This window comes from Strongylocentrotus purpuratus, unplaced genomic scaffold (genome assembly GCF_000002235.5).
Source record: "Strongylocentrotus purpuratus isolate Spur 01 unplaced genomic scaffold, Spur_5.0 spur5_scaffold_13, whole genome shotgun sequence".
NCBI lineage: Eukaryota > Metazoa > Echinodermata > Echinoidea > Camarodonta > Strongylocentrotidae > Strongylocentrotus > Strongylocentrotus purpuratus.
In genome coordinates this window covers 17,617,539-17,750,306 of record NW_022145598.1, presented here as the reverse complement: position 1 = coordinate 17,750,306, position 132,768 = coordinate 17,617,539, and the positions used below count along the sequence as shown (strand labels likewise).

The 132,768-nt window shown below is 37.5% G+C and overlaps 6 protein-coding genes and 2 non-coding genes across 9 annotated transcripts; 4 read left to right on the top strand and 4 right to left on the bottom strand.

Annotated features, from left to right (window-relative positions):
* Positions 1–28,099: 28,099 nt before the first annotated feature.
* LOC100891872 lies at positions 28,100–32,159 on the top strand. The gene is made up of 3 exons (XM_030983580.1): positions 28,100–28,842; positions 30,026–31,611; positions 31,665–32,159. The coding sequence occupies exons 1-3, from the start codon at positions 28,251–28,253 to the stop codon at positions 32,157–32,159; spliced, it is 2,673 nt and encodes an 890-aa protein (XP_030839440.1). The 5' UTR covers positions 28,100–28,250.
* Positions 32,160–36,151: 3,992 nt separating this feature from the next.
* On the top strand, positions 36,152–47,314 carry LOC578562 (tyrosine-protein kinase STK). Its single transcript, XM_030983579.1, has 9 exons — positions 36,152–36,313; positions 37,007–37,104; positions 37,859–38,011; positions 38,719–38,871; positions 42,278–42,426; positions 42,961–43,074; positions 43,621–43,774; positions 44,433–44,564; positions 47,121–47,314. The coding sequence occupies exons 1-9, from the start codon at positions 36,264–36,266 to the stop codon at positions 47,312–47,314; spliced, it is 1,197 nt and encodes a 398-aa protein (XP_030839439.1). The 5' UTR covers positions 36,152–36,263.
* Positions 47,315–54,127: 6,813 nt separating this feature from the next.
* LOC756415 (transmembrane protein 234) lies at positions 54,128–57,488 on the bottom strand. Its single transcript, XM_030983061.1, has 5 exons — positions 57,395–57,488; positions 56,567–56,746; positions 55,831–55,897; positions 55,410–55,502; positions 54,128–54,494 (listed from the first exon to the last, which is right to left on the bottom strand). The coding sequence occupies exons 2-5, from the start codon at positions 56,744–56,746 to the stop codon at positions 54,430–54,432; spliced, it is 405 nt and encodes a 134-aa protein (XP_030838921.1). The 5' UTR covers positions 57,395–57,488; the 3' UTR covers positions 54,128–54,429.
* Positions 57,489–60,951: 3,463 nt separating this feature from the next.
* Positions 60,952–77,051, top strand: LOC576757 (ADP-ribosylation factor GTPase-activating protein 1). 2 transcript variants are annotated; one of them, XM_030983060.1, is made up of 12 exons: positions 60,952–61,116; positions 62,721–62,830; positions 63,338–63,509; positions 63,921–64,189; positions 65,262–65,330; positions 66,443–66,539; positions 67,557–67,613; positions 68,647–68,679; positions 69,481–69,597; positions 70,248–70,393; positions 75,190–75,372; positions 76,709–77,051. In XM_030983060.1, the coding sequence occupies exons 1-12, from the start codon at positions 61,057–61,059 to the stop codon at positions 76,935–76,937; spliced, it is 1,542 nt and encodes a 513-aa protein (XP_030838920.1). In that variant the 5' UTR covers positions 60,952–61,056; the 3' UTR covers positions 76,938–77,051. The 2 variants fall into 2 exon arrangements, with proteins under 2 accessions (XP_030838920.1, XP_030838919.1); XM_030983059.1 differs by having other exon boundaries at positions 75,130–75,372.
* A 5,000-nt stretch (positions 77,052–82,051) lies between these two features.
* LOC576958 lies at positions 82,052–88,337 on the bottom strand. The gene is made up of 3 exons (XM_011679829.2): positions 87,705–88,337; positions 84,111–84,179; positions 82,052–83,495 (listed from the first exon to the last, which is right to left on the bottom strand). Exons 1-3 carry the CDS (start codon positions 87,790–87,792, stop codon positions 83,017–83,019), a joined length of 636 nt encoding a protein of 211 aa, XP_011678131.2. The 5' UTR covers positions 87,793–88,337; the 3' UTR covers positions 82,052–83,016.
* Positions 88,338–93,961: 5,624 nt separating this feature from the next.
* Positions 93,962–103,345, bottom strand: LOC100888726. The gene is made up of 3 exons (XM_003729468.3): positions 103,010–103,345; positions 96,701–96,876; positions 93,962–94,732 (listed from the first exon to the last, which is right to left on the bottom strand). Exons 2-3 carry the CDS (start codon positions 96,807–96,809, stop codon positions 94,125–94,127), a joined length of 717 nt encoding a protein of 238 aa, XP_003729516.2. The 5' UTR covers positions 96,810–96,876; positions 103,010–103,345; the 3' UTR covers positions 93,962–94,124.
* A 1,815-nt stretch (positions 103,346–105,160) lies between these two features.
* Positions 105,161–105,242, bottom strand: TRNAS-GCU. Its single transcript has one exon. It is a non-coding gene; the product is annotated as a tRNA-Ser (tRNA).
* Positions 105,243–108,281: 3,039 nt separating this feature from the next.
* TRNAK-UUU lies at positions 108,282–108,354 on the top strand. Its single transcript has one exon. It is a non-coding gene; the product is annotated as a tRNA-Lys (tRNA).
* The last annotated feature ends 24,414 nt before the right edge of the window (positions 108,355–132,768 follow it).

Sequence of the window (132,768 nt, the reverse complement as noted above, 5' to 3'; positions counted from 1 at the left end):
CTGTGTTTTATATCTGTAGCGACAAATGTTACAGTGCATTCATTTATAATTCACTGGTATACATATTGTGTTTTTAATCCAAAATGGCCGCTTTAGAAGTCATTGAGAGTTCGAGGATTTGGTATTACGCCATGTCCTCAGAACTGGTTTTAACTCGATTTATTATATAACGATGTTTATTCATTAGTATTTTGATCACATGACCAATTAACATAGATGTACGCGTATTTATTCATAAGTATTTAGATCACGTGCCTTATTAACATACATGTGCGCTTGTTTTGAACCAATCGCGATGTAGTTGATTGGCGCTCTTCTGATTTTCCTGTGCGGGAATCAGTGAGCTGTTTTAATATTGGTATACACACATGCTGTTATTGTGTTGATATTTGTACCTAGAAAATTGTATCCAACGAGGATTGAACTGCTACGTCCCCGGACCATTCCCGGTGGACGTGCTCACCTATTTACATTTTGTACGTTTTGCAAGATATATTTTGACTCTCTCGATGTTCAGCATTGACGACACTTTAATTCACCAGCAGTGAGAATAGAACATTTAATATGATCTAAAGCTTTTCTCACCTGCATTATTGTTTGACAACCTTTTATCATCGACTTCATATGATATATATTGTCTTGACATTTTGATTCTTCGACCTGCATCGCAAGTGATCTATTGACCTCGACTGCATCATTATTGTATTCGATTGACTGTCTCATCATCATCATCGACATCATCGCCTTCACCAGCGTTGTCTTCATCATCGCTGTCTTCATCATCGTTGTCTTCATCATCGTTGTCTTCATCATCGTTGTCTTCATCATCATCTGCACCATCATTGTCTTCATCACCGTAGACGTAGTCATCGTCTTCATGCATCATCGTTATCGTTCATCTAGCGTCGATCATCGTCTGCATTTTCTACGCGATCGACAACCAGCTCATCGACCACCGTTTTCGACTAGCTAGTTTCTACATCTATCTAGAACTTGAAGAAGATCTACTCTGAATTCAACTCCAATGACTCACGTAACGTTAATTATATTGTGATTGATGCTTTGCATTGTTTATCATTGTGATGCCTTATTTTGACTGACTGAGTGCCTGTTGTTGAGTGCGTACGCTTACTAACACATATTTTACATGTTTATAATTGCACTAGTTCTAGGCCTGTACCTGGTCTACTGATCTAGATCTGCTATAGTCTAGATCCACCGATATATTGTTGTATTCTCGTATTGTGTATCCCGTACACATACACAAGTAGAGATTTGTTTAGTGGTTTCTTGAACCACAATATTTCGTGCCTATGTAAGTAAATCTAAACGCTGTCTAGCTTAGATTTGAGTAGTATTTTCTTGACTATTAATTATTCATGCAGTGTGAATGATATTTAACTGACTTGTTTTAGTACTGTCTTAAGTTGTACTGAACAGGACTCCTGATATTTCGAGACTTGTATTAAGCGGTAATCATTAATACCATAGTGCCTAAGTTGAGTCTCCTTTACATTAATGTGCTGTTGGAAGTTATCTATGTTTGATTATTAATAGTAACTACCAAGGGCCTAGTGATAGTTTAATTGTCTGTCACTGTTGAGATAGACAGAAGAGGTTTCTGATAATTCTGTAATCATTGTATCTTATGTGAAATTATAGAATATAGAACCAGTTTTTAACCATAATCAATTTGTCTGGATGTGATCATTTATTAAGTGTTTTATTGTCTGGAGGGATACTGCTTTTTAGTAGTTTAATTAAAAAAGGAATTATGTGGGATTACTAGTTAACACGCAACATAGTCCATACCCCATGTAGTTTTCCAAATATCTCTATAAGCATAGTACATGTGTTCAATACACTCTCAGTAAGTACAACTTATACATGCGTATTCCATAGTGGGCGGTAACCCATGGTTTTCATTTGAATCTCCTTTATGAATGTCTGTCAGTGAATAATTATACATGTACATGTACATGTAGCAGTTAGTATAAAACATGTTCCAAAAACAGGGATACCATTTATAGAGAGAATAATGCTCAGTGAATCATAATTTTATGCCTTATGAAAGTCGTTTATTTACTTTAGGTGATATAGTTTTATATCATTTCATTTTTGTAGTTGAGAATTCAGGTTGCAACCGTTCATTGTTTCTAAATTTTATAGATTTTTGTTTCCTCTCTACTTTTAACCAAATTATATTTCATTCTAACAGTCCAAATCAACAGTAAAATCAAAATTTACAGAGAAGGTTATACTGAGGTTCAGTTTGTTGCAGTGTTTAACATGGCTTATATTGAGATTTAACCCGTCGCTGGGGTTAGCAGAGTTCTGGCCAGTTACAGGTATTTCGTGATAGATAGGTTCAATGAAACTAGTATGATGTTGTTATAAACACCCTTATGTGCCATTTCAAATCCTCTTGTATTTTAGGAATAGTAGTTCCAAAGGGAAGAGACCTTTGATCTTTGACCTTTGTTCTATGTACCTACATGTACTGTATATATTAAATCTTTGCTACTATTTGTCTATTTTCATTGATTTCTAAGTACCTAGAGCTTTCTATAAAGATCTTTGTACAGTGCGTTTTATTTTATGTGGAATATTAGACATCAATGGTGCATTTTTTGATAATCAACGATGGTGTAGATATACCTATGCACATACATTGTATTACACGGTACTCACATTGCAAGTACATCTGCTAGATATGTTTGACATAGAAGTCGAGTGATGTCACAATGATTAGGTTTGACCTTGTGATGTCACAATGATTAGTAGATTCGACTTTGTGATGTCATTGAGAGTCTTTGAATATAACTCAACCTGATTTAAAGCATTGTGACACAGTTCGGTTGTGAGATTCTGTTTAAAAATTTTATTTTATTTTAGATTTTCTACTATATGTATTTTTTAAATTCCATCTTTATTTTGTTTCTGTTCTAAATTTCATGTTTTCCAATAATTCTATAAATTATTTGCTTCATCTATTTCATGGATATTCAAGAAATCAGACTTTTAGATAGTTCTTACATGTAAGGTGAAAAGGTGTTTTCAATGCAGGTGAATTTCATATGGAATGTGCTGTTCTCTTAGTAATTTTTTTAACCAAAAACATGTATCCAAGTGTATGTACTAATTAATAGTGATACGTGAGGTTTTAGTCATCTTTTAGCCAGACATATGTAATGTAAATAAAACACACTTTATAAAATATCACTGATTACAATTGAATATTATCTAATCATATTTGTGTAAATAAAACCAATAGCTATGGAGAGTAACAATAATTAAAAATAATCAGGATCTTTTTCTTCAATATTTGCTTCCAAGTGATTTTATATAGATTACATAACTTATAAACATACTTTGAACGGGGCAATTGTTTCTTAGCAAAATAATACGGTTCTTTTGTATTTATCTAGCCTAATCAATTCAATGTGTACCAAAAAATATTGTAAAAACACTTACTGATGTGTAGGAATGATGTTGTAGACATCGTGTACCGTTAGGCCTTGTTTCAAAGTCCTCTATCCCTCTTGAAAAAGTTTCTCTTGCCAAATTGTGAGATGTAAAATATAGGATAACAGGTTGTATACTACATTTATGTGAGTGACAAGTTGTATGCTGAAACCCACAGGCCTGAATTCACAAAGGAAGGTTTGTGACAAACCAGATTTTCGTACGTCATATGACGCGTTTTGAGGCGTTTTTACAAACCTGGTTTGTAAAAAACAAAAGGAGGTTTGACGAAACAAAAGGAGGTTTGTCGACAAACCTCCTTTGTGAATTCGGACCATAGTGGCAGTGTAACTTCTTTTTTTCGGGTGGGGGGGGGGGGGGGGGGCACAGAAACCTGTGTCCCGCACCAGCCCCCCAAAATGTGCCCTTCTTTTCAAACTTTTGAACCTGAAGGTATCTCAGAAAATATAACCTTTTTGTATGTGTGTGCATGTTGGTCAGAAGATTTCTGAATTGCCCCCCCCCCCATTTTTATAATACAAGAAACGCTTAATATGAAATGATAAATCTAGGCATTTAAAAAATAAAAGAACGTTAATGTAATACATGACTCTTCAAATTCCATTTTAGAATAAATTACTTTTTTTGTTTGGTATCAGGTACGAGATGAAGAATGATAATGATTCACATTCTACAATGATGCTTGTAAATAAATGAAACTGTACTTCAGATATTTTTATGTATGTATAAAACTTAAGATAATATGAGCTTGGCAGTTGTTGAGGGAAAGAAATGATGGTTTATTTTTTAGAATGCAGAGAGAATAGATGTATAATCCAGAAACATGATTATGACATTATCTAAAGTAATATTTCTTGTAGATCAATCATGTTTGTAATCTTGTTAATCCTTTTCCTGCTGAATTCTCCCATTCCCATAAGCTTCTCATGGACTATCAGGCTTCGGTAATTAATGGGTTAATTCAATCTTTCAGGTCATACAGTGTCACAGAATTCAAGACTGTGTAGAACTTTAGGCATATTAGTTATATTATTTAAGGGTTTGTTTAAGGCGTGTTCAAGAGAAAAAATAGAGTCGGCAAACGACATCAATACCCAAGATGATTAAAACAATATTTCCAGTACTTTTCAAAAGTCCATTTTCCAGTACTTTTAAGAAAGCATGTTACGATTTCTCCAGACATATCAAAATTTTATTCAAAAGTAAGTTCAAGAAAGCCTATGTTTGACACACTCTCTTAAATTTTTTAATTTTTTTGCTGTAGTTACAATAATGGTTCATCAAGGCTTACCCTAAATATTTTTCTCCAGTCCGTTTCATATTGCATTGGAATGCTGCACAGTGTGATGCGACCGTGTACATGTACATGTAGATGGATTTACGAGTGTAAAGAAACAAACACATGTATATAATACAAAGAACAGGAAAAACACTGTATGGGACTATCTAACTCACTGTAGCTAGACTGTGTATGTTATTAAAACATGTAATTACATATATATATATATATATATATATATATGGATAAAATGCCTTTCACAGAAAGAATCAATATCTTCATTCCATTGTAGATGTAGCCAGAAGCTTTTTAACGAAACACTGTATAAATATTACCCAGTACGTTATCCTCATACTGTTACTAGTAGATATTTGTAAACTATATTCTATCACTATTTTACAAGTACTTTTATATGGAATTCTTTTCAGTATGTAATGCTTTGTACTATAATTGAAACAGAAACATTTTGTTTCCCTCTGCAATAAAAACTAAAAACAGATACCAGTGTTTAAAGTTTATTTTGTTCAGCTCTTGTTACATATTCTAAAAGTTTGGGTCATGATGGAAATATAAGTGCCCAATCACTCAGTGAGGGACGTTCCTTTTCCGCATGTTTTCAGCTAAGTTTTGTCATGGTTGTCCTTTCTTTGCTGTTATTCTTGGAACTTGAAAGGTTTCTGGAATCGTATGTATGATTTTTTCTTCTTCTCTCCTCTTCCTCCTGGACCCAACTTCAAAGATGTTCAAAGACAACCATTTACTAGACATATTGTTACACTTTTGTCATCTCTTTCTATCATGTTAGCTGGTCAATTTCCCAGTCTCTCTCCCATCCCCTTCTCTTTCTCTTTCTCTGTCTCTGTCTCTGCCTTTCTCTCTCTTTCCTTACTTATTCTATACTAATAATCTAATTAAAAAGGAATTCACTTGGGCTTTACTGAACGTAACTTGTCGGTATGCACTGCACAATGAAGAGTGAATTTTGTTTTCTTCATATATCCTTGCCCCAATTTTTACAACAAACACACAAATTCTCATTTACATATTTTACATCCAATATCAAAATGATTTTTGTATACAGCATTCAAATACAGTGAAAAAGTGAATATGGGACTACACAAACATGTAGCTTGAAAGTTTTGTCCTAACTTTTAGCTCATTCTTATCGTATCTTTATTTAAATATGAAGGTATTTTAAGAGTAATACTTTTCAAATGGCAACTTCTTTTGTGATAGCCTCCCACACTGACATAAAATAATGAGAAAGCTCAGAACATATCTTTTTTTTAACCCTTCCCAGAACTCTACTTATAGCTACTTGCGCCCTCTATATACCAAACACCTCCTAAGCGGTACCCGTTGATCCCCCTGATCCCTTTTTCTTATGTTAATTGAGAGCTGATTTGATGAGACAATCATCTGCCAGGGACCCCCGAAGGAATTAGGTCTAATCCCCTGGCCAAACTAGTGCAGATAGGCTTTAAGAAGACATACCTGTTCAACCAGGCGTGGATCCAGGATTTCTTAGGGGGGGGGGGGGGTGCGCCCAAATTTGAAATTATGCGAGCCAAATATTGGAACGTAATGGTGACCAGCAGTGACGTAATGCGGGGGGGGGGGTGGTGCAGGGAGGGGCGAGTTTTCCCCTCCCTCCTCCGCGAACGCTGAAGCTTTGACGTTTCATTAAATTATTAAAGAAAGAAGACGATTCGTTGTACCGTTCTCGAAAATAATCCTCGTCTGAATTTAGTTCCCCCCCCCTCCCGCGCGAAGCGTGGAAGCTTTTAAGTTTCATTAAAGCGTCGAGGAAGAAGACGATTCGTTGTACTATTCTTGAAAATGATTCTCGTCTGAATTTAGTTCCTCCCCCCCCCCCCTCCCGCGCGACGCGCGGTAGCTTTTAAGTTTCATTAAATCATTAGAGAAAGAAGGCGATTCGTTGTACAGTTCTCGACTTTTAATCCTTGCCTGAATTCAGTCCCTCCCCCTCCCCTCTCTTACGTGAAGCGCGGAGGCTTCGACGTTTCATGAAATTATTAGAGAAAGAAGACGATCCGCTGTACCGTTCTCGACTCTTTATCCTTTTCTGAAATCAGCTCCCCCCCCCCCCCCCTCCCCCTTCCCTTTCCTGCGCGGAGCGTTGAAGCTTTGACGTTTTATTAAATCATTAGAGAAAGAAGACGATGCGTTGTTCCGTTCTCTACTCTTAATCCTTGTCTGAATTTCAAACATATTCTTTGTCTGCTCCTTTTTCTTCCTAAGTCCTCTTCTTTTCTTTCCTCTCTTTTTTTTTGGGGGGGGGGGCGGTGATTTGGGCGCACCGCCCCCACCGCCCTCTAGCTACGCGCCTGCGGTCAGATAAACACATTTTGATACCTTGTCCGACCCCGGAAGCTCAGGGGTTTAAAGCAATAAATTACGGTCAGATAAGCATTCAGGGGCCCGCCTTAGGGCTCCTGTTGGGGTCGAGGCGGTGGAGCCCCCGAAAGCTCAGGGGTTTTAGGCGTATAATGAAGGTCAGATGAGCATTTTTTTTGTATACCTTATTATTTTGTGACACTGGCAGGACACCACAAAATCAGAGATTTAAGGCATTAAATTACCGTAAGATAAGCATTCAGGGGCCCGCCTTAGGGGCCTAGGTGGAATCCATGGGGCAGAGCCCCGGAAGCTTAGGGGTTTTAAGCATTTAATCACGGTTTTAGGCATTTATTCATTTAATCACATTTTGTTGACACTGGCAGTTAACTATTCTTTCTTTCTGGCTCTCTTTCTTTTTTTTCTTTTTTTCTCTTTAATATATTTTTTTTTAAGTGGTGGGGGGGGGGGGGGGGGGGGAGCTCGAGAGAGCTCGAGGCTTCCGATCCCTGCCGTTCATCAGGCCCTGACATGTAAGAATCTCAAGAACCATATTTCTTGCCTGGCTGTAAATTCAGGAATTTGTTATTTTCCATCAAACGCATAAAAAAGTATAATTTTACTCAAAGTGAGGAAAAAATCTCGGAAATTATGTCATTTCAGCATTATTTGTAATCCACCCTATCTCCTTCTTCCCCCCCTCTTCTTACTTTCCCTTTCTCTCCTCTTTCCCTTTCCCTTTCCCTTCTTTTCCTTTCTTCTCTTTTTTTTCGCGGGGGGGGGGGGGGGGGGCAAGGCCCGTTCGGCCGCCCTTGATCCCCGCCTGTGTTCAACCTATTCTCTCTCCATCTTTCATGTCAGTGTTGTGATGATGAACATTAATGAGTTTGTTACTATTGGGGCAGCTACCAAAGACAGGTCTGCTAAATAAACGAAGTATAAGCAAAATTGTTAACATTTATAGAAGCATATATTGGGTCTTAAACTTCTCTGACCGACAAAATAAATGGAACATGAGTGCTATAAAAGAAGCCACCATCACAATTAAATATTATTATTATTAGATCTATTTGTATTATATTATTATTATTATTATCAGTCATACAGACCCATAGAAGCGAGAGTGAAGAGTAGGTAATAGACGGCATATCCACTTTGATTGATCAAGAAAGCCAACAGATACTGGGTGAGAAAAAGAAAAAAAATACAAAAACAACCAAATTAAAAACAAAGACAAAAAATAACAACAAAAAAGTCTATATTATCTGTCTTGGATTAACCCCTGCGTACACCCTGGTATATAGCTACCAGGCCGTGGCTCGGTAGGGGTTAGACCAATCAGGGGAGCGGATTAAGATTTCTCCCAATTTTCTCCGGAGGGAGAGAAAGGGAATTTCCCCATTCGCTCACACGTTACGAAGATACTTAAGTGGTTAGGCTGGCAGCCTCATGTAAACATGACGTAGGGTGAAAACTTCCATTTCTACGCACGTACTCGGTGGGGAGAGTGATGAGTTTCACCCTCTTGCCTTGACTCTTCACGGATGAAGTTGGAAGAATTTGTTGTTCGCACCAAAATCATCAATTAGAAGGATTTCAAGACCATAGAGAGGGTGCAGAAGAGAGCTACCAACATGATTTATGACATCCACAACCGTCCTTACATAGAGAGACTTCGGGCGCTTAACCTTCCCTCCCTCGAATATCGCAGACGGCGAGGCGACATGATTCAGGTTTTCAAAATCATCCATGGACTTGAACGCATCCCAGTTGATACCTTCTTTGAACACTCGACTAGCAACACAAGAGGCCACAGTCTAAAGATAGTAAAACAAAGATGCTCAACGAAGATTAGGCAAGATGCATTCAGCCAACGTCTCATCAATGACTGGAACACACTTCCTGAAGAGGTAGTCACTGCTACCACGGTGAATGCCTTTAAAGCCAGACTGGATCGAGTATGGAAGGACAAGCGTTTCTGCTCCCCATATGAGTAGAATACCGACGCAGAACTGAGCCAGACAAACTTAACAAGAAGACACCCAACTACGAGAAGGAAGAAAATGAAATTGAACTGGAAGCCCGACTGCTGAGAACACAGCTGACAGCATTCTTCCAGAATCTCGGGTAGGCCTAAAGGTAAAGGTAAAGAGAATTTGGGATTAATTGTGAGGCTAGTTTTCCGTGCAGAAAAAGGTAAGAACTCTTTGCATTTTTTTGTTTGAGCTGATTTTTTGCTCTTTTTGCCTTTTTTGCCTTTTTGCCTTTTTTGTTCAGATTTCTTCTTATTTGTTGAATATACTGGTAGTGGACCGATTGTGTATGTGTATGATTGTTCGTGTCTCTATAGTAGGTCTAGTCACGTGTTGGCCCAACCATCGCTTGACAATGACTATGACAATGACAATGATTTTTTTAAATTTCTTAACGTACGGCCCCTTCTTTCGTCTACGACTGATTAATTGTCAACAAAACGGAGTTAAGTCTTTTGTTAATTCCGTTTGTTAGCCAGTGAAAACAAATTCGTTTAATAAAATTATGCCATGGAAATGCAAGCACTAGGCTAGACAGAAATAACCGTCTGATATGGGTCATTTCTTTAATAAAACTGACATTTGTTGACATTCCCCATATAATCGGAGGTCTAGTGAAGCCAGACTAGTCTCAGTGGAACAACCGACAAGTAGAGACTGAAGCTTTTGGTCTAGCACTAGGCTAGACCGAAAGCTTCAGTCTCAGATATCGACGGTTGTTCCGCTGAGATTGCATCTGGCTCCTCTGACCGCCTCTATACATGTTAACAAATGTCAGTTTTATTAAAGAAATGAACCATATTTCTGTCTAGCACTAGGCCTACTTTAAACGAACAGAACTTTGTCGTTCCTAGCTCATTTTTCCTGACTGAGGTGTCATATGAAAGAGCAGAAACACAACTTTCTAGAAATGTGATTTTCTCTTTGAAATTCAGATACCGTACGCTAAATGACTTTTTGGTTTCCTCTCTTCAAATTCATTTTAACCACTCGTGCGTTAAAAGAGGAGGATCTAAGCCTTACAAATATGTGTCAGTTATCAATTATAATTGTGATTAAGTGTGATTAATTCTCGGTTTCGTTTTTTCTGGGACGCACTGTATATTTGATACACTGCATTCCTACCCCCCCCCCCCCCCACCCCCCACCCCCGTCCTCCCCTATCCATCCATTGTCCAGTTCCTCTCAGTCTTAACCTCGGATGGCTGAAAAGCTACCCCCAGCGTCAAGGCAGCCGCAGAGAACACCCATAAAATAATGACTCCTCGGTTTACAAGCTTGAGTCTCCTCCTTGTAGAAAGTCACGTAGCACTTCTGTTGTCCATTGTGAAATGAGCTCTCTAGTGACATCTACGTCATCTTCTGATTCATTGGTCATCGTGTTCGATGATGCTGCAACTGATAAATAAAAGGAGAAAAGCAATCAAATTTAAGTTTGTGACCACAAGAATAATATTATTGTAACAAAAGAATCCTTATCACTTCTTTAACCCTAATAAGGCCGGGGGGGGGGGGGGGCCATTATCCCCTCCACAATTTTTCTGATTGCTCGGGAACGCATATGGATGGCGCCCCGCCGCTCGCTGCGCAACTTTTAAAATAATTTTTTTGAAAATCGGACCTACGGTTACAAGGTCACGTGACCTTTTGTCTTTGCATGTCAGCCTGAAAATCGCTCATTTTCGTGATTTGTGTACAAAACGTATGGCAAAGTCATTTTTCCTAAAAGAAGATCAAACATGGGTTATTGGGTCTTGTTTAAAGTTTAGGTGGTTGTTTTGGGAGTCAAAATAGTTGAATTGTAGTAAAAGATGAAATAAAACAACAAAAACAATGAAATACATAGGGGGTCTAAGTTAAAAAAACAATGAAATACATAAGAAATTATCAAAACAAGGGATAACATAAGAAATAAGCTGGCTCTTCGAAATTTTTGTTGTATTATTATTCAGAATGGTCTAATGAATATATCTAGTGAAAAAGAATGCTTAAATATGAATAATATATGATTTATGGGTAAAAATGTGATTTTCATGACTTTATTTGCATAAATTACCATAAATATGCAAATGAGTGAATTTTTCAAAAAATTGAAATTATCATATTATTCTTTACACTTCACTTGACATGTGTGCAAATTTTCGCAGCGATCGGCCGCTTTGCGGCCGAGATCTTAAGGGGGGGCCATAATGGCCCCCCCCCCCGGCCCTACTAAACTTCAAATAGCCCGGCCCTATTAGGGTTAACACAAGTTCATGTAGGTCTAGACCCATGTAGATGCTCAAGTTGAGGTCATCGATATCAGACTATTATATCCAGATCCAGATCGACAAATCTATCATTTTCATGGCCTCTTTTTTACTTTTTTTACATTTAGGGCCTAGACTAATTCATTTGCCATCACCACAGCGTAAATATTCATAATTGAATGACACACGCCCTTAATAACTAAAACAACAACAAAAAACCATCACTACTAACTGTCGTGTCGGCCATTCTAGTAGATCCTAGACCTATTCCAATATCAATTATGTATAGTTTATAGGATCTAGACCTATTCATATTTCCTGAGACATAAGTCTCATTTTACTGTAAATTTGGTTAACTTCTAGGCTACCTAAAACACAAGGCAATCAGTCTACTTCAAATGCACACACATTTAAACATACGGGACTAGATCTAGGCCTACATTTACTAAAGTTGGACCCCGGCCCACTCTCATTACGTCGTATTATCAGCTTTATTCGTCATAAAAATGAATAAACACAAACTTTGGTTTCTTACCGTACAAATGATACTGGAGTGAAAGAAAATCACTGCAGAATAGCGGATTATGTACAAGATTAAGATGTTGCTTTGATAAGAATCCCGTTGTTTGCAAGGGGTCTATTCGCTATTCATAAGGACCGCTATTCATAAGGTCCACTATTCATAAGGACCGTTATTCATAACGTGTAAATTCCGGTACTTCCTGGTCCGCTATTCATAATGGCAAAAGAGGGTCGCTATTCATAAAGAAATAAGGTTCGTTAATCATAAGGACCGCTATTCATAACGTGAGATGAGGGTCGCTATTCATAATTCATATTAAGGGTCATTAATCATAAGGACCGCTATTCATAATATGAAATCAGGGTCGCTATTCATAATACGACGAGAGGGTCGCTATTCATAATACGAAATAAGGTTCATTACTTATAAGGGTCGCTATTCATAACACGGGAAGAGGGTCGCTATTCATAATACGAAATGAGGGTCGCTATCGTCTATCTTTCTCTATATTGTGATGAAACGCCAAAAATTCCGCGCTTCGCGCGAAGGGAGAAAACTTCATTTACACGAGTCGAGAACGATACAACGAATTGTCTTCTTTCTCTAATAATTTAATGAAACGTCAAAATTTCTGCGCTTCGCGCGGAGGGGAAAGTTCATTCAGACAAGCATTAAGAGTCGAGCAATTCAACGAATCGTCGACTTTCTCTAATAATTTAATGAAACGCCAAAACTTACGCGGGAGGGGGAGAAACTGAATTCAGACAAAGATTAACAGTAGAGAACGGTTCAGCAAATCGTCTTCTTTTCATAATAATTTAATGAAACGTCAGAGCTTTCACGCTTCGCGCGGCAGGGGGGGGGGGGGGCGGGGACTTCATTTAGACAAGGATTAACAGTCGAGAAAGGTACAATAAATCGTCTTCTTTTCCTAATAATTTAGAGGCCTATCACCCACACCCCCTAATGAGCGCTCTTTAAGTGATTCGCTTGCTCACTACCGCCCTCCCTAAAATAAGATCCTAGCTCCGCGCCTGCATTAAAATATATTAGCTATCATGCTGACTAAGTTGACGAAATAATTCGTATATTTATGTCGTCGAGGAAAATGACCATTTGCGCATATGCTAGTACTATAGATAGTCCATAGGAAAAACAATTTAGCCTTCGGCCCCGGGTTTATAGGGTTAAATTTGTAGATATATTACACATGTAATTTTGTCGGTAATTGGTCGCTAGTTTTGTCGGTAATCGTTGGCCTCTACACCCCCCCCCCCCCCACTGAAAAAGGTCTAGCGACGCCCCTGGGGGCAGGGTGGTGGGGCAAGATTTCCCACGAGCGGGACAAATGACGATAGGATTATGTGTGTTTTCCTTCTTGTTTTCACCGCTGTAAATATATTAGCTAGATTATGGGGATGTCTATAATTATCAAAGCTAAAAAGTAAAATATTTTTAAAAATACACAATACAGGGGATGCAACCGTTCGCATAATGTCTTACGGTAAAACAAAATCGTATCTGATTCTGAATATCCAACTTCCTTACTTATATAGAAAATATGTCGTGCGACATTGTATATTTACGAAAAGCTTAAATATGGTATATAACTTAAGTCCCTACAACTCCCTCTATGTCGCTTTTTTTCTTTGCTGAGGATAAGATACATGATAGATCAACCCCTTGAAGGCAACACTGATACAACCCCACCGCCCCCCACCCTTAAACAGACACAGGCCACGCCATCTCTGAACAACTTGGACGAGAATTGTCGCTAATATGTACATGTACCCAAGGGAATACTGCCGGGAGGGTGGGCCGAATGGCGCAGCGTGGTCGGGCTGAATTGGATTGGGGGGGGGGGGGGGGGGGGGCTGGTGACCGGAATGATGGGACACGTTCATTATTTAGGCACGCCTTTCTTTCTTCAGAAATGTGAGTTTTCAATAAATATTTTCTTCAAATGTTTGGGACCATGTGGCCTACCCCCCCCCCCCCACCCCGGCCTACGCTGTAGCCATTGGGTGTCCTCTATCCAGTATGTCGCTTTCTTATTAACATTTAGTTTATTGCTTATGTCATTTTGACTTTTTCGGTATTATGAATAGCGACCCTCTCGTCACATTATAAATAGCGACCCTGTTCTCCTATTATGAATAGCGACCCTCATTTCCTATAATGTATAGCGACCCTCTTTCTCCTATTATGAATAGCGACCCTCATTTCGTATTATGAATAGCGACCCTCTTCTACTATTATGAATAGCGACCCCCACTCCTATTATGAATAGCAGCCCTCTTCTCCTATTATGAATAGCGACCCCCACTCCTATTATGAATAGCAACCCTCTTCTCCTATTATGAATAGCGACCCTCATGTCGTATTATGAATAGCGACCCTCTTCTTATATTATGAATAGCGACCCCCTACTCCTATTATGAATAGCGACCCTCTTCTACTATTATGAATAGCGACCCTCATTTCCTATTATGAATAGCGACCCTCTTCTCCTATTATGAATAGCGATCCTCTTCTCTTATTATGAATAGCGACCCTCTTCTCCTATTATGAATAGCGACCCTCATTTCATATAATGAATAGCGACCCTCATTTCGTATTATGAATAGCGACCCTCATTTTGTATTATGAATAGCAACCCTCTACTCTTTTATGAATAGCGACCCTCTTCTCCTATTATGAATAGCGACCCTCATTTCTTATTATGAATAGCGACCCTCATTTCTTATTATGAATAGCGACCAGGCGCGGATCCAGGGGGGGGGCCGAGCGGGCCTTGGCCCCCCCCCCCCCCCAGCAAAAAAAAAAAAAAAAAAAAAAAGAGAGAAGAAAGGAAAAGAAGGGAAAGGGAAAGAAAGAAGAGGACGAAAAAAAAGAAAAGGGGGAAGAAGGAGATCGGGGGGCCGAAAGGGCCTTGCCTCCCAGGCTGTTGACCCCCCCCCCCCCCCCCCCAATCAAAAAAATAAGAGAGAAGGAAGGAAAGGGAAAGAAATGACATAATTTCCGAGATTTTTCCTCACTTTTTAGTAAATACGTTTGTATGTGTTTGTTGGAGAATGACAAATTACTAAATTTACAGCCAGGCAAGAAATATGATTCTTGAGATTCCTACATGTCAGGCCCGAGGTGGGGCGGGGATCGGGAGCCTCGAGCTCCCTACCTCCCCCCCCCCAACTTTTTTGAATAAGTATATTAAAGAAAAATAAATAGAATGAGAGCAAGAAAGAAACAATAGTTAACTGCCAGTGTTAAAAAATAATGAGGCATCTAAATATGCACATCTGACCGTGATTAAATGCCTAAAACCCCTAAGCTCCCAGGGGCTCTGCCCCTGGATTCCACCTAGGACCCTACGGCGGGCCCTTAGATGCTCATCTGACGGTAATTTAATGCCTAAAACCCCTGATTTTTGGGGGCTCCGCCCCCTGGGACCCACGCCAAATAGTGACCTGCCAGTGTCATAAAATAATAAGGTATAACAAAAAATGCCCATCTGACCTAACACGGGCCCCTGAATGCTTATCTGACCGCAATTTATTGCCTTAAACCCCTGAGCTTGCGGGGTCGGACAAGGGATCAAAATGTGTTATCTGACCGCAGGCGCGTAGCCAGAGGGGGGGGGGGGGGGGGGGGAGGCGGTCCCCCCAAATCGGAAGAGGCATGGAAGAAAAAGGAGCAGACAAAGAACACCTTTGAAAAAAGGATTAAGAGTATAGAGAACGGTACAACGCATCGTCTTCTTTCTCTAATAATTTAATGAAACGTCAAAACTTCGCTCAAGAGGGGAGGGGGGGGGGGGGCTGAATTCAGACAAGGATTAGGAATCGAGAACGGTACAGCGAATCGTCTTCTTTCTCTCATAATCTTGTGAAACGTCAAAGCTTCCGCGCGAAGCGTGGGAGTGGGGAACCTGAATTCAGACGAGGATTCAGAGGCGAGACGGTAATACGAATCTTAAAGGTAAAGACCAGTAATGGTCATGCGATTGCATTGTGAAAGAAACGTTGTGGAATCGATCAGAAAAGGTTGATCATCTAGCATCTAGCATCTGCAAGGTTCTGGAATCATCAAAATGATAAGAAATTTGGCCCATTCTTCGTAAAGTTACAAGCACTATACACAGAAAGATGTATATGGGACTACCCTATCTCTCTCACCAGACCATGAGAGAGATAAATTTACCAAATATATGAATTAGTAGGCAGTTTCCCGGCAAATTTGTTATCATCATGTATTAGTCAAAACATATTCTTTCACATGATTGGTAATGAGAGCTTCCATTTCATTTTTTGAAATTGGGGCGTTGCCAATACTGGTCTTTACCTTTAAATGATTTAATGAAACGTAAAAGCTTCCGCGCTTCGCGCGGGATGGAGGGAAAACTAAATTCCGACGAGGATTATTTTCGAGAACGGTACAACGAATCGCCTTCTTTCTCTAATGATTTCATGAAAATTAAAAACTTCCGCGCTTCGCGCCCCGCGGCAGGGGGGGAACCTGAATTCAGACGAGGATTAAGAGTCGAGAACTGTACAGCCAATCGTCTTTTTTCTCTTATAACATTTTGAAACGTAAAAGCTTCCGCGCTTAGCGCGGGAGGGGGAGGCTGAATTCAGACGAGGATTAAGAGTCGAGAACTGTATAGCCAATCGTCTTCTTTCTCTCATAATCTTATGAAACTTAAAAGCTTCTGCGCTTCGCGCGGGAAAGGGATGGGACCTGAATTCGGACGAGGATTAAGAGTCGAGAACTGTACAATGAATCGTCTTATTTCGAATGATTTAATGAAACGTAAAAGCCTCCGCGCTTCGCGTGGGAGGGGGGGGGGGACTGAATTCAGACGAGGATTAAGAGTCGAGAACGGTACAACGAATCGTCTTCTTTCTCTAATGATTTAATGAAACGTAAAAGCTTCCGCGCTTCGAGCGAGAGGGGGGGGGTGGGGAACCTGAATTCAGACGAGGATTCAGAGGCGAGAACGGTAATACGAATCTTTAATGATTTAATGTTACCTTCCGCGCTTCGCGCGGGATGTAGGGGAAACTAAATTCCGACGAGGATTATTTTCGAGAACGGTATAACGAATCGTCTTCTTTCTCTAATGATTTAATGAATCGTAAAAGCGTCCACGCTTCACGCGGAAGGGGGAAAATTGATTTTAGACGAGGATTAGTGTCGAAAACGGTACAACGCATCGTCTTCTTTCTCTAATGATTAAAGGAAACTTAAAAAGCTTCCGCGCGAAGCGCGGGAGGGGGGAACCTGAATTCAGACGAGGATTAAGAGTCGAGAACTCTCCAAAGAATCGTAATAATTTAATAAATCGTAAAATTTTTCGCGCTTTGCGCGGGAGGGGAAAAACTTAATTCAGACGAGAATTATTTTTGAGAACGGTACAACGAATCGTCTTCTTTCTCTAATAATTAATGAAACGTCAAAACTTCCGCGTTCGCGGAGGAGGAAGGGGAAAACTCGCCCCTCCCTGCACCGACCCCCCCCCCCCGCATTACGTCACTGTTGGTCACCATTACGTACTAATATTTGGCTCGCATAATTTCAAATTTGGGCCCCCCCCCCTAAGAAATCCTGGATCCGCGCCTGATAGCGACCCTCATTTTGTATTATGAATAGCAACCCTCTACTCCTATTATTAATAGCGACCCTCTTCTCCTATTATGAATAGCGACCCCTACTCCTATTATGAATAGCGACCCTCATTTTCCATTATGAATAGCGACCCTCATTTCGTATTATGAATAGCGACCCCTACTCCTATTATGAATAGCGACCCTCATGTCGTATTATGAATAACGACCCTCATTTCCTATTATGAATAGCGACCCTCTTCTATTATGAATAGCGACCCTCATGTCCTATTATGAATAGCGACCCTCTTCTCCTATTATAAATAGCAACCCTCTTCTCTTATTATGAATAGCGACCCTCACGTCGTATTATGAATAGCGACCCCCTCTCCTCTTATGAATAGCGACCCCCTACTCCTATTATGAATAGCGACCCTCTTCTCCTATTATGAATAGCGACCCTCTTCTCCTATTATGAACAGCGACCCTCTTCCCCTATTATGAATAGCGACCCTCTTCTCCTATTATGAATAGCGACCCTCATGTCGTATTAGAATAGCGACCCTCTTCTCCTATTATGAATAGCAACCCTCTTCTCCTATTATGAATAGCGACCCTCATGTCGTATTATGAATAGCGACCCTCTTCTCCTATTATGAATAGCGACCCTTTTCATTGATTATGAATAATGACCCTTATGAATAATGACCCTAAGGCTTATGAATAGCGACCCTCATTTTCCATTATGAATAGCGACCCTCATTTTGTATTATGAATAGCGACCCTCATTTCGTATTATGAATAGCGACCCTCTTTCTGTGTTATGAATACCGACCCTTTTGTAATATTATGAATAGGGACCCTTATGAATAGCGACCCTCATGTCGTATTATGAATAGCGACCCTCTTCTCCTATTATGAATACCGACCCTCTTCTTTGATTATGAATAGCGGTCCTTCTGAATAATGACCCTTATGAATAATGACCCTTTTTTCCAATTATGAAAAGCGGACCTTATGAATAGCGGTCCTTATGAATAGTGGACCTTATGAATAGCTGACCTTATGAATAGCGGTCCTTATGAATAGCGACATTGACCCGTTTGCAACGGGACGCGCATATTTTTTTTACACAACTGTTAAGCCATTTTTTCGCGTAAAAATTCCAAGAAGTGCTCTGGTGAAAGAGTCTAAGTCGTCAGCGCACTATTATGTGCAAGCACGTACACTAGGGAAGGGAAGATGATAGAAAGAAAGGGGGGAACAATTAGGATAGTGGACAGGATATGGAGAATGAAAAACAATGAAATACATAAGGAAAGAGAAGAGGATAAGTCAAAGGAAGAACATAGAAATACATAATTGAAGAGCTAAGAGGATCATAGATTTAGACTAAGGAAAAACAGGGAAATACATACAGAAGGAGAAAGGGAATCTATCAGAATTAAAACAAAGAAACAGATGACGAAGGAGAAAATGATAGATTGAAAGAGAAATAAAGAAATACATTACAAAAAGAGAAGAAGTTAGAATAAAGGAGAACAAAAGAAATACATAACGAAGGAGAACAGGGTATAGGGGGGGGGGGGGCCCAGGTCGAAATTCCATTAGGATCCGATCATATTGGACCATCAGAAACCATTAGAGCTATTGGTGTCTAATGGTTTCAATAGGGAAAGTGAAATGATGGACCCACAGACACGTTTAGAAAATATCTATTGGACCAACACAAACCCACAGAAAAAATGCTGATGGACCAACAGAAAGCTTCTATTCTATTGGACCAGCATCCACCCATGTCTTCGATGGGTTTCTGTTGGTCCATTAGATATTTGCTATGGGTTCCTGTTGGTCCACTAGAGATCTTTCTATGGGTTTCTAATGGTCCCATATTCTGAATTCCCTATTGAAACCAATAGTCCAATGGCTTCTATTGGTGAATCAATAATGATCAATCAAAATCGATTTTAGCAACTGTCCACCAAAAAAAAAGGATATTCTAATCTCAATTGCATTAACTCCATCACATAGATCACTTGAAGTGAGTTTAAGAATATCCTTTATTTTAACAGAATGCTTGTACTATTCTATATAATAAACATACATGAATTGTTTCTTGGTTAGTATTTTATAGTAATCATTATAATCAATATATCTATTGCTAAAACGTGAATGAAATTGTAACATGATTAAACAAATAATCTATTGGTCATTAGTTGCCAAAAGAAAATAAAAATCACAAAATTGATGTACATTGTCATAAGTTGCTTAACAAATTATGATAAATTTAATTTTCTGTAAACACGTATAAAGTAATCATGAATATGCGTGAGATAGATTTAGCTGTTGGTTTTCTATTGGTTTCTATTGGACCTATTGGTTTCTATTGGTCCTATTGGTCCTATCTATGGGTCTTATTGGTTTAAATTGGTCCTATTGGTTTCTATTGGTCCTATTGGTCCTATTGGTCCTATCGGTTCTATTGGTTTCTATTGGTCTTATTGGTTTATATTGGTCCTATTGGTTTCTATTGGTCATATTGGTTCTATTGGTTTCTATTGGTCCTATTGGTTTCTATTGGTCATATTGGTTTCTATTTCTATTGGTTTCTATTGGTTTCTGATGGTTTGAATGGTCTCTATTGGATTCAATTCTATGGGTCCAACAGAAACCAATAGACTCCAACAGAAACCATTAGAGACCAATATAGTTTTTCCAATGGTCTCTATTGGTCTCTATAGGATTTTCGACCTGGGGGGGGGTAGATTGAAAAACAAAGAAATATATAACGAAGGAGAACAAGGATAGCTTGAAGGAAAAAAAGAAATACATGACAAAAGAGAAGAGGATAGACTGAAGGAGAACACAGAAATACATAATGAAAGAGAAGAGAGGATAGATTAAACCCGAAACAAATAACGAGTATGTACGCATTTACAGCTCCAGCAATCCAACAAAACTGCCAAGGGTAATGCTAGACTTTCTCTAGTCGTTTGCACAGTATATTTGACTGAAGTGGCTAAACAGTAGTGTAAAAAAAAATTCGCCAACGGGACAGCTGATCACGCACGGCGAAGGTAAAAATGTACTAGAATTATGTCCCGGCATGCTTTGCGATGAAACAACCGTGAAGGCACGTACGTATACAATATGACGGCCCACAGAGCGAGCGGTCGATCAATGCGAATACGTAATCACTCTCACGTGCCTACTGGAAGCCCGACTGCAGCTGAGAAATAACACAGCATTGATCTTCCATACAGAATCTCGGGTAAAGGTAAAGCTAAAGGTAAAGAGAATTTGGGATTAATTGTGAGGCTAGTTTTCCGTGCACACAAAACCAGTGCGATTATCTTCATCACCATGAAGCGGCACTTAACTGGAAGAAGAAGAAGAAGAAGAAGAAGAAAGGTAAGAACCCTTTGCATTTTTTTGTTTGAGCTGATTTTTTGCTCTTTTTTGCCTTTTTTGCCTTTTTTGTTCAGATTTAGTGGACTGATTGAGTATGTGTATGATTGTTCGTGTCTCTATAGTAGGTCTAGTCGCGTGTTGGCCCAACCATCGCCTGACAATGACTATGACAATGACAATGATTCTTTTTATTTCTTTAATTAACGTAGATCTACATGATCTACGGCCCCTTCTTTTGTCTAGACTAGACCGAAAGCTTCAGTCTCTATAGTATTAGTATAGACTATACCGTCGGTTGTTCCACTGAGACTACGTCTGGCTCCACCTCCGGTTATAGAGTACGGAAGCTGTGACGTCATAAAAATCTATTTTTAGAATTTCTCAATTTTTTCTTCATTTTCCGAAAGAACATCAAAAATAATGTCCAAATGTCAAAAACCAATTGAATATGTTAAATATTGGCTGAGATATGACCATCTGAATAAAGATACTCCCTGTTACGATATACGATATCCGATATATCCGGTATCCGTCGTAGTTCAATAAACATGGTCACCATCATCACAAACCTGACTGCCGACTCGTCTATTATCATGAGTATCTACCAAATCTAAGACCCTCGAACTCATCATGGTGGCAGCTGCTGGGATCTTCGAAATCAAGTTTGATTTTTGAAGACACAATTGATCCAGTTCACGACAGTTGGGAAGTATAATTAGCAAAATTATCGTCGATTAGCGATTTGTCACGTCGCACGTTTTCGTATGCATAGTACGTGCATCGTACATACCGCACAGTGTACCGAGACACTGATGCTACTGCATAATCCCGATGAACTCGTACGTGAATGGTGATGTGTGTATGAGCATATAAAGGTTCATAAAGCCTGCTCAGAATAGCCTAATCAAGTTATAACTGTGCTCAATCACTGACACAGGGGTCTGCATAATAACTAAACTAGTAAAGTTTAAATCTAAAATTAAACTAAATCAGAGGTGTGAACATTAAACCTGTTTTCAGATAATATTAACAATAATATCTGGTGTGTGAGGAATTGTCACTGTCGGACATATTGAGTGAGAGTGATCAACATTTTCATTGCATGAGACACCTAATGACATTCACACAGGTGTGAGAGCGTACACAGGTTTACGTGTACGAACCTTATCAACACCAGCCGGTTAGGACCTGTTCACACTAAGATAAACAACACAAAGATTTACACTCATTCATATAATCTGTCGTAACCAATACGCACACGTGACATATACAATGAGTACTAAGTATCCAGAGATGAACTGGGAGGTACCAGACCTACCCGAAGAGTTCAAGCTATTTAAGCAGAGAATGGAGCTTGTGTTGGCAGATCAAGAAATAACTGAAAACAAAAAAAAGGCTATAAAAATCAAAATCGCTGTAGGCAACGAAGGTTTGCGCAGAATCAATGCGTCTGGGCTATCGGAGGCCGACCAAGAAAAACCACAAGAGCTGTGGAAATTATTTGAGAAACAAATAAAGGTAAACATTAACTTTCGGGTCCATCGTCTCGAGCTGATGCGATATCGGCAGAGACAAGATGAGAGCATTGACGCATTCGTTACTCGATGTAGAGACAAAGCCAACACATGCGATTTTGAGGAATCCGAGCTTGCCGAGCGGATAATGGAGGTAGTCATCACCTCAACACCAAGTCTAGAATTCCAGAAATTCCTATTGGACCAGCCTAAAGGATATCAAATCGATGCAATTCTAGTAGAGGGCCGAAAATACGAGGCAGTTGCGGCGAGCAGAAAATGCCTAGAAACGCTTGAGCCGGCTAAAGAAAGCATAGATTCATTCAAGCGGAACCAGGGACGAAAGACGTGTGGAAACTGTGGACGTATCCACAAACCTCGTCAGTGCCCTGCGTACCACGATGTGTGTCGTGCCTGTGACACAAAGGGCCATTGGGCCAAGTTCTGTAGAAAGGCTAAGAACGATCGAAGTCGAAAACCAGATCGTAGATCAGATGACCATAAATCTGATGACCGTCAACCGAAACACGGTAACCAATCACGATCAAAATCAAAGGGTCGAAAGTATAAACCGATAAGTGAAATGGACACTGAACATGATACTAGCACAGATCATGAACATCAACAATCAGCAGGTCCATCAAACTTCGAACATTTTGACACCATACACACGATCGGAACACACACAGTGATCAACTCAAAGGGTACAGTAGCTTTTGCAAACATTGACATCATATGCCCACAGAAATCAGATCAGCATTACCTATATCTGAAGATAGACTCTGGGGCAAGCGCTAATACTATCACAGTACGCACAGCCAAACAAATATATGGTGACAAGTGGAGGCAAGTAGTGAAACGTACACCAGTAAAGCTAGTAGCATATGGCGAAATATCAATACCATGCGTTGGTACACTAGACATAAAGTGTAGATACAAGAGTCCAGAATGGTATACACATACATTCTACGTAGCAGACGTGAATGGACCAGCTATCTTAGGGTTGTTAGGTTGCACAGATCTCGGGATTATCACAATCCACACAATGCACAAGGACACACCTACACATACACCTATCACAAGTGTTAGTGACCTCAAACAAACATACCCAGATCAGTTTGATGCCATAGGAAGCTTTAGCGGGAAAGCAATGCTGCATCTGAAAGATGATGCAGAGCCAACCATAGATGCACCTAGAAAGTGCAGTGTCCATCTGAAGGACAAGATCAAAGCCGAACTAGATAACATGGAGAAGCAAGGAGTCATCAGAAAGATAGAAAACCACACAGATTGGTGTAGCTCGATGACCACCGTTGTGAAGAAAGATGGATCCATACGGATATGTCTTGACCCCAGAAGGTTGAACGATGCCTTGAAAAGGTGTCCACACAAAATTCCAACCTTGGAAGAAATCCAACCAATCTTCGCAGGAGCTCAATTCTTCTCCAAGCTAGACGCAAAGGCTGGATACTGGTCAGTACACCTAGCAGAGGAATGCCAAGACCTGACCACCTTCAGAACACCATTTGGAAGATATTGTTTCCAAAGATTACCCTTCGGCTTATGCACAAGCCAAGACATCTTCCAGCAACACATGGATAGGATCGTCCAGAATGTGCCTGGCTGCGTATGTATCGCAGACGACATTGCCATTGTCGGGAAAACAGAGGAGGAACTACGACGGATACCGGATATATCGGATATCGTATATCGTAACACTCCCCATAGCCATAGGACTCAGGAGCTCAGTGTTATTAGACCGAAAGCTTCAGTCTCTCTAATCGTCGGTTGTTCCACTGAGACTACGTCTGGCTCCACTAGACCTCCGATTATGACAACAAATGTCAGTTTTATTAAAGAAATGACCCAAATCAGATGGTTATTGCTGTCTAAGTGTTATATGCTCTGGCTCCTAATGGTTAGGAGCCAGAGCATATAACACTGAGTTCCCATAGGACATATATTCATTCGGATGGTCATAACTCTGCCAATATTTAACATATTCAATTGGTTTTCCACATTTGGAAATTATTTTTGGTCTTCTTTCGGAATATGAAGAAAAAATTGAGAAATTCTAAAAATAGATTTTTGATGACGTCACACTTCACCAATCTATAGAGACTGAACGATCGCCTATGCCAGCCTATGTTGAAGATATCACGGCTAGATTTTAGCCACTAGGCCCCTCCCACAAACATGAACAAACTTGCCACGGCCGTATTGTTATGCCCCCAAAATCCCCCAAAATGTCATTTTAACTCGTCCATATCCAATTTTAAATTAGGCCTAGGCTATAATACATCGGTTCCACTTACTAACTTGATTGAAATAATCCGTTTAATGGTCCCTTTTAAGGAAATTATGGGTCAAAATCCACATCCATGTTGAAAATCTTGCAAGCCGTGATGGCCTGTAAAATCATCCCCCCTGATATTACAAAAAAAAAGAGAAAAAAAGGAAGAAGAAGAAGAAGAAAAAATGTGATTGTTTCAATTTCAGCATAATGCATGAGAAATTAGTTATTTTTTTATGTATGTATAACTGTATAGCCTACACGTATACAGTATGTCACCATCATTAAGAGTAGTTGCACGACGTGCGCGAACAAGCACTTCATAAACTTCAGAATAATTTTGCGTTATTTTGCAAGGTATTGTAGCCCAGACGTAAAGTGCGCCAGCGCGCGAGCGCTTAAAAAGTGCAATCATGTACAGTAGATGCCCGGCTCCCACTAAGTGTTTTTTAGGGAACGCGTATGCTCGTTCCCTCCCTTTAAAAGCACCCCCCCCCCCTACCCTATCTCAGGACTGCCAACATTTCTGAATCCCCCTTTCGCCGGCTTTTCGCTGGCTTTTCCTGCCTTGGAGACCCCCCCCCCAAAAAAAAAAAATTAAAAAATCTGGAACACTGCTAAATGTACCACACCCCTCCCCCCCAATTTCAGGTGAGCTCTAGTCGATCGAGGGGTCTGGGGGCCAATGCTTTTACTTTTCGAAATAATCCTGAATGAGCTTTCAAAGCTAGCAGGAATTTCAGGAATTTGATCACGGGATTTGATCAATTTTTCTATGATATTCAAGATATTTTATAACCTCCTTTTTACATTTCTCAGGAGTCCAAAGAGAGAGAGGAAACCCCCCCCCCCTTTTTAAAGAAATTAAGAGTCGAGAATGGTACAACGAATCGTCTTCTGTCTCTAATGATTTAATGAAACGTAAAAGTTTCTGCGCTTTGCGCAGGAGGGGGGAAGGGAAAAACTAAATTCAAATGAGGATTAAAAGTCGAGAACGGTACAACAAATCGTCTTCTTTCTCTAATGATTTAATGAAACGTAAAAGTTTCCGCGCTTCGCGGAGGAGGGGGGAAGGGAAAAAACTAAATTCAGATGAGGATTAAAAGTCGAGAACGGTACAACGAATCGTCTTCTTTCTCTAATAGTGTTTGTTGTTTGTTCGTTTGTGTGTGTGTGTTGTTCGCTTGTATGTGTGGGTGTGTTGTGTGTTGTGCGTGCGCGATCTAAGGCTGTGCACAACAGTGTAATGAGGTACCCGAGTACACTCCCATGCTTACAAGCGAATACTCGAGTATTCGGACACCTTGTTTTTTTAAAAAAAAATTAAATTTTTTTTTGAATTTTTTTGAATTTTTTGATTTTTTTTGGATTTTTTTTGGATTTTTTTTTTTTTTTTTGCCACCACCATACATACCACTGGAGCAGTATCCCAGTTCTGTCGCCGAAAACGCATGCAATTTTACTTTGAGTTGCAGTTGAAGGCGCCGATTTAATAATAATAATAACAGTGAACAATGCTGTTTTAAAAACCAAAGATGGCAGAATAATCCATTTTCCTCCAAGTCCAAGCAGAAATCCAGACATTTGGTCCCAGTTTCTGAGTAGTGAGTTTGACAGTGCTTGAGTTGGGAAACATTTTTACCGACGGCACCATGCCAGCAGCCGCCGCTCACCCAGGCACGGGTAAGCGTCGGCCTGGACATTTAAATTTTTTTTTTTTTTTTTTTTTTTTTTTTTTGCGGCCGAATATTTGGGTACGAGAAATCGTACCCGAGTAGTTGTCAACCGTGCGGGTACTCGAGCATTCGACTACCCTTCACAGCCTTAGCGCGATCGCGCGCACTTGCGTAAATTAGTGTGGGCATGTGCTCGTGCTAGTATGTGATGGCTATCGCCGATCATCCCCCCCACTCCTCGGTACGGATTTACGCCCCTGGTTTCAACTACCGTCTATTTGGGAATAATTTTGACAAACTGGCAATTTTTATCCCTCTTATTTCTTCAACCCTGTGTATTTTGTTCACTGTGCTGCACTATGCCCATTGATGTGTTGTGCACAGCATCCAGCTTCCAGTACAGTTTCTGTTTTCGTTGATGGCTAACTAAAGTACATAATCAGGTGGGCTGTATAACGTACAGACCACCTTATAATTTCGTTAGAATTGCCTTTATTATTTATTTATTTATTAAATATTTTTCTTATTTCTAACCACTTTTTTGTTAGCAAGATAACTTGAAAATGGCTCGATCAAATGCCTTGAAATTTGGCACACATATGTATAGGTATATGTACAAAGCACAATAACGTTTTCAACATTGACCTTCACTGATTACGTCATCTAGGCGCCATTTTGTAAAAAACAACTCATGATCATATCTTCATAACCAAAAGCTATTTCTCATTCATATTTATCATGATCGAGGTCAATATCCGTCCGGTCAATTTCAGGTCAAATAACGCGCACGTGCGCGTACGTCCGCGCGTCAATGCGCGCGCAAAATGTTAAAATGCTCAAAATCGTCTCAAAATCATTTTCCATACGTTTTAGGCCATTCTAAGCATTTTATAAAAAATCGCTCACGCACGCATGCGCGCGCGTCAAACTATTACACAACATAGAATCGCCATTTTTTTTCTTTCATAATATTGCACATATTTTTACAATTAAATTGATACCATGTTTATCTCTTTATGACTATTAATAACGGAATGATCACCTGTTTAACATAAATTTCCGTGCGCGCGAGCTCTTGTAATACATATCCAGAGCTGCCAACTAGTACGGATTTTCCGTAATTGGTACGGAAATCAACGGCAATTACGGAAGCACGGAAACCCCTTCAAAAATTACGGATTCCCCGATTTCTGGACATGCCTATGTATTAACACATGCATTATGCATATGCGAGTGTTTTAGCGGTAATGATCGCGATACTTCCCGGGCCTCGGCCCGGTGGTTAACTTTTGAGCGCACGGAAATATCATCCGCGCCTCAGCCACGACCACTGCACACACATGTAGCTACCATCGAAAGATATGTACACCGCCCTGCCTATATGGGCTGCGTGTGCTAGCTTTCAGCATGCAATATATATCGGGGAGACGGCAAACTCGTCCCAAGTCCATTTAGCCACCTTGCAAACCAACCCGTACGGTACCATGTCCATGTGTAGTTTATAGCAGGTCTACAATTTTTTTCCCCTTAGTGATGGGTTCTCATTGTTATGATAATAAAAGTACGACTCGACTAATGATGAAGATGATGATGATGATGATGATGATGATAATTGTCATAAGGAAAATGAATGTACTTCCTTGATTAAACTTGAATTTATATTCAACAATTATTGTCATTGTGTTTTATTTCACATTATTTGTTGGATCATGTTTATTCATTTCATTTTATTCATATACCCCTTTTCATTGTTGATAACAAAATATGATACACGAATAAATTTTGAATGAGCTGACACACAAAGTTTTGACCGATACGAAAGCGCATGCATGGTGGATGTGCTGAAACAAGTGGCACGATATTTATCTGGGCGAAATATGCATTGGCCGAGTGTTACACTACCGCATGTGCAGCAGGTCGGCCGTGGTCGCGTCAAACTTCGAGTAACCGACGGAGAAAAATGACTTCAACTTCATCGAAGAAGCGTTCTAAAAAACTGCAAACCTTCTCAGGTGATTACACCAAGAAATGGTCATGCATTGTTCCGTCGAAAAGGAATACAAACAGTGCCTGTTGTACACATTGCTCATCCGATTTTGGAATTGGTCATGGCGGTTCGAACGATATCCAGGTACATCTGAAGTCGGTGAAGCACCGGACTGCAGCGGCGGAGGCAAGTTCCAATTCCCGCAGTCATGACATCGCCCAGTTTTTCGTCGCAAAGGACAATTCTGTCACGAACGCCGAAGTGAAGTTTACTCAATTTTTGATAGAGCACAACATCGCGTTTTCAGCAGCAGACCACCTTTCACAACTTGTCAAAAATGCCTTCCCTGACAGTAAAATTGCAAGTAAATACGCGTGCCGTCGCTCCAAGGCTACAGCAATCGCAAGAACTTTGGGACAGGAAACAAAAGGTAAATAAATATTGAAAATTGCATTTTAGATTTAAAGGGAATCTACTGTCGTGGGAAAAGTGACAAAAGTTATTGTGAGCTTCCAGATTAATATCATGGCATGCTATTTAGGAAGAATATTATAATAAAAAGGCCCACTGTCAATGATTGCTCTTAAATTGTTCTCATACATGTACATGTAGTCGTAATAATAATATGACAATAAACAGCTGAAATGTGCGGGCCGCACAGTTGAATGTAGTCCCATACATGCATTTCTGTGTGCAGTGCATGTGACTCTCATCATAATTGAGTTAATTTCTTATTATTTTGGTCATTCCAAAACCTTATAGCATACAACAATTCTTAGTTGAAGTGTAATCAACCTTTCCCAATCACTCAGAGAGTTTCTTCCACAATTAAATTTCACGACCACGACAGTAATTTCCCTTTAAATTGAACATGTGAAGTACATAATGGGAATGAAAGCCAGGGCTCTGTCTCAAAAAGAAATGACAATTATTAACCTAAAAAAATTATTGTGTGTAGATTAGTTGTAGTCTGTAGAATTTGAAGTTAGATTAAAAGTAAAGACACTATGATTATCACAATTGTTGTGTTATTGTTAAATAAATGCTCAGGTCAGAATAACATAATTTTATATTGCTTGCTTACTTAATGGTTGTGTGTATCCCTTCTCGCCATGCCCATTGTAAGCATTTAATAAAAAATTATAAGAAATAAAATTCAAATTTACACAACAATGTCCCCTTTGACTTTTTTTGGTGCAGTCAATTATCAAGATTTAGATCATGTCGCTACAGTACAGGTGTTGATATATGTACTATGTTTGCCAATTGTGCCGATAGGCTTTAACTGTGCACAATATTCCCCCCCCCCCCCACTAAACGCAAGTGGTATGCATCTGTTCTCAATGGGAAATGCACATGTATATTAAATTTAAAAAAAAAAATTTGTTCTGTCATAAAAACCAATGATCAATATAATTAAGTTTTTACCTGTTAATTCCTCACTTCTGTAAGGGAGACCTTGCCCTGTGCATGTTGAACACGTTATAATGCTTAGTAAAAACAGATATCTAATGCATGAACTAGGGAATGTGAATATGCTTATCCACATTTATCAACAAATTTTATCTGACCTGATCGTCATAATGTACATGTTTTCCCTTTTTACATTGCAGGGGACATCATCCGCAAGATACGTGAGAAGCCCTTCTCAATTTCGACAGATGGGAGCTCCGATAGGGGGGCAGATGAGCAACTCTACCCCATACTTGTAAGATACTTCGATGATGATGCACAACATGTTGTGACCGTTCTCTTAGAAATAGCGACAACAAAGGGGAGTTCCACAGGGAAAAATATCTTCCAACTTCTTGATCAAGCACTCACAGAGAACAAAATTCCATGGAAAAATGTTACATGTTTTTCTGCTGACAACGCGGCTGTAATGATGGGAGTGCACAACGGGGTTGCTGCTTTTGTGAGAGAGAAGAATCCTGAAGTGTATGTTAATGGCTGCGTATGTCATTTGCTTCACCTAGCAGCTGAGAAAGGGGCCCAGCAACTTCCATCAAGTCCAGTTGATCTCCTGATACCAATCTTCTACTACCTAGAGAAATCTAGCAAGAGGCACAAGGCATTCCGTGAAGTGCAGTCATGCTGTGATGTCAAGCAACATGCAATTCTTAAGCATGTGTGTACCAGGTGGTTGTCCTTGGAGCAGGCCTTGAACAGACTTATTGAACAATGGGTTCCTCTGGTTGAGTTCTTCCGGAGTGAATCTGAAACTTCATCATCTTCTGCGCAAAAGAAGAAGAGTGTCCAGTCGAAGACTACAGCTAAAAAGGTTCAACCACAACCCCAACCCCAGAAAAAGAACACTGGAAATGCCAAAGTTTCTGTGACCAGTTCTAAGCCTGTGTCTGGAAAGGCAAGCACAAGTTCTGAATCATCATCTGGAACAAAGAGAAAGATTGAAGACTCACATCAGAATAGAGGGAAACAGCTAAAACCTTCTAGTAGCCATCAAGTCCATCAACCATCCCAGAAGAAGAGCTCTGGCTATATAATTCCCCATATTGCCAAAACTTCAAGCTCAAAGCCTGCATTGGGAAAATCAAGCACAACTCCTGCATCTGTGTCAAAGGCATCAACGAGTAAAAGTTCCCCTGTGGTCACAAAAACTTTGTCTTCTCATGGTACAGCTCCAAGTACATCTGCATTTCCCTCTACTTCTTCTATTGGGAAGAAAGCCAGTGATGTGACCAAAAAAGACCTCCCCAAAGGAACCAAAGTTGGATCAGGAAAGGTGAAAATGCCACCCCCAAGATCAAGTTGGGCTCCATCATCACAGAAGACAGGTCAGGTGTTTGCAGGCACAGAGCATGCTGTGAGCAAGACCTCCCAAGAAGTCCCAGCAACGTCTAAGGCAGCTGCTATCTATGACAAACTGACAAATGATGAGAATAAACTATATTGCTTATTTCTCCAGCACAACATTCCTTTGTTCACTGTACTGAATTTAGAGCTCCAAGAAGAATCACCCAAGATTCATGTTCTACTTGATAGACTTCAGGCCTTTCTTCAAAATGTTTTGACAAGATTTGTTAAGCCTAAAGTGCTGATGGCATCGTCTCAAGAGTGTGACTACAAAACAAATGACAATCAGCGTGAAGACAACGACTTGGTGATTGGTTCTAAAGTGAGAGAGTTGCTTCAAAGCGGAAACTTCAGTGATGGCCAGAAGAGGAAGTTCTTCTCATCCGTGAGTACTATATATCAGTCTGCAACTATGTTCGGAGCAAATTTCCGTTGAAGGATCCACTTCTCATGCATGCTAGAGTGGCCAATCTTGAAAGGCGACAGGAAACGCCCTTTGTGTCAGTGGAGTATTTTGTTCGGAGATTCCACTTCATGGAAGATGATATTGACACACTTGAACTGGAATATGCCTCCTACCAGAGTGATCCTTCCGTGGACAAGATTGATGCTTCAAAAGCAGACTTGGCATGGGTGGCAGTATCTCAGCTCAAAGATCCCACCAGTGGGCAGTTTCGCTATGCTCATCTAGTGCAAGTCATGATGCTGATTCTTTCGATATCACACAGTAATGCTTCAGATGAGAGGCTGTTCAGCTTGGTGAGGAAGAACAAGACCGAGTTTAGGGCCAGTTTGAGTACTGCAACATTGAGTGATGTTCTCACTCAGAAGGCAACATGCCAGTCCAAAGGACAAAACTGTCATGACATGAAATTCAGCGATCAACTGCTAACCAAATGTAAGGGAGCTGCAATGGCTTTCTGCAAACAGTGATAAACTATTATAACCAAATGTAAGGGAGCTGCAATGTGTTTCTGCAAACAAGCAAGCTACAGTGTGACTGGACATTTATGATTTGCACATATTATTACATGCAATTCAGTGATAAACTCTTAACCAAATGTAAGGGAGCTGCAATGTGTTTCTGCAAACAGTGAGAAAGCAAGCAAGCAAGCTACAGTGTGACTGGACATTTATGATTTGCACATATTATGACATGCAATTCAGTGATAAACTCTTAACCAAATGTAAGGGAGCTGCATTGTGTTTCTGCAAACAGTGAGAAAGCAAGCAAGCAAGCATACAGTGTACGTGACTGGACAGTTATGTTACTTAGGTAAGAGTTGTTCCATTATGTTTGTAGAGCCTCTATGTTAATTGTAAAAACCTGAAGTGAATATACACACGTAAGTGAAACAGGGTAATGATACATCAATCCTCTAATAACCATTGTTTTTTTTATAGCACTTAAAATGATGTTATAAACAGAATGCTCTTGTTTTTACTTCAAGTCCTGTCATTCAGAGTGATGCTATTACCATGGTACTAGTAGTTTGTGTTGTGGTGTTGTGTGCAGCTCTACAATGTACGTGCAAATGCAGTCTTCTTGATGTTGAAAGCGCCGCGCTTGAAATTACTGATTTCCATCCAAAATTACTGATTTTTAGCTTTCAGATTACTGATTTTGGTTTCAGAGGTTGGCAGCTCTGCATATCATAAATGGGCAAAAAGATGCCTATACAAAATCCATTGTAGCTCTTTAGGATGCAAGGTGACCCCAATTTTTGTCTTCTTATTGTGATAGAATATGAATTGGAGATATGATTTCAAGTCTCATTTGACCCTTACTTTTCTCATGACGTCATCATAATGGCCTCCGAACTCATAATTTCAATTTGCATATTATGATGTCAGCATATTTTTCAAAAATTGATTGCATCTCTGTAAATATTGATCGATTTTCTTCCAAATTTCGATATGTTCTAGCTGAGACAATTCATTACAAATGTAGTTTACAACATTTTTCATTTTTGACAAAGGAATCATGGCGTATTTTTGCGATTAAAGGAGGCATGTCAATTTTTCACTTTTTGCGTGTATTCTCTATGGGACATGACTTTTTCTCAAAACTGGATTCTACATTCCCGTCTTTCGCGAGCAATATCTCCGTCGTTTTAGCTTCGTTTACGCTGAACTTTGAGTATGATGTAGCTGAGACAATTAGCTATCTCAAATGTGCCCTTCATTTTGTCTAAAATTTTAGTTGGACCAGCCCACCTATACTTGTTCTAAACAAGTATTACAAATCTAGTTTATTTTTCTTATTTTGAACCACTTTTTTGTTAGCAAGATAACTTGACAATGGCTCAATCAAATAATTTGAAATTTAGCACACATATGTATAGGCATTTGAACAAAGCAAGGTAAGGTTTTTAACCTTGACCTTGACTGATGACGTCATCTAGGCGCCATTTTGTGAAATTTTCTGAAAATAAACTCTTGATCATATCTTCATAACCAAAGGTTATTTCTCATTCATATTTATCATGATCAAGGTCAATATCAGTCCGGTCAATTTCAGGTCAAAAAATGCGCGCGTGCGCGTACGTCCGCGCGTCAGTGCGCGCGCAAAAATTTTATATGCTCAAAATCGTCTCAAAATCATTTTGGATACGTTTCAGGTCATTTTAAGCATTTTATAAAAAATCGCGCGTACGAGCATGCGCGCGCGTTTTCGCGCGTAACACCATTACAAAACATAGAATCGCCATTTTTTTTTCTTTCATGATATTTCTCATATTTTTTCGAGGATTTTGATACCATGTTTATCTCTTTATGACCATTAATAACAAGATGAGCGTCAATTCAAGATAAATGTCCGTGCGTGCGAGCTCTTTTATTACATAGTATATATGGGCAAAAGCATGCCTATACAAAATCCATTATAGCTCTTTGGAATGAACTGTGACCTTCAATTTGTTTTCATATTTAGATAAAGTATGAGTCAGAGATATATGATTCCATGTCTCATTTTGCCATTAAGTGTATCATGACATCATCATAATGGCCTTGGAACTCAAAATACGAATTTGCATATTATGACGTCAGCATATTTATGTAAAATTAATTGTATCTCTGTATATATTGATCGATTTTCTTCAAAATTTTGATATGTTGTAGCTAAGATAATTCTCTACAAGTTCAATAGTAATCATTTTTCATTTTGATGACGTCATCAGAGTAAAAATTTCGATTAAAGGCCTCATGTCAGAAATTTCACAATTTGCGTGTTATGACTATAGAAGGTGAATTTCGTTCACGTAATGAATCTACATGATATTGTTTATGAATTTTTAAGTAGTTTGTCGCTTATTTTTGCTCTATTTTGTTTTAAATTTTAGTTGACCAGCCCACCTATACTTGTTCCAAACAAGTATTATATGTCTAGTTATTACTGTTTTCGTTTATTCATAACTCAAGTTCATATTATCGTTCTATTCTAGATAACCATGGACAAGACTGTCACCCATGATGGTAAGAAAGCAAAACATATATTCAACATTTTAAATTGAAAATATGTTAAGACTACATTGCATGAATATGTAGGAAAATCTACTATAGCTGAGTAATGAACAAAGAAAATTCTGTCCAAAGAATTAGGTTGGTTAAAGGTAATACAAAGTTTTGGGAAATTTGAAAATTGGCTGGATAGTAAGCAAATAACTACCGTTGGTGAAGGTGATGGGACAAACTATCACTTCCGAGGCGATTTGGATGTAGCTACATGTATCTTTCCGAAGCGAAGCTGAGGAAAGATAACGTATACATTCTGATCGACGAGGAAGTGATAGTTTGCCATCGCCTGAAACCAAAAGGTGATTATTTGCTTTATATTCCACATCTAAAAACAATATAACTACAACAAGAAAAGGACGTGTATGCATCTACATGAAAGACACCAGGCCCAAATTCACACCAAAAAGGTTAAAAGTTTAACCCAACCCCTTGAGGGTACAGTGCGCGCATGTGTTTGCTTTAATTGCGCTCATTGGTAATGCGCGCTTAATTACGCCTATTTTAGTGCGCTTTTGGATAATCTTCAGTGAAAGTGCATTGCCCTTTGTAGATAGTACCTTTATCTTCAGTAAAAGTGCGTTGCCCTTTGTAGATAGTAGTACTATCTACAAAGCGCAACGAACTTTTTGCTTCTCCCATCAATGATGGGCGAACTATCTTTGATCACGTGATTTACTTATGACCAATCGTAGAGCAAGATTCTTAGTATGTGGAATATAATGATTCTTAACAATTTTGATATATTTGGATGCTCCTGGGGATGTATTATAAGCATTAAAAAAAATAGCCCCCGCAAGAACACACTTCTGCATTAAAAATTTACCAGTGCTCCCGGTAAATTTGATGAATTTCAAATAGCGCTCACGGCCATACAATTGTAGCTGCAACCATAAAAATCTCAGAATATGTAGTTGTGATATATAATTTCCAAAATGGGAATATAGCCAATCGGTTGATTTTAGTCAAAAACAATTGCTTCAGGGCCTAATTAATATCTTGACCTTGAGAGGGAGCTATACAACATAAAGAGTTTATTATTTATAATTTCATAACTTTAGACTCAATTTCAACCGCGACAACGATCACTGAATATTGTAAGACCGCATATGCTTCTAATATGTTCATTTGAACTAAATTCATGACCCCATACCAAAACTTTGTATTACCTTTAAACTGTTCTTGGTATTTTTTACTGGTATGTTGCTCTTCAGAGCACTGCAAAAAATTTTTTTTTGTTTTTTTGTTGCCTGTATCTCTTGCAAATGAAGTTCCATTGAAATGTTAATGACATGAGAGATACTTTATTTATTGACCATTGAGATTTAGGCCATAAGTATAACAATCTCATAACCTACATTGTAAATGGAAATGGGTGGGGGTCATTTACTAAACTTTGAGAAAGTTGAGTTTTTGTTTGTCTTACTCTGGTTGCGAAATATTGACATATACATATATGTATTTTGTATATACATGCCTGTTCCAATAAAAACCTGTTTTCTTCTTTTATTCTAAATTCAAGGGATGGCAAATGAGGAAGAAGAGGCCAGTTCCATATTACTTCCAGCGGAAAGGTACATAAGTTGATAGTATAATAACTTGAAAATGCATCAAATGATGAAGGAGTTTTGCACTTAGACTCGACAGATTTTGAGAAACATAAAGTATTTGCATTATAAATCAACTCATTTGCTGGTTTGACACTTTGAAACAAATGTTACCAGGCACCCCCCCCCCCCCCCCCCCCCCCCCCCTCCCTCAGTACTTACCAGTAAAGAATGAAAATCTGAACTGAAGTATTAAATAATAATAATAATAATAAATTAATAAACAAAATAAAAATAAGAAAAATAAAAACACTAACATCTATGAATTGGAAACATATTGAAAATTCCCAATTTTTCCACACAAACTTTCAAACGTAGTAGTATTCCATTTGCATCAACATGCCTTCAGACTTCTGGTATAAAAGGCAAATACAGGTGTATATACTTTATGCATCTGTGGTTCACATAGACCAGTATACTACAACATGTCAGGTAGAAATATAAAGACATTTATTTTCATGAATCCACTTTGCCAAAGAACATAGATTTGATGAAGTACTGTCAACCTCGCACAAGTCAACCTTGTATATATGTCAAATAACTGCCTAAGCATTATAGAATAATTTCATACCATCAAAATTCAATGAAGGATCGTCTTATCAAATTTTTCCCTCTACGTAATTAGTGAACAAGAATTAAATTGTTTTTGTTTCTTTTCAGTTGGGATTTTGGAATGTGTTCCAGGCAGGATGCCGAGAAGAAGTTGATGGCCATTGGTATAAATAAAGGCCAATTCATTGTAAGGGATAAAGACCCTGGTAAGAAAACAAAAATCAATCATCAATAGTTAAGTCATTAAGTGCTTGATATAAAAATTGGTTTTAATTCAAAAAAAAAGAGAAAAAGAAGTAAAAACAGATTGTTGGAAGAATTAAGTTTTGCATGGTGTAAACCTGAAAACTTTAAACTATAATTCAGATTGGTGAAGATTTTTGAAAAACCAATCAAAAATAAATAAAAACCAATTTAAAAAAAATTGTAACTCAAATTTGAAAGACTGACATACATGAAAATGTATGTCACAGTCTAAAGTTCAATGAGCATCCCTCCCACTTGCTTATCATTGGATATTTTGTAAATTTCATTGTCATGGTTTTTAATGAAGAACAACATATTTTTGAGGGTGTATTTAAGAGGGGGTGTGTAAAAATTTGTGTAAAATAGTAAATGTACATGTATATTTAGGGCAGGGTGCATGCGTAATCCAATATTCAGAAAATTCCGACATTTATTAAATTTTTGGTGGTAAAGAATAAAATGGAGAGTTGGGCGAAAATTGCACAGAGTTTCCAGTTTATACGTGATCGGTGGCAAATATAAAATCACCCATTTATTTCCTAAATGGACCATTTGAAGAATTGTTTAAATTAAGTACATACATCAGTATGTTAATAATATGCTAGCTGAAAATCTTTGTGGTATCTGAACTTTAGTCTTCAGGCTTTTGCCAAGTTTTTGTCTGTTTCTATTATGAATAAAATAAGAAATAAATTGAAACACTGATTGTTTCAGGTACCTTCGAGCTGTCTGTGAGAGATAACGACCCTCAGAAGGGAGATCATGTCAAGCATTACAAAATACATCAGCAGGGCAGAGGTAATGGCTTCTTCATCTTTCAAGGAAGTGTCTTCCCAACGGTCTCAGAGCTGGTTCGTCACTACCAGAGTAAGTAAAGCAAGGTCCTTATACTATGGTCTACCCATTCCCTACAGGAACCGGGTGATCCCTGTATTAAAACCTATGGGAAGGAGAGAATGCAGTAGCTATAGAGTTAACTCTCTCCAGTTGATGTCCCTGTGCTATTGTACATGTAGATGTATTGATCAATATGTACCAGTAGTTTCACCTTTATAGGCTTTGAGGTTTTTTGAAAATTTCCAGAAAAAACTACTATTTGCAAGCAATTGAAGGGTTATCCTGTAGTGAATTAGAAATGGGGTAATTCACTCGAAGCTTCAAAAACACTACACAGGTTAATGCTACATAATAATAATAATAATATAATACTCAGTTTTTATATAGCGCTTATTAGAATCACTAAGCGCTTCCAAACTTGGAGATTATTACATGTACCATTGAACTGGTGAAGTTGATGATCTGTTTGGATGGGGTTGATTGGGGGTGTAATGACTTATTGGAAAGTCTGGACCAGCCTGCATAGTTAATTATTATTAGTCCAGTCAGAGAAATTTTACCTTTTGTGAAAGACTCTATGCACATGTACAGTACTTCGGGCTCATGGATTTTGGGGCATAAAACGTTTGTGAATTCTTCATTACTAGCAGAATTTGTGAAAGGTTGAAAATGTCTGGTTTACTGTTCCTTTAATTTTCTCTTTGCTCTCTCTTTTCATTTCTCTTGTTGTCTCTCAGGTAACATCGGCCTATGCTGCATCTTGACCGAAGCTTGTCCGAAGGAGAACCCTAACACCATCGGTCTCGGTAAGGACAAATGGGAGATCCCTCGTGAGTCTCTCAGGTTGACCAAACAAATCGGAAAAGGACACTGTGCTGAGGTCTGGAAAGGTAGGTGTTTCATTTTTAATTTGTTACAATTATGCCTCAGTACGAAGTACATGTAGCTGGAGGCATTATGTTTTCGGGTTGTCCATCCGTCCGTACATACGTAGGTATGTCCCGTTCTCGTGATCGCGTTATCTCAAAAACTATTCGATGGATTCCTGCCAAACCTAAGTCATGTATGTATCTTGCAGAGCCAATGAATTGATTAGATTTTGGGGTCACAAGGTCAAAGGTCACAATGCTCATTATGTATGCAAAAATAGCTGGTGATGGCGTTATCCCAAGAACCGATCAGTGGATTCCTGCCAAACTTAGGCCATGTATGTATCTTGCAGAGCCAATGAATTGATTAGATTTTGGGGTCACGAGGTCAAAGGTCAAAGGGCTCATTATGTATGCATAAATAGCTGGTAATCACATCATTAGAACCGATGGACAGATTGCCATCAAACGCAGGACATGTATGTATCTTGCTGAACCAATGAACTGATTAGATGTTAGGGTCATGAGGTCAAGATAAAAGGGTCATACATGTTTATAAAAAATAGCTTGTAATCATGATATTCTGAAAACCTGTTAATGGATTACAATTAAACCTGAATTTGAAAAATTGCTTCTATTTTGGTTTGTGAAATCGCTCTATGGCGTAGGTATCATTTTTGACTACATACTTAAGTATGTAATTTGGTTATTAAAGATATATTCCTGCAACAATTGGTAATAGCTTATTGCTATAACCCAGGTCTAAAATCCTTGAAAAGTTGGTCCACATACGGACCATGAGTTTCTTTAAAAAGCACAACATCCTCTCTGATACTCAATATGGCTTCCGAGAAAAGAGTAGCACTACCCATGCAATACTTTCTTTAGTTCAAACAGTTGCCAAAGCTATCGATCAGTCTTCTAATACGGTTGGTTTGTTCATAGATTTATTATTATTATTATTAATAATGCAGATTTCCGGGCACAAACAAATAATCTTTTTCTGAATAATAACATTTTGAAAATTAAAGACTTGTATATTTTTCAGCTTGGACAGTTAATGTACAAGCTCAACACTAAACAATTACCTTTGCCTTTTAATGATATGTTCGTAAGAAATGATTCGATTCATAGTTACCTCACTCGCCAGGCGAGCTCTTTTCATCTACCAATAAATAAAATATCTTTTGCACAAAAGACATTTGTTTTTACAGGTCCAAAACTGTGGAATTCTCTTTCAAATGATATTATAAAGTGTAAATTGATTCAAATTTTCAAAAGGAAACTTAAAAGCTTTCTTCTGAATAGTTACTAGGCTATTGCATTCCCCAATCAAATACAATTTGTAGTGTGACTTTATGCAACTTTGATTGTTTCTTTTTATAAACATGTATGTATTTATCAATGTTTTGCGTTTAAAAGTGATTTTTGTATTACTGAATTGTTGTTGTTGTTTTTTCTCATAAAAATAATAATTCATAATATTTACTTTTACAGGGGGGCTTACATTCTCCTTCCCTTTCAATTTCATGTTAATTTTGTTAATGTATAGTATTGTGCAAATTGATCTATACCGGTAGATATATAAAAATTGATTCCTGCAACAATTGGTTATAATAATAATGATAATAATAATAGTGGCTACTTGTATAGCGCACAGGTCCGCCTTTCGGTGCTCATGGTGCTTAGAGAAAAATACATGTAACAAACATAAGAAAGAAAAAACAACAAACAAATTTTGAAATTCTCCTAGACATAGTCAATTAGAATATTGCAATAATTCAAGGAAAAAAACAAATAAGTTTTCAGTTGTGATTTGAATGTTTCTGTTGACGACAGTTGACAGATTTGTAAAGGGAGTTCATTCCAGAGTTTTGGACCCATGACTGAGAAAGCCAGATCGCCCATGTTTCTTTTGAAGAAAGTTGACGTATTTGTAGAGGGAGATCATTCCAGAGTTTTGGACCCATGACTGAGAAAGCCAGATCGCAATAGCCTGTCTGATGACGACAGTTGACGTATTTGTAGAGGGAGATCATTCCAGAGTTTTGGACCCATGACTGAGAAAGCCAGATCGCAATAGCCTGTCTGATGACGACAGTTGACGTATTTGTAGAGGGAGATCATTCCAGAGTTTTGGACCCATGACTGAGAAAGCCAGATCGCCCATGTTTCTTTTGAAGAGAGTTGACGTATTTGTAGAGGGAGATCATTCCAGAGTTTTGGACCCATTAGTGAGAAAGCCAGATCGCAATAGCGTGTCTGATGACGACAGTTGACGTATTTGTAGAGGGAGATCATTCCAGAGTTTTGGACCCATGAGCGAGAAAGCCAGATCGCAATAGCGTGTCTGATGACGAGCGAAGATGTGTGGGATTGTATTTGGAAACAGAGTTACTCAGGTAGGTAGGGGAAATAAGAGAGTAAACTGAATGATGTACTTGTAACAGAATTTTAAATATAATCCTATTATCAACTGGCAACCAATAGAGAGAACACAGAATTGGTGAATTTTGAAGTCGTTGAAGTTTTTTTACATCATTTTTGGAAGATTACAGAACAGCAAATTTGCAAAATCTAAACAAGAAGCAATTAAACCATGAATCAAGATCTCAGCCGCAGGTTCAGATAAACACTTTCTTATTGCGTAATTCATACCTTACACTCTGTTGAACATGTGTATGACTACAAAGGACATTTCCTGAACAAATATTACACCCAAATTAAGAGCTGTTTTTGATGGAGTGATACAAGTGCTACCAATATGGAGATGACACAATTGATAGTCAACCTTTCGTAACATGTGCTTTGAACCTAATAATAACAACTCAGATTTATCATCATTCAGCTTAAGGCCATTAGATATTAACCAGGATTTTAGTTCTTCTAGACATGTTTCAAGTTTTGAAACAGCTGATGACAGTGAAGACATTGTAGGTTTAAAAGAAAGATAGATTTGGATGTCATCTGTGTATTAATCAATGGTGGCTAATACAATGTTTGTGAAATATCTTGCTGATTGGTTGCATATAAAGAGAAAAGAGCAGTGGTCCTCCTACCAAACCCTGGGGTACACCATACTTCATAGTAGTTTTACCAGAGGTAGAATTACCAATTTTAACACACTGAGATCGTTCAGAGAGATATCATATGATACGATATATCAAGTCAGGATAGAGTAATCTACTGTATCGAAAGCTGAGCTCATATCTAGCTTAGGTACTGTATGTATTTTGGTTGTTAAGCATTTATTCCTGCTACATTTGGTTTCCTAAACATTTGCTCCAGTGACAGTTGTTCCCAGATTTTTTAATCTTCATCACTGCATCATATATTTATAACCCTAACCTTAGTCCATTAACTATCGTCATCCTGTTACCAACTGTTTGGGCCGTTTGGCCCTTTTTTTCCCTCTCTTGCAACTTAGGAGTATATGGTAACACACCTGTCGCTGTCAAGACTCTGAAGGTAGGGTCCAATATGTCACAAGCAGACTTCCTGGCTGAGGCCAACGTCATGAAGAAAGTCAGACATCATAAAGGCATTTTACAGATCTTTGCAGTGTGCTCAGACAGCGTAAGTGATTTCCAAAAGACATTTGAGACAATCCATTAAAAAATTATTACTACTTTACATAACCATACGGCTCTCATAGATTACCATAATTACCCCCCTTATAGAAGGTTGCCACCCACTTCCAAAATTACCACCTCCTCTCCAAGAGAATTACCCCCCCCCCCCTGTATTATTTCCTATCCCAGATGACCACACTCCTCTTCCTTTTGGACAATAATCCATCAGAGATGATTATAGGCATTTCTTGTAGTCCTTCTGTATTAGCACCACTCCCAGTTCTTTCACTCCTTTCTCTTCCAACAATTTCTGCAGACTGTCCACCCAAACTATCCCCCTTCTCCCCCTACTCCTTCTTCCCACAATTTTCCCTGTCAAAGCAAGATTCTCTAGGCCTTCTTTACATGTAATGTGACCCATAAACTTCAACTGCCTTATCACATCTCGCATATCATTTTCCTTTGCACTTCAGCTCGTCTAGAAATTATTCATTACTAATTTGTCGTAATGTGTACTATTGCATTTTGCTTGCAGGAGAACAGGATCTACATTGTGACCAAGTTGATGTCAAATGGAAACTTACAAGCCTATCTCAAGAGGGGCAAAGGCAAGGTTACCAAGCTGACAACACTCATTGATATGGGTGCACATGTGAGTTACAAGAATCTATAGCAGATCTTCTTAAAGACATACTGTCAACAGTTCCCAAATGAATTGTATCTCAAGTTAATTCACAATACCCTGTACCACTAACTTCTAATGACACTAGCGCAATTCAATGACCTACCAGAAAGCTACTGGAGCTGGTGTCTTTTCTTAACAAATTAGGAAATGGTTATCTCGTTAAAATCTGTACAGTGCCATTAAATTTACAAATAAATGCTCCAAATACAACATTTTGTATTCAGACAGTCCATAATATTAATTTATGAACCTTAATATGAATTTCAAAAAGAAAGCAATTTCTTAGGCTGAAAACATTACGGTATACACCATATAAAGGCTGAAGGATGGGTAAGTAAGTGATAATAAAAAGCATTTAAATTCATAATTGAAAATTGTTTAATTAGAATTGATATAAATGGCCTAAAACCTGTCGTAAAAGTTTCTATACCTTTGCCAATTAAAGAACCTGAAACTTGTAACTATTTAGTTGGTGTAGAAAGATATTACTCTCTTGTCTTTCCTCATTCATAGATTGCAAGCGGTATGGACTATCTAGGATCGAAGAACGTTGTTCATCGTGACCTGACTGCAAAAAATGTGTTGGTGGGTGAGGGTAACGTGGTCAAGATCGCTGACTTTGGTCTGGCACGGCTGATGAAAAAAGATGTATACGTCGGGAAGAAAGGTAAGTAACAAGGGATTATAATAACATCTGAAACCCTAAATAAATAGTTATGTTCTCCTTATTTCATATACATAACACAGAACAGCTCATGGAAAGGTTGGGTCTGGAAGAAACTGGTGGAAGTGGGATAAAGAAGTGGATTGAGATGGATGGATGGGGCATGTGTTGAGAAGGGAAGATGATGAACCCGTGAAAAAGTGTAGGATCTGGAAGTTGATGGCATAAGAGGGAAAGGAAGACTGAAGAGAGTGTCATAGTGCGAAACTCAGTAACCCCTTGTATTGTATTAAAGAGGGAAAATACTGATGATGACAGAGAGTTTTCATCTTCAGACACATCATAAGTAGGTGGTCTTATTGTACTTTTTACTGATGTACCAGTTTCCATATGAAATACTTCTTAAGGGAAACATACCACTACTATAATAGTGGGTTCTTGTGTAGTGCTCATGTCTGTCAGACTTGATTCTCCTGGAGCACATGGCCTGTATAGGCTAGTGGTCTTTTCTGTACAGCTACATGTAAAGCAGTTTTTACTTTACATACAAGAGGTATAGCGCACCTCTTGGAAGAATTATACAACGATTAAAACCAGACACAGACGATCTACAATATGTGTTAAAAATGTCATCTTTATTGTCCCACTAATTTCTTCCTAGGTGCCAAGTTACCAATCAGGTGGACTGCTCCGGAGGCTGCCCTTTACGGAAGCTTCACCATCAAATCAGACGTCTGGTCGTTTGGAATCCTTTTGACAGAGATGGTCACCTATGGTGGTTACCCATATGATAGTGAGTCATCACATAGGTTATTATTAACCGTATCAGACATCTGAGCAGGGCAATTTTTTAATGTTTTTGCCCTCAAGGTTTAATGGATAAGCCAACAAAAGTACAGGCGGAAAAATATTATTCACCGCTCAGAAGTCAATGGGATTGTGTGTGTAATTTGCCAGTCAATAATATTATACAGTAAACCAATGAACAAATATTATTGCCCAATCTGAAAAGTCAATGGGATTTTGTGTGTAATTTGCCGGTCAATAATATTATACAGTAAACTAATGAACAAATATTATTGCCCGATTTGAAAAGTCAATGGCAAAATGCATGTTAAACTAGTGGGCAATAATGTAAAGCCTTTGTAAATTTCATCGCGCATCTACTACGCGTATGCCCAGGTCGAAATTCCATTAGGATCCGATCCTATTGGACCATCAGAAACCATCAGAGCTATTGGTGTCTAATGGTTTCAATAGGGAAAGTGAAATGATGGACCCACAGAAACCATTAGAAAATATCTATTGGACCAACACAAAACATTAGAAAATATCTCTTGGACCAACACAAACCCACAGAAAGAAATGCTGATGGACCAACAGAAAGCTTCTATTGGACCAGCATCCACCCATGTCTTTTATGGGTTTCTGTTGGTCCATTAGATATTTTCTTCTATGATGGGTTTCTGTTGGTCCATTAGATATTTTCTATGGGTCCCTGTTGGTCCACTAGAGATCTTTCTATGGGTTTCTAATGGTCCCATATTCTGAATTCCCTGTTGAAACCAATAATCCAATGGCTTCTATTGGTAAATCAATAATGATAAATCAAAACCGACTTTAGCAACTGTCCACCAAAAAAAGTATATTCTAATCTCAATTGCATTAACATCATCACATAGATCATTTGAAGTGAGTTTAAAAATATCTTTTATTTTAAATGAAGGCTTGTACTATTTTATATAATAAACATACATGAATTGTTTGTTGGTTAGTAATCATTATAATCAATATATCTATTGCTAAAACGTGAATGAAATTGTAACTTGATTAAACATATAGATCTAGATCTAATCGATTGGTCATTAGTTGCCAAAAGAAACTAAAAATCACAAAATTGATGTACATTGTCATAAGTTGCTTAACAAATTATGATAAATGTAATTTTCTTTGAACACGTATAAAGTAATCATGAATATGCATGAATAGATTTAGCTGTTGGTTACTATTGGTTTCTATTTGTCCCATTGGGTTCTATTGGTCTCATTGGTTTCCTATTGGTCCTATCGGTCCTATTGATCCTATTGGTCCTATTGGTCCTATTGGTCCTATCGGTTCTATCGGTTTCTATTGGTCTTATTGGTTTCTATTGGTTTCTATTGGTCCTATTGGTTTCTATTTCTATTGGTTTCTATGGGTGCTATTGGTTTCTTTTGGTTTCTGATGGTTTGAAGGGTCTCTATTGGATTCAATTCTATGGGTCCAACAGAAACCAATAGACTCCAACAGAAACCATTAGAGACCAATAGAATTTTTCTAATGGTCTCTATTGGTCTCTATGGGATTTTCGACCTGGGTGAGAACCTGCGCACTTTGCCACACTCTAGTGTGACGTAATAATTACACCCAAGGCACACTGTTTGCAGTGTATCTACAATTTTGTCATGCACAGCTGGATGTACAGCGCTGGTTTGACAATGTTTTTGCAACTTTTTATGCTAGGAAACACTGTGCAGTGTAGCTAGGCTACTGTAGTTTACAGAATTTAAGAGTATAAGATACTGAAATTTTCTTGTTTGCTCTAGATGTCTGATGTGGTTACTTATAGTAATATTGACTGCCTAATTCAGGGCAATACGACTTGTCATATATCGCCCTCACCTTCGGTTCAGGCAATATATCGTATTGCCCTGAAGGCAGTCAATATTACTTGTGATAGAAGTGATATTTTGTCAAATCAAAATTTTCTTGCTTAAGACACTTTCATGATTTTTCCAGCGTCATCCAGTAATTATAGTAATATTGACTGCCTAATTCAGGGCAATACGACTTGTCATATATCGCCCTCACCTTCGGTTCAGGCAATATATCGTATTGCCCTGAAGGCAGTCAATATTACTTGTGATAGAAGTGATATTTTGTCAAATCAAAATTTTCTTGCTTAAGACACTTTCATGATTTTTCCAGCGTCATCCAGATTTATGAAAATTTCATGCTGCAAATCAATGTATCACAACAGGAAATTTCAGCGGCAAAAATCGCTGTCGTTAATAATTTGCAAAAGTTAACGTTTTGCAGTAGTGTCATTTTACAAATGGAGATAATATTGACTTTGAGATGATAATAATGATGATGATAATGTTACTGAAAGCTATACTTATCACCTCATTCAATTAATCAACATATTCATGCTGTATTAAACACTTACAAGCAGCAAAACTGAAGACTTCTATGTAGAGAGCTATGCAAAAAGTTATACCCTATACTGACAGAAACAGTACAAAGCATGTGAATATCAGAGAAGTCTAGAGCATATATTTGATTACTTGTTGATTTTTTTCTGTTGCAGAAATGATATCTCCGGAGCCGGTAAAGACAAATGTAGCTAACGGATATCGTATGCCTAAGATGGATCACTGTCCGGACTCTCTCTATGAGATCATGTTGAAATGCTGGCACAAAGATCCCCAGCAGAGGCCCACCTTCAAGTGCCTTCACGACTACTTCGTCTCGACCAAACCCAACTACAAGGAGGCCGATTAGCTGGCAGAGATTGTCTCGTGAATTAATGGACAGTGTCTTGAAAGATTGTCTCTTGAATGGACAGTGTCTTGAAAATTGTCTCTTGAATGGACAGTGTCGTGAAAGATTTCTGTTGGAGAAAATGCTCCAACAGTTTGTCTCTTAATTTGACAATCTGTGGAAAGAATCATGAATACACGTACAGTTTCACTTTCTGGATGACTTCCAGAATGTGTAGGAAACCTGACCCTCTGTGATGTACCTGTAGTCCCTTTTCCTTTGAATCAACATCCTGTTAACTGAAAGACAACATTCCTTCTTAATTAATGGATAATGTTTCCAAAGAGTGTCTTTTAAACGGACATTGTCTCCTAAGGATCAAGACCTCAATCTTGACATGATCCTATTGTCTCTCATATCCATTCTAAAAGATAAACTGGTTTGGAGAGAAAGACGTCTTAACTGCTAATAGCTGATGTAAGAAGGGGCGCTTAATGTTACAGTAAAATGATTGTAGTCTCTCTCTGACAAGACTGAGATTGATATGCTACAAATAGACCAATATGCCAAGAGATAAGAAATGAAGTTCATCTCACTTATATCCTTGTGAAAACACAAGAACCAGTTGTGCCATACAGCTATAGAAAAGTCTAATCAATCGCAAATTATAACAAATTCATATCTCTGTAGTGCAGATTATGATTGGTATCAAGTTATGTTCAATTTGAATCAATCACAACGATTTAAAACACAAGAACCGGTCGTGCCATACAGCTATAGAAAAGTCTAAGCAATCTATGTTTGGCAATAGGTCAAGGGTGCTAGTTAAGGTACGAGTTATTGATGTATTCCATCTATAGATTATGCAAGCATTGAGATATTTAACTTGCTTCCCTGTGGTAGTGTTTCCAATCATTGCTAAGTTATGTTCAATGATTGAATCCAATTCATATGTATAAGGCTTTACAGTAACCCATCCTTCTTATCAAGGGTTCAGTGACACAAAGACATAACTCAATATTTTGCCAAAATTAGTATTTGAATTCAAAATGTTCAGAAAAATGTGGGCTTTCCAAGAAACACAAAGACTTAACTCCACTCAACGCCCCATTGAAGTCAATGGCTAGTGAAACATAGAGGCTGTTCACACCGCAATGAGATAACGCGGTCTATCGTAGCACCCCCTTTTTTCTAGCGCGCGCTAGACCGCGCTCTCTCTCGTGGACCACCCCCAAGAGGTGCTCCTGTGGCATGCCGTTTTGGCTCGCCGTGGCTCGCTGTTGGGCGGACCGAAACGACGTTGTACCTTCCACATCGCAGAGATAGCGCGGTCTAGCGCGCGCTATCTCTGCCGGTGTGAACAGCCTCATAGACTTAACTCCTTACGGCCCAAGTGCTCAGTGACACATAAGCCACTTTTTCTTAAAATGGCCAAAATGGAGTTACACCTTTCTGTCACTGACCCCTGGTTATCATGTATGTAGTAACATTGAAAACTTGTCATCAGTCGGTCACCTGTATGTGTGAGCCATTAGAGTTTTTAAACGTCTGTTTGGAGCCAAAAGGGTATTAACTGTTTTTAAAATCAAATGAGTTAGCGTCCTTCTTGCTCCTAATAGACAACATGTAATCAACGGTACTCCTTTTATACTTGGTTTGATGGAAGAAAGTTATTTTTATACTCGTCTGATTTGAATAATTTCATAACCGATGAATTATATACATTCCCTCTCTTTGTTTCCTCTTTTCAGATAGTACTATAGTTTTAAGACGTGAAACAGTCACTGTATTATGGTACTTTTTAAACACAATCATGTGAGTAATTTTTTAGGACTTTGTGGTGAACATTTCAAGGGATCTGTACAGGTAGCTACATGCTTTTTAAGTGTAGCTTATTTTGAATATCAGGCATATATTTGGTAATTGATGAAAAGTAAAAACGAATATGTTTGCGATGAAATGTTCATGTTGAAAATATCTACAGCTCTTTCATGTCTTTTGGATGAGAGAAAACGAATCACAGAATTTACCTCGATTTTCAATCACTTTTGGTACATTTGCATTTACTTGTGTGGATGTTATAGAGTTGCCTGTAATATGTGTTGCTAGGTTGGGCAGATCTCTGACAAGGTTATTAGGATGTGGAGGTAGTTCTGTAAAAACAAACAAAAGAGATTGGGTCTACTTGCTCCTCTTGTGTGCTTCGAGTTTGATCTGTCACTTGTTTAAAGCCTCGTTCATACATGATATTTTAAACTGTGTAAAAAAAATTTAAAGGGCTGCAGCGACGTAAAATGACATGAGAACAGTGCCTTTTATATTTCTGTATTTCATACCACACAGATATATTACTATGCTTGGGAGTTTTTGCCTGCAGGTAATTTTTCAGCGTCACTTTCCCTCTCATTTTCATGTCAAATGTTTTATCTTGCTACTGCTTTTTACTTTTGAGATGGTTTGTCCTATCATGTATGAACGAGGTGCTTTGACATTTTCAAGTCTAGGCAGTGCTTAAACTTTATTATTAGCTGAGTTTAATGTGAGGAAGGAACAATTAGAGTCAATTTTCTTTTGATTAAAAGTTAGATTACGAGCAGGAACAAATGATTATAGGAATACATTTATTTTGTATATTTTTGTATTATATCAGGTAGAAATTTTGACTCAGATTTTCATGCATGTCTATTTGTTTGACTTCATTTATTTAAGCTTCCTGTGTTTGTTATCTCCATATTAAAGCATAGTACATGTGTTCAATACACTCTCAGTAAGTACAACTTATACATGCGTATTCCATAGTGGGCGGTAACCCATGGTTTTCATTTGAATCTCCTTTATGAATGTCTGTCGGTGAATAATTATACATGTACATGTAGCAGTTAGTATAAAACATGTTCCAAAAACAGGGATACCATTCTAGAGAATAATGCTCTATAAACCATATTTTTATGCCTTATGAAGTGGTTTATTTACTTTAGGTGATATAGTTTTATATCATTTCATTTTTGTAGTTGAGAATTCAGGTTGCAACCATTCATTGTTTCTAAATTTTATAGATTTTTGTTTCCTCTCTACTTTTAACCAAATTATATCTCATTCTAACAGTCCAAATCAACAGTAAAATCAAAATTTACAGAGAAGGTTATACTGAGGTTCAGTTTGTTGCAGTGTTTAACATGGCTTATATTGAGATTTAACCCGTCGCTGGGGTTAGCAGAGTTCTGGCCAGTTACAGGTATTTCTTGATAGATAGGTTCAATGAAACTAGTATGATGTTGTTATAAACACCCTTATGTGCCATTTCAAATCCTCTTGTATTTTAGGAATAGTAGTTCCAAAGGGAAGAGACCTTTGATCTTTGACCTTCGTTCTATGTACCTACATGTACTGTATATATTAAATCTTTGCTTCTATTTGTCTATTTTCATTGATTTCTAAGTACTTAGAGCTTTCTATAAAGATCTTTGTACAGTGCGTTTTATTTTATGTGGAATATTAGACATCAATGGTGCATTTTTTGATAATCAACGATGGTGTAGATATACCTATGCACATACATTTTATTACACGGTACTCACATTGCAAGTACATCTGCTAGATATGTTTGACATAGAAGTCGAGTGATGTCACAATGATTAGATTTGACCTTGTGATGTCACAATGATTAGATTTGACCTTGTGATGTCACAATGATTAGTAGATTTGACCTTGTGATGTCATTGAGAGTCTTTGAATATAACTCAACCTGATTTAAAACATTGTGACACAGTTCGGTTGTGAAATTCTGTTTAACATTTTTATTTTATTTTAGATTTTCTACTATATATATTTTTTAAATTCCATCTTTATTTTCTTTCTGTTCTAAATTTCATGTTTTCCAATAATTCTATAAATTATTTGCTTCATCTATTTCATGGATATTCAAGAAATCAGACTTTTAGATAGTTGTTACATGTAAGGTGAAAAGGTGTTTTCAATGCAGGTGAATTTCATATGGAATGTGCTGTTCTCTTAGTAATTTTTTTAACCAAAAACATGTATCCAAGTGTATGTACTAATTAATAGTGATACGTGAGGTTTTAGTCATCTTTTAGCCAGACATACGTAATGTAAATATAACACACTTCATAAAATATCACTGATTACAATTGAATATTATCTAATCATATTTGTGTAAATAAAACCAATAGCTATGGAGAGTAACAATAATTAACTATAATCAGGATTTTTTCTTCAAAATTTGCTTCCATGTGATTTTTAAAACATTACATAACTTATAAACATACTTTGAACAGGGCAATTGTTTGTTAGCAAAATAATACGGTTCTTTTGTATTTATCTACCGGTAGCCTAATCAATTCAATGTGTACCAGAAAATATTGTACAAACACTTACTGATGTGTAGGAATGATGTTGTAGACATCGTGTCAGTGTACAGTTAGGCCTTGTTCCAAAATCCTCTATCCCTCTTGAAAAAGTTTCTCTTGCCAAATTGTGAGATGTAAAATATAGGATAGCAGGTTGTATACTACATGTATGTGAATGACAAGTTGTATGCTGAAACCCAGAGTGGCAGTGTAACTTCCTTTTGTTTTCAGGGGGGGAGGGGGGGGGGGGGGGACAAATCTCCTGTGTCCCTGCACCAGCCCCTAAATGTGCCCTTCTTTTCAAACTTTTGAACCTTTCTGTATGTGTGTGCATGTTGGTCAGAAGATTTTCTGAATCCCCCCCCCCCCCATTTTCATAATAAAGTAACCCTCAAGGCTAAATATGAAATGGTAAACAAGGCATTTAAAAAAAATGAAACAGAAAGCCATCAAATTGCAGTATAAATAAAGCTTAAAACATACCGTTACCTCACATATTTAATACTTTACCATTTTTATATCGTATTGTGTGACATACCAGGTCAATTTCCAATATTCACAAAATAGAACTTTTTGTCTTTTGTCTCTAGCAGCAATTAGAAGCAAGGACATACATGTGTACATGTACCAATTATAATTTGTCGGAAATTAGACCAAAACATTGTTTTTTCCATTTTAGAATAAAAATCTTTTTTTGGGGTATCAGGTACGAGATGAAGAGTATAAATGATTCACATTCTACATTGATGCTTGTAAATAAATGAAAATGTACTTCAGATATTTTTATGTATGTATAAAACTTAAAATAATATGAGCTTGGCAGTTGTTGAGGGAAAGAAATGATGGTTTATTTTTTAGAATGCAGAGAGAATAGATGTATAATCCAGAAACATGATTATGACATTATCTAAACTAATATTTCATGTATGTTGATCAATCATGTTTGTTATCTTGTTAATCCTTTTCCTGCTGAATTCTCTTGTTCCCATAAGCTTTCCATGGACTATCCGGCTCCGGTAATTAATGGGTTAATTCAATCTGTCACATCATACAGTGTCACAGAATTCAAGACTGTGTAGAACTTTAGGCATATTAGTTATATCATTTGGTGGGTTTGTTTAAGGTGTGTTCAAGAGAAAAAATAGAGTCAGCAAACGACATCGATACCCAAGATGATTAAAACAATATCTCTAGTACTTTTCAAAAGTCTGTTCCAATTTGTCCAGTACTTAACAAAAGTCTAGTAGGATTTTTCCAGTACTTTTCAAAAGTCTGTTCCAATTTTTTCCAGTACTTTTCAAAAGTCTGGTACGATTTCTCCAGAAATTCCGTTCAAATGTGAGTTCAAGAAAGCCTATGTTTGACACACTCTCTTAAATTTTTTAATTTTTTTGCTGTATATAGTTACAATAATGGTTCATCAAGGCTTAAACATTTTCTCCAGTCCGTTTCACATTGCATTGGAATGCTGCACAGTGTGATGCGACCATGTACATGTACGTGTAGATGGATTTACGTGTGTAAAGAAACAAACACATGTATATAATACAAAGAACAGGAAAAACACTGTATGGGACTATCTAACTCATTGTAACTAGACTGTGTATGTTATTAAATCATGTAATTACATATATATATATATATATGGATAAAATGCCTTTCACAGAAAGAATCAATATCTTCATTCCATTGTAGATGTAGCCAGAAGCTTTTTAACGAAACACTGTATAAATATTACCCAGTACATTATCCTCATACTGTCACTAGTAGATATTTGTAAACTATATTCTATCACTATTTTACAAGTACTTTTATATGGAATTCTTTTCAATATGTAATGCTTTGTACTATAATTGAAACAGAAACATTTTGTTTCCCTCTGCATTAAAAACTAAAAACAGATACCAGTGTTTAAAGTTTATTTTGTTCAGCTCCTGTTACATATTCTAAAAGTTTGGGTCATGATGGAAATATAAGTGCCCAATCACTCAGTGAGGGACGTTCCTTTTCCGCATGTTTTCAGCTAAGTTTTGTCATGGTTGTCCTTTCTTTGCTGTTATTCTTGGAACTTGAAAGGTTTCTGGAATCGTATGTATGATTTTTTTTTCTTCTCTCCTCTTCCTCCTGGACCCAACTTCAAAGATGTTCAAAGACAACCATTTACTAGACATATGTTAAACTTTTGTCATCTCTTTCTATCATTTTAGCTGGTCAATTTCCCCAGTCTCTCTCCCATCCCCTTCTCTTTCTCTTTCTCTGTCTCTCTCTCTCTTTCCTTACTTATTCTATACTAATAATCTCTCACCGAGAGGTGTTGATTCAGACCAAAAGTTCAACTGTTTTTAAAACTATCGCATGTACGCCCTGAGATAAGAGTAACCTGACCCTGGACATGGCATGATTAATTTTCATACTGAATTGAGACACAACAGATACAATGAAAGCCAGAAAAATGAGACTTAAGAACTTTCTTCAGATTCCATATTTTATTCTTTATTATCTGACGAATTACTTAATCAGCGTAAAAGAAAGAACAGTACATGTCCCCCCTATAATATGAAGAAGCAAAACGGATCAACTCCGTAAAAGGGCTGACTAGGACCAAGCCTATTGCGAGGCCTTCATTGCAGGCAGGGAGAGCTTGCTGGGAATTGAACCCACAACCTTCACATCTCCAGTCACACCACGTGACTACGATACCACCAACAGCATCCAAATTTTTGACTTTTAAACAGCATGTACTGTCTGGATCTGGATCATCAGAATATCTCAGGTCTTATCCATTAAGCAGAGTGTCACTCCAGCTATCACCAGACCCATTCCAATGTACGTTTCTGTAGCAGAAAAAAATAAAAATAAAATACAGGTGATGGTGAAGGTTTGAATCATCTCAGAAATTCAGGATAATTGACAGACTTTAAGAAAATGATGTACATACCTTGAGGCAGGCGCGTACACAGGATTTTTTCAAGGGTGGGGGGGGGGGGGTTTAACATTTTTAAATCAGGCTGAAAATTTCGCATCGACTCAGCCAGCCGCTGAATAAGCGGGGAGGGGGGGGGGGGGGGGGGCGGGGGTAAGAGGACACTTTTTTTTTGGGGGGGGGGGGTCTCGAAATTTGACATTTTGCTTCATTGGGGGGGGGGTAAGGTCACCTTTTTTAGGTCAGCCAAGTGAATTTTTTATAATTTTATTTTTTATTATTAAACAAAAAAACAAAAAAACAAAAAAAAAATCCCAAAGGGGGTATTTTTTTTTTTTAGGGGGGTTTATACACATTAAAATACCAAAGGGGGGGGGGGGTTTAACCCCCCAAACAACCCCCCTGCGTACGCGCCTGCCTTGAGGTTTTGGAATCATCTAATTAAAAAGAAATTCACTTAGTCTTAGTCCTGGATTTAGCTCATGCTGCAATGATAATTATAAACCTTTAGGTCAGTCAGGAACCCCATGCCTTTTAAAAGCCGATCGCCTGTCCGATTACAGTATCAAGATATTTATGATTGGAAATCAAAATTTCATATTTTGTTTTCCTAAACAGATTTTATAACACTACAGCCTATTAGGGAAATTAAGTATGGTAAAACCAGTCACTCAAAGACTTTTACTCTTATGAGGCGCTTCATGATCATTTTGAAGCGTAATTTTTTTAGGGCTTCAATATTACACCATATCAGAGACACTGATAACGTGTAGGACAATGCCTCTCATATTTAACATTGTTAAACGATGCCTTTAAGAAGACTTACCTGTTCCACCTATTCTCTCCCCTAACATCTTGCCAGTCAGTGTTGTGATGATGAACGTCAGTGAGTTTGTTACAGGGGCTACCAAAGATAGGTCTGCAAAATATAAGAAATAATAAGCAAAAGTTCTAACATATAGTCTTCGTTTCATTTATTTCCATTTCCAACAAAATAAGATAAAGTACATGGGATTGCATTGTACATAGTAAAACAATGAGACTTAACAATACATATGTAATTGTTCCACAGTGTACAACAGGCATATAAAACAGGTTGGTCATGGAGGGGACTGCTGAAAAGCGGAGCTTTTAGATTGCAGCCCCCTATTCTCTTAAAATTCTCTGACCAGCAAATTAAATGGGACATGTGCACTATAGAAGACACCATCACAATTATATTATTATTATTATCGTTATATACATACCTGCTGAAGCGAGAGTGAGGTAATAGACAACAGATCCACTTTGATTGATCAGAAAAGCCAACAGATACTGGATGAGAAAAAAAGAACAAAGACAAAAACAACAAAATTAAAAACAAAGACAAAAATAAAAAATAAAATTTTGATATGAATTCTTAACTCCAGTCTTGGAACCAACACAGCAAACCATATATACTGTTAGCATGAATTAGGGGCTGGTCAGTTCTCAACAAAATGATTACTCTAACGATAAATTGTTCCCAAAATGGAAATTACATTGGAAAATGTTGTCATAGGTCAGACCTGGATTATTTATGGAAAAAGATGTCCCTCAACAACTTTGTAGTCTTGGTAGGATCTCTGTGTGAGTGATTTTTTGTGGACAAGCCTTAAAAAATATCTTGTGAGAAAACAATTGTATTAATTCCTTCAATATATGATGTCAGCAGCAGAAGGGTTGAGGGATAATGTTAGATTGATAGAACTAAAAATGTTATCATTGTGAAAATCAGAGAGGTCTCACCACTAGCTTTCATTGTTTTGGTAATATCAGAACATTTACGATTGATCATTATTGGTAAAAACCTTTGACTACCACTACTAGTACCGGGACTTTCTATCACCATTTGCGTTTGCGTTAAGGCAATTAAAGTAGATCAATGCATATGGTTTATTGTCATCATTATTGGTATTATTAGGTCTGAGTTGTCTGACCATGCCTACACTATACTTTTCTTACCTTCCAATTCAAGAAAAGATGCTTCATTTCGAAGAAGAACTGAGTGACAGCATTCTTCTGTTTCACAGACTCGATGCCTGCGCCCTCTCTCTTCAAGAATGGGTTAGTTCCTCCCCAGAGTATAGCAACAAGAACGAGCCAGAGAGCTCCGAGATATCCTTCATCAGAATCGGTCTCCATCTGAAAAGATGAAGAATGAAATGACAGAGTCTGAGTGACAGAGACCCGTTCACAATATAGGTTCTAGTAGCCTATCACAGTTTCATAATTTGCTTAGTTGGATCCCGATCTACTGTTAATGAATAATGTTAGGTACAGACAGTAATCAAGAATGCAAGCCTTCTGTATGAGCCGGTCTAGGTGTTGTCTGTTGTCTCATGTTATTACACAACCTCCTCCCTCCACAAATAGCAGTACCGTATACCATGGAAGAATCCTGGATCTTGTAAAGTAAAGACTAAAGTAAGTAAGTAAATTACTAATAGGTAACAATTTTGCCTCCTGACCTACAAATCAAACAAGCTTCATCCACTCTATTATTACTGAACGTTACTTGCGGAGTTGGGAGTTTACTCAAACATACTCTACTATCACAGGATCAGGACTTATCTGGCCGAACAACGGCAAACCGTTAAACTCGGCCCGTCCCGTCCCCGCGCTCCCCGCATGCCGCATCCGTACCGGTTCACGAATTTCAGGCTCAGCGTAGAGTGGACACTGCACTGGGAATGTTACATGCCATGCTTACTAATACAACATTGATTGATTTTAGTTTAGAACCTAAAATGAATATAAAAATAATGGCGAAACAGATTCTTTATACCTTACCTTGCTAGCATGTATCTTAGAACTGATCAAAAGAACATCCAAATGAACTTTTCTTACTGCACTGGTACTGGGACTGGGAGTGTCACTGTACGTAGCAGACTCTTTTGTGTTTCCTGAAAGTATGGTGGCGCTTAGTTGCAAGCTGTAAAAGTTTGTTTCCCCTTTTTCCTCTTTTTTTTCGGGGGAAGGGGGGGGGGGGTGGGCTTGTTAATTTATTACACATCAATGCAAAATTTTCATATTCATATGATTAAAACTATATTCTTTAACGCTAACTATTTTATCCCAAATTAAATTGATTCCTAGAGTTATCCCGATTTGTGTTTTTCTTTTAATTTCACGAGGAATTAGAGGGGTTATTTACAGTCAGACCACTCCAGCAAAGCATAGAGAGTCAATGCTAATGCGTATTGACCTTTAGCACTGCATGCTTGCTGTAAGACAGGTATTATTATACCCATACACAAATATACACACCACACAAAATCGCATAGACTGTACACAATTATGTCGATGCAGCTGTAAGCAAAGTTTGACACTAACTTACAATTTGAATTTTTAAATTATTCTTTTTAACATCAGTAAGTTAAAAAAAATGTATTTTACTGCTATTTAGTTGTCATCAATTGTCACTAAAGTACCGATTTGGAGTGAAATTAGTTGAGTTTTGTACAGTGGTGTTTGAAAAGTTGAGAATCAAAAGCACAGCTTTTACTACACAGCCAGGATAGTGATGCTCAATAATAATTTGCGATATGATGTATTACTTATGATGAGGTAGGCCTACTTTCACATTTGGATTTGCTATCAACCACTCATCCAGGCGCGTACGCAGGGGGTGGTTCTAGGGTTAAACCCCCCCCCCCCCCCCCTCGAGTTTTTTTTATGTGTATGTTTTTTGTATGTTATTTTGGAAAACCCTCCCCTTTTGATTTTTTTTTTTTTTTTTTTTTTAATAAGAAGAAAAAAAAAAAAAAATTGCCAATGGGTGACCTTAAAAAGGTGACCTTACCCCCCCCCCCCCCAACTGGACAAAATGTCGAATTTTCAAATTTCGAGACCAAAAAAAAAAAAAGTGTCCTCTTACCCCCCATCCCCCCACCCCCCACCCCCCCCCCCCCCCCGCTTATTCAGCGGCTGGCTGAGTCGTTGCGAAATTTTGGGCCCGATTTGAAAACCCTCCCCTTGAAAAAATCCTGCGTACGCCACTGCACTCATCAAATTTATGATGACTACCGAATTGTATGCATTGCTACGGAATGACATAAAAGGTCAAGTTTTGGTCAGTCCGTAAGAAAGCTATGTTCTATGAATTTGATAAATGGTTGATATACGTAACTTAACTGTTGTGAAAATACATTATCATTATGTATGTTATATAATTAATTTGTATATTTTTCAGTAAGATGTTTATATCATTCTTTTCAAAATTGAAATTTCTTTGAAAATGTCAACAAAATTGGTAACGCTAAGATTTTGACTAATTACTGCAGTAACCGACCGATTCCTTATATGGGATATGGGTGATTTCTTCGCTGGAGTAATTCAAGAATAAGACGATTTAATTTATATTTGTATTTTAATATTAGGTCTTCATTAGGACTTACGATTTATTGATCAAGCGTCATGATTAAAGAAAGGAACGTTTTTTTCCTGTCATCATTATTACAGTCATTGTGACTCAAATATAGGCCTAATTGTTATAATTACCCTTGTCATTACCACGTCGTCACCACTATTACCATATTAATAACAATAATACTAAAATGATAATAATAATAATATTAATAATAATAAAAATAATAATAATGAATTACAATTATAATAACAATGATAATAATAATGCTAAGATTTAACAAGAAGAAAAAGAAAAAGAAGAGGAAGAAAAAGAAGAAGAAGATCGAAGAAGAAGAAGAAGAAGAAGAAGAAGAAGAAGAAAGGAAGACCGCGTGCTGTACATGTACTTCTTCTAATCTTCTCATCTAAAGAAAATTGTCTTCTCTGCTCCTCTTTTACCAATCTTATCCATTCTCCACTCGATCTCCCTTTAATTAAGCCCATGTTAGAAACAATTATCTTAAAAAGGAATATAACACTGATTTAGCTAGATTCAGAGAAATCACATTATGGATCGAGGCCTATTTCTGTTTGGTTGTTTGTCAATGGATTCTTTCCTTGCGATACCTTTCCGTCTCTCTCTCTCTAACTTAATTTCTCTCTTTCCCTCTCTCTCTCTCTCTCTCTCTCTCTCTCTCTCTCTAGCTCTCTCTCTCTCTCTCTCTCTTTCCTTATCTCTATCTTTCTCTATCTCTTCTGAGTCTTTTATACGGCAATGCTTTCTAAACGGTTAAGGGGCTATGGGGGTGTTTCACAAAGATCCTAAGTCAAACTCAACTCTAACTAGGACTTAAAAATTATGGAGAGCAGTTTGTAGCCTTAAAATAAAATATATTCAAAAGCAAAAAATCAAGTATAATTATAAACTTTTCATAAATTCCACATCAAGAACATGAAATCTCCTTGAAAATAAAAAATATAAATAATTTGAATCAACATTTTATGCCTTTTAAAATAACTTTTACAAAATATTTTTCAAAGATGCTAATGGCTCTCCATAATTTTTAAGCCCATCTTAGAGATAAGTTCAACTTAGGATCTTTGTGAAACACCCCCCAGGTGTTGAAAAAAGCGTAAGGGCAGGGCCCGTACGTAGCCAGAGTTTGATGTTTGTTTGTTGTTGTTGTTTTTTTTTTTTTTTTTTTGGGGGGGGGGGGGGCACATAGGCCTGCATGTAATTGATCGACGTCCTGGGGAGGGAGTTCAACCGATCTTGGAAAATTTGTTTGGGGGCCACGTGCCCCCCCCCCCCCTGGTGCCCGCCCGCCCCCTCCCCCTGTGGCTACGTGCCTATTGATTGTATATAACTTGATAAAAAATAAAATGAAGAAAATAAAACGCTGCATAAAACCATCAATAAAAACTGTCAAATTTTAAAGAAAAGGAATAATCTGAAAAGTTTAAATCCATCAAAACTGGTTCTAAGATGTACTTATTCTAAGTATTCTTTGTTCTTCATTTTTAAATAATCAAAGGTTATCTCTTGATTTATGCATGTATTTATCATTGTTTTGCGTTTGAAAATGACTTTTGTATTACTGAATCATATATTGTCATTGTTGTGTTTTTTGTCCTGATAAAATAATAATTCACTGATACAGTGATAGGCCGATACAGGCGGGCTATATAGCTACACCCGGCACCTACAAGGCTCTGTTTATTAGTCGGCCCTCCTTCCCTTTCAATTTCATGTTGTTTTTTTTTTTTACATATATTGTAATGTACAATCATATGTATATTTATATGTGAATTTGAAAAAAATGAACCATCATTGTAAATATGAAAAATTGAAAGAGGAAAACTAAGTGAATTTAATTGATTTGTTATTCTAAATAAGCATTGTACTAAGACTATAAATACAGCAGAATAAAGACTGATAACAATTCTTTACAGTGTTCAGCAGTAGTTGAAGCGAAATTATCTCCACACAAACGTGCATATGTCTTTTTCATTCATCCACGTATACCGTATACGCCGGTTGTGTTGACAGATTATCACGAAAATAAAATCAAGTTGATAATAATTAATCGTTCACAAGGTTAAATATGGCGAGCCCTCGGACACGGAGAGTTCTAAAAGACTTACGCCTGAAAAATGGAAATAATGTGAGTATTTGTAGATCTTTAACAAACTTCATAGTTTTGTATGAAATGGCGACGCGATCGCGAAGATGTGAGTGAAAACTGAAACTGTCAGTGTCAGTGCAGTGTTGTTGCATGCAAGAACAGTGAGCTGAGCTGAGTGATCAGTGAGTGAATGAGCACTGCACTTTTTTTTTCTGTCAACTTTTTGCAGCTGTCAGTAACAATGAAATTAACCAAACAATGACGCATTTATTCTTTGTTTCTCAAAATTTACTGCTTGGCCTTGATCGTGGTTTTGAAACCACTCTTTCATTCGTCTGCATGCTTACATTTATCTGTACAAAACTAAAGGATATGGGTGGAAAAAGAATAATATCAATAAGTGTGACATGATCGCGATGGAGCCATAGAGCGCTGCTCTCGGCTCAGACTGTGTCTCTGCGAGCTGCGGAGCAATAGGTGGTTTCCTTCCTATTTCACTCATCTAATGTACAATCTTATCTTTAACTACTGCCCAACTGTTTGCCCTGTCTTTGTGCATTGATTTTTAATTTTTTTTTTTTTTTTTTTTTTTGGGGGGGGGGGGGGGGGGGTCATTTTCCTCTTGCCTTGGCTTGGCCTTGCCCCTTGGAGCCAAGTGTGTGACTTTAACAAAAAAAATTATTGTCAATTGTCATGATGATAAACTTTACTCTTTATCATCAAGCTAGTTCTTTGCCTACATCATGTGTTGCGATTCTTCTCCTTGTCTTGTTCTTCCTTTTCTTCTTCTTTATCCCTTCTTCTTTTTCTTCTCTTCCTCCTCTGTTCTCCTTCTTCTCAACATACTCAGTTCTCCTTCTTATTGCTTCTTTTCTTCCTCCCTTCTTCTGAATCTGAATTCTTATTCTCCTTTGTCTTTTCCTTCTCCTTCTCACGTTTCCTTATCTTATGGCTTCTTTTTCTTCTTTCTTATTCTTTATTATTCTTCTTCATAGTCTTCTCCTCCATCTTCTTTGTCTTCTGTCTTTTTCATGTAGACCTTTATTCTTCCTCTCTTTCTTCATCCTCTTTCTTCATCCTCCTTTACATGTAGCTCTAGCTCTCAGCTCTCCTTCCCCTCATAATTTTCACCTTGCCCTTATGTTGTTTTGTTTTTCCCTTCTTCTTTTTCTGCTACTTCTTCATTTCGTTTAAGTGATTAAAGACCTCTCTTTCCTCTTCTTAGGTTTTAAGTAAAACTGTATGATTTGATTTGACTACATGTTTAAAAAAAAAAAAACTTTAAAAGACTGACATTACCTACTACTGTATTACGGGAAAATACCAATTAATATTTTGGGATGTTTGCCATTTTTATTTTGAGCATTGCATCTTTAGTTCCTAGTTGTAAATGACAGGTCTTTAAATTTTAAAAGTGCCCTTGACTAGAGTCTGCTTAATATGGGTACACTGTATAATTGTACAAAAAGGAATTTTTACCCTCATGCTCATATTATACATGTACATGTAGATCTGATCATCTGTCATATAGCTTACTTAAGTTCTCTATATATCATTTTAGTGATTTTGCTAGCAGAATATTATCATTTATTTGCAATGCGGTAACTATAAAACATGAAGTTTCTCTTTATCTTTCATCACAGAGCTGTTATGAATGTGGAACACACAACCCTCAGTGGGCTAGTGTTAGCTATGGAGTATGGATCTGTTTAGAATGCTCTGGTAAACACAGAGGTCTTGGAGTTCATCTCAGGTAAACCAACCCTTCCAATGCAGTTTGAACTTTGAACCTCCAAAATATTTATCTTGTATATTTTTTGGACAAAGATAATCCTGTTTTGGCTTCTCAAATTCATTCTGTGTTCTATCATGATTTTTTTTTTAATGCACATATAGAAAAGAACAAGGGTACTTTCATTAAAAAAATGAATCAAATTGTAATTTTATATTACATTTATAAACTTGGTGGCATTGCAAGGATTAATGATATGCATAAAATAACCCTACATCTACAATCTAGAAATTTGTAACCAACAAAGGTAATACAATGATTGTAAAAAAGAAATGAATCATGAGCTGCAAAGGGGTGTAAAGTTATACTAAAAAGGATGACTAGTGTTGAGTCCAGGGTTTAGGAAAGAATTAGTTTAGTGTAGGGGTTTGGCTGAGGAGCAATATTTGTCAGAACACATATCATACAACCCACTTTGTAAAGAGCAAAATATTACCATAATTTTTGTTTTGTTGATGTTTTCTTTAGTTTTGTTCGGTCAATCACGATGGACAAATGGAAGGACAGCGAGCTTGAGAAGATGAAGGCCGGAGGTAACAATACAGCCAGAGAGTTCATCAAAGGTCAACCAGACTATGATCCTAACTGGTCATTTCAAGAGAAGTTCAACAGTAAAGCTGCAGCACTCTTCAGAGATAAGGTAAATTCTTTATTTCTGTGTTTAGATTTATTTAAATTCATCATGTGGTTTCATCATATTGCTAGACAAGAACCGGGGGGGGGGGGGGGGGGGGGGGGGGGGGTGCTTCACAAAGATCCTAAGTTGAACTTATCTCTAAGTTGGACATAACAATTATGGAAAGCTGTTTAAGTTATTTTAAAAGGCATAAAATGTTGAATCAAATCATTCATATTTTCTATATATTATCAAAGAGATTTGAATCATGTTCTTGATGTTGAATTTATGAAAAGTCTAAAATACTTAAGATTTTTGCTTTTGAATATATTTTATTTCAAGGCTACAAATGGCTCTCCATAATTTTAAAGTCCAACTTTGACTTTGGATCTTTGTGAAACACCCCCCTGATATTTATTTATTTCATTCCTGTAGGTTCTGACAGAGGCGAATGGCGAGACATGGTCGATCGAGACATCTAAAGCGCGCAATCACATTCCATACACTGCTAAGAAGATGAACCTCAGCGCAGCATCATCTAGTTCTATACATCACTCCAACAGTTCACCCAGCTTTGGAGGAGGAAGAGGGGGAGGAGGGGGAGGAGGAGGAGGAGGAGGGTTGTATAACTCTGGAGGTGCTGCGCAGCCAGGTGGTGGAGGTCACGGATCTGATGATTGGGAAATGCAGTATGGAATGTCAAAGTAAGATATCGTGTTTTATCTTTTTTTATCTTTTAATTTTTTGTTTATAATAATAATAAAAGCAGTGCTTATAGAGCGCTTACCACCGAAGTCTCTAAGCGCTATAACTAAGGAAATATAATGATAAACAATTATATATTGAACAAGACAGAAAGGTAAATGCAAATAAACCTGCAAATTACAATACATATGAAATGTACATCAATGTGAACAGAGTAAGTTAATCATCAAAAGCAATTTTGAATAAATGTTCAACATGGTTTCGTATCCTTCATGTAATTTACATTACATCAGGATATTTAGAGGTGTCAAAGTCTAGTGGATAGGTCGCTGGACTGTGGATCACATGGTCTGAGGTTTTAGTTCCGAAGGATTGATACATATGCAATATAAACGTAGCTATTATTATTATTATCATTATGATTTTGATGTTATTTGATTCAATATGTCTCATATCATGGACATTGCCAAAACCTGAAACCATCTCTTCAAAGATGTGGGACTTCATTATGATAACATTGTTAATAAATTTTTGTGTGGTTCCATTTATTTCTGAAAAAGTTATTAATGCAAAATAAGAAAATTGTGTGCTGGTAATTTTTATCTTCACCATTGGTCTGCTAGTGTGATTTTAGGCCCATATTATGAAAATTGTATTGGTTTATTCTCTTTTCGGTTTAATCGTTAACTGTCAGGTTTTGGACAACAGTCACACAGAAATCAAGATCACTGAGTTGTTGTATAACCAGGGGGTGTTTCAGAAAGACTGAGAATGACTTTAAGTTGGACTTAACTATGGCAGGCCGTTCATGCCACTGTTTGCTCTCACTATTTACTGGCATTGGTCTCTCAATCATGGTCACAAATCTACAGAATTTACATTTTTTGATAATTCATTAATGAAGGAAAAAGTATTATCTAAAGACATAATTGAGAGACCAATGGTGAGAGCAACTAGTGGCATGAATGGCCTGCCATAGTTAAGTCCAACTTAAAGTCGACCTTATTCTTTGTGAAACACCCCCCATACTTACATGCTTATATTATCCATTTCTCTTACCATCTCTTACAGATCAGAGATAACTAAAAATAAAGAAGATTACTTTGACAGAAAGAAGGCTGAGAATGCAAACCGTCCAGAGTAAGTACTCATAATCACTGATTTCATTATACTGGGCACTCTCTATGCAATGAGCACGATTACCACAACGTTTCATTTAAAGGCCGTCTGTACTAGTTTGGCTAGGAGGGATTGGACCACCCAAGGTGGTCACTGACAGGTGGCTATCTCATCAACTCAGCTCTCAATTAACATAAGAAAAAGAGGATCATGGGGGACTAATGGTCACCAATTAGGCATTGTTTTCTATATAGAGGGAGCAAGTAGCTACAAGTAGTACAGTGGGGCTTTAATATAGCATGGGAATTCTCCAGGTCCCAAATGTTTCAACATGCAATCCTACGGTCGAGCAACCCTTTACTTCCCTTTTGATACGTTAGTCAATGTAAAGAGCAAAATGTATTATTTTAGGTAGGATTTAGGTCCACAAGGTAATACGATTAATAGTTTAAATAAATCCATGCATATAGTTAGCAACTTTGTGTTATTATTTCTTAAGTATTGCCCATGAACTGTTTTTCATTTTCTATTATTTTTGAATATATTGCACCAAACTAATACAGGAATAGATTTATTATAAAAAAAAATTAAAAAAAAAACAAACCCAAATCACTTTTTCTGTGCACGTAACATCATACATGGGCATTCAATGTTCACTGGCGATTTCATCTTTAAATTTAAAGCATGCTAGGAAACTAAGCATTTTAATCAAGCTACACACAGATAGTCAGACTCTATGGGTGGTATTTTTGAAAGCAGACTAACTTTAGTCCATGGATTAATCCACTGACTAAGTATGGAATGCCAAGTGTCCATATGAACATGTTTTTGAATGATTTAATCTGTCACTAAATGTAATAACATTTGATTAACAACAATATAACTATGATATAATTATGTTTTCATGGTTATTTAGGGACATATCAAATTATTCAAAAATATATTCATATGGACACTTGGCATTCCATACTTAGTCGGTGGATTAAGCCATGGACTAAAGTTTGTCTGCTTTCGAGAATACCACCCTATAAGATTAGGTATGCATTGGATGGTGGGCAATGGCATAAAATCTCAGTTGATGTCAAGCTCAATATATTCAATGGGTCAATGCTGTTCTTCTTTGTTCCTTACAGTAATTTACCTCCCAGCCAGGGGGGTAAATACACAGGATTTGGAAACACACCGATGCCAACAGAAAACCAGTCTGATGCTATGGCATCGTTATCATCGGTAAGTTTGATTCAAGTTAGAATATTGCTTCTTTGATACCGTAATTAATGGTGTATAAACCGCCTTCGTGTATTAATTTTTATTTTTTTATTTTTTTTGCCGACTCTGTCGGCATCAAGCCAGATCCGTGTTAAATAACCCACGCGGGAAGGCCTTTCATTTAACTGCGAGGTGCAGCTGAATGTGTTAGATCATTAATGTAAATTAAAAAAACAGTAGAGGACCTAGGATAGAACCTTGTGGTACGCTGTGTAATAGAAGAAAAATTGGAGGAATTATTATTATAAACTACATATTGAGATCTATCAGAAAGATTACTTTCAAACCAAGATGACAGACAAATTTGAGTGTTCTAGTTTCCCAGTGGTGAGTCAACACACCGATTACTGAGCTGGGAGACATTGCCAGGCATAGCGCCAGGCGGAGGGGCATACATCAAAACTTTACAAAAATTAAAAAAATAAAAATTGTGTACCGTGTATAAGACACACCCCAACTTTGAATATTTTCCGGCGGCAAAAAAGTGCGGTTTATACATCGTTAATTACGGTAGATTAAATTCTGAGTTTGGTTAAAGGGATTGGGTAACTTTGTCTCAGGTTCTGAAACAAAATCCTGGCTTAAGCTCATGCAGCAAATTTGTCACTGATATTTGTCTGTTGTCATTGAAAAAAGGCTTTGTGAAACACCCCCCTGGTAAAGGAGGTTAGGAAGGCTTCTGTCCTCCTCACCCCCACCCCCACCCCTCAAAAAAAATTTGCCCCAGAAAGGGAGAGAAAAAGAAAAAAAGAAGGAAAAGAAAGAAGAAATAAAGAGACAAAATGGTAAGGAAAAGACCCCCCCCCCCCTATTGCCACCTTGTCTCCAATGGAAGCTATGGTTTCAATATAGTATACCATTAAGTCATTATTTTGGAAGGCCTATTTTACCTTTGCAATATCAATGATGTGCTTTAAGTTTATTCACTGATCTTTTTAAAGTTTTTTTTGTTTTTGTTTTGTTTTGTATTTTTTGCAGGGCTGGGCTTCATTTACAGTGGGTGCATCCAAGTTTTTATCAGCAACAAAAGAAGGAGTGAGTATTTAAACAAAATACAGTCAAACCTCTATATTAAGGTCACCCAAGGGAAACAGAAATAGTGGCCACTATAGACAGGTCACCTTGTAGACAGATGACCTTGTAGACAGGTGATACAATACATACTTCTTTCTTGAGGGAGACAAAATGCATGGCCTTTATAGACAGGTGGCTGCTATAGAGAAGTGGCCACTAAGACAGGTTTTGACTGTATTTGAATTAAAATCTATAAGCCACTTACATGAATGCACAAAATCTACTACAGTCAAAACCGGTCTATAACAACCGCCTGAGGTAAACACAAAAAGTGGTCTCAGTCTCTGTAGGCAGGTGGTCTTTGTAGATAGGTTCCTTTAGTTCATGTTTCAATGAAAAAACGTTTTCAAGTGAAACAAAAAAATGTGGTCCTTGTAGACAGGTGGTCACTAAAGCAGGTTTGACTGTATTTTGCAACATTTCTACAATAAAGGAAACTCCCCTGTTAAATTGTGCCATATGAAGTATCTCTTCATATCTTCTAAGCTGTTACAAAACGAAATATGTAATTACTGTGTTTTCAACTCTAGAGAAAATGTGATCCTTCTGTGCTTTTGTTGTATTTGATAGCAGTGTTCTGATTAGACTTATAATTATTAATTATAAAGAAACTACCATGGGTGTCCATCCGTAACTGATACCTATTCATCAGGGGGGGATGATCTATTCATTCATCCCCCCCTGATGAATAGGTATTACGTAAGTATCGACACCCATGGAAACTACTACAGTAATTGTTAGGCAGGTGTTCCAAATTCATAGGAAACAAAATGTTGTTCTATCTCATATTTCTGTAGCAGATTAAAACTATTAGTATCTTGCTACTTACCAACATATAATAAAGGAATATAATGATTTTTTGTGTGTGTGTGTGCTTACAAGATACAGAATGATTCTCTCTACGAAATGTTAAATTCAAGAGCAATTTTATTTTTTATTTTTTCTTCTTTAATTTTTGTTATATTTATCTATTTATTTAATTTCTATTTAACAGGCTGTCAAAATTGGCTCGGCAGCATCGCAAAAAGTGAGTGTTAATTGATGTTGCTAACATGATCCCTCAATCCCAATGGTACATAAAAAATATGAAAAGATGGTTTATTACCATGCTGCAACTCTGTTGTCCTGCTGTTACTGTATAGCTAGCTACACAAAGTTTGCACATACATTACATGTACAGTTTACTACATACATGTAATGTATACAACATAGGAGCCAGAACAATATAACACTGAGTTCCTATAGGAAATCTATTTATTCAGATGGTAATATCTCAGCCAATACTTCACAAATTCAATTGGTTTTCGACATTTGGACATTATTTTTGATGCTCTTTCGGAAAATGAAGAAAAAATTGAGAAATTCCAAAAGTAGATTTTTATGATGTCACAGCTTCGGTACTCTATACAGGTAGGTACAGTAGTCAAAATTCATTTGTAAGTTGAAAGACCATGTAGGAAGTGGAAAATGAAGTAGGTGAATTATATATCAACGAAAAGCTTATAAGCTATAGATTACGATAAGATCAATTATCAGAATCAATTTAGTGTCTTGTCAGAGGAGTAACAACTCTCTGAAAACTTGAAACCTAAAGCTTTGAAAGTCGGAAGTTGCCATCATGATGACATCTTATATGGAGTACGCATATTCACAATTACTTTGCATTCATTAAGTGAGGCCTATCTCCTCAGCTATCGTCGTCACCATCATCGTCACGATGCTTCTCAAGAGGGTTGTATTTGAGCACCACTGTCACACGTTCAATTCTGCGCAATATCCTTTTGTGTGAATTATTTTTCAATGCATTTCTTTGTGATTGCCTCTTCAGACTCAGGAGTATGCTGCAAAGATGAATGAGAATATGATCAAACCTACCAAAGAGAAGGTGAATGAAGGAACGTTATTCACTGATATATCAACAGGAACTAAGAGTCTCGCATCAAAGGTAACAAATACGAACACTTATTCAAAATTTGACTTGATATCAACCCCTTTTAGGGTGTGAGGAGCAATTCTCAACCAAGAACGTGGGGACTGAATAATTTGTTTGAACTAAGAATTACTGGTCATTTTTAACCCAAACTGGAAAGGTCATTTTGAAGTGTACCTCCATGGAATACATTTTTCCCAGTTTGACAATGAACAAGTAAAGATAGAAAGGACAGGAGGAGGAGGAGGAGGAGGGGGAGGGGGAGGGGGAGGGGGAGGGGGAGGGGGAGGAGGAGGGGAGGGGGAGGGGGAGGGGAGAGAGAGAGAGAGAGAGAGAGAGAGAGGGGGGGGGGGGAGAGAGGGGGAGGAGGAGGAGGGGGGGGGGGCAAGAGGAGGAGGAGGAGAAGAAGAGGAGAGGTCAGATAGAAAGAGAGGGCGATGTCAAAGGAGGAGGAGGAGAGGAGAGGAGGGGAGAGATAGAAAGGACAGGAGAGGAGAGGAGAGAGCTAGAAAAGATGGGAGGGGGAGGGGCAGGAGGAGGAGGAGGAGGAGGAGGAAGAGGAAGAGAAGGAGGAGGAGAAGAAGAGGAGAGGAGAGATAGAGAGAGAGGGAGGGATGTTAAAGAAAAGCTAACAATAATTAATCTGTTGATGTTTTTCTTGCTAGGTTGCTGTTAATACACAGAAAGGCTGGACTGATTTTACCAAGATGTTCAGTGATAATCCAGGTCTTGAAGATGACATGAATAAACCTTCAACAGGCACGCCTTTGATGGGAGACCCAGTAGCAAAGGCACAGAGAGAAAAACTCAGGTATGAACACTGCATTAATTATATGCATCTAATAGTGCAAATGCCAAAGACAGATATGAACACTGCAATATGTACATTGTACTATTTGCAAATCACAAGTGTGAGCACTGCTATATGTGCATAGCTCAAATGCCAAGGACAGATATGAACACTGCTATACATGTAAGTGCATAGATCACATGCAGATGACAAATACGAACACAGTTGGTGAGGCATTTATCAAATGCAAAAGACAAATATGAACACTGCAATATGTATATTGTACAGTGCAAATTGACAAATAAACACTGCTCTTTTATGCATTACATGAATGCAAATAACAAGCATGAACACTGCTGTGTATGCATCGAGTACAAATGGAAATGACAAAATGAACACTGCAATGTGTGCATAGTAGGAATACAATTGTTAATATAAACACTGGTATGTATATATATATATATATATTTATATACATACAAATGCCAAAGACAAATATAAACACTGCAGTATGTGCATTGTACAAAGGAACATTGATATGTGAGCACTGCATTTAATGTACATCATACCAATGGAAATAATATCACATACATTGCAGTACACATCCTATATTGGCAAATGTAAACATTGCAATACACAACATATTGCATCATGAGATATATGTAAATGGTAAAAAACATATGTATGGCATAGATATCAAGCGAAAGGTAAACTAAACCATTCCATGAAGGGAAGATTCTAACCGCACTGCTCATACCCATGCTTGATTCATGCCCTCATCGTTGTCTGCTGCCCTCAAGCTAGCCTTGCAGGGCAGTCACATACCCTTATCTGTCATTGTGCGTAACAGTGTCTGCACTGTGAGACTAGGCTAACAGCATACTACATGTGCATAGGCTATGTATTTTAGCTGCTCCGGACACAGCGGTCCACACTATATGGGCTCCAAGATTCTTTCATTAATACAGTCAAACCTGCTTTAGTGACCACCTGTCTACAAAGGCCACATTTGTTATTTCCCTTGAAAATGGTTTCTTATTGAATCATGTACTAAAGGAACCTGTCTACAAAGACCACCTGTCTGCAAAGGCCACTTTTTGTGTTTCCCTTGGGCGGTCGCTAAAGACAGGTTTGACTGTACTAGCTAGCTGGCTAAACCTGCGCATGCGCACTTGGTAACCGTTGGGGTTAGTGATAGGGTTATAATAATCATGCAAACCCACCTATCATCAACCGGTAAGGACAGCGTAATACAACGTTGAAGTTGTGGGTTTAAATCTCAGTATTCATTCAGTTATATTTTTTTTACCTTTATAAATAGTGATGCAAAGCAATAAATAATCACAGTCTAATTGTCTGTGAGCTAGGCACAGCTACATGTAGCTAGACTCTTCACGAGCCGTAAAAATCGTGACCTTTACTGTGAATTCACTAAAAACTCTGGAATAACTTACCATTTGAAGTCAGAAAATCACCATCTGTGAATATCTTTAAATAAAAATTGAAAGCACATCTTTTCAGTACCGGTAAACTGTAAATCTAAGTATATCAGGAGCTCTTGTAGCGCAGTAGAATATATACTTAACGTTGGATAGTTTCTGCGCTCTTATAAATGTATTATTATTATTATTATTAATAATGAACACATCTTGGAGCCCATATAGTGTCGACCTGTGCATTGTCATTGTCAGAGCAGCTGACGTCATGTAATTATTCTGTTCCGTCCTTCCATCCATCTATAGACTACAATCTTCAGTATCCATTTCAATGCATACGAATTGTAGACCATCAAATACATATACATGCTTGCATGCTTTCATGATTGTGTTCATCATTTTGTAACATTAATAGCAATTTCATATATATTCATACTGCATGGATTGGTATTACTGACATCATATGTAGAAGTGATTTGTATGTATGTTGCATGGTGCATGTAGGTGGCCTATTAACTTAGTACATTATATACATGTTCTTATATTAGTGATATTATATAAACCAAGGCCTAAATTCACAAAGGAGGTGTAGGTTCAACCAACTTCTAAACAATGGTTAAAACTCAATTTGGACTTAATTACACTGAAATGAAAAGTAACTTTAGTATTGCATCCTTTAATAAAAAAGAATAACTAAAAAATAAGCATACATCAGCATATAAACATAAGTTTATTATTGGCGATTGGACATGAGTAGTTTTGATTACATGCATGTACATACTACGCTTATGGAGGTTAATCTATGGATTAAGATATGAAACCTGCTTTGTGAATTCAGGCCTAAATGTTTGACCTTTATAAATTATAATGCATGAGGACAGCTTTCGTATAATTACATGTATGTATTGTTACTGGTATTCAAGTCTTCCGGTACTCTGTTTTTACAAATATCACCAAAGTTTGAAGAATTGTCTTTTTTCATTTAATTGATTTTTAAAATACCGCGATGAAAGATTTAAAAATATTTTTTAATGAATTTTGGTCATCTTAACCAAAAAGATAATGTAGGCCATTGTAGGGTAAATTCTAAATTCTTAATGTACATGTAGATGGGATACGGTACATGTTATTTGTCATGTACATTTTTTTGTAGATCTTTGAGATTATTTTGTGAACTCACATATATGTATAATGCTTTGACAACATTTGCTCTTATTTCATGAAAGATGTACATATTGGGTTATACCGGTGGGCTAGGTTTAGGCTTAAAGCTAGGGTTACATGTATAGGTTGGTATAGGACTGTTTGCAATGTTTGAGTTACACATGTGACTTTGATGATATTAGTAATTGATCGTAGAGCAATTGTTGTAGCATACATGTGACGTGCAATAAGCCATTTTCGTAATGTTGGCCTTTGTGAAATGCCTTGATACAAATTATTTCATTCAACTGCTAGGAATAATAGTACCTCCATAGGCAGAATACGAATTGCAAACATTGGTTATTGCTAGGTAGGACAAACATTATGGCTTGCCCTACCTTACGTAATGTACGGTTTGCAATTTGCATTCTGACTTCTAGTATATACAATTAACCATGACAGCTGAATGGAATCATTTGTATTGAGGCACTTCACAAAGCCGTATGTATTCAATTTGGTTATAGAGTGGTGAAATGTGACGTCATAACAAATCTATATTTGGAATTTCTCGATTTTTTTCTTCATTTTCCAGAAGAGCATCAAAAATAATGTCCAAATGTTGAAAACCAATTGAATAGGTTTAGTATTGGCTGAGATATGACCATCTGAATAAATAAATGTCTTATTGGAACTCAGTGTCATATTGCTCTGGTTCATCATAACATTACGAGCCAGAGCAACATAACACTGAGTTCTATTTATTCAGATGGTCATATCTCAGCCAATACTTAACATATTCAATTGGCTTTCGACATTTGGACATTATTTTTGATGCTCTTTTGAAAAATGAAGACAAAATTGAGAAATTCCTAATATAGATTTTTGATGACGTCACAACTTCGGTTCTCTATATATTACAAAGATGGCCAATTGTTTATTCATGTAGATTGTAGTAGTAGTAGTAGATTGTAGTGTGTACTTTCACTGCCTACATTTAGATGCTTAATGTGTTTACCCTCGTGCTTTCGTTTATTCCCTCTTTATATATCCCACCTCTCCACCTCACCTCTCTACCTCTCACTCATCTATTAATGGTCGCTAAACTCATGGACGGGGTACCTAATACATTCATTTACTCAAAACATAACACATACATGTGGCCCTTGTCTCTGCCTCCGGTCAAAAAATTCTTATCTTCCGCATATCATATATCATATCAAATATATTCAAATGTAAATCACTTATAACTGCATAACAAATGTTTACTTACTTACACTGTTTATCCCTATTCATTTACTCAAAAAATAACACATCCGTCAAAAATATTCTTATTTTCTGCATATCATATACCTTTATCATACAACATATATTCAAATGTAAATCACTTATAACTACATAACAAATGTTTACTTACTTATATCCCTATCCTTCTCCTACAAACTGTTATTGTCAAATAATTTATTATCCCTACCCCACAAATCCACAACAAACCATGACAATGTCGTGACCGCACATCATTTGCTGTACTTATTATACAAAACATGCAATTTTACACATGTACATGTATTTGTTGTACTGTGGTTGAATAACCACATATTTTTATACCCTGCCTATTTCATGCTACATGTGAATTAAACATGTACATTAATTCCCCAAACTGATCTTTACATCCAACATAATGATGCTCAACCGCTTCTTACAACATTTCTGCAAAAATGTGTTTCATAATCCTCAAAAAATTGTTTTTCCGTTCATAATACATATGATCATTGCCAATGAAAATTAATGTATACAAATTAAATTTCCACTGTACATCCATGCACACTTCAAATATTAAAAAACAACAACGTTATATCGTTTATATCATTCTTACTGACAAACTATTCACTCATAATAATTGCTGAAAACTAACAAAATTTTGAAAATGATATTAAACATTGCTTGGGCTATTTTTGTGATGTGTTTTGCTATTTTGATGCAATTCGGAAATTGCCTATTTTGGCATTTGGGAATTTTGGGGAATTTTCTTCTGTATTGCTCTTATTATTATCTGAAAAAAATCACAAATACTTTGAGGAATATTGCCACAAAATGGAAATCATCATACCAACAAATTATTGCATCTGGAAAATTTGGGAAAACAAAACTGGGATTGGGCTCTGGAATTGGGAACATTAGAAACATGGACCCCAATAAGAGTGACACGCCTTTACTTCACGATATCCCGACCCCTCCCAGGACCCCTGAGGGTGACGGTGATGACTGGGGGTGGGGCGTGGATGATGGCTGGAGGGATCGCAAGGTGGAGGAGGAGGCGGAGAGGGAGCTAGAGGCGACGGCGGACGACGGATGGGGGTCATGGGGTAACGAGGGGACCGGAGGAGGAGGAGGAGGTGGAACTCTTATTGACTTTGGAGATGAGTAAGTTTGAATTTAATCTATCGGGTTAGGGTTTCTCAACAGGGGAGTGTTTCACAAAGACTAAGATCGACTTTAAGTTGGACTTAACTATGGCATCTGTTTGCTCTCACCATTTACTGGCATTGGGTCTCTCAAGGGATGTACAAATTGTGGTCACAAATCTACAGTATTTACCTTTTTTGAAAAAATATTATCTAAAGTCAAGATCATAATTGAGAGACTAATTGTGAGAGCAATCAGTGGCATGAGAATGGCCTGCCATGTAGTTACGTCAACCTTAAAGTGAATCTTAGTCTTTGTGAAACCCCCCCCCCCTGAAAACAGAGTACACTGCCACATTGTTTTGGAGTATATCTTACATGTACATTATATGTGTGACAAATCTTGACTGTTTCAAACCATTGTTTGTTCAATCAATCATACTAGGCAGATAAGGGGTTAGAGACTTATTTGGTAAGCATTTTATTCAAATTAGCAATACAGGTCTATTACTGCAACTGCTACGTTATTTTCACAAACAGGTGTGCATATACATCTGAAATGAAAGAGGTAAAGCAAAACTTCAGAATGAGGTAAACTAAGTTCTGAAAATAATCATGAGAAAAAAAAATGAAAAAAAAAGAACAAAGTATTCTTGTTGTATATTTACCTTTCAAAGTTACACATGAATCTAAAAAAGAGCAAACTGATAAGTTTATGAAGTTGTAGGATAAGAAAGAAAGTGGATGTGGAACATGAAGCATCCTAGAAAAGAGATCTAATGAAAAAGAAGTAGCAAAACATTCCAGCAAAGGGATCAAATTAAAAAGAGAAAATAGAGGATTCGGCAGAGATTACAGGTATACCAGATTAACTGTATTAAATATTGTGTTTCTTATAGGAGATGATAATTGATGTACCGGTAGATTAAATCATCATCTATGTCATGCAAGTGTTAAGTGAAATTGTACATTGAGATAGCTACATAGATCATGAATCCACCAAGGGGTGTTTCACAAAGATCCCAAGTTGAACTTATTCCTAAGTTGAACTTATCAATTATGGAAAGCCGTTGCATCTATGAAAATATTTAGTAAAAGTTATTTTAAAAGGCATGAAATGTTGATTCAAATCATTAATATTTTCTATTACGAACAAGGATTTCATGTTCTTGATGTGGAATTTATAAAAAGTCTAAAATACTTCCTAAAATTTTCGCTTTTGAATAAATTTTATTTTAAAGCTACAAATGGCTCTCCATAATATTTAAGTCTAACTTAGAATTAAGTTCAACTTTGAATCTTTGTGAAACACCCCCTGGTAATTCCAATTGTATTGCAAATTGATGTTGATATAGGGACTCGAGTAGCAAGGTGAATACTTCCAAGACAAAATCGTCCACCAAGTCATCGTCGAGCAAATCCTCATCAAGTAAGAAATCGTCATCGTCGTCGTCATCGAGTACGAAGGCTGCTCAGGTGAACAGCGGGAAACCCATCGCATCGTTAGAAGATACGTGGGACGACGCGGGAGGCTGGGACGATGCAGCGTGGGAGGAGTTAGAGACCAATCCAAAGAAAGACTGATATCCAAACAGTTGAGAAGTCCAGCGGCCCGTTTCACAAAATTTGTCATCAGTGACAAATGACAGTGTTTGTTATAAGCTACTGAAATCCGATTTGTCACTGATTTTTGTCATTTGTCATTGAAAAAATGCTTTGAGAAACGGGTCCCAGGACTCAAAGGACTGACTGATTGCCACTTTTCCACAAGTCCTAGATGAAGACCAGAACTAATTGCAACCATTTGCGGAAACATAGACCAGGGCCTCTAGAGGTCAGTGGTTTATGCGTAAATTAAGATTGTGCCCATGCAAATTGTGATGACATCACTGCCTGCGCGCTGTGTTGTGCGCGTACATCATCATTTGCATGGGTGCAATCTTAATTTACGCATAAATACCACTGACCTCTAGGTCATTGGCTTTGTTTACTCGTCAATTAAAATGGTGCTCATGTCTGTGCATGTGCACTGATGTAACCGTAAACTGGTGTACTGGAAAAACAAAACCAACCCAAAATTCATAATAAGGCATGCATAGGCAGCTAGCTGCATGCAAAAAATCAACCAATGACTTGTTTTACTTTAACTTTTTATGATAGTTAAAATACTTTCACCAATATAAAAGAAACCATATTTTTCAGAATATCACCCCTGTAACCTGTTTAGATTCTAGTAAATATATATGAAACTGGTATAAAGAAACGTAAAGCGTATAAAGAATTGCATAGCAAAACGAGCGTACAGGCTATAAAACATCATTGTATAAGGTGACATAGTTTAAAGCCCTTCTGCGCTAGTTTGGCCAGGGGGATTATACCTCCCTGCAAGGTCACTGACAGGTGTTTATCTCATTAAATCAGCTCTCGGTTAACATAAGAAAAAGGGGATCATGGGGACCAACAGACACCGATTAGGCATTGTTTACTATATAGAGGGCGCAAGTAGGTATAAGTAGTGCAGTGGGGCTTTAAAACAACTAATTTTGAAGAGGTCAGTTGTCATGACAGTTGGACAATGTACGCTCACGATAAGCCCCGCCCAGTCACATGACTTCCTGACTTGAGCCGAATGCTGATTCTTTATCAAATTTTTGTCAGGCATCTTTGCTATACAACATTGTTCAGACTACGGAAACAATGAAGTACTTGCCATATAGCTAAGCAATGAATTTTGGTATTCTGAAGACAGGTAAGGCAATGTTTCATAAGACCCTGACTTCTGCCATAGTTCTGTCAAACTTAGATTGGACCCTGTGGCTGTGGCTGGGGTAAATCCTAAATCCTAAATCCAGTATTTTAAAGCAATTCGTTCCTATTTTCACGAAGTGGCGGCAGTGAGGAAAATCTGCATGCAAATTGTATGCAATTTTCATTCACTACCGTCACTTCGTGAAAATAGGGACAAATTCTTTAACAATTAAAATACTGGATTTACTATCTGTTGTGATTCTATATTGTATCTACATGTATATGCTGGTTTTATAATGAGCTTTCAGGCCTTTAACCTTGACCAGAATTTGAAGCTGATGTTATTAGGGAAGCTGAGCGAAACTTAGTGGCACGATAAGAAGCGTCCGGAACCCAAAATGCGCAATATCTAGTATTCTTATTTGACATATCTGGGTGAAAGGTAATAAAGAGAAGGTTGAGTTCTGGGGAGAGGTGAAAAATAATTTGTGAGCATTGTCATTGTTATTATGTCAGTGTGGAAGAACATCAGAGAAAAAAATGTTCCCTGAAAAGCATGGCTCTTCAAACGCCTTAATATTCTAAATGACTTCAGAACCTTGCTGTACACACTAATACTTGTATGCTAGATGATCAACCTTTTCTGATTGATTCCACACCATTTCGTTCACAGTGCAATCACATGACCAGAATTCAACTTTATCTTTAAGCCCAATGAAAGTTCATAGTACATCTTTTTACCAGCTCTATCAAAATGATGTGATTATACCTGTATGTCATTAATAGATTTTCAATGAATATGCATTTATTTCTGGAATCGTCTCTTAGTGTCACGACATTCCACTAGCCACCTTTGATCGTGAATACCGGTATAATCTTGGGTGCTGGTAGCGTAACAATTTGGTTTGAATGTTTCCCATGTATAATGTATGTAGAGGATGGCAATATTAGGAAACGGTAGTCACATGGTATACTCTTGCAATGAAACATTACACGATGTTATTCAAAGTAATTTCTGTTGTATGCACCTGTAAACAAAATTAATCTATTTATCATTGCTATTTTGTCTCTCACTTTCTATGATGACGTTAGCCTCGATCATTATCCAACGTGTAACAGGTCGTTACATATACAACTTGACCGGATGAACAAGTCAATATTGAGATTGCTTTTTTTGACCAATTTTCTTGTCCAATCTCAGTTTTCAGAAGAAATGTTTTTATTCAGTCAATTCATTTAATTTTTTTTAAAAAATGCATTTGATTCTTTTTAAAATGAATCAATTTAGATATTTGGGGTTAAAATTTCTAGTTTGCTTACCAAACCCGGCATAAAGAAATTTCTTGACCAATTTTTAGGAGAAATTATTTTATTCAGTGAATTCATCTTCATTTTTTTTAATGCATTTGATTCTTTTTAAAAATGAAAATCAATTTAGATTTTTTTGGTTAAAATTTCTAGTTTGCTTAGGGCAATTCCACGGTAACGGAAGGACACTCAGACAAGATTTTTGAACTTCAGGTTCATACTAAAAGAAATGTTTTATTAGTATGTATTAAACTATGGGGAACAAAATGTGTTTCAGTCAAGTGGAAAGCTTCATCAACTTCACAAAGTTTGGATAAACACTAATTAACTGGAAAAACCATGTCCATTTTTATGTCCTTCCGTTACCGAGATAATTAATATGCACATTCTTAAACTACTTAACTATAATGACAATTTTTTTTGGGAGAATTAAAGGCACTTATATAGGTATTATATCTATACTGTTTCACATCTTATACTAATAAAACAGTTCTTTTAGTATGAACCTGAAGTTCAAAAATCTTGTCTGAGTGTCCTTCCGTTACCGTGGAATTGCCCCTTACCAAATCAGGCATAAAGAATTTGTATAGTTTGGTTAATTGATGAATAGCACGCTGCTAATGTATGACATGAAAAGCACCTCAACGTACTGATTGAAAGATAAAAATCAATCAAAAAAATAAATTGCCAAGCTTTGTGCTACGGTGCCCAGAAAGCTTTTGCTCAGGGCCTCACCTGGATCTATTTGGTACCTATGTAAGGGATGTTGGATTGTATTAATATTTTTAGTGTATTAGTATTTATTTATCTATGAAAGTATTTTATCAAAGTAATCTTATAACTGTGTGTTGATTGCCCTCTCATGAACCTAAATGTAACTATCCTCATATATTGTAATAATAATACCGTACTTGTATCTCTACGATAGATCTTTTACTACCTAAAATGTATGCACCCTTGTAGGAATTATGTTTGAATCATGTTGATGTGAATTCAATATTGAGACTGTGTCACATGAAATTCATAAATTTACCCTTTTGCTATCACTGAAAATATGTATTTGATATTCAAAAAGGTAAAGCATATGGATAAGGAAGTGACTTTGGATGTATTATTTATACGTACAATGGTAAAAGGAACTCTAGCATAAGCAACACCCACCTAACTTCACTATTCAGGTACCATGTTTTAAGGATCTTAGTGTTTAAGATGTAAAATTCAGTCCAGTTTTCACCATGTTATTTTCACCATGTTTACAGGAATACAATCGCAAGAGGATTTCAAGAAATACATTCTAGGCCGATTTTTAGATGTAATTCATTTTGCACACATTGGTTGTTGCTATGCCAGGCAATAACTGGTATGTTTTTGAGTATTGAGAAACTATTGTTTTAGAATTATGCATAAGGGGGTCTATTTTATTTTATGTCGACTTGTCATGGTAATAACCCAGCTTTCCTTTTTATGTCATTGATATTGTATTATTCTTATTCTAATGGGAAATTAATTTTAAATTTTGTTTTAGAGATCATGTGATATGTATAGATAACTTGTCATGGATGGTTTGAAATTAGTGTGATGTATAGAAAGTATTTTATTGTTAAATTTACTGAGAAAATGTACTAAAATATGTCCTGTCATTATTTCACATATATACATGTACATCCCACATCATTCTGTATATGTTATTTGGACAGAAATAAATACTAATGTACACAAACAAAATAAAAAGAAAAGTATCGTTTCCATGTTGTTTTCCATTGTTACCAGCTATGCATTGTCTGAACAAGCGGAAATTGTGTGACCTGTGTGTGGGTGGATATTTCTCCAAAAATATGTAATGCATCTAGAATTTTTGATGATCTCAACGATTTATCCACCAAGGAATTCATTGAAGAAATTATTTTCTTCATAGACTAATGTTTCTGCGATCTCATAGAGATCAATGGATATGTTTGTAATATATGTACTGAACGTGTAAATATTAATAGTTTACTAGAAATTGGGAACTTATGACATGTAACTCCTTCCCATCTCTCTCTTTCCCTCTCTCTCTCTCTCTCTCTCTCTCTCTCTCTCTCTCTCTCTCTCTCTCTCTCTCTCTTCTTTGCTGTCCTCTTTATCTTCTCTCTATAGCCATGTATTTCTTTCTCTATCTTCCATTCTCCATTTTCTCTCTCTCTCTCGTATAACATAATTTATCTTACCTGTATATCTGTTTTCTTTCCTATACTTCCTTTCTTACCCCCCCCCCCAACTTTGCTTCTCTTGATCTATTTTTCTGATGTTTTTCCCTCAATATTACCAAGTCGCCTAATCTTCTCTTCTCAATTTGCAACGACGCGGTCGGTCTTCTCTCCTCTCTTCTCTTTCCCCTTTATATTTATTTGTATATCTCTTTTCAGACTTTCCTCTTTCTTTCTTTCTCTCTCATCTATTAATACCATTGCATCTCATATAATGTCCAGTTAATTCTTGTTTCATATTTTCAATCCTCTTCGCCTTCTGCTCAATTAATGATAGATAGAATCTATAGCTTTGTGATGAACGTCATATATCTAAGAATTTGTATAACCAATCTTTTTTCCTTCCTACACTGCCATTTTATTCTTCATGCAACCGATCCATAGCATTCATGATTTTTTTGTTATAGTAATCATCTTTTATTCTCAAAATTGTACAAAAATTCGTGTCAAAATGTGGCGGTGATTCTTAAACACAAAGTACGTGCATGACTGTAAAGGCACTTGTCAATTTATGTCGTACCCAGTCAAGCAGTATATGACATTGTACAACAATATCTAAATTAACTTTACCATCAACTGTAAACGCACGATACAAAACTCACTGAGGTACAAAGTAAGCTCCGGGCTTGACGATGTTAAATCACTCCTCATTTGTATTGCCAACATTAATAGGCCTACAGTTAAAACTTTCCTTACTTAAAAAAGAATGCTGTAATACTATGCATCTAGAACTGTGTATTGATATGAAATAGTACTTTTATATGAAAATGTAAGAAAGTCCTCTTTTATCATCATGTTCATGACTCCTCAAGGGGAGTCGACGCAATAATGACTTACGAATTACAGTACATTTACGTTCTACATATATCTACGTACGTGCTTTCGCCCGCATCATTTCAAAACTAACTGGGTACCCTAAAGCGTTTAAGGCATATCCTTCTATCTTGGACATTGTTCTAGGTCCCTAGATATGACCGATCAGTTTGAGACCAATTTACGAAAGTATACATGCCCTCTAATATTTCCACGGTGAAATAGAGTGAGATATCAGATAGATGGAATTACTGTTTTCTATACAACTTTCCATATTTGTGTTAGTTACGCATTATCTGGCATGCAAATACAGGTACAAAAGTGACAATTTAACAAGTATATACTGCTGAGTTGTAACATAATTCACACGTACGTTAGTTGTTCAGCCTTTAACCTTTATCACAACAATTTAAAGCTCCTCTTCTGGTTCCATTGCACATGTCTAGGCTTTTATCTTTTTGCTCGTGAGACAAAGGCTATCATGACTTAATATATTCAATATTATGTCTGTGTAATAATATACAATACTCTTATACATCAACATTCGCTTATTGATCCGCGTGTGAGTTTCCGCCACCTGCTGTGCTCGTCTCCATGGCTACGGGCCCGCCCACTTCTACCACCTCACTTCCATCATTTTGCACGATGTCATAACTGGGCGGGGCTGCAGGTAGCGTGGTATCCATGGGAATCGGATCATCTTGAGTAGCCGGAGGAGGCGTGGCATGTTCGTCATCCGTATTAACATCCTTGCTGTACGCAGGCGGTTGGGCGTCATCCTTGGCGGATTGCTCGTACGAAGGAGGTGCCTCAAAGTTTCCTTGAGGAACGCCACTTTCGGCGTCAGTGGTAGCGTTATTCTGTAAGCTGCGGCGTCTCTGGAGGTTGATACTGCGACGTACGGCCATAGCGCGGGTCTTCTGCTTTCGTTTCTTTTCGTAGACCTTCCTCAGTAACATGACACAGCAGAAAATGCCCAAAACGCCCCCAACGAAGATGAGGGTGATAGCCCACCATGGTAACGGCTCTGTCAAGAAAAAGAAAAAAGAAGTTGAGAGAAAAAAGTTAACGATGTATGATAGCAGCCGTTGAAATAAATTGTTCTGCCTACATTAAATAGTAGCATTATAGCAATGAACATACGATATAATACATTAAAAAAGATAATTGGACGCATTTCAAGATTACTTAATATTGCATCACATCAAAATCAATACCAGTGGAAACGTAAGTAACATTTCGACATGCACATGCTCCGAACTTTGTCAATTAATTAATTAATTAATCCATCTCTTAACTATTTTTCTCTGTTGCCGAATTTGTTTACGCAATTAATATTTCGAAATGTATCGTCTAGAATCGTCTAGAACATTTTATTCCCCTGAAGTAATTGTATTTGGTTTGGTTCAGTGGGGGTTATTAATTATTACCTGACTGCTAAGAAAGCATAAATGCTTGTCATTAAGCAGCAAGAGGACCGACGGCTTTAGGGTCCTCTCCGAGAGACCTGGGCAATAAGGATTAATAAATGCCTTACGAAAGGGCACTAGTGCATCGACTTGGTTTCGAACCCGGGTCACCTGATTACGAGACCAATGCTCTACCAACTGAGCTATCGCGCCTCCTAGTATATAGTCCCTACCTTTTCCTGTGGTATCTGGAGCATAATTGTTACTGCTTCCTCTATACCTGTATCTGCTTGATCTACGTCCTGTAAGAAAAAGAAGAAAAAAAAAACAGAAATAAATTTAATGTAATAATTATTATTAATGGATTGATTCTTTGTCACAATGGCCATGGTGGTATTGGAACATATTACATGATTGTCATAAAATTAACAAAAATAGAAAATATCAATATCTAATCACCCCTGCTATTGGTGAGTCACCAATCAAATGTGCGAAAATGACTATGACGTACATGATTCGAATATGATCCGGTGTTTAATTGCCACCGAGTTAATAACCTACGGTAATATAATACGTGCATAGCGTTTCACTATGTAAACTTTAACTTATATTACTCATTTAACAGTTTCAGGAGAACATTGTATTCATTTGTTTTCAAGAAATTATATTTGTAATGTTTGGTAACAAACGTTTTATCTGTCTGGGTTTTCTCTCGTTTCCTTTGATTTACCACAAGGCACGTCCGTTTGAGACAGCTCTGTCCATTATGTACTGTTTACAAATCAATGTCATGTGGACATTCGCCTTGTATAAGGTTTATGTGTCATGATCACTATCCAGTAGGATAAAATCCCTCGATCATGTTATCAAAACTTATTGGTTTTTGGTAAAGCGCTTGAACCTACGGTATCACACATTTTTACTCAAGGGGCTCCTATATCACCCCATCCAGCACTGGTTTAAAGGTACTATGTCCCTTTTGCAGCCAACCTCAAATGCTGTAGAACTTTGCAGGAATTATGAATATGTCATGTATGTCCTATCTGTGAAATTTAAATGTTAGCAGTGTCCTCATATCTAAATTATGCAAGGAAACCCGTTTACTTGCTAGACTTTACTGTCAGACACTATTGAGTGACTGACTGGCTTTTTTTTCTTCTTTGGTAATAACATACATGAAAAGAGTTGTAAAGGGTACATGAGCATTTGTCTACATCAATAACCCACTTCTTGTGATGGCCAAGATTAAACTGATTGAATCTTTGCGCAGCATAAAACGTACGACCATTCGGTACAATTGTCTGAAAATCAAGACTATTACTTTTGGGCTCTATAGCCCTAAAGTCGATTTGACAACTAATAGTCGTTATTTTCCCACTTGAAGACATTTTCAAGCCCCACCTTTTTTAGGGAAGTTCTAAATTAGTATTGTCTTTCAAATGCAGTTGGAATTTAACTTTTTCATTTTTTTGGCCTGCAAATGGGACATAGTACCTTTAATGTAGTAAAGGGTGTCACAGCATATAATAAGGAATTCAAGCTATATGGGCTCATGTACTACATGTGGGAAGAGAACAACAAATACAGATGAATGTCTTGCAAAAAGACCCAAATTGCCTAATTTTACATGTACTGCGATAAAATGCATTGTTGACGGAAATCAAACCGGCAAATGGATGAGGAGATCGAATACGTACGTCATTCCTTTCATTAGAACGTGTAATGTAAACATGATACGGCGAATAAAGTGTGCATGAGTAGAAACCAATTGTTATGTTGATAAGTTTGGAGACGTCATCATAAAAAAAGGTGATTAGTTTAATTGAACAGTTTCTCTTTCATGTCGTAGGTAAGTTCAGCATGCTGATTACGGCGAGAAGGGGAGGGGGGGGGGGGTATGTAGGAGAAGTTTTGAATAGGCATATGCGTCATCATAATGCTTAACAAAAAAGTAGGGACGGAAACATTTTCTCTTAATCTGTGGGAATGATTACGAGTACAATCCATGCTTCGATCTATATGAGTGGTTCTTTTATACTTATTTTCTGCTAGACTACTTAGGCAATCAAATAATGAAAGAGAAATACTCAAGTTCCGTGATTTAATTCTCGATACCTATTCATATACTTGCTAGCATCTTTCCCAAATGAATAATTGATATTCGGGCCTATTCATTATGCTACGACAGTACAGCACTGTAATATAAAAACCCTCTCTGTTCAACCAGTAGCGGTTCTAGAGAGGACTTTGGGGCTCTATAATTATGAGGCTAGTGCTCCCAGTAAGGCCCCACTGCCCATATTTTTGTCGTTTATGAATGAAAAAGCGAGATATAATGTAAAAGATGACTGCAATAACACCCAAGCCAGGCATGCGCCCCCTGCATGTGTGTGTATGTGTGTATATATGTTTATATGACATATATAAATATATGTATGCATATTATAAACTATAATATTTTAAAATCGCGTCTATTTTCAATACCAACTCTGTTATGTCTGCTTGATGAGGAAGTACTGTCGCACTAATATTTGTCCGACGATAAACTTTTTTTAATTTCGCATTTGCATAAAACACACTGTATTTACATATTTGCAATGTCATTGTCCAAAGTACATGTATACACTGAAAGTTTTGGGTCATGATTCTCAATGGTTTACCATTCGATATGGCTATCTGATTCTGTCACGTATCCTTCTTCTCAAGTGATCTGTTCACATCCTCTTCCCCTCCTCTTTCTACTTCTCCTTCTTCTTCTCCTTCTTCTTCTCCTCCTTCTGTCTTCTTCTTCTTCTTTTTCTTCTTATTCTTCTTCTTCTTCTTTTTCTTCTTGTTCTTCTTCTTGTTCTTGTTCTTCTTGTTCTTCTTGTTCTTCTTCTTTTTCTCCTTGTTTCTTCTTGTTCTTGTTTTACTTTTTTACTTCCTCGTCTTCTTTTCTTATTCTTCCTTTGTTAAGTTCTTAATCCTTTATTTCGTCATCACCATCGCCATCTTACCAAAAGTGGATACCAGACAAAGAGAACAAAGACCCACGCGCGTTACATTGAACCAGCTTGGTAATGAACATGGTCGATCATCTTGGCCCTGTTTACACTAGAGGATTAAACCCATTCATACTAGAGGATTAAAACCATTAAATACCCGCACGTACCCCTTTATATCCCTTCCGGATTATATGTTACCACTACATGTACTGTGTAGACAAAGGTACCAGGAAGCTCTTCATGATTTCCTTCTAAAAAGACGAATATTCGACGAATAATTTCCGCTTCTTCATGCACTTTTGTTAAATTTTTTCTTTCCGATGTTTAGATTAATACATAGATTTGTATATATTTTCAATTTCAGTTAAACATCTCTATCAATTTAAGCGCAAAACGTCAACTGATCTTACATAATTTAGTTACATGTGCGTGCAAGTATTGAGTCACCTCCTGATTTAATGTATTCTCTTCTACTATTTTTCCTGTTAATGTTATCACAAGTTTTACCTTTTATGCTCCGTCAAGTATTCAATTTCAGTCTCCCAGCCTTTAAAAAAATATGCCCTCAAACAGAAATACATCAGTAATACTACAACAAATGATAAGGACAATCTCGAGATACAATTAAAGAAAACCTCTGTAAAAGAGTAATCGGGGACATTAATCATTCTAACGAATATGTATATTATATGCTCCTCGTTATGATATACCTTACAGCAAGCCCATACGATCGAGTTCCGATCCTTATAGTTACGTTTTATTGATAACCATCCATATTTTCAAAGAGAAACAATTAATATACTGTTTCCAAAGAAACAAGCTAGTATATAATTTTGAACTTACTTGCTTCCACATAGCTGGCATGGAGAAGAAGAGATACAGCCAGAGTAACGAGCTGAAAGATGAGTGTTACTGGTCTAGATCCAGCCATACCGAGTCCTCTCGATTAGATCTGGTCCTGCTCCAAAACAGACGAAATACAGGGATATCCCTGTGATAACAGTCCAAATACGTTACGCCCTAAGTATTCCAATATAATTGTGTAGCCCTCAGCTGACACAAATACACGCACTCTTCGTGTGGTATATATACTCCGAGAGATGAAAGAAAGGTTTTTGTTGAAGGCCTATATTATCGCTGATAATGTACATATACTCTTCGTTGATCAATATCTCGACCGAAAATGAATGTCTCGCCACCGAAAGGTACCATGCAAAACTGATGTGGAGACTGTTAATATTTGCTGAGCCGTGAACTGCTTTGTTTATGTCAACACAAGTTTCCAATCCTCTGTACTCTCTCGTCGTTAAATTATGTGCCAAATACCACCAAATCAGGAAGTATATACTGGTATGGTACGTATCCCGTGGTGTTACATCGGTGGAAACCGACTTATAAACACCGGATTCGTCGATTTATTGCAACGTAATGTTCAGATGACACAATTTTGTTATGACTTCGCGAGTTTGTAAAGGTTATGGAACAAAGATTCACTGGAGCGAATCGAAAGGACAATAGACCGCTCGGTGCCTGGTGTCGATGGAAGGACCAAAATAGAATGAGGACAAACTCGGTTAGTTTGATTTTCAGGCAGACGGAGATTTAATTATGACTTCCATGAGTCATCGATGTTTAAAGACCGTCAATACTACTGGGCCAGTAGGGATTAGACCACACAGCGAGGTCACTGACAGGTGGCTATCTCCAGGCGCGGATCCAGGATTTCTTAGGGGAGGGGGCCCAACTTTTTTTTTTTTTTTTGCTCCCGAAAATTTTTAAAATCGCGCCGGCCGTTTATTTGGGGCCCAACCCCCTAAAAAGGTAAAAATCACGTGAATTTACATGATTTTTTTCTCAAGGGGGGGGGGGGCCGGGCCCCCGCCCCCCCCCCCCCCTGGATCCGCCACTGGCTATCTCATTAACTCAGCTATCAACTAACATAATAATAAGAGGATCATGGGGGACCAACAGGCACCGATTGGGGAAGTTTTCTATATAGAGGGAGCCAGTAGCTACAAGTAGGACAGTGAGGCTTTAAACATGGATCAAAGCAAGACAATTATATATAAGCCATCTTTATATCAATGGAAGAAATCAGAGAAGATACATGGAAAATACTAAGGTTCTCTGCCAGGAGAAGAGAAATACGGTCCTCCTCAATCCACAAGATGCAGGGTCCCACCGTAATACAACAAAATACAATAACAAAAATACAAAAATGTCTTAACACACATCAAAACATATACAACAAATAGGAAACAAAAACAAAACCGAAAAATACATTGTGTCTCATTAGGAATGGTATATAAGAAGAGGTTGCGTTTTCTTTTCACGTTTCCATTTTCCTCCATTTTTCTTCCCCCCCCCCCCCCTTGAGGCATTTCTATCCTTTGTGGTAGTTTCCCCTATACTGTTAGGTTAATTATAATTTCAGAAAGGATATTTGTCAACAACACTGTCTATACCCATGCACGATAAAGAAGTAAATACAAGCCAGTGAATAAAATTTGGTATACGCCACACCAGGTCACACTGATCTGTACGGAATTGTTTTCCATCGTACAGATCAGTGTTATGTCACATTAACTGTTTTTAGTGTCCCTTTATAGAAGGGACACTAACTGTTTTGACCGAAGAGCGCCCCCTATCTAGCCTAGAGAGGATTATAGGAAACTTTCCATTTCAAGGCACCAGGAAGGTGAGGAGTGAGGATACAGTTCTTATTTCAAATACCCAGCTTGAGATTATCAGGGCACGGTGCATGTCACCCCCCCCCCCCATTATGACATTTAAACAAGTCCTTGGCCCAGTCTTATAAAGAGTTGAAATTAATCGCAACATAATTATTAGCGATTGATATCATTCAATCGCAGCTATATACATAAGAAATAGGAGACTGCAAATTTGCGATTAGTGATTCGAGGATTTGCGATTGATTTGAATCAATCGCAATTCTTTATGATTATGACGGGGCCCAGGACTCACAAGCAGTAAAACAAATGTTCGTGTCTGCCACCAATGATTATTTATGTGAAGCTCTTGAATACTACTAGAAGCATTGATGGGGAAGGTGGCGGGGGAGGGGGGGGGGGGTATGTGACACACCCCCCTTTTTTTTACTGTAAACTTTAAGCCAGAAACTTGCTTGAAAAACCGTTGTTTACAATTTCAGTTTGTGATTTTACCGTAAAAGATCCACAGAAAGAGCCATATTATATCGTTGCACATGGGATTATCAATAGTAATACATCTCAGCGTGCATGCTTTTGATCTTTTGCCAATTAAGTGACATTTTTCGTTTCTGTTCTGCAAACGAGACAAATTGAAAACATAGCAACCCACCCTTCGGTCGCTTTCAATCTTGTTAAACGTGTATCTTAGTCCGATGACTCCCCCCCCCCCCCCCCAACCCAACACCCTCCCCTCTCCACACCAGCGCCCCTATATGGCTTGACCCACTTGACATCAGCTAGTGTACATGATTTGCTGTGACTTCCGCAAATTCACTGTGTCTCTTTGTATTACAGGGAAACCTGTCTATAAAGACCACACAAGGGAGACAAGAAAAGTGGTCTTTATAGGCAGGTGGTCTTTATGTACACGTTCCTTCTGTACATGTTTCAATGAGAAACCATTTTCAAGGGAAACAAAAAAATGTGGTCTTTCTATATAGGTGGTCACTAAAGCAGGTTTGACTGTATGCTAATATAATATGTATTGTCACGTTACGGCCTCGACTATTGAAATCTTTGTTTTAAGTTAATTTGAAGGAGGGGGGGGGGGTGAGCAGTTATGAAACTGAAATTCGTTCATCCCATGCCTCATATTTCTTCTGTACACTGCGTGAACTACAAATGATAATTTAAAATCTAATCATTTTGGTTAGGAAGAATAAACCAACGAAAATAGGTAAACTAACGACAGCTTCCACGTCAAACCACAACATTATATCACATGACACATGAATTATTTTAGGATCATTTTAATTGCTGAACCATGGTCGCCTGAGCTGAAACGAGCCTGTCTAAATGTGCTTTATCATCGGCTGTCTATACAGGGTTAGGAAATTAGCAGTAATTAGCTGAATTACAGCAAAGCTCACTCATAATGATACACATACTGACACACCACGATACACACACTGGCACACAAGGATACTTGGTTGAGAGTAGGGATGTCTGATGATTGCTGTTCAATGGCAAATCCAGGATTCCAGCCCCTTGCTGAGGAGGGGGAGGGGGGGGGGTGGGCACATGTAATAAATAAATATATGTTATCCTCTGACAAAATAATTAAAAGGTTCTTATTTGCTACGTTTATAGATTCCTTTTCAGTTGAAGTTAATGCCAGGGGCATGCGAACACATTTAACTGTTTTTGTAAACGTATGATCGGCTAGAATATTTTTGTAGGGCGGGGGGGGGGGGGCAGTCCCTTCAGTGTCTAGAATACCCCAGCAGTAGCCCTCCTGCACTGTGTTTAAGTGTGTTCTTATGCAATTTGAATATTCAAAACATTATGAAATGCTACCCATTTTATACTCGTGCATAAACGGAAGATAAAATAGTGCTATACTTTGAGTTAACAAAACTTAATACCCACCCTCGCTACACTTTTCTCTCTCTCTCTCTCTCTCTCTCTCTCTCTCTCTCTCTCTCTCTCTCTCTCTCTCTCTCTCTCTCTCTCTCCTCTCTCTCTCTTATCTCTCTCTCTCTCGCTCTCTCTCTCTATCTCGATCTCTCTCCTCTCATTTTCTCATCTTTCTCCCCATCTTCTTCTCCCCCTGCTCCCCATTCCCCCTTCCGTTGCCTTTATCATGTTTTTCTTTTTAAAAATCAAGAAAATTACAGCAATATACATGGCTTATAGTACAATTTAATAACTATTCACATTTTAAAAGTTATCAGTAATATTATCTCGATAGACAACAATTAATTGTGCATTTCGTTCATATAATCAATCAATGGAAATAAAGAACAACTATATTTAAAATACATAATTAAGTATTTTGATGTAAATTAATTCGCAGATTTAATGTGACTTTTCTTTTCAAGTTCGTGAGGAAAAAAAAAACATGATTAATTTAGAGCTAGATGTATTTTAGTTGCATACTATATGATTATGCTGGACATCACAAGAAATATACTTTCACGTCACAAAATTAGGCCTACCATTAGCAGATAGGAGAACATATCTATACTGCATGACCACAGGATTTGTCTAGATCCTGTTTCACAAAACTTGTCATCAGTGACAAATGATAGTTTTTGTTATAAGCTACTGAAATCCTTGCTTCTGATTGGTTATCAGCAGATCTGTCACTGATTTTTGTCATTTGTCATTGAAAAAGGGCTTTGTGAAACGTGTCCCTGGGCCATGTTTCATAAAAATGGTTATCAATAACAAATGCTGAATTTCTATGACAAATTTGCTGTCATCCAATCAAATGCCACGATTTCAGTAATTATCACGAAAATCACAGTAATTGTAACTCGTTATTGATAACAAGTTTTATGAAACGGGACATGATCATTGTATTCGTCTGGAGAATGAATAATATAAGAACTAGACGGTCTCAAAAGAACACATTCAAAATAAGATAGGGTGATGCTTATATACAATTCGTTTGTAACCGGGTGTACCTTAGCCACACCGCCAAAGCGACTTTCGACCGACTCCAAACCGATCAATTTTTAGCCAAAGGCATAATGCAATATTTTCGTTTGGTCTAGTGTCGGTCTAGTGTCGGTCTAGTGTCGGTCTAGTGTCGGTCTAGTGTCGGTCTGGTGTCGGTCTGATGTCGGTCTTGTCGGTGTGACTAAGGTATAGTTGTTTCCTCATTGTCAACCGATAATCATGATCGTAATGCCTTCTTGTATTTTCAACAGTATAATGGTGTAACCATGGATTTCCCCTAGCGAGTAAATCCATGGTTTAAGTTTGCGATATAAATTCATGCATCAAAGTTCATCTCGTGGATTAACCGACTTTCCCGATTAAAAAGGAATAAGCCTGATTGCGATCCAGTTTACGTGCATGGCCTTAATGTAAAACCCTGCGGTAATTAACAACATCTATAATTATGCTCTTAGCTTGTATGCTTTTGATAGTTTGCCAAACGGCCATTAATTTTACCCTATATATTATTCTTCTTCTAAAGAGACAAATACAAGTTCATATCGCCCACTGTGAAAGCAGTGACAGAATGATACAAAATGTTTGAATGCATATCGTTAATCAGCCTTATGATTCATAACAAGGAAACAAAGAAGACAAGAGTGTTGATTTGATTTGTGAAGTTACATTGTTGGTGAGATTTACCTCGTGTTTCCCCAAGACACACAAATCGGCCATAACCTTTCCAAAAGGATTATGGATATTTCATTCTAACCTGCATGTATTTAAAATGTATCTCTAAATGTTTACAGATTAAACTGGGACACTAATCATCTTTCAAGTTCCATACAGGAAAATGGTGAGTTCTGACGCAGGGATGTCCACACGAATCCTGGCTGTCATCCCCGAGGTCGACGACAGGGATCCACATCAAGATCGTCATCTATTTGGGATTATCATTGCATCACTGATCGAGGCACGTCATGTCACTTAAGGCATTAAAAATCACTAATACACGTCAAGGCGCCAAACCGACTCCTTTCCAACTCCAAACCGACCGCCTCTAAACTTATGCTATATTCACAAAGGTTCGTACGGACGATAATTTCGTACGAATTCTCCTTGTTTTTCCACTGTCTTCCCGAATTTCCATTGTCTGAAAATCGTTCGTACGGCGTTCGTAGCAGTTCGTAATGGCATTTTGTGACCGAGGCTTTAGTTATTGGTGCATGGTAATGTATTTTTGTGTTCGATCTGTCGTCTGTCTGGTGTCTGGGTTTGGTCACTGGGTGTGACCGGGGTTTCAGTGCACAGGGGGGCGTTTCACAAAACTTGTCATCAGTGACAAATGACAGTATTGTTATAAGCTACTGAAATCCTTGCTTCTGATTGGTTATCAGCAGATTTGTCACTGATTTTTGTCATTTGTCATTGAAAAAAGGCTTTATGAAATGGGTCCCAGCTGTATAGTCTTCGTCAGGTGGAAGGCGATTGGGCTCAATGGATAGGAAGATAGTCTTAGGACCTAAATGACTCGGATTCGAGAACAAGTTATGGCGCTAACAGTATCGGGGCGTCATTTTAATGAAGGCATTTTTATCACAATGTCACTCACAGTCATGAATAAGCAATCACATAATTATGATGATCATAAATTATTTTCTCTGTTCCTGTGATCGCTGTGACCACTCGACGTCTCAGTAAGCTGAGCTAAATCATCCTGTCTTCCGTCATCTATCTCATCTTCCTCCTCAACAATCTGATCACCATCATCGTGAACTTCTTCCTGTAGTCCCATATCAGACATTTCCTGTTGGGTCGAGCTCTGTCCGACGTTGACTACAAACCCTGCGGGCGATGCGCCGCCCTGTGACGACATCGCCTCATCGTATGACGGTGGAGGGGCGAGATGCGCGTACGGCGGTACGAAGTGCGTCTTGAGAGCGAAAGGTCCGCGGTACGCGTAACTTTCCCTCATCGTATTGACTAGCGGTGTCGAGAGTGATGTGGAGAGCGATGTCGAAGCGACGTGAACACTTGCTGATGGTCGCGACGTCCTGTAGGCACCTATCTGATAGAAGTCGTGCGGGTCGGGTCGCGATGATTGTGTGCTGTGGGACATATTGTGCTCGGAGCGAAGGAGGGAGCAGCGATCGTTGCACTTCTTGAGGCATTTGTAAAACCAGGCACAGCATGCGATGAGACCGAGCACCGTGAAGATGGCCAGCATCCAGGGGAACAACTGGGAGAGATCGGCTGCAAACAAGAAAAGACAAATTTAGACTAAGAGATCTGCCATAAAACTCTAACTGTAATTAGTGACATATGGGTCCAGCCATTTAGGGGGAACTGTAGTCATTGGGAGGGGGGGGGGGGGGGGGTGTAGGGGCTATTAAAATGCGTACTATATATTATACTAGTTATATTAATTGGGGGGGGGATGAGAAATTAGGACAAGAGAGAAATGAGAGGGTGAAAGATAGCGTATAAAGAAAACCCTTTGTTCATCCTCAACACCGCTTTGAGTGAGACGATGTTGCCCAACCACAGTGATGCCGACGCCCTCTCAATGTTTCCATCCACGCTACGCCACTGGTCTATACATCTATCTAGCGTATATTTAGCGTATTCACCATTTATCCTCATCCACCCCTCCTCCTCCCCCTTCTCCCTTCTCCCTTTCCCCCATTACACCAGGGTAGACCACTGTATGGGGAGAGTATAAGCGCAGGGAAGTTTGCCAACAAACATGAAAAAAGGGAAAGAAAAATGTTACAAAGGAAAAAGATTTAGGCGTTACCCGAAGTTTGAGAGGACAACAAGGTGAATAATAATTGGCACTAATTCATCAAGGGACTTTGTATAAGTCATCGTTATGGGGGATATAGTTAAAGAACAGTAATTGCATGCAAGAGTTGCAATTATTGTCAAACCTGGACTTTTACATATTTTGAATGTCTTGGGTGAAAAAGAAAGTAGAATTAAAATGAGAATAGGAAGAAGAAGGAGAAGAAGAAGGAAAAGGAGAAGGAGAAAAAGAAGGAGAAGAAGAAGAAGAAGAAGAAGGAGAAGAAGAAGAAGAAGAAGAAGAAGTAGAAGAAGAAGAAGAAGAAGAAGAAGAAGAAGAAGAAGGAGGAGAAGAAGAAGAAGAAGAAGAAGAAGAAGAATGATGAGGCGGAGGAGGAGGAGGAGAAGAAGAAGAAGAAGAAGAAGAAGAAAGAGGAGGAGAAGAAGAAGAAGAAGAAGAAGAAGAAGAAGAAGAAGAAGAAGAAAGAGGAGGAGAAGAAGAAGAAGAAGAAGAAGAAGAAGAAGAAGAAGAAAGAGGAGGAGAAGAAGAAGAAAAAGAAGGAGAAGAAGAAGAAGAAGAAGAAGAAGAAGAAAGAGGAGGAGAAGAAGAAGAAGAAGAAGAAAGAAGGAGAAATGAGAAGGGGAGGAGGAGGAGAAAGAAAGAAGAGAAGGAAAGCGCAAGTCCTCTTTCATTACGATGTTTTGAAAAATCAGGTTGCGTTACTAACTTCTACTGCAAGGGAGCCTCTGGGACTTTTCTGGGTTACAATTATTTTTACTGTCGGATCGTATAGTTCGTATGCTGGCCCACTTCAAATTAAAAATGCATAAGTTTGCAATGATAAAGTATCTTACCATCATACAAATCAACGAAATACGCTCACATTAATTTTTATAAGGGGGAGGGAGGGAGGGGGCTGACAATCATGTGCACAAACATGTTCACGAATTTCAAGATGAAGGAGACCGAGAGAGAGAGAGAGAGAGAGAGAGAGAGAGAGAGAGAGAGAAAGGAAGGGGGTGGGGGAGGTTACCGGTTTGTCTACATAATACGAGAGTGTGAGTGAGAGAGAGAGAGAGAGAGAGAGAGAGAGAGAGAGAGAGAGAGAGAGAGAGAGAGAGAGAACTTCAACAAGCAAGTGTTCAAGATACGTTCCTTTGGATTTTAGTTTGAGAGCACCATCTAATTCCGTTAACGAACAATAATTGAGTCACCGGACGTACCGGATAAGAAATCGAATTTAAAAAAAGATTCAAAGGAAAACATTTTTAAAGATGGTACTGATTGTGTCTTCAGCGGCAATATAGTTTGTTAACAACAAATTTTGTATATCAATCATTATTTTGTACTGACTATATTTTAGACGAATTTCCCCTAAACTGCATGCTTAACAGAAAAAAGAAAGAAAGAAAGAAATGAAAGTGAGAAAACATTACCATGAAACATGACGGAGCCTCTGAAATTCACTCGACCTAAGAGAGAAAAATCGCGCCCTCTATCGAGAAACTCTCTATGACGTCCTTTAACGCCGTTGAGTTGAGACATAGCTTGATGACGTCATGGTTTGGAAGTCAAGTTCGTCATCCTTAAGAGAGGGACAATCCTTTGTCGACTGCATGGTAAGAGAAGTAAACGGGTTAAACGTAGTTAATGAATCATAATAGATTGTTCCTAAGCGAAGATCTAATATTAGCGCATCAGATAATTCTTTTGCGTAGGAAGTTGGCACATGTGACGCTCGTTTTCTATTTCAATTCAGCCACAGAAATTAATATTTCCTACATTTTGCAAAGACTCGAGATTTTAGATAAACAGTTTCCTGTTCTTCTTTAAAAAGGGCATTATGAACATCAATGTTCCATAATTATGTATTTAACGTTTCACTTTGAATTCATATTTCAGGTTCGTTCGTTCGTGGCTCCTTAAATCAAGATAGTTATGTAAAGTTCCTTAATTACATTAAATTAAATTATGTGTCAGGTGAGGACTGTATTCGAGGAAAATTCGACGTACATTTTTTTTACAATAACGATCATCATTACATGGTGAAATTGGAGATACCTTGGCCAGTGGTAATGTTAATTTGATTCGAAATACAAATGTAATCTTCTTTTTTTAAAACTTGTTTGTTATTTTCTGATATTATGTAGTCATAGTGTCATCCTTTATCAGAAAAAGGAAGGAGTTTCGGTTAAAACATTTTAAAATCTCAAAACATGGTATCAGATCCCAAATGCAAACTTTTGACCAACACGTCATAGTAAATGTACTTGTATAATCAAAATCTTTAAAAGCAAAACAAATTATTTTAAACATGATTTTTAAAATCCGTTGAGTGTCTGTAAGAAATCTAATCATATTTGAAGGTTTTACATAACCTGGGATGAAAGGAATATTAAACATCATTTCATTTTTGGAACATGATGATAAATATAGCACTATTAACAATAACAATTATACGAAAGTTGCTGCACTGTATGCAGTAGGTTGACGCTTCTTAAATCTACATACTATTCAGCTGCTCGTGCCTAAATTGATTTCGTTTAAGCGGGACTGCACTACTTGTAGCTACTTCCGCCCTCTATATAGCAAACAATGCAGAAGCGGTACCCGTTGGTCCCCCATGACCCCCTTTTTTCTTATGTTAATTAAGAGCTGATTTGATTAGATAACCACCTGTCAGTGACCACACTGGGAGGTCTAATACCTCCTGGCCAAACTAGTGCAGACAGGCTTTAATGAAAATTGTAATATACAATTGATTGTATTATTTAACAATTAATATTTCGTTTTATAAATTTCCCTGCATTTGATGATTGAGTGGTCAACTGGTCAGTCTGACCACTCATTTCACCGTCTCATTTCTTGGTAGGGCTATTTTTAGGATTGCCTGACCTTTCAACAAGCGGAAGGAACTTGGACAGCATCCAATCCAGAAAGGATATTATATCCCGCAGAGCTACCCCTGAAAGATTCCCAAAATTCACCTGTCTTCCTAACTGAGCCCTTGTATGGGAACATTCATTAACCCCCCCCCCCCCACATCCAGGAACCATTTTTTGTTTAATGAAGTGTAATGAAAAGATAATTAGAGGGCGTTACTACGGCAAGCTTGATTCCTCTAAAGTTAATAGTGCCTATCATTTGGCGAGAGAAGGACCACATACCTAAAACCATTTCAGTCACAGTTCCAGATATTTTCATGAGGTGGGGGGGGGGGGGGGTGGGATAGGGGGGATAGGGGGGGGGGGGGTGTTAACATAAAATGACTAGCCGAAGGAGGTTCCGAGGCGTGCTTCCCTTACGAATTAGCCTGTATTATCAGTTGGTCAGGTATAGGGATGTGCCATTGGTTGTATGCCGAGAGGGGGGCATTAAAGGGATTGGGTAACTTTGTCTCAGATTCTGAAACAAAATCCTGGATATATCTCATGCTGCAATAATAATTACAAACCTTTAGGTCAGTCAGGAACCTCGTGACTTTTACAAGCCGATCGCCTGTCTAATTATCTAGATATTTATGATTGGAAATCGAAATCAAGTTTTGCGTTTTTCTAACGGTTTTCATAACACTACAGTCTATTGGGGAAAATGAGTATGGTAAAACCGGTCCGTCAAAGACTTTTGCTTTTTGAGGCACTTCTTGACCGTTTTGAAGCGCATTTTTTTTAAGGGCTTCAATATAACAACATATCACAGACACTGATAACACGTAGGGCCTTGCATCTCAGATTTAACATTGTTAAACGATGCCTTTAAATCATAACAAGCCTTTGCAGTTCTGGAAAGGTCATAGGTCAAGGGTCAGAGTATGTGAATAAAATTACAGAAAGAAAAGATAAGTAATCGAACTGTTCCCTTTGTCGAGATCCTTTTTAAAACACGAAGCAGCGTCAGATTCTCTTCTTCTGCCGACTTTTCCAAATGAATAGTGAGTGGTTTTGTTCCTCTCTCCTCCCCTGTTTTACACTCGGCCATGTTAATTCATTTTAAGTCTTTCGTTATGATATTCCATTTTTAACGATTCATATCACCAACGACAATAATTTTCAGTTGTTAAACCATTGCGAAGCTGAGAAACCGAAACATTCATAGATTGTCCTAAAAATGTTTTGTTTATGTACTTGATTATACATAGTCAATCTACTTCAGCGTGTTTAGCACTCGTGGAACATATTGTATGACAATACAGATGAGACTGTTCTACAAACATGCCTTTGATACTCATCTTCTTTTCAGTATACTGAAATAAATTATCAAAAAACTTATGCAGGCTTTTGCACGACAGAATCTGTAAATACAAATCTGTCACTCCCCCTTTTCTTGTCATGACCAAGTTAACAATAATTATTCTCCTTCACCTAACACCCATTTCAGGCTTATTTACCATAATTATATTAGGGTCATGAAGTAAGTCATATGTGTATGCTTCATAGCTTTATGCTTTATAGCGGAGGTTAATACGCGGTTTGTATACAGGAAAAACAGTATTAGTAGTCATTACTTGGCAATTTGCACCCTACCTAGGCCTACTACAAACCCTGAGTACCTGACACATGTATACGATACATTTGACAAGATTACCCTTTCATATCCCTGGTAGCCCCCCCCCCCCTCCCCCGCCGCAGTGCCCTCATTACAAAAAGCCCCTCCTATTTGTTAGCTGATTCCATGACATATTATTTGATATTTTACCATGAACGTATAATTCGTGATTTTGTACGCTCTGAATGGATGTGTTCTTGTCTTTGCCGAATTAATTACATAATAATAATCATAATACAGATGACGTTGAAGTGTTGAAGTTCGTGTTGAAGTTCTCAAAACCCTTGATTGGCCTCGTGGGCATGGTTTGATCCAATTAATACACAACCTTCAGTTCGAGAGACTATAAGCTTATAAGTTTCATATCCAAATGAAACTTGAACACCAGGGGGGTGTTTCACAAAGATTCTAAGTCGAACTTATCTCTAAGTTGGACTGGACTATTATGGAAAGCCGTTAGCATCTATGAAAATATTTTATAAAAGTTATTTTAAAAGGAATAACAATGTTGATACAAATCATTCATATTTTCTATTATCAAGGAGATTTCATGTTCTTGATGTGGAATTTATGAAAAGTCAAAAATACTTGAATTTTCGCTTTTTAATATATTTCATTATCAGGCTACAAATGGCTTTGCATATTATTTAAGTCCAAGTTAGAGTTAAGTTCGACTTAGAATCTTTGTGAAACACCCCCCCCCCCCACCCTGAATACAAAAAAGCTGCAACGTTTCACTTGTCATGCTTATACCATGTATACATGATATAGATAGACGAATACGACACATAACTATAAAAATACATTTTAAGATATTATTATTATTAATATTTTAAATATACCTGCAAACGGTATGCATTTAAACATACAAGCGAGTACATTCAGCATGTTCAGTTGACCAGTAGTTTGACTTTGATACAAACCAAAGAAAACAAAAAAACAAAAATAAAACTTCAGAATGATTGTCTCAAAAAATCGTCATAACGATTATCCATGCTGTACTCTATCATAGTTGGACATGGACTGACCCAAATGTATACAATGAAAACAAAAACAAAACAAAAACAAAACTTCAGAATGATTGTCTCTATAAATCGTCATAATGATTATCCATGCCGTACCCTATCACATTTGAACATGGACTGACCCACATGTACATGGGAGGATATCCAAACAGTTGAGGAAGCTCTAAGTCTGAGGCCAAGCTAAGATGATCCTCTATCAATCCCATAGATCACATTAGGATGCATTATAGATTAAAGGGGAAATGAAAGAGAGAGAGAGAGAGAGAGAGAGAGAGAGAGAGAGAGAGAGAGAGAGAGAGAGAGAGAGAGAGAGAGATTGGGGTACACGGTCATCTCATCTACCCTAAAATGTCAGTTTTAAAGGAGGGGGGGGGGGGAGCAACCAAGCGAAAAATTGGGTCAGTTTATAACACAACCCACTCCTTTCATACTCTGAACATGTTAGACTACGTATTTTTTATTTTCATATTTTTTATGAAAAGTGCTAAACATGAAATGGATCGGTTTGACAATGAAGGTAAATCTTGGGGAAACTTTTTTGTTCATAGAGTTTATCTATCAATTAAAATAATTTATATTAACATCCTCCAAAGCCTATGATCTTTATCCCTCTTTTCCTTAAAGACAAATTCTATCAATGTGATTAAAATAGCCTCCCAAACGTTCTTAACTTATTTTCATATTAATTTCTCCACATCTATTGATGTGTTTTATTTATTCATTTCACTTATTCCATGTTTTCGAATATACTAGTCACATGAAATGTTAAAAACAATTATTTATTGAGACCGAAGGAAGGGCGTTCAATCCCTTTCGGAGTACTGAGAAAGGAAAGCGAAGATTATTCGAGATTCTACGCGGCTTTGATAAGGGGGCATTTTAAAGCTTGTACCGTAAGTTGGTAAAATGGATTCGAGTTGATCTCAGTATTTGAATTCATGTTGGGCCAGACGGGATGGGCGTATAAACACAACAGGTGGTTTTGAAGACTAAGTATGGTGCCCTATCAAAATGCATGTCGTTCATAAATACATGAATCGCTACAAAAGTGTACCATCTGAAAGCATGGACCCCTACAGTCACCACCACTACCACCACCACCAAACTCCATTGAAACTATTGGAATAATCAAACTTAGGTGAGGTTATTGATGTTTTTCCTGTGTATTGATAACTTTATTCTAATTTCAGATATTATTTTCAATTTTCTCGGCAGATTTAGAAACTTCATGATATTATTCTCCCTTAACAAGACGAGAACAAAAAGAGTTCGGCTATCTTGTCGGAAGAATGAGGCCCTGCGCTCCTTTCCCTCCTACTTTCTTAAAATATCTTAATAACGACGATTTTCACCAGGTGACAGAGCATGTCGAATGCCTGATAAATCTACCGTAAGAGTGCTTCAAACGCCCCGTCCGTCCAACATTTCTCAGACAACACGGCTGTCTGTTTGGATGGGCGATTCATAAGGGTCTAATTAATGATTCATCACCAATAGGTGATGCGTGTAAGGAGTTCGATAGGCCTTCAGAGTAGGCCCATGGTGCCTTGTCAAGAAGTTTCCCCCCATAAGAGACAAGGAATGGTCTAAACCATTAGTGCCATGATCATATTATAAAATCAGCCTGTATCACTTTGTTCATTATAGATATCAATTGGAAGAAAAGACAATTGCTAAACTTTTCAAACTATTGAAATGTTTGCAACGCGTCTCCATCTCCTTACTGTATAGCCACAATCTCAACTCCTTGCGGTTTCAAAATGTTGTCAGTATTTTGGCCCGATAAGTTTCAAAGTATAGAGTATATGACAGGAATGATGACATTAAGCCAAAAACAAATATAGAACATTAAACTATCTATCAACGATCTGGAGTAGTCACTTCCTTTTGAAATAGTCATATCAGATTAATGCCAGCTGGGTATTTTTTTAATAACTATTATAGATTCAGTCTTCTTTAAAATATAGGGTAGTCCTTTCAGAGTCACAAGGCCTGCTTTTCAAAGGAGCCCTGTAATGAATTAACATTATTGTTAACATTAGATGAATTAACATTATTAATGGAACCACATTGCGTACGTATAGCTTTTAATTACTCTAAATTTATGACACTCAAATTACAAATTGTCAATAGCAAATGAAAAATCCACAATATAAAGGAACAATTTTAACTCACCAAAGAACAGATGTATAAATCCAACAGCAGCTCTGCTCGTATCACTTTACCCCGTTAATAATGTGCTCCAGAAACAAAGAGCGTTACATCCAACCATTGACGTCATTTTAATCAAAACATGCCAAAAGTTCAACTCTAAAACGAGCTCACAACCTCGCGTAGCTATCAAGTTACGAGCTCATGCAAATTACCCCAGTGTAGTAAAACATGAGAATGAGCGTATAGGGGGAGCCCCTTGTAAGTTGTTCTACAGGCTGTCGATGTGCGGTAACGATGAAGGTTGGTCATGCGGTAGCTCGTGCCGTGACTCAGCCAGACGCTCACGGGAAGGGGGCAATTTTAGATGTGAAGGGTGCATGGATCTGTAAGGATTTAGGGACGCACTAACACTGATTAGCAAGCCTTGCTCAGGGCAGGGGCGTGTTAGAGCCCTAGAACACCCAAAGTGGCGTAGCCAGCAGGAATATGCGGGGGCGTAAAACTGTCTGGAATGAAGGGGGGAAAAAAATCCCCTTACGATGGATTAAAGGGGCGACATTATTTTATGGATGATAGGAAAGCAAAATTTGTTATATAAAGAGTTGCTTACCTAATACTTCTTCTACTACTACTACTACTACTACTACTACTACTACTACTACTACTACTTCCACTACTAATATTACTACTACTACTACTACTACTACTTCTACTTTTCCTCTCCTTTTTCTTCTAATTCGCCTCCTTCTCCTCCTTCTACTTCTTCTTCTTCTTCTTCTTTTTCTTCTTCTTCTTCTTCCCCCTTTTCTTCTTCTCCTTCTCTCTCTCTCTCTCTCTCTCTCTCGCTCACTCTCTTTTTCTTTCTCTCTTTCTTTCTCTTTCTCTCTCTCTCTTTCTCCCTCTTGTTTTCTTCTCCCCATCTCCCCCTCCCCCTCTCTTCCCCCTCTCTCTTCATAGAACATTTAAGTTTATTTTTCCTCATTTTCTCTATTATCAAAGATCATAGGCACACGATAAAATCATATCCTCAAATGATGACCATCCAATGTAGTATCGTCGTCTTGTGTAAGTGCGCCCCCTGTCGTTACACCAATCCTGTTGGACTTGAAAGGCACTTCTTGGTCATTTTGAAGCGCATTTTTGTAGGGCTTCAATATTACACCATATCACAGACACTGATACCACGTAGGGCCGTGCATCTCGGATTTAACATTCTTAAACGATGCCATTAAAGATAAGCTTGAGTTCTGGTAAAGATAGAAAACAATTGTTCACAGAATCCAATAAAACTTACAATGAATGTTCAAGATTACAAATATATTACATGTGCCAACCGATTTTGGTAGAAAATATATAGTGGCTTAGTAATCAGCATAGAAAGATAAGGAAATCAAGGTAAGTAGGCTCGACACCATGTGCTCATATGTGCAAATGAGAGTTGCGATTTTTATTGAAGATGATTTCCAGCTAGTTTTTATTTTACTGGTTCAAGAAACCAATCTACCGGAGGGTAAACAATCCAGAATAAATTAAAGCCCTGTTCTCTCGACAAACGATTCCCATACCAGAGCTCAAGATTAGATTTAATGTCATCTCATATTTTTAATTATATTATGAACAAACTTATCATCAATGATTGGCTTAAAGGAAAGAGGGAATTGCGGGGGGGGGGGGGGGGGCTAATGCTCGAAAAAATGATGTGTTTTATTTGTTTTATACAATGATGTTTTATAACATGATTTTACTAATGACCGGTCATTAGCAAAAATTACGTGTTAGGCAAAATAAATGCCTGGTCACGTGTACGCTCTCAACCAATCATTTAATTGGGATCCGCTCCATCATCGTATAAGGTAAATATAGCAAAATCCATCAATTGGGCTTCTCTTCTGAATACTCTCTCCTTTTCTATTTATTTTCCGCCGGAAATCTCTGGTATGGTAATATATACATTTGAAGTGGATACTCCTGTATGCTCTAGTAGTCCATTGAGTGGACAGTGCGAATTACCAAGAAACAGACTTACTCAAAGCGAATATATTTCTCTTAATTAAGATGAGAGTAAAAGGCTGTATAACAAGCTATTGCTCAATTCCAATGGATAAAAATGGTAAAATTCCATTTTAAAGCTGGTGTCAAAATAGTCATAAAGATCGTTAAAAGAATACTTGGCGACGAGGATGGGATTCGAACCCACGCGTGCAGAGCACAATGGATTAGCAGTCCATCGCCTTAACCACTCGGCCACCTCGTCTGAATATATACTATAATACAGATGTATTTGCATTATTACAACAGACTGTTTTTGTGTAAGCGTAATGAATAATGTGTACGAAGTTAAAACACCTGTTACCATTTTGGCGGCTTGGTTATCATTGTATTATCTCATAGTACGATAGAGTTATGCTGCACGCAATTGGTTAATAATAGAAATGAATAACGTCCCAATATGAAACGTTGAGTAGGGCCTATGAAGAGCATCTGTCTTTTGCTGTGTTCATAAGTTTTTTCCCATTTTTACATGTACAAGCATATATTTACTCAAATTTGGGGGCCTTTATTGTCAAATGTCAGAGAAAAAACAGCCCTCCTTTTTAGTCAGATGTGATTATAAAATAACCAGATATGAACTCATCACCAATTTAAATATAAATAAAGAAAGAAAGAAATAATAGTGTACAGTGTTTTGTACCCTCATATAAATGCGTCTTGTAAATCCAAATAATTGTATTTCTATACTGATGGAGAAACGAAAAATGTCACTAAAATGTGTACATTACCAAGTCATAATCAGACCACAGTGAAGAGGATCGTTGGAAATACCTTCTCGCAGTTTTTTAAGTCAAAATTTTCATTTTCTTTACCCAACTTCCCCATCCCCTCTATCTCTCTCTCTTCTTTTTTTCATATACTATCTCTTTCGTACTCTCTCTCTCTCTCTCTCTCTGTCTCTCTCTATCTCTGAAATAGCCCCATTCTTGTACCTTTTTTCCTCTCCTCTATCATTTGTTCTTTCCATCCCATCCCTCCCTCTCTCTCTCTTTCTCTCTCTCTCTCTCTCTCCTTTCTTTCTCTCTTTCTTTCCATATCTCTCTTCCCTCTGCCTCTCTGCATCCCCTCTCTTCCTTTTGTCTCTACCCCTCTCTCTCTCTGCCACTTCTCTCTCTCTCTTTACCCCCTCTCTCTATCCCTGCCCCTCTCTGCCTTTCTCTCTCTGTCTCTCCGTCTCTCCTCTTTCCATGCAGCCTTATTTGTTTCTATTTGTCTCTCCCAATGCTTTCTATCTGTCTTTACATCTTGTTCCCCCTTTCTTTGTCTTTCTTCATTTTATAGCTGTTATCTCACGTAACCGCTGGAGTAGTCGTTAATGGACTCATGAATTGAGGTTTAAAAAGTCAAGAGTGCTCAAAGCGTTGCTCATTGGTCTTTGAATCACCCGGGCGCGCAACTGAATGAGTTCAACTCGGTCACGTGATCTCGCTTAAGCAAGAGGCGTCGTACGAAGACAAGATACACGTAGAACGGGGGGGGGGGGGGGGGGGGGTGGCTGAAACACCGAAACTCGGAGTAGTATGCGAAATATTAATTCAAAAGTTTCATAATAAAATCCATTTAAAATCGAAATATTTCTTGCTTATTCAAGGGAAGGTTAGGCTCTATGAGAGATGAGGGCGTGGTTCCTTAAAATCAATTCTTGAACGTTATTACCCATGTATAGAAGCCAGAATCATTTCTCTACAAGGTACATCATTGTGGATAAATTGATACTTGGGATTGATTAAAGCAAGATATAAACTTTAACAATGAGTAAGAAATATGTGCTACTCGATTGAAAGTTTAATACAACATAATATTTTTCAAATGGTTATGTAATCAGACACAATTAGGTAAACTGTTAAATGGCTCAACTTAACCTATTCTGGACTATGTCATATGACGACGCAAAATCTATGCAAAGTTTTCTTTTTGCTATAACGAAAGTATGTTTTAATTGAGTAAAATATTTCTAGAAGGATAATTGCGAACTTTTTGTATACGTAATGTACGTGTGTTTTATACAGTGTGTATGGTGCGTGCCTCTTTTAACAAGAAACCTCAGTTAGATTTGTGTGCCATTTAATTTCTATCTGAAAGCCAACACGATCTATTGACTATGCGCTAACACCCAATCACCTGGAATGGCCCGTGTAATGAAAAATGTTGGGAGGTGCTTTGCCCCTTAAACTCACCCCTCATCTAGCAATATAGCAATGCAGGTCTGTATTAGAAGTTGTCATGAAACATTTATCATTGACCGACTCGACATAATCTGGAATTCCATCAAGATTAGGCAAGTCTTTCTGTTTCATCGTCCATAATTTTGTCGTTCCTGTTATTCTGTAACACTGCTTGTTACTTTCATCGTCGCCATAGGCCGAAACAGTTGATTCCTTTATATGATGTTGAATCAAGAATTATTATCAACGTTAACGAGAAATAGCTGATGGGTAACGGGTGACGCGGCTGTTTTTTTAACAGAGTAGCTGCAATCGAAGGTAAATATGTATTAAAATCAGTATGTTAGTTGAAAAGGTGTTATGTAATGTTAAATAGATTGATTGATGTGTTGAATGGATGTTCGGGTAATGCGTGGATTGGTTGATTAGTAGATAATTAGTTAAGTGGGTGAGTGTAATAATAGGTTAATAGTTGAATAATTCGTCCTTGTTTTCACGAAGTGACGGTAGTGAGGAAAATCGTAACGCAAAGTGAATGCAATTTTTTTTCACTACCGTCACTTCGTGAAAACAGCGACGAATTATTTGAGTAATTTTTTTGATTGATTGATTGATTGATATAGATCAATTGACTGATCGATTGATGAATTGAGTATTGATTGATTGATTGATTAATTGACTGATTAATTGATTGACTGATCATTTGGCTGGTTGACTGATCGATTGATGAATTGAGTGATTAATTGATTGAGCGATTGATTGATTGACTGACTGATTAATGGATTGACTGACGATTGACTGGTTGACTGATTGAGTGATAAATTGAGTAATTGATTGATTCTTAACTGAGTAATATCGATTTAGTGAGGGAGTGAAGAAGTAATAATTTTGAATGGTTTGACCATTCTGAAGAAAAAGAGGGGCGTGCGGGTGGCAAACCATTCTGGCCTGTATACAAATGAAATTGATCGAAGAAAAAAAATATTTTACTAAACGTCATTGACCTTGTGTATATGGATGGAAAGAATACATATCACATGAATGATGTATTTGATTCCACATTTGTCGTTACGTAAGCCCGGTTAGCTCAGTCGGTAGAGCATCTGACTTTTAATCAGAGGGTCGCGGGTTCAAGTCCCTCATCGGGCGAGAGCAAACTTTTTTCAGCGCCTAGAGACTTCGATGGTATAAGCGCTTGATTTGTAACGTTGTTGTTATCTATTTTATTATTTATGGGTCCACCCACTTCCCTCCAGCCATCGGCTTTATCGGTCGCTAATGATCCAATACACTTCTCAATGTATATAATATTGTATGTGATTTTTTTTAAATGAAATAAAAATTGAATTGAATTGAATTGATTAGCTTCGAATCATCGGTCAATTTTTTGAAATCTTTCTGCTAAAATGAGATCATCACAAATGTTTTTAAAATCTTCTTTATCGCACCCCATAATGATTGCTGGCCAGCATTTTACATCGCTTGATGACGCTTATAGAACTATGTGTCTTTAGAGTTTACTAGACTGTCGGTGAACTGTCATGGGGGCGGGGGCACCGGTATGTGCGAGAGACGAAAACCTTCAAGTAATGATACGCCACTTACAGTAATCAAGATTCAGTAAAGATATAATGCGTGGCAACTCCTGCTTAGATTTAGCACACACTGATATCAGCAACATAGGTTGTCCAATTCCCCAGACTTCTTTTCAAGTCAAATTTCCACTAGATTTCACCACTGAAATTCGAGAATGCGAGAAACGTTAAGCTTTAACATGTTTAACATTCTTGTTCATGTCGAATGTCGAATTCTTTACAAGGAGGAGACGGATGTATTAGATTCCTTATGTAAAACAAATTTAGGACATTTCCACTGAAGCGGTTTTAGTTAAAGGGAGGGGAGGGGTGTTGGGAGCTCAAGCCCCTCCCAAAAAGATATTTGAACGCCCTCCCCCAAGAAATTTTGATTCTAAATGAATTTAAGGAAGTCACATGTAAAAAATGAAAAAAGAATGTTAGAACCCCACTCCCCTTGCAACGAACCCCTAGCCCCAACCCCCTTCCCTCAATAAAATCTTCTAGAACCGTGTCTGATTTGATGAAATGGCCTTTCAGCTAGGATCTATGAAAGAACTCCTCAATAAACATGAAGGGCCTTCTTGCTCCAAAGCCACTTCATTATACATTCACGAATTCTTCGTCTTTTCCCCCAAGTCCATCAGAGGCAATTGTCTGGATATCCATTGTCGAGTTCTGCTCAAATACACCCAACCCCTTTGCATCGATAAACTAGTCTCTCCATCTCGAGGGCTCGCCATGATACAGTGTCGGGCTCCAAGTCTTTCCCGGAACTTTGTGTGGTGTGGTTGTTGAGAAAAATTAGCATCGAAGATGTCCGAATCTGCAAGCAATTTTGCACTTCCGTTTGTCTTCGTTCTCTCTTTTTTCCCTTCTTTTGCAGTGCTTTCGATCTGTGACGTGTTTGTCTGTAGACTATAGTATGGATGGGACCTGATATAAGAAATGACCATGATGCTTTTTAACAACACTTACAACGCTTTCTAAATCAACATTGTATAGCTGGAAGGGCCGCAGGTTTCGGGAGGGGAGAAGAGGGACGGATGCGGGGGTGTTAGACGAGGAAGAGGGGGGGGGGGGGGTAAAGTCCTCAGTCGTCTTGGGAAAATAAAGTTATTTGCCTTTAGGTTTTTAATTGCTTTTATTCTTAGTCATACATTAGTTAATGTGGAAATCACTATAAAGCAGTAATGTATCATGATGTACCATCATGTTAAATGCATCGTTTAACAATGTTAAATCTGAGATGTATGGCCCTAATTGTTATCAGTGTCTGTGATATGGTGTAATACAGAAGCCCTAATAAATTGCGCTTCAAAATGTTCATGAAGTGCCTCAAAAAAGGAAAATCTTTGAGTGACCGGTTTTACCATACTCATTTCCCCTAATAGACTTTAGTTTTATAAAAAACCGTTAGTAAAACAAATTCTGAAATTTCTAATTCTAATCATAGATTAATAATCAGACAGGCGATTGGCTTGTAAAAGTCATAGGATGCATATGAGCTAAAATGTTTATAATTAAGATTGCAGCAGGAGCTAAATCCCGGATTTTCTTTTAGAATCTGAGGCAAAGTTACCCAATCCCTTTAAGCAGAAATACACGCGCTCTCTCTCTCTCTCTCTCTCTCTCTCTTTCAATGAGATGCATTGTCACCATTCAAAAAGAACATGAGAGAGACAGAAAAATGACGTCACGTAATGTAATATCAGCTATGTTCCCTTATTTTATAATCTATGTGATCTGCATCAGAAAATCAACCAACCTGAAAATTCTGAGTCATATTACCTAAAGACGTAAACGACGCGTTATAAGGAATATTAAATATTCATTTTCAATTTACCCTAGGCGCAATAACTAAAAGCAAGCTTTATACTTCGAGGCAGCTAACGGCTGATTTAAACTGACTAATTCAATTATAATCCGATAGAACACGACTCCTTACAGTACGCGATTTTCCCCCTCCACTTTCTACGTTGATATTGTGATGTTTAAATCAAGCACAGTTTCATGAAACCTATATTGTTTTATTTTGTCTAATTATGTGATACCGTATTCTTAAATGTATAATGTCGCAGAGTTCAACACAGCTCCATCCTTGTCATAAGTTACATAATAAAAATTAATGAAAGCATCTCAAGTCCACTTCTGTCATTACATTATATCTGGGCTTCAACGTCAACATAAACGCACCATACACTGTCGGGAATCTTCTTTTGATTACATACAGCTACCAGTACTATATAGATAAGTTTCAAAATCGTAATTTTTACATTACACCCGGTTAGGCAAGGTTAGATGCAGAGACATTTTCACCTTTTGTGTCGTCAGATAAAATATCATTATCCAACTAGTTTATCAGTTTAAAGCCATGTACACCTTTGATCTGATACATTTTTGAGACATTCTAATTCTTCATAGAATCAAATGGAATCGACCAATTTTGGAAATGCAGCAATCCCAGGAATATCCCGATTCAACTTTCATGATTGTATCACTTTCTTGGAGTAAATCGCATCATCTGCATTGGCACTAAATAAACACTGGGTTATTATTTGTTCGTGACGATGTCAGGCAGTTAATGATAATATTTTGAGAGATGACAGGACCCTTGCACGCTATATCAATTAACATTTTAATTCATGAGGATAAATTATTGTATGTTAAACGTATCCCTTTTTCTTCTCTACAAAGTCTTCCTGGGAGGAGGGAGGGAGAGGGAGGGAGAGAGAGAGAGAGAGAGAGAGAGAGAGGGAGAGAGGGTGAAAGAGAGAGAGAGAGAGAGAGAGAGAGAGAGAGTGGGGATGAGAGAGGGGGAGTAAAAGCGAGAGAGAGAAAGAGAGAGAGAGGGTAGAGGCCTGTGGGGAAAGGAGGGGGCTAGAGAAGGAAAAACGACCATTCTCGGGAGTATTATGATAAATACTTTTTAAACTTTTTAACTCGTATTTCTCCATATCCAAGAAATCCTTATATTCTCTTCTTTAAATGCCTGTTATTTCTTTTCATTAAAAAAAAATGTATTCATCATCAACTCAATTTAGAGACAAACTTCAGTTTAATCACAAAATTTTACATTTTCTCATTAACTATATTTCATATTAATCTCAACCCTCTCATGAAAATTATTATACGCGAATTTGCTACTCAAAATCCACTAGGGGTTATACTTGAAACTTCTCTGCAATCTCATATTGCACTCACGCCATCGATACGTAGACAAGCCGACTATAATGATGCGATCAATGATATTTACTAAGTCAACCAAACCGGTATTCATTGTGACGTAATAAACCCTCAAACTACGTTTACTTCAAGTTTAGCAAACAAGTTTTCGATGATTAATGTTTAGACGGGTGATGCTTATTTGCACTACAGTGATTGTAAGATTCCGTGACACCGTGACCCCACTCGAAATCATATAATATCTAATCAAACAAACTGACAAATGAAGTTAGATAGAGCACGATGGGGGAAAGGTAGAGAGCTGTGTATTCTAGACCGATAGAGCCTTCCCGATGAAATATCATTGTTTCCGATAGTTTTTCCATTTTATTTTTTGTTTTGTTAATAAGATTTTGTTATGTTATTTGAGCTGTTGATTTGGCACGTTGTTTTGAATGCTCAAGATCATTTTTAAGCGATACAAAACAAATAAACACATCAAAATAAACAAAATCTAAAAGAGACAAAAATGATAATTACTTGTATCAATCATATATGATTATTTACGTCTGGGGAGCGACCTTTGAACGTCACCATCCGAAAGACGTGACTAAGTTTCGAACCTGTGTCCTCGCCTGAATCAGTTTGTAACTTCCACTGTTAGCTGGCTTACAATCCAACCGATATATATTTGATATAGCGCCCTTTCCTTGCAGTTACAAAGCGCTGCACACACGCTCCACACCGTCTGGGCCACTTAAAAACAAAAGTTAGACACTTCTCAGAGGTCAGTAAAGTATAAAGTATATGTAGGCTGGTGATGCTTTCTTCAAGCTGAGTTTTTCCCCTCCCCTTCAACGAAAAATGTAATTGTTAGACAAAAGAATGATCATTCTCTAATTATTTATCAGCACGATCGATGAGAGCAATTTATGTAAAATGTATAATAATCCAAAGTTTATCAATATTGATAACACCGTGTGTCTCTCATAGGCAAATTGACACTTATACGAATTTTAAGAGTGCAAATTTTGTTTAAATGTAATTCGATGAAGAAAAAACAACATTTTGTGTCATTAATTAGCATGTTTGTGTTCATGCTACCTTTTACAAATTGATTCTTTAAAGTACATCAACGTTGCCCCATGAGAATACACCGTACAAATCTCATGAAAATAACAGGCAGTGGACTGAAAAAGTGAAAAGGTCGCCGTAAAACTCGACGTCAGATTGGTAGACGCAGTACTGAAGTCAATGATCTCCCAGTGGACGACCTATATAGCTATGGTGTACGAACGCGATCAGGCCGCGATGTACCAACATCGAAACGAGCCTCTCCCGTGCACGGTTCCATGCGCGTTAAGTAGACTCGCCGCGGTTCATCTCTCTCACAATTGAATCACTACACAGCAAGGAAATCACTTATCAACAATCTTCAGGACACTTGGTAGATCCTGCTTCTAAGGTTTACATATTGATGAGCAGACGATTGCGGGGTTTCAGTTTGTAATTGACATTTTCTTATTCACGCTTGTTTGGTAGGGCTCATTCTAAAGTAAGACAGGCGGAACTAAGAGATTCGGAGCTATATTCCAGTTTAGTTCTACTCTCTCCTCTTCCTCACCTTTTCTTTATCCTCTTATTAGTTCGTTTTGTTTTCGTTAACCCGTTATTCTTCATACTATTCCGTAACGTCTCATATTTTTTCCATTTCCTTTTTTCATTCTTACTATTTTTTTGAAATTTTATCAGACAGTTAACAAAAAAAAAAAAAAACATTTTTTTTTATTTTTTTTATTTTTACAGATTTGTGTTCGAATATATAGACATAACGAGATGGAAAGGGTGATCGTTAAAATGTGTATGTCGAGTTATAGTCAATTTAAATGCTACAAAAATGTCAATACACTTTTAAATATAAATTTTAATAATAGTTTACGTACTCCTTTAAGGATGAGTAAATACATTTTAAAAAAAAATCGAACAGTGGTAATGAAAACAAAATATGAAGAAGATAATTGTAAGTCAGTTAATTCTAACAAAAGATTACTTAATTTATGAAAAATATTTCATCATTTAGAAAATGGATACAGCTGTAGACTTCTAACCCGTTAAACCAATTGTGAAGATGTAATACATAATATAGCAGGGTGCATGGAGAAAGGATATTGTACAAAACGGTTGACAAAAAAGTACGGATTTTTATTGTCTGAAAATCTGCTATTTCCCTATTGTCAAGCTAATTGATGACGTCGTAATTGGATCAGGTAGTATTAGTAATGAACAAAAGAGTAATTGAAATATCACTTAAACGCTGCATATTCATGAGTGCAAATGCGCTTGAGAAAATCATAACGCTATGAAGCTAAGCTTGTGTCCTTCACATTACATAGGCCTATAGTGACGGAAATACCAGGATTAATATTAAGCGTCATAAAACAAAATGACATTTTATTATTTCCACTTTGTGAATCTGGGCAGGTTGGCTTTCCGGACAAATTGTTTCAAACAATGAGATCGTCCCACTTTGCATTGACATTTCATGATTTTCTTTTTAACATAATATTGCCGATTGTACAAAATTCATTGACAAAGCGGAGCTTTCCATGAGACACACCCCTTATGGTCATTTGATTTATATTTTATACAGGCATTTTTTCATGTTTCAATTGAGTTCTGGAAATAAATTGAATTGAATTGAATTGAATTCCTATATAAATGGAATTTAATTGAAATAAACCGCTTTGTATGTGATTTAACGAAAATGTGCTATAAAATCCTTTATTATTATCATTATTAATCATTAACTTCTAATCAATATGACAAACCAATACAATTGGAATCATAAGACAAGAGATATCAGGTATATAATAGTGCGCATTGAATCATTGAGCACGAAATTTGCCTATTGCTGCAATACTACGGACGGATTTATTTCGTCAAAAAAAGAGGATTAGGTTTAGAGTGGCGGTTCGGTTTCGGTTTGGCCTTTGGTTGAAGATAACAAGTCGGTCATTGCCTTGAAATTGACCGCGGAGCAATTATCATCAGAGCATAATATAACCGACGACTCTTTTGATTCATTCACCTCCGTACATGATATTCTATTATGCATGACCTTCACATTATGCAGCAATCACTCAAATATATCAGATTCTCTATGAATTGACTCTCTCTCTGATTTGATATTCTCTTCGCGTAATACGAAAATGGAGACTCGGCTTTTTGAACAATTGGATAGGCGGGCGGAGAGAGGGTAGGATGATAGGTCTGAAGCTCACCATATCCATTTTAGACCGCGTTCATACATTCACGACTGGACCCTTAATTGTCACCTCACTAAACGATGCCAAGTCGAGTAAATTGCGTGACATAATTGATGATCATTAATTTTTTGACGCAATCAAATCACGCGTGACAATGAAAACAAGTGCGACTCGACTCTCCCATGTTTGAATAGGGCAGGGATTCTTTAACACATTGTGGACCGGGGGCGCAGCCAGAGTTATCCTTGTTGGGGGTCACTGATCTCACAAATTGGTACAAAGCAAAAGGATCTGTTTTGGTCTGGTCTCTAAATCTCCAACAAGGCGTGCAAATATGGGGGATCGAACTTATCCCCCCCCCTGCCCCCATTCGCCCTGTCTAAGACTATATATCTTCAGAAGATTATTAGAAAAATCAACTTGGGAAAGTTATTGGAGTGGATGAAAGCTGGGAGGCTTACCCAACTGTAATGTTGACAAAACCTTACACCACAACTCATGTTTTCCAACAAACAGTTTGCTGTAGTCCTAATACATTGTTCTGTATGTTATATCAAGGAACTCTTTGGTTAGATGTAGCTTCAGGAAATGCGGCGTGATTTTGAAAGACGTTAAAATATCAGTATGGACACGGTCGGCCCAAGAAAGATGTTCCGTCCAGGTAGGAGTGAGAGAGAGTCAACAGATGGAAGCAAGAGGATGTTCGATACTGTCAGTGGAGCTGGGATCAAGGTCTTACTCAAGACACATCCTACGTTTCTCACTTTCAGATTTAACGGATTTACAGGTGAGCTTTGCTTTCTATGACAGACCGGAGTGACATGGAAGAATATACCGAGTCAACAAGGTGAAGGTGACGTTTCTTGCAAAGATGGTAGGGGTGGGTTTGTAGGGGGTGCCCAATGGCTGAGCTATAGATGGAACGGGGACGCGTGCTCCCCCCCCCCCCCCCCCCATTGACATAGGGATGGTATGGATGGGTTGTAGGGGGTGCCCAATGGCTGAGCTATAGAGGGAACGGAGACACGTGTCCCCCTACCACCACCACCTTAAAAAAGGACCAAATAAGGCTAAAAATAGAGAGGGGAAGGAGAGAGAGAGAGAGAGAGAGGGGGGGGGGGAATGGAAGGGAGAGAGTGAGTGAGACAGACAGACGAGGGAAGAGAGAAAGAGAGGTACAAGGGGGAAGGAAAGTAACGTAAAACAAAATGATAGGGACCTAATCCAACAACCCCAATCAATGGGTTTGTCGATTCGCATTTAAAACAACTGGTAAACAGTGCACCCCACATGACGCCAATGCCCCTATTAATAATTGCTGGGCTCACTGTACGCAATTGGGGATGCCACATCATACCTGAATAGTTTTCTTCCCTTTATCTGGCTCTGTCCATAAGAAAATGTTTACGTTTATTGCTTTTTTTCCTGTATTTAACAGCTTCACTCAAATAATCTTTCGATCATGAAATATAACGTGATAGCTATTCATTAGTAAGCAAATAATTACCTTTGGTGACGGTGATGGGACAAACTGTCACTTCCGAGGCGATCTGGATGTAGCTATCTTTCCGAAGCGAAGCTGAGGAAGATAGCGTATATATTCAGATCACCGAGGAAGTGATAGTTTCCATCGTCAGAAACCAAAGGGTAATTATTAGCTTTATATTCCTCATCGGACCATTTCACTTCTTCCGTCATTTTAGAGCAACAAATCACAAATTATCAGCTAGCAAACGGTATACGATACGTACAGTACATACGCAACGTATACAAGTAAATGCGTTGCACTGTGTAGATAATAATAATAATAATAATAATAATAGCCTAATAGTCAACTCCAAATTTTATTAAACCGAAACGGAAATTCTTTTTGCCCAATTGATCGTGAGCCCGGCAGCCACTGAGCAGCGCCAGATCGACGTTGCTCTATCCCTTATTGTTGAACGCCAAACAAGGTAGCAACAACTCCCATCAGTACTTTTATTTTCAGGAAAAGTGCGTTGCACTCTGTAGATAGTACTACTATCTACACAGTGCAACGAACTTTTCTTCTCCCATTAATGATGGGCGTACTATCTTTCATCGCGTGATTTACTTTTGACCAATCGTAGCGCAAGATTCTTTGTATGTGGAATATAAAACAGAATATCATAAATATCATGATTGACCCTTTTAAGGCATCTAACATAAGTGCGTCACACAAAATTTATAATATCTCATCTGTAAATAATGAAAATGAGAGAAATTACATTCTACCCATTTAGAACTGTAATAAATTTGCAATTTAGCAACTGGAATTAAAAGCCAAATCTATCACTTTTAAAAGAGTTCGAAATTCCTAAAAATGCATGCATCTGCATCCCACTCGAGATGCGTAACCATAAACCCCATCAATGGAATAAAGTCCATTACGGGATCATTCAAGGCCTCATCGAACATCCCACTCAATCAAAATGACTGCTTTCACTCAAAATGCTCAATTTGATTCACAAAATTAATGCATAATCTCCCTCCCCTTCGTCTTTGTGCCCCTACATTATGTCTGTCTGTTTATCGGTATGTCTCTGCCTATGTCTCTCTCTATCTCGCTCTCTCTCCCCCTCTCTCTAGCTCTCTCTCTCTCTAGCTCTCCTCTCTCCACTTCCTTAAGTATTCTTTGTTAATTCACAGAATCTTTTCACATTCATGACATACAGAAGACCCTCCAATTCCGGCCGTCTCCTTTTTTGTATTATGTCTATGCACTGACAATGACTTGTTCACATATAAACTATTGGTATATAGAAGCATAACAATTTTCATCATTTCCATTCAAATATTGTCAATATATGGAAATACGATTTAGTTGCAGATAAACCATTGAACCTGTCAAACAAATCCAAAGAGACCCATGCCAAAAACTGATGACAATATAACCTGGTTCATAGTTGAAGTCTGAGCATGAGCAGATAAAGGTCATTGCAGACTAAATTGTGAAATATACGGAGACAAAATACTAGATACGTGGTCATGAAAGTTATGTAATAAATATTCATTTATGCCAAGCAATGCACTCCGTGAAGAAGGTGGGAGTATTCTTTGAAAAGGGGAAACAAAGGCTATTTATGTAGCACCTCCATCGCTGTAGGAGTGATTATTTCAAAATGTACAAAGTGGGACCTCTTCATGTTTTGAAGATCTGCGGATATTCCATTTCATTCATACATTCCTCTTCGTGGAAAACAGAAATGTCCAGACTGCCAACTCACACCAACCATTCCTAGTTCTTTGTTCTTGGAATACTGTCTATTTTCTACCACAACAACACTCGACTTTTGACATTGACACAACTATGAACCAAGAAGATCCTTCTCTTTTCTCTCTCCTCCTTTTGTTTCTCCATCACTCATCGGAAAGGAGAAGAAGTCATCTTGTTGAAGAATGTGTCAGGCAGACAATCTTGAGGATCGATTTAATAGCGTTTTAAGAAAGTAACCGCCCTAAAATCAGGTTTCCCGTCGCGCGTAAAAAGACGGAGATTTAATTACAAGACGCGGGAAGAGCAACTCGCATTGATTGCGGTATAAGCTTACCCCTGACACCTCTAAGCCACGGTGCTGACTCCTTAACCCTTTCAACCCACGCGACCATTACAACTACGTGATGTTGAGAAGAATTGGGTTAAGGAGGATGACAATAAACATCTTGTGTGGATCCGGGTGGAGAGATTGGCCTCTAAACTTTTACGGATATTGCAGGAAGGAGGGAATAAAATAACTTCATAGCCAAGATCAGAAATTCCCCCTTTCTCCATGTTCCCGCACTGTTACACATGTTTTGAACCATTTCTGACGCTGCAGTACAGTTTCCCACACATCAGTATTTACTACTGTTATTTCTGTGGTTGTTAATGTTGTTGTTGCTGCTTGTTGTTTCGATTGACCATTCAAAGAAAAACAAAATACTTATACAAATAAGCAAGACTGAAATGATACGGCAATGTGTATGAAATTGATTATGAAATATTGCGCCATTTTTATTATTGTACTTTTTCCGATCTTTGAGCAAAAGACGTTGGCAATCTGTCGAAGTTACTATTACTAAGACAACATGCATGCAACCCGCACCATGACCCTTTAAATCCATCTTTCATTTAGCATGTTTGGAAATTTGATTAAAATTTACACATAAAAAGTCGTTTATATTTAAAAGTAAAGATGTTCACATTTCATGGAGAAGTCATCTTGGCTTGCGAAAATTCAAACTCGAATGTAAGGGTTAAAACTTTCACAAAGACTTTCGAAAAATCAAACTAAATGTGTTCCATCAGCCCCGTCCATAACCATTTGCAAACATTACGATGACCTATTACGTAATCTGAACTAGATTTTGTATGCGTTATTCAAAACTGTATTGACATTGCACTTGAGATGATTTCCCGAAAGTCTTTGCCATCGTACTGGTTTTCTGGCATAATGGGATAATCGACAAAGAAAAGAAGAAACATTGAATTTTCTGAACATGATTGATGGAAATGAAGAGTAAATGGAAGACGGGATTTAAATGACGGTAGAACAAGAAAATGTAACACTCTTAAAAATACGTGGTCAAAAATGACCACGTCGTGGTCGTTTTTAAAGGTGCATGGTTGACTACCAAAACGTGGTCAAAAAATGACCACGTCGTGGTCGTTTTTAAAGGCGCATGGTTGACTACCAAAACGTGGTCAAAAAAAGGCCACGTCATGGTCGTTTTTAACCACGTTTGGTAGTCAACCATGCACGCTCTTAAAAATACGTGGTCAAAAAATGACCACGTCGTGATCGTTTTTAACCACGTTTTGGTAGTCAACCATGCACCTTTAAAAACGACCACGACGTTGTTAAGAGTGTAGGAGAAGCAATTCATTTCATCATCATGTGACCGTCATCAGAGAGAGTGTTCTTCTGTTTTCATCCTGGTCATGACCTTCTTAGCATCTAGTAGCATTCGATAGACTCTAGCTGTACTTGTTTTCTAAGTGAAGATGGATCTGAAACAGGAGATTCAATCAATGCCCGTAGATTATCCAATGGTCTATATTTCAGGCTCCTAATTTCTCCCGTTTCCTGCCGGTTTGCAATCACGAGCAACAGGTTTAATACCAAATTAATTCCACCAGTTCCTCGAAGAAATCTATCTTAGATTAAGACTTGATATGATGTCGAACAAGAGATCATTTTCAGGAAAGGCGAAGCCAGAACTTTCAAAATAGGGGGTGTGGGGGGGGGGGGGTTCCATTCCTCCCAAGTGTGACAATCGGGAAAATGGTCTCGGAGCTTTAAGGGGGCATATCAAACTGCCTCCCAATACATTTCGCTGGGCAAGCACACAAGGAAAAACCAAGTGATCAGAACTTGGGAATGCTGTGTTACACGAAAAGCAGTGTCTAGCTGGCAATAAAGATCATATTAAATATAAGCAACATTACAACGGGGGAACCAAATTACAAAAAACACAAATAAACACAAAACCTACCAGGCAACAAAATAGAATAAAAAATAAAAATAGGGGAGAGTCGTACCCCCCGTGACCCTCCTCCTTAATCCACCGCTGGTTTTCATTCGAGAGTAGCACATCGTTATTGTGTGATGGGTATTTCATTGTTGGTCTGATTAAAACGGACAGATGTTAGAGCCCTTGATCTATATCAAATTGAAGAGAGAGGGTCTTAATCGAGCATCACCCTTTATGAGATAAAATAGATAATCAAGGAATTTTATAACCTTTACAGGTTCATCTTTATAAGGAGTTTTAACCTCTCGTGTAATTATACACGATGGATTAAAATTATTTTAAATTGTCCCTTCATTTTTCAGAATTTTCTGTTTTTACCGAAAAGTTGTAGTTTTCAAATGGACGAGATTGGAGTGATAAGACGAGGGAAAAGATCAATGGGGTCCATGGAAACGCTTTCGAGGACCCGGATGTGAAATTTTTCATTTTTTAAATCTTAGTTAACTTTTACGTTTGATTGATTTTTTTAATTTATGACAGTCAATGTAGATTTAAATGAATATAACAACAGAAAAAAAAGAAGAAAAGAATCGGTAGAAAATATTCAAGATCTAAGTGAATTACAGTGATTAAAATGAACATCAAGAGTACATCATGTATTTTATATATTTCTTGCTTATAGATATGACAAATAATTATAGGCTACTACAAAAAACAGAGATATCTATCAAAAGTGACCTCTTTTTCACAAATGGAAGGCTAAATAAATCGTGTTAGACATGTTTTCATCCTTTCTCTTTATTTCTGTATACAGTATTGATCAGTATTTCATTATGATACTTAACAATACAAATGTGTCCTACATTTTTGTTCCTTATGTCAATAATTTATTAGCATTTTTTTTCTTCATATTCCTCTTCACTCTTTCTATCGATCTGTTATTCTGTATCTTTTCCGTTTCATATCTCATACATGTATCTTTCAATTCTTTTTGCGTCTGCTTTTTCCCCATTCTTTTTAAGGGCATCATTTTCTTTTTCAACCTAAGTTGTATATATATATTTTTTTATGGTATATCATACCGAGTGGGTTGTTCTGTCCGGAATCGTCTACTTCGCATCCCTTTTTGTTTCCTCTTTAATTATGCTCCTTTGATATATAATGAGTTTCCTGATTACCTTATAAAAATGATTTAGGTTGTGTAATCAGGAAAGTTTTTTTTCTAATTATCTCTACCAATTAGATGTTCCTCTCCAAACTTTTTGTTCTTTTTCTTCTTCATTTGGTCTTGTTTTTGTCTCTTCCCTACTTCTAGTTGTCCCTTCCTTTTACATTTAAGTCCCTTCACCCCTGCCAAGAGAGTAGGGCCTTTGGAAACAAACAAGATCTTGTATAACTTCCAGCTATCCATGTAGAGGGCCGCTGGCTGCGATCGCCAAGACAAGTGCTTCTGAATAATGCTACTTTACCTCACATATATACACCTCCAAGTTTTCGAGTGAGTATATAGGAGACGATTTATACGTACAGGTATACATCTGAATGAGTAGTCTGGTTCAAAAACGTCTCTAAGGTATTATTGCGAAGATTGTTATATGCTTTGACTTTTACGGAATACTAGGAAAAGACAACAGAAGTGGAAGAAAATTGCAACTAGAATTTAGGTATCTAAACCAAAAAACGAAAACAAAAATACATGTGTTTCTGAATAATGCTCCTTTACCTAACATATCATACCTCCAGGTTTTCGAGTGAGTATACAGGTATACATCTGAATGGGTAGTCTCGAAGGTATTATTTCTGATATCATATATCATCCGGGCAATTTGCTAAGTAAAGGAATATCCATGCTACTGAATTATAATCATGACTGAAACACATTACTTTTTTAAAATAGAGAGAACATTTTTTGTTTACCACGCTAAATATGCTTTGACTTTTATGGAATACTAGGAAAGAAAACAGAAGTGGAAGAAAATTGCAACCAGAATTTAGGTATTTAAACCAATTAATCAATTTTTTGATAACCCCACGTACATTTTGTAATTTGTTTTGTTTTGTAGTATACACAAAAAAACTGTCAAAATTTCTAGATATCAAAGACAATATTTATAAACGTTTTCAAGTAATTTTTACAAAAAGAAAGGTACACAAATTATTCAAAAAAATAATTCATTGCGGAAATCTTTCTATCTGCATCATAGTAATGGATGAATGAACAAATTAGTTAATCAGCTCATTTGTTCCTTAAAGTAGATATTCATTGAATTTAATAACTAATTTTATGTTCATTATTGAAAAGTTGTAACTTTGATTCGACAAGGTTATCAACATTCAATGCTTGGAAACATTCGAAGTAATAATTATTATAAATTACAAAACGCTTAAATACAGCCCCGGCATAGCACCTGAAGAGCTCTCCGAACGCTGCTGAGATGTGTGAGATCACAGTATGGACATGATTTGCACAAGCAGACGATGTCCCATGACATCTCACACATTTTCAGTGCCTGTGTTTTCATCTTCTATTGAGTTCTTTCTCTTACTTCACTACCGTCAGGCTAATTGTATAATCTTTTGCCTCACTCTAAACCCCGTGCATGGTTTTATTTTGATGAAAAATGCAGCGATACAAAAATAAAGGAATCTGTCGCTTGTAAACAAAATAAGACGCCATTGTATATTCATCTGCACACACCGCGGTATGTTAGGCGTTCCAAGAGGGCACAAATGCCGTTCTTAGTATCATTTCGGGGGGTTTTCAATCTGAAAGTCTGGTTTCTTTGATTGTTGATTAACCCCTATCCTGTGTATTTACAAGCAAAAGATTTTAGTTATCAGAATCGGGTCATATCTCCTTTTAAATGGTTTGACATGCCATTACATTTATATACACTAAACTCATTATAAATTGACAAATAATAGCTTTGCAATTATGTTCATTCTTTATGGGATGTCGTCTGCTTGGGCAGTATTGGTCCATATAGTGACGTCATTAAAACATCGTTATTTTTCCGACGAATCTCTCGTATATCTCAGCTGCTATGGAGGTGGTTGTATTTTTTTTTTTATAAATCACCCGATATGTAGTTGACCTAAAACTTGTACGATGGCCATCTGTTAGCTTACCAGTTTCTAGTGATACATTAGTTGACATATTTGTGATTTTCTTAGAATTTCATCTTTAAAAAACAAACACAATATGTGAAAAAGCCTATACCACCATACCTCAGTCCTAGCGAGGGAATGAGCCTCGGAGCCCCACGGCAGACGGATTTGGATCTATCAGGATAATGTCATTTATTGCCAAAATTCAAACATTCTCAAGTGTTTGTTCCGTACACAATCTGATGGGAACTCGGTGAAATGATAGCTATCTCCTCGCATTCTTGATTCAACATGATGGGGACATACCACAGATATAAAACGTGCTCATCTGCTAAATATCTTTATCACAAGATCGGGAGGAAACGAGAAATATCTCTTGCGTGTGAGATTGTGGTTCTTTATCAAAAAGTAAATAGATGTAATTATTATAGGGGTATGATGTTGATATTAATGATGATATTACATTTCTTAGGATGGTAGGAACGCATAGCAGCACATGGTTGGTATCCATATTTATAAATATCAGTGAAAGTTTAGTTTAAATGTGAACATCACAAAGAATACATGGTATAAAGTCATTGCAGATTAATACCGTTTTTTTAGCGTTGTAGGTATATATTTTGATTGCGGGTACGGCAGGCAATGACAAAAATCTTTAGGAGACGACTGAGATATTTGTCAAAATGCCAGATAACGTTAAGAACCAAAGCTGTTAAAATATTTTTGTTTGAATAGAGAATGAAGGACGAATGAAAGAAGAAGTATGCGTATCGTACATTATTTTGTTGATATTCGGGTTTTTATTCACTAATAGAGAAATTAATTATGAGATTATCCTAATTCTAACCCAGTAGACATAGTCATCATTACATGTACGTCCATTCCCACTCGCCGGATGGCCCTTCCCCCTCTCTCACTCTCCCTTTCTCTTTTTCACCCTCTCTCGCCATCACCCTCTCGCTGTCAGTCTATCTGTCTCTCTGTCTCTCTCTGTCTCTCTCTTCTGTCATGTTCAATGTTTCTGGATCAACGTTGGAATACACTTTTCAAAACTGATTATTCAGGCATTTTCCTCGAAAAGCCTAATTATATCATGAGCTATGCCAGTGGCGTATTAGAAGATGGTACACAACACCCTTTCCCAACCGTGATGTCCTTTTTTTATTGGAAATTTCACACAGGAGAATGTCATGTGACCATCACAAATTCGTCGAATCCTTCTAAATTTTACAAATTATAATCATTTTCTATCTCGATTCGAGGAATGATTGCGGCTTAAAGTCTCAATATCCGACGAATGGTCTTTTATTTGAGAAATTAATTTTCCAAAAATCTGATATTCTAGCCTGAAAACATATTTACAAACGTGTTGTGTACGCGGTGCATGACGGGTAGGCGTATTAGCGGAGATCATCCCGTCTGTGCGTGTGATATGATATGTCGGAATTGGCCATGCGAGAAATATATTTACGAACGGACCGCCGCGGGGGATGTTGGCGGTTGGCAAATTTGCCTTGTGATGTTTCGTCTTACTCTCCCCCTCCCCTCCCCTTTCTCATCCTTTCTTCTACCCCATCTCTCTCTCTCTCTCTCTCTCTCTCTCTCTCTCTCTCTCTCTTCCCCTATCCTCCTATTCTTGAAGTGCGATTATACTTGAAATTATTATGTAGCTTTATCCTTTTTCTTTATTTTTAAAATGCGTTTATTTACTCCCATTCTTAAAGTTCCCAACAGATAAAAATCATGCATACTTTATCTCATGGCTTTCTTTCTTGGCTAGGAAACATTAACGATGCCGATATATCTTTAATGTGATTTTTCGAAGGGATCCAATACAAGATAAATTATATTCTATCGGACTTAGAAACGCCCCATTCGACATAGGTTATACACATGCATCAGTTCTATTTAGTCTTCAAAAATAGATTTTCGTACCATTTTACGCTTTTTTGCCGCAGATATTGATCTTCCACTTGACCTTGGTATTACATTTTTGTTGCCTAGGAGGTTAAAGAGAAGGTTGAGTTCTGGGAAGAGGTGAAAAAGAATTCGTGAACGATATCATTGTATGCAAGTGTGGAAGAACATCAGATAAAAAATGTTCCCTGAAAAGCATGGCTCTTCAAACGCCTTAATATTCTAAATATGGCATAATATCGTAAACATCGGGACGGATTTTTATGCCACATGTTTGTGTAGTCCCATACACATCTTTCTGTGTACAGTGCTTTTAACTTTACCAAGACTGAGCCAAATTTCTTATCATTTTGATGATTCCAGAACCTTGCAGTACACACCAATACTTATATGCTAGATGATCAATATTTTCTGATCGATTCCACAACATTTCTTTCAAAATGCAATCGCATTACCAGAACTCAACTTTTAAGAAATGGTGTAGCTCTAAAATTCTGTACGAGTATCTTGCTAAGTATTAACTACAATCAAATAGACCAGACGATATTCTGGGTGGGGGCGGGGGAGGGGGCCTTAATTACCAAAACATACAATGGGCTGTAAAACCGTTTTAGAACGTATGACCACTCCTCTGTCTTCTGTGTGTCCTGATTTCTTCCTTCTCTCCATCATCTTGTTCTTTAGGGCGTGCCAATACTACACTGTTCATGAAAAAAGTAGCAAGTCACATCTGACAAAATTTCGACATCACTTATTTGAATAGGAATACCGCTTAAAAAACAACAACAACAACAAGATAGAAAAGTAATATTTATCGTGTAATTATTATTGGTCCAAATGACGCGTCTATATTAAATTTACTTTAATTCAACATAACATCAACTGCAATTTATCAATAAAAAATAAAATCAACAATTTATACCATACGTGCTGTACACAAAACAGATGGCAATTGTTTCTTTGTCTCTTTTGAAAAAGAAGAGTGTGATTTTTTGCTATATTCCTCTTGCTATCTTTTGCTACGAATACAAAGAAGAAAACCCGGTCAGGGGTTTATTCCCCATGGGCGTATCCATATGGTAGATTAATAACGGGATTAATGCAGGGTGGTAGAGCGTTCGTCCAAACAAGGTGACAAAGCATTAATTAGTCAACCCAAATGCTTTAATTACATACTCTCTATCATCATTAATAGGACATTTACGACAATCTGTGCTTGGAACATTTTCAAATACATCTTCAATCGAAGACCATGACACAAATTGTAATGAACACTATAGATTACATGTAATAGACATGAATTGTCTCCTGTTATGTAATATGTGACGCATAAATCATCATTAAGGTTGTTATCTAGATCTATCTCGTTTTATTCATCATTATTTATAACCCACCTGTCACTCAAATAAACGGTACAATTGTCATTGAAATATTTTGTCCATAAAATTTCAAAATTGAATTTTATTTGATGAGGCAAAGATGAGTGACACTTGGCTAAAACAGTTAAAATCCAACAGGACTATAATCGAGGTTTAGTATTGGATTATTTGTCGATATTATCTTTTCTCATGATTTCTCTCTTATGTCAGTCGCTGACTGTCGGTCTCTCTCCGTGTTTCCTATTCTCTCTATTTCTCCCTCTTTCCTCTTTCTTGCTTCATCTCTTTTTCCCGCTCTTTTTTTCTTTCCCATCCCTGTTCTATTCTTATGAAAATAGTTGCAATCATTGTGTAATCTACACAAACGAAATATAAACGTTTGTTCATTAAGATTGCCATCGCCTGAATACCTTATGACCTACATGTGCTTTTAAGTGGTAGGCATGTTTTCTAGAGTGATTAAACGGTAGTCACTATTTATCAGGTTAATACGTACATGTAGAATATACAGAATGATAAACGTTTACATCGAAATATATACAATATGCAATCACGATTTGAGGTCTTGCACTTTTACGTTTTAACCTGCCCTAAGACGCTCTCTTTTTATTCATCAGTGTGCGCCCGCGTCTGCCCCCTTATGTGAGTGTACTATTCTGTTTTAGTAGTAAACCAAGCCGGTTTTTATTTCCCGCCAAAACATGGTTTGATCGCGGGTAATCATGATGGGTATTCCTCCGATTGTTTGTATGACGGCTCAGTTAATCCTCGTCCTCTTCGATACATGCTCCTTCTCAACTTCCCATCCATCCATCTTCATTCCACCTTCATTATTGCTTCCCGTCCCGTCATCATCCAGGCAGCCAGGTCCCTCGATCACGGCTTGATTGAGGCATGCGACCGCGCTCCAATACCGATGGCGGGACAGTCTCAATGCAGGAATCCCTTGTAGTTTGATAAAAGACTTTTACCCAAATTATCGTTCTTTTGTCGGAGAAATCTCGGTGGCCTGGTGATGAATGTACAGGTGAAACCAGTCTTGTCAAATAAAGATAATATCGGTCAGATGTAGAATTGTTGATATAACCTAAATGATCAGTGTAATAATTCCTCCATACAATGCTCTGCTGAGAGTTTACTATCGAAAGAGGAATCGTTCATGATGGCTGAGGTCACAGTTATTCTAACTTACTTATCTTTTATCCAAAAAAAATGATTAAAGTAACATACATATATGATAATGAACACATCCATCTTTAAAGGGGAAGTCCACCCTGAAATTAAGTTAGTTTTAATAGGAGTAGAAAAATGAGAGAAACAAGTCAGTGAAAGTTTGAGCAAATTCCGATTAAAAATAAGGAAGTTAGGATTTTTGAAGTTGTGATCAATCAAACACAAATTGGCAACTCTTTGACGTATCATGCGAGCTCAACTTCCATTTGCTCAGTACTAAAAAAAATTTCATTTTCCCTCAAGAAAAATTTCAACCATATATGCACCCTAAATATAATAATTGCAAATGTGTTTCTATACCCCCCCCCCCCCTGCAAGGAACAAATATATATTCCGTCATCAATAACGAAGAAAACATGATTTTATGGAATATTATGCATAAAGCAAATGAAGGAGAGCTCGTATAATAAGTCACAGAGTTGCCAATTTGTATTTGATTGATCACAACTTCAATAATTCATAACTTTCTTATTTTCATTCAGAATTTGCTCAAACTTTCACTCACCTGATTTTCTTATTATTCTGCCTCTATCGAAACAAACTTATTTTGGGGGTGAACTTTCCCTTTAAAATGCAAGCAATTTCTATTATATCTTAATACCAATAGAAACATGTAGATAAAGAGAATGCATATCTTGAGCTGTAACTATATGAGAATGTATATGTGAGCTAAAGTTGAAATTTCTTCATGCAAGTGGCCATCTCTTATGTTTATGGATTTGTGTAGGTTGTAAATAAAACACTGCCTTGACTAGTGACCTGAATGAAGTACTTGGAATTTCATGTAAGTACGGTAGCTCATGTGAATTGTTCAATCATTCTTTATTGACACTATTTGTTTATCTTTCCAGACCCATGACCTAAAAGAATGATTACGTGATGTAAATAAAACAGTGAACACATCTATAAATGCAAGCAACTTTTATTAGATCATAATGCCAACAGAAAACAATGAAAAAGATGAAAATATACATCTTGAGCTGTAAATAATTATATGAGAATGTATCGGTGAGCTAAAGTTGAATTTTCTTCATGCAAGAGATCGATTCTTATGTTTATGAAATTTTTAGGTTGTAAATAAAACACTGATTGGGGGCATTGCGAATGAAATAAAATTGCCTTATATGGCGAGAAAAATTAAAACGACTTTATCGAATATCTAAATGATTAATTTCTCTTACAAACCGTCTTGATCTGAATGAAGTATTTGGAATGTAGTGCAGGTATTTGTATTTGTATTTATTAAGATTTATTTCCTTCTCAACAGTACAATATGAAACACAAAGTACGGTAAATAGCTCATGTGAATTGTTAAATCATTCGTTAAAGGGACCTAGTAACATTGTTCAGATGAGAGAAAATAGTGCTAAGGGAGTGACTTCAATGCTAGATGTACAACTAAAGATAATCTAAAAGTTTGAGTGAAAACAGACCATTACGAATGATAAAAATTGGGGAAAAACCGATCTGATCGATTCCTTGATTTTCCCAACTATATATTACAATTTAATTATACATGTATATTATAGGTGAATGTAGATCATCACGAAGCAATACACTGGCTTTATATACCATTCCAGGCATTTAAGCTTTAAAAAAGATTTTTTTTTTTAAAGCCTACATGTCGTATGTCCTTTTTTTATGGAAAAACGGTTGGAAAATTTCAAAAATGGTTGGGAGAATTTACTGTTTAGAGGGTGTCGCACAGTAACGCCTTCAAAGAAAACCATAAATATCTTTGTGGTTTGAGAATTTTTTCAGGATTTTTCGCACGTTGAAGGGTTAGCATAGTAAAAGGCATATAATAAGTAACATTTCATACAAAAATTATGCATTTTTTCATCAATCTTCAACAATGTTACCGAGTCACTTTCATGACACTATTTTTTATTCTTTCCAGACACATGAGCTATCGTAATACTGAAGCAAAAAAAAAAAGAAAAAAAAATTGCCATCAAGAGCCATCTCTAAGTCAAAAGCAAGTATCAAACAAGATGAACATTTTCACATGGTCTGTTCTGAAACATGAATGAGCTTTTTTTTGAGAATGATCTCGTTAAAAATGGAAATTTCTAACATGGCGAAACAAAGATTTAGATTCCAAGGGTATAAACAGATACAGCAAAAACCCGACCGCAGTCAGCAGAGAGATTTGTTGTGATATGAAATTCGATTCATCACAATCTACTATCTCTAGAAGAGATTTGCAATTATTGTTTCTCTCCATCTCTGACAACATCCACTCTTAGCATCTTCATTTCGCTGATGGAATAATGGAATATCTCACTCTAGGATGACAACAAGTAGCTGTACATCGAGCGGTAAACATCTTCACTATACCCTTGTGTGTCAGATGCGTTTCCAATCCTTTATTTTTGTTTTTTTCTGTGGATATGATATTCGTATAAGCGCTTCAGATCTTTTTCTTTCTTCTATGTGCGGTGTGTATGCGTGAGTGCGTGTGTGCGTGCGTGTGTGTGTGTGTGGTTGTATTTCATGTTACCTGTGTGGGCGAGGGTGTGTGTGGTTTTGTTTTGACATTATTTGTTCTTTTCCCCATTTTTATATGTGTGTGAGTGTTGATCTTGTACTTATTTAAGCGCCTTTGACGTTTTGTTTTATTATGCTATATTATATCGTGTGTCGGTGCGTGTGTGCGTGTATAAACTCTCATATAAAGCACTATCGACTTTTCTTTTTTCATTTTATATATGTGTGTGTGTGTATATTTTATCTTACTTGTGTGGGCGAGGGTGTGTGTTTTTTGTTTTGACATTATTTGTTCTTTCCCCATATGTGTGTAAGTGTTGACCTTGTACTTATTTAAGCGCCTTTGACGTTTTGTTTTATTATGCTATATTATATCGTGTGTCTGTGCGTGAGCATGTGCGTGTGTGCGTGTATAAACTCTCATATAAAGCACTATCGACTTTTCTTTTTTCATTTTATATATGTGTGTGTGTGTATATTTTATCTTATTTGTGTGGGCGAGGGTGTGTGTTTTTTGTTTTGACATTATTTGTTCTTTCCCCATATGTGTGTAAGTGTTGACCTTATACTTATTTCAGCGCCTTTGACCTTTTGTTTGATACTATATTATATCGTGTGTCGGTGCGTGTGCGTGTGCGTGTGTGTATATAACTCTCATATACGCACTTCCGACTTTTCTTCTTTTCCTTTTCTACATGTGTGTGTGTGTATGCATTATGATCGTCATGTAAGCAGAGAAACTGTATATTCCAGGACTTTGAAGATAAGAACGTGTAATAATACAAACAATGGAGTTTCAGATTTTGTTTGACGGAGTAAAGTAATTCATGGTCGGCTTTATCATAATATAGATTTGCGGTTTGAGCTTTTGGCGTATTTGTGCCCGAACATAAACCCGAACATCACCCACCGTCGACCTCTTTACTCCTACCTAAATCCCTGCTCCAGCGTTAACACATAACATTAAAGATAAACTCCAGTTCTGGTAAAAAAAAGAAAATTAATTCTCACAGAATCAAACGAAACTTACACTGAATGTTCAAGATTACAAATAAATGACATGTGCCAAACAATTTTGGAAGAAAATGTATACTGGCTGAGTAATGAGCATAGAAAGACAAGGAAATCAAGGTAGTACTAGCCCCGACACCATGTGTGTTGTCCCATATATAGCTTTCTGTTTACAGTGCTTGTTACTTTACCAAGACTCGGTCAAATTTATTATGATTTTGATGACTCCAGAACCTTGCAGTGCACACCAATACTTACATGCTACATGATCAACTGTTTCTGATCCTTTCCACACCTTTTCTTTCACAACGCAATCGCATTACCAATACTAAAGTTTATCTTTAAATGGATATCTACATTATCGGAAGTAGATATCATCCACCCTGAGGGTTATAACCGACTTCCCAATGGATGACTAGACCAATTCTGCAATCATCTCGCATCTTTAGGGATCGTATTTCTATCCCTAAATCCAGGATTTTTAGATTTTTAAAGCACAAATGTTCCCACTTTTATTCTTAAAAACTCGAATTCCCTTGTGGAACGCAAGAGAGATGTAAGTGATCATTATTGCCTGCGTAAAGGCAGCAAAACTTCGTCCAAAATAGATTACCCCGCAATTCTAAGAGTCATAATCGTTGCTATTTTCTTGGAAATCATTTGGCACCTCATGTGCCTTGAAGGGAAAACGAACTTAATCACTCCGACCACGGGGGATTCTCCTCCCAGTTTAACCTGAATAACTGAATAGGATACACATGCTGAATGTTACGCTTGTCTATGAATGGTATAAGGTATGGGATGAATTCTTTACATAAAATGGAGATAAATTCGAATATGAGCCCAAATTGAGACAATAGCAGCATCACTAAAAGTGTGTAAATTCGACAATTCAAAGGCCAAATTATTCTCTTTTGTTTCCTAGCCTATTCGCACCTTGGACGT

Bases quoted from the DNA above. Each gene is read 5' to 3' on its own strand.
- LOC100891872 (XM_030983580.1), top strand. From the start codon at position 28,251: ATGCATGGTGGATGTGCTGAAACAAGTGGCACGATATTTATCTGGGCG. The intron at 28,843-30,025 runs GTAAATAAATAT...TTTACATTGCAG, and splicing joins TTTGGGACAGGAAACAAAAG to GGGACATCATCCGCAAGATA. The intron at 31,612-31,664 runs GTGAGTACTATA...TTTCCGTTGAAG, and splicing joins AGAGGAAGTTCTTCTCATCC to GATCCACTTCTCATGCATGC.
- LOC578562 (XM_030983579.1), top strand. From the start codon at position 36,264: ATGGCAAATGAGGAAGAAGAGGCCAGTTCCATATTACTTCCAGCGGAA. The intron at 36,314-37,006 runs GTACATAAGTTG...GTTTCTTTTCAG, and splicing joins ATATTACTTCCAGCGGAAAG to TTGGGATTTTGGAATGTGTT. The intron at 42,427-42,960 runs GTAAGTGATTTC...TGCTTGCAGGAG, and splicing joins TTGCAGTGTGCTCAGACAGC to AACAGGATCTACATTGTGAC.
- LOC756415 (XM_030983061.1), bottom strand. From the start codon at position 56,746: ATGGAGACCGATTCTGATGAAGGATATCTCGGAGCTCTCTGGCTCGTT. The intron at 55,503-55,830 runs GTATGTATATAA...TATATTTTGCAG, and splicing joins CCTCACTCTCGCTTCAGCAG to ACCTATCTTTGGTAGCCCCT. The intron at 54,495-55,409 runs GTAAGTCTTCTT...TTTCTGCTACAG, and splicing joins GGAGAGAATAGGTGGAACAG to AAACGTACATTGGAATGGGT.
- LOC576757 (XM_030983059.1), top strand. From the start codon at position 61,057: ATGGCGAGCCCTCGGACACGGAGAGTTCTAAAAGACTTACGCCTGAAA. The intron at 63,510-63,920 runs GTAAATTCTTTA...TCATTCCTGTAG, and splicing joins CAGCACTCTTCAGAGATAAG to GTTCTGACAGAGGCGAATGG. The intron at 65,331-66,442 runs GTAAGTACTCAT...TGTTCCTTACAG, and splicing joins GAGAATGCAAACCGTCCAGA to TAATTTACCTCCCAGCCAGG.
- LOC576958 (XM_011679829.2), bottom strand. From the start codon at position 87,792: ATGGCTGGATCTAGACCAGTAACACTCATCTTTCAGCTCGTTACTCTG. The intron at 84,180-87,704 runs GTAAGTTCAAAA...TTTTTCTTACAG, and splicing joins TGCCAGCTATGTGGAAGCAA to GACGTAGATCAAGCAGATAC. The intron at 83,496-84,110 runs GTAGGGACTATA...TTTTCTTGACAG, and splicing joins TCCAGATACCACAGGAAAAG to AGCCGTTACCATGGTGGGCT.
- LOC100888726 (XM_003729468.3), bottom strand. From the start codon at position 96,809: ATGTCTCAACTCAACGGCGTTAAAGGACGTCATAGAGAGTTTCTCGAT. The intron at 94,733-96,700 runs GTAATGTTTTCT...TCTTGTTTGCAG, and splicing joins AGGCTCCGTCATGTTTCATG to CCGATCTCTCCCAGTTGTTC.